At 36.7% G+C, this 144,179-nt stretch overlaps 1 protein-coding gene, 1 non-coding gene and 2 pseudogenes across 2 annotated transcripts; 3 read left to right on the forward strand and 1 right to left on the reverse strand.

The window, feature by feature from the left end:
- Positions 1-26,599: 26,599 nt before the first annotated feature.
- DTWD2 (DTW domain containing 2) lies at positions 26,600-82,344 on the reverse strand. Its single transcript, XM_045837913.1, is given in 7 exon segments — positions 26,600-26,812; positions 34,278-34,384; positions 34,387-34,416; positions 64,216-64,412; positions 66,704-66,798; positions 78,232-78,364; positions 82,229-82,344. Coding segments are annotated over 7 exon segments (891 nt in total).
- Positions 67,468-69,334, forward strand: LOC123818036 (annotated as a pseudogene).
- Positions 75,975-76,136, forward strand: LOC123818202. The gene has a single exon (XR_006785591.1). It is a non-coding gene; the product is annotated as a U1 spliceosomal RNA (small nuclear RNA).
- A 25,783-nt stretch (positions 82,345-108,127) lies between the features above and the next one.
- Positions 108,128-144,179, forward strand: part of LOC123818056 — a 50,461-nt pseudogene continuing 14,409 nt past the window's right edge.

Below are 144,179 nucleotides of genomic sequence, written 5' to 3' on the forward strand. Positions count from 1 at the left end.
AAATTTTACTTTACCCTTTCCAATTAGATGCCTTTTATTTCTTCTTCTTATCTAATTGTTGTGGCTAGTATTTCCAGTACTATGTTAAATAAGAGTGAAAGCAGACATTTCTGTCTTGTTCCTGATCTTAAGAGGAACAATTTTAGCTTTTGCCCATTGAGTATAATATTGGCTGTGTGTTTGTCATATATGGCCTTTATTATATTGAGGCATTTACTCCCACTTAGCTGAGAGCTTCTATCAACTGAGAGCTGGATTTTATCAACAACATTTTCTGCATGTACTGATGTGATTATGTGATTTTTATCCTTCATTTTTTTATATGGTGTATCATATATTGATTTTCAGATATTGTATTAACCATGCATCCCAGAATAAGTCCCACTTGATGGTGGTATATGATCTTTTTGATGTATTTGCTGGATTCAGTTTGTTATATTTTGTTGAGGATTTTAGCATCCATGTTTATCAGGTATACTGACCTATAATTTTCTTTCTTTGTATTGTCTTTATCTGGTTTTGTAATTACAATAATGCTGGCTTTGTCAAGTGAGCTTCAGAGTCTTCCTTCCTCTTGATTTTTTTTTGGAATAGTTTGGAAAGGAGAGATATTAGTTCTTCTTTGAATGTTTGGTAAAGTTCACCTGTGAAGCCATTCAGTACAACACTTTCATTTGTTGGGAATTTTTTAATTAATGCTTCAAATTCATTAGCTGTAATCTGCCTATTCATATGTTCTGATGCTTCCTGATTCAGTTTTGAAGACAACATGTTTCTAAGAATTTATCCAGATTGTCCAACTTGTTGGTATAGAGTTGTTTGTAATATTTTCTTACAATTCTTTGTATTTCTTTGGCATTAGTTTTTATATTTCCTCTTTCACTTCTGATTTTATTTGGGTACTCTCCCTCTTTTTTCTTGATGAGTCTGATTAAAAGTTTGTCCATATTATCTTTTCAAAGAACCAGCTCTTGGATTCATTGATCTTTTGTATTGGTTTTTTCTTAGACTCTATTTTGATTATTTATACTCTGGTCTCTATTATTGTCTTCTTTCTGTTCCCGTTGGGCTTTGTTTGTTGTTCTCTTTCTAGTTCCTTTAAATGAAAAGTAAGATTGTTTATTTGAGATTTTCTTGCTTCTTGGAGTAGGCCTGTAATGCTATGAATTTCCCTCTTAGGACTGCTTTTGCTGTGTCCCATATATTTGGGGTTGTTGTGTTCTCATTTTCATTTGTTTCAAGATATCTTTTGATTTTTTTCCTAAACCTCATTGTTAACACATTTATTGTTTAGTAGCATGTTATTTAGCCTCCCTGACTTTGTGTGTTTCTCAGTTTTCTTCTTGTGATTGATTTCTAAGTTCATACCACTATGGTTAGAGAGATGCTTGATATGATTTCAGTCTTCTTAAATTTATTGAGACTTGTTTTGTGTTCTAGCCTGTGGTGTCTACAAGAAAGTGTTCCATGTGTACTTGAAAAGAATGTATACTCTGATGTTTTGGTGTGAAATGCTCTAAAGATATCATTAAATCCACCTGATGTAGTGTGTCATTTAAGACTACTGTTTCCTTGTTGATTTTCTGTCTGGAATAACTAGTCATAGATGTCAATGGGGAGTTAAAATCCCCTGCTATGGCTGTATTACTGTCAATCTCTCCCTTTATGTCCATCAAGATTTGCTTTATGCTTGTAGGTGCTCCCATGTTGGGTGCATAAATGTTTTCAAGGATTATAGGCTTTTGTTGAGTTGCTCCATTTTTAATTATGTATCGTCCTTCTTTGTCTCTTACTATATAGCCTTTGTTTTAAAGTCTATTTTGTCAGGTGTAGGTATGTTACCCTAGCTTTTTAAAATTTCCATTTGAATGAAATATCTTTTTCCATCCCTTTACTTTTAGTACTGAGGTGGGTCTATTTGAGACAGCACAATCTTGTTTTCTTATCCATTCAGCTACCCTATGTCTTATGATTGGAGCATTTAAGCCATTTACATTTAAAGTGATTATTGATAGGTACACATTTATTGCCATTTTATTCTTTTAAATATGTTTCTCCTTTTTTACTCTTCTTCTTAAGAAAAACCCTTTAACATTTCATGTAAAACAGGTTTGGTGGTAATAAACTCCTTTAGCTTTTTCTCATCTGGGAAATTCTTTATTTCTCCTTTAATTTCAAATAACAGTCTTGTTGTGTAATGTAGTCTTCATTGAAAAGGTCCTTCCTTTTGATCTCTTTGAATATTTCTTACCAATCCCTTCTGGCCAAAAAGTTTCTGTTGAGAAATCAGCTGACATTCTTATGCAAGCTCCCTTGGAATTAACTGTTTTTCTTTTGCTGCTTTTAAGATTCTCTGTCCTTAACTTTTGGCCTTTTAATTATGATATGGCTTGATGTGAGCCTCTTTGGGTTCATCTTGTTTGGGAGCTCTGTGTTTCATGGACTTGTGTGTATTTTTGTTCACCATGTTAGGAAAGTTTTCACTGTTTCTTTAAATAGGTTTTCATTTTTTTGCTCTCTCTCTTCTCCTTCCAGGACCTCCATTATGCAGATGTTGAAATGCTTACAGTTGTCCCAGAGGCTACTTACACTATCCTCATCTTTTTTGTATTCTTTTTCCTTTTTTCTCTCATGATTGGGTGTTTTATGTTATCTCATCTTCCAAATCACTGATTCAAGCATTTGCTTTATCCAACCTACTTCTTCTGGTGTATTATTCATTTCAGATATTGCTTCTGGTGTATTACTCATTTCAGATATTATATTCTTTGGTTATGACTTTTTTATGGTTTCTATATCCTTTTTTATGCTTGCTATCTCTTTGTTGAAATTCTCACTAAATTCTTTAGCTTCCTTATAACCATTTTATTGAACTCTGTATCTGCTAAATTGTTTGCCTCCATTTCAATTAGGTTTTTTTTTTCTGGAGACTTCTCATTCTTTCATTTGGGGTATGTTTCTTTGTCTCCCCATTTAAGCTACCTCTTTGTGTTTGTTTATATATATATATATATATATGATATGATTTCTAGTCATGGTAGGTGGCTTTATGTAGTAGGTGTCCTTTGGGATCCAGTGGCACAGTCTCCTTGATCCCTTGAGCTGGGTGTCTAGGAATATCCCTTTTATGATTTATGTGGGTCCTCCTGTTGTAATTTAGTGTTGATTTCTACTGGTCTGTTCTTGTGTGGGGCTGACCCCCAGGCTGTCTGGCTGGCTGTGAGAATTGATCTGTACCTCAGTGTATGAGTTGTTGTGCAGATGCTGAGCACTGAAGTAGAATTCACCTCAGCAACATCTGGTGCCTGCTGAGGTCTTTCTTTGGACATGCCACTTGTGAAACTAATTGGATGTTACTCTGATGTTGACTGAAGCTGGCTACTCAGTGTGTTGCTTCTGGCAGCTGATGTGTGCTCACCAGCCTGCAGTGAGTGCAGAATGCTGCGGATGGCTCGTTGAAACACGAGAAAGACATACACAGAGACAAGCAGTTTCTGTGGGGAAGTAAAAACGGAATGGCCACTCTCTCTAGTGGGGAGCACCTTGTCTCCATTCCCAAGCAGATTTTTATTGACAATACAGACTTAGTTTGTGGATTTACAGTCTGGCAGAAAAGATCAAAACAAGTGACTTACAAAGGTGCAGACAGAACCCCCACTGTGATTCTGGCCAGAGGTTTGGGGTTTTAACATTTGAAAGGAGTTTCAAATTCTAATCTAATAACATCCTTCAGCAAACAGACCTCACAAGATCTTGCATATTCTATGTCCCAGGCCTGATTACCCCAAGGGTCCGTCATTTCTGGTCTGGGCTGCACTGCCCCCACTATTTCCATGGGCCTGAGTTAACAGAGAAGACAAAGGCAGCCAGGAGACTTGGATTTCTCACTTCTAAGAACAAGGACTCAGGCTTTGACAAAGCTAAAGGGGCAGGGGTTGATGTCCATCACCTCTTCATATCCACAGCCCCAAAGAGCCTCTTCCCTAAGGGCATTCCCATGTGATCGCGTCTATCTTAAGTTCATTCTCTTTCTTAGAGAATTGTTACCCATCACTGACTGCCGATCATGCAAAGGGAGCCAGGCATTAGAACAGGCAGCATTCATGCCAGGGAAATAAGTTTTGTCTCCTTAAGTGGCTCCTGGTCCAGAGGTCTTTCACTCAGCCTAAGTCACAGGGGTTACAACTTCCTGAGACCAGGCAGGGCAGTTCCCAACAGTCAGCTCCACCCTCCTGAGATTGGCCTTGTGCAAAGAAAGCTCTATATTACTCAGGCATGCGAGGGAAAAAATGGCCTCCATCCTAGAACCACACAACAGGAAGTATCCTGGTGGCTGTCCTTTCAGCTCTTTCCCCAGAGTCATAAATCTCAGTCTCTCCTCACACAACTCTAGTCTACTCTGATCTCCCTGCACCAAAGCCCAAGGTGAGTGGCTGGAAATGAGATTATTTTTTGTGTTGGCTTCCTAAGAGGGGCACCTATGTCTCTAGTGGACTTTATCTCTTCCTGGAAGACAGAATCCCCCTGATTTTCACAGCCACATATTATGTGGGTGCCTCTTCATGGCTCTAGTGCTCTGGACTTGGAAGCCTGGCTTGGTGTTGAGACTCCACATTTCTCAGGGGGACCCTTTGAAGCTGAATCTCTCTGGAGTCTAAGTTGCTACCTGTGGGAATGGAGCCAGGGTTTTTTGCATTTCTACTCTTCTTGCTAGTCTCAATGTGTCTTGTTCTATAAATCCTTGGTTATAAGACTTCTCTTCAGCTAGTTTTCAATTGGTTATTCAGGTTGATTGCTCTACATTTCAGTTGTAATTCCAGTTTGGTGCCAAGTGGAGGCAAGTATAATAATATCCACTGCCATTTTGGATCTCTGGCACTAAATTTTTTGTTACAAAGAAACTGAACATAAAATGAAACAACTAATCTTTAGCCAGTAAAAGTCACTTATTTATTGAGCCTATAAACTCCATTTCCATATAAAGGCAGGATTTTACACTAGTAAAAATATAGTGTAAAAAATTAAAGAATAAAATGAAGACAAAATCGAATTTTAATTTGTAAATATTGGCTGTCCTGCCATTTGTTGTATGTGTAACAGAGAAAGCTATAACTTATAATTTGCTCTTGGAAAATATGCTAGGCACCAAGCTTCACACATGGTCCTCCACACAGATACAGTGGGCCCAGAATAGATGGAGCCTCCTTTAACCCCTTCGGTTGTTGATATGTACAGAGGAACCTCCCTTTTGCTCCAGATAAGGAATGACAGACCATGAACAAAATTAGTAAGGGTCAATAGAACAAGAGTCAGCAGTTAATCAACTGTAGAAGGAAAGCTTCAGTGAAAGGAGCCAGACCCCTGTTTTCTCAGTATAATCAAATGCCTGACTCATGGAGACTCATGAAATTGACTTGTTTTTTATTGGTCTAATTGACTGATGCTTGGGTATTACATAAACCTTGTATGTCCTCAAGATAAGACAACTGTACTACATTACCAAAACCAGACATCCAATTACTTCAATCCACTTGAAAATAGCTCAGTGGAATGGATGGATATCTTTCCCACTAAGACAAGCCTTTGTTTTGAAAGTTTCAGGGAGCTTTGTGTGAGCCGTACTGAGGAATATCTTCTGTAAGTCCTACCAATAAGATAAATCTTTAGTTATAAAAAGTAAAGAAGAAATTATAACTACAAAATACATTATATACATAATGATTACATTTGATTCTGTTTTGTTTATTCAAAACTGACTCTAGTATGATATTTTCTAATTTTATAACCAATTTTAAATCTACAAAATATTAGACATAGGACGGAGTTTAGAATTTTTATAGCTTAATTAATCACCCAAAAGAGAAACCTAATACACAATATCTCTTGAGATTAGATATAAATGTGCATAATGAAAGAAGAAAAATAATTCTTGAGGTAAAAATAAAATCTCAAAGTAGCACATTTCATTTTTAAGTAGTTCTAATTATTTTAAAAATGCTCCTATAAATTAAAGCTAAATAGGATTCTTGAAATTTCTACTCAATGTCACCTTCTGGAAATGCATGTAATCAATCTAGTATATTCACTTTTGTGTGCATACAAAGCTATATAGCTGAATTTTGTTACATTTTGCTTTTGCCCAACCATTAGTATTTCTGATTTAAGAAAACCTCACTTTAACTTCTGTATTTATATACAAACATTTTTCAAAAAATTTCCTGTATATACTTAAAATGAATAGTTTCTAAATGTGTCTTATCCAGTATCTCCATCAGTAAATATTTTGAATAATTCATATATATATATTTGTGTATTATATACATGTTTTCCTTCATATTATATCAGTATAAGACATATCAATATAATTTTTAATAAGATTGTTTAGGAAAATAAAGAGTTCTATACACCCATTAAACATAATAGATTATACATACACATTTATTACTACTCTCTTCCCAACCCCCAAAAAAACTGACAGAAGAAGATTTAGAGATGACAAAATTGAAATCTTGCAGTAATCGAGGTGAAGGAAGGAGACTGAGGGAGATAAAATGACTGGAAAGGTTAGCTCACAACACTGATTTCAGAAGGACTTAGAAACTAGAGACACTGTGTAGAAGTCTTAGTTGAAACATGAGGATTGGTTGAAAGAATCCATCTACACTCTATTTGGCTAAATGTCTCCCCTCACCTCTCACTACAACCTATTTACATTCTAGCAGAAGATAGTGAGCTTACTCTCTAGAAAGCTTTGCATGGTTCAGTAAGGCACTTTGCTGATAGTGATGAAGTTAAAATATTGGGTTGGCCAAAAAGTCTGTTATTTTTTTCCAAAACATAAAAGACACATCTTTCATTTTTACCTATGTAACTTATAGTGGTTTGGATATTTTGAGTATGTTGGCTATCTTCTGCTATTGGCTTCTAGTGGGTAGAGGCCAGGGGTGGTGCTAAACATCTTCTGATGCATAAGACAGCCCCACAGCAAAGAATTATTTGGCCAAGTATCAACAATATTAAGAAACTTTGCAAACCATTTTTGACACATGGGATCAGTCACAGCACCTTCTCCACACACCACACAAATCCTTTCATGCATTTCAGCTGCATTTTTACCTTTCCTGAAGTAATAAAGCATAATCTGCTGAAAATGTTGCATTTCTTCCATCTTCATTATTAAAATGGCTGCAAAAAAATTAACTTATTTTGACTTTTTCTTAAATGAATGCTGATATGACAACTGTCACAATATAATCTAACAAAATTGTTTTGAATGAAGTTAAAGACAGCTCAGCACTACTAGAGCCATCATATGGAAAAAAACATAATGGACTTTTTGGCCAACCCAATAGAAAGGCAAGATCTCCAACCCCCTTCTTTTACTCAGCAACCAGAATACTAGAAATGAAGTTTATTCCATCCATGCATGAGACTGGAAATTCCTCTGAGGAAATGAAACAACTGAAAGAAAGCTCCACTATTTGGCTATTCCAGCGTGAAAGAGCCTGCGCATTGACTCACTACCCTATCACAAAGCTCACAAACACATAAGCAACAATTCTACACATGGAAATTTCATTAAGCTTTTCAGTGTCTCATTCTTTAATATGAACAAAGAGCCAAAGAGCACCAGAAATTTGAGGCAGACTTCTGACGTACAAAACAGAGACTAGAACTAACAGAGAAAAAAGGCACTCAGAAAACATAGAGCATAAGTTTTTAAAAAAATAAGGAGGCAAACAAACCAAAAGAGCAATCTACAATTAAAGCTCTAAAAGAAGATATTATATTCATGAAACAAAAAATGAGTTATAATCAAAGAATAGTCATAGAAAAAGAAAGACATCTTAGAAATAAAAATGTTAGCAAAAAGTAGTTCACTGTAAGTACTAGAAGAGAAGGATAACAAAATACAACACAAAGTAGAACTAAAAAATAAAGAAATGGAAAAGATGGGAGAAATAAGAAAATTAAAATTAATGTGGAAGTTCTCATATATAATTAATAGGAATTCTATAAAAAGATAATAGAGAAAACAGAGGGAACTGAAACAAAAATAATACAAAAAAAGCTTTCAAAACTGAAGGAGATGAGTGTCTAGATTCAAAATAGACACCTAGTGCTCTGTAAAACAAATGAAGATAGACTTACAATAATACATATCATTCTAAAATTTAGAACCACTGGAGGAAAAAGGAACATTCATAAAGTTTACAGAGAGAAACAAATGATTGTTTAGATTAGATTTCTTGACAGCATCTCTGGCAGCTAAAAGTAGAAGAAACAATCACTTATGAAGACAAATATATTTAACTATATATTATCCTCATCAAAACTATCCATCAAGGCATTTTCAGACATGCGAGTTATTCAAAAGCTTCTCTCCACATGCTTTTCATGAGGAATCCATAGAAGAATAGGATCCACCAAAATGAGGGAGAAAAGCAAGAAAAAGGAAGACATTAAACACAACAAGGTAGGAAACCACCACCAACAACAACAAAAACAAAAGAGGCACAGGGAATTAATTCCAAGACAGGGAGGAAAAGTCAAAGGAAAATGGCTGTACTGCATACCTAGAAAGCAACCAATACATTTGCCTTTATAACATAAACACTGAATACTAAACTAAATTTATATATCATCCTACTGAGACGACAACAGTAAGACAAGAGTATGAGTAAGCAGAACACATAACAACAAAATCTTCATCTTTCATAAAAAATAAACAGATTATGTCTACAATAGAAAAATCAAAAAGAAGTATAGGAATAAATGGCAAAGAAAATAGCCTTTGGGGAAAAGAAATGAGTGTGGTAATGTGTATAACCAGAAAACACTAATTATCTGTTATAAAATTTTTAATTTTTAAGCTTTATAAATGTATTTCATTCCTACAAAGGAAAATTGATGGTTCTAATATTTTTTCCTGGCAGTGAGAGGATTATGGACTCAGAATATGCACATTCCATTTGGAACCATCATTTTATATAATAAGACAAATAAGATCTTACTCCAATAGCAAAGCTTCCTACAAGCTCTGCAAAAGAGAAGGGAGTCACAGGAAAATGTAGAATTCAAACAGAATGTTCTAGCCTATCTAAGTTAATCCATTAATGACATTTCAAGGAGAATCAGGTAGTCTGCCTGGACTAAGTTAGTCCTAGGAATTCAGAAGCCCAGTTTCCTTTTCCTGTACAAAGTAAAGATTCTGGTTCCACAATTTCCAGAAATACTCCACCTGGAACACAAGCTAAAAGATGCAGACCCCATGGTCTGTATGACTCCATGGATTTCTATTTAGTAGGAATTATAGCACTGATACCCGGGAATCTGTACTTTTATAATTGTCACAGGTGATTCTATGTCACCGATGCTCAGATCTTTAGAAAGACCATCAGGGTGTTCTTCCTAAGTTCTTTGCTTTAAGGGCAGGGTTTGGCAAAGTTTTTCTGTAAAGGTCCAGACAGTTAATATTTTAGGCTTCACCTACCATACAGTCTTTATTGCAGATACTGATTGCTGCTATTGTAGTGTGACAGTAGCCATAGACAATATGTAAATGAATAAATGTTGCTACATGCCAAGAAAAATGTAATTGTGAAAACTGAAATTTTCATTTTATATTGTACAATTTTGATGTGTTACTAAACAACATTCTTTTGATTATTTCCAACCATTTAAAAATATAAAAACCATTCTTAATTCTAGGGCCTTACAAAAATAAATGGAAGTCCTGATTTGGCCTATGAGCAGTAGTTTGCTGACCCCCGCTTCAGGGCACTCCACAACCACTGGGTTAGCAGTAACCCCAAGGGCAGTACCTGGGGAGTAGGGAGCGCCAGAAACCAGAGCTAGAAAAGACCTGTGATTTGACAGGAGTCAGCCATGAAACCCCTGTTACAAACAAAGCAAACTGACCAAAACTGGTCCTCTCTCCCTTCCACGCATATGTGATTAGGGAGAATGATTTGTGAATTCCTCTCATTCCCTACAGTCTTACCCCATTTGTTCAGAGCTTTCCTTGATGGTTGTATTAATCTGATTTCACCCAAATAAAAATACTAGTGGGAAAGCTGAAGTTCACAGTGATTTCCTCAGTCTTCTTTCCTTCTAAGATTGGGACTCTTTTCCAGAATCAGACTTTCAAAGGGATTTAATATTGTGTTGACCATATGAGTTTTCAGGCTATTTAAGTCAGTCAGAATTTGAGGCATCCAAGTAATATGTTTAAATTCTAAGTTTCTCTGAATTACTAGTTACCCTCACACAGAACCAGAATCTTAGTGTTTAAATGAATCATTAATTCTTCTTGTCATTCATTTGGTAATATTTATTGTATGAAAATACAGCATGTAAGAGTTAGTAAGATTTATATCATTACAGTAGAAGCTGACTTAGAGGAATTTGTCCCTATAACTGAATATATGTCCATAACCATGATGATTTCTACATCATTTTATGGGGTTTGCAAAACATTCCTCTGACCAAAACATTAGATGGTTCTTCTCTCAGGTTTTGGGCTTCCATTAAGATGATCTGGTACCTGAAAGGTTTTCTCTCTCTCCTATTTTTTTCTTTTCATGCAGCCACATCTAGATCAACAACTAATTCAATTAAAAATTAGCATCTAAACATCTGAATTAAGTTTCCTGTCCTTAAGGTTTAGTATGAAAATACACAGCCAAGACTGACATACATCATTTTGCACTGTTTTATCATTTATGTGTTGTCATTATCTTAGATTGTTTTGTTACTAACCAAATAAGCTTATCAGTACATTTTTATATCTTCAGGTTATAAATGGGGGTGCTTTACAGAAATATACTCAGCTAAAACTATTACATCAATTAAAATTTGCATATTAAGAGCTTAAATTAAAATCTTTGATTTAATCATGAAAGGAAACTGATATTCCAAAATGTAGTGCAACTTAATGTTAGAACTTAAAAATAAAAAGGAAACGGGTACCTCTGTGCAGTGTTTGTAGACTTCAGTCAAAACTGAAATAATTTCATGACCTTGGAAATGAATCATTTATAATGTTAGCAGCTCTGCCCCATGTGCCTCTTAGGTACCCCTTCACATTGAGATAAACAGTTTTCAAAAAGTCAATTAAAATGTAATTTGTCCCATCTTTTGAGTAATTCTTAATGATTTGACTAGTTATGCTACCTTGAAATTCCTTGAAAGACTAAAAACAAATGCAAATGTCAGTAGTTACCAGGGGAGTGGATGTGTAGAAGGGTAGACAAAAGTCTGGCACTGCAACCCTATACTTAACTGCATCTCCCAGGTGCCTGAGCTATTTCCAATCCAGTCTGAATCCCTCCCTCAAATCACATACACACACATCCATTTCCTTCCCCCCTCCCTCCTCTTATTTCCCTCCCTCTCCCCACAATATCCTCCCTTTCATTTACTGCTCTAGACCCACTCTACTCCTGATGTTCTCCAGAAGAGCTAGCCACTTTTACACTTACATTCATCTTTCAAAATCAGAATAGTTCCTCAGATACTCACTCGGTAACATATGCTTTTAACACCTTATCTCAACTTAGCCATAAAAAAATAAATATAAAACAAAGCATCAAGGTTTCACATTAAAAAGTCCTCAGATTGATAGGAAAGCAACAGAAACATAACCACTTTTGCTTTAGTCTCTGGCACACATCTTCAATATCCCCTACTCGCAACCCCCAAGTATAAATGTTCTAGGAGGGTAATGAGAACAATGCAAAGTGAGCAACCTCTGACTGTAGGATCAGTTACAGCCAGTGCTTTATGTGACTCCGCTAACCTGTTGTCTCTTTCTGTGGTCCATGTGATACAACTAATGAACTATTAAAGAACTTGTTCATTCTTAACTTGGTTACTATACATTCCTTGGGGTGTGTTCTAGACAGACACTATCCCTTCAAAGCAATTTGCTCATCATTCCTATACAATGAAATTTTCCTCTAGAACTGGACTTGGAATCAAAATTATGTAACATGTTTCAAGTGCAAATAGAAGCAGCAAGCTACATCCTCACCATACCTCAGCCTGAAGAAACAAAGATTTTGAGCCAAGAAACTCAGTTCCTATTAAAATATTGAAATATGACTTCCATCAAAGACTTATACCAATACTTCGAGCAAACTCCCATGTCTACAGTAAAAGTTGAAGAAAAAGCTTAGAAGCAATATTCTCATGACTGTTCATGGTGTCCCATTTTTGCATCATTCAATTCGACAAACATGGTGGGAGCCATATATCTGCAGCTACACCTACATTAAGCAACCTAATGATGCTATTGAAAGAATGAAAACACCTTTCTTAGTATCTTAGTTGTCTACAAGGAGATACATCCTTAGTAGGACTCTAAACAAAAGTTGTAGGCTCAAATGAGAAACCAGGGTAGGAACCAGGCAAGGCACACACATGACTATGGTAAGCCAGGGACAAATGGAACCACAGAGTGCCTGTTTCAGGGGTTAAGCAAGGACCTCCACCTGACTGATGCTATGAAAGAACACAGGCTCAATGAGGTCAAATCTTTTAACTTTTTGAAAGAAGCAAGAAACCTAAATTCTTAAGTGAGGTTTCCAATGTGAAATGCTGGCAACTATTTTTTTTTCTAATTAAACAATGTGCAGGTTAGAAAAAACATGCTAATCTATGCTTCACCAGTCCATTCATCACAGCCCCTCCAACTCTGCCATCAGGAAGCAACTCTCTTTAATGAGCCTGTGACAAAACTGAGGCAGGTGGTGCCTCAGAATGCTGTCCCATCAACTCCCTTCCTTAAGGCTAATAACTGAATACTTTGGTACAAAGGAATGTAGAATCATGATTAGAAGTAGGTTAAGGCAACATTCATTCTCTTCTTTCAAGAGCAGACTCAGTGTATGAGAGAGAGTAGTAAACTAGGTTGAAAATGCAAGAGGCCCTAAGGAAGGGTGGCTGGCTTTATGCCCACATGGGTGGCTTAGAGGTGTTAGCAAACACCTCTATAGAAGGCTGAGGGGACAGAACAAGGCTGGAAGCCTGAGTTCTACCAGGTTATACAGCTGTAATCCTAAAGCTTAGATTGGAGCTCCTGATTATGCCAAGGGAAGGGCTGATGCTTCCCCCAATAATTTATCTGCAAAGTCCTACATTCCAAGGGCTGGGCCCCTTGCCCAGAGCCTTTCATTCAACGCATTGTATTTCTGTGCTCTGTACCAGAAAGTGAAGGACAATGAGGAGCTCACATCTCCTTTTGCTCCTCCCCCATTTGGCTTTCTCCAAAATATGCTATCACAGGCCTGGGTGTGCAGTCTGGTCATTCACTCTTGCAAGGCCTTCAAGTAGATCTGGGTGAAATTTTAGGGAGCAAGGTCTAGGCTTTAGCTGAGAAGTATACAAAAAAAGAGCCTCTGCTGTTTAAATATGGTCAAGCCCAACTCCCAAAGGTTGAAGGAAAAATGGGGGTTTAGGCAGGACAGAAATCTAACCACAGATGAATTTACTAGCAACTCTCCTTGTCCAGAACTCTCCATAATCAGTGACAGAGCAGGATCCAGTGAAAGGAAGTGAAAGGAATGGAAGAAGGAGAGAGGGAGGGAGGAAGGGAGGGAGGGAGGGAGGGAGGAGAGGTCAGGTGGCATAAAAAATTATAACTTGCAACTTGTAGTAACATCTTCAAAGTCAGCCAAGATCAGTTAATAGTCTTGCTGTTGTACTTGTACACCCCTGCTATTTCAAGTCAGCATAAAAGTGACTGGTTATGATATTGGTCAAAAAACAATAAATTTTTGTTAAAAGATACTTGGACCTGTTAAGTTTATCCAGATGAAGTTATGTTTAGGTAGAGCTCATTGACCTGTTCAGAGGTTTTAAAGAGAAAAGATGTCCACAATTATACAAGAAGTGGTAAATTGTCTAATTACCTGTAAGAGCCATGAAAACTTTCAACATGAAACTGTTGGAAAGATAACTTAGTTTATTAAGACATATTGAATTATTGAGGAGTCAAATTTAGATGAAAGAAAATTGTGAAATAAAATTAACATGAAAAAAGTTTAGTAATTATTTTGTTGTAGACTTTGAGCAAAAATGATGAAAATAATTTTTTGACCAAAAAACATTTAATGTTATAGAAAATATTAATCAGTGAGTAATTGAGTCAGAAAAAAAATCTCTAATTCTCTGAAAGCTTTACAATGTCATAAGTAATGTAAATGTTGACTTTTTCTTTCAAATTAGTGGAATCCTTCATGAAGAACTCATGCTGCAAGGGCAATCAGGCTTAACGTACAGAAATGGTAAAGTGTTTGGGTTCTTTTTCAACTCAGAAGAAAGAAATATTTTCACAGTAAACCTAGGTTTACTTCACTTTATTATTCTCAGCTAAAATGTTTGAAAACTGGAATAAATCAAATCAATAATTAAGAGGTAATTTTCTCACCTTTAAGGAAATAGAATTTTTTTTTATCTGGGTCCTAGAAGTAATTCCAGTTCTCAAATATTGTGGAATGTATAAACTCCTGAACTGACAGGGGAAGGGACTTAATATTCTCAAGACTGATGTCTATAGGTGCAGCATTTTAAGAGACTTGAACTCTTCCTCCTTTGAACTACCTTTTGCCTCCCTTCTCTTCTGTTACCTCCAGTTTGTGAGGATCTTTGTAAAACAGTGAATGTTTACTTTTTTTATTTCTCAGTCATATATTTTTATCATGAAAAGGTAAGTAAGGAAAACCCTACATCTCAAAAGGCAATCCTAATATAGATCAGAATGTTAAGATCCAGAACACCCATTCTGCCCAGAGAGTGTCAGCATGGGTCAGCCTGCTCCAGGCTCAACAGGGTTTCCTCTGGGTGGTAAACTGTTAATGTACAGTAACAGTCAAGTACCTTAGGAATTCCTATTCCACCAGTTCTGACAGCCTCCCTCGCTAATGGTTTTCCTCAGGTGAAGCTGAGCCCCCGTCCCCTAATGCAATGACTAACCATTAGCTTCCACCTTCAGCACTCAGCTGGAAACAGTCACAATACAAAGTCAGAGGGGAGTAATTGGGGATTGAACAGCAAAGCTTAAATTTAAGTGTAAAACCCTTAACCAATAAACTTAGCCTTCCCTCAAAAGGCAATATTTTAAAATTCCACATACTGCAGGGGCCAATGTTTCTCTTTGCTCTTCCCGACCTTTGGGCAAATTAGACCGTCTGAGAGCAGAATACTTGATATTATGATATAGGTTTTATCATTAATTTCCTGCTTAAAAGGAGTGGGAAGATCCACCACTGACATGTTTGAATTGCTGCCACAGAATCTGTTACAGAATTCCTATCAGAATTTTTAAATCTGGCAATCAGGAGCCTGGCTTCTAATAAACCAGACAAAGTCACTACAAGTCAAGAGAGAGAAAGAACTTTCTGGATTATTTTTTTCAAATAGACAGGCAAATAAGTTGAAAGAGGAGCAAGAAGTTGATGAAAAAACTTTATTTTGTAAAATTCTGCAAATTTGTATAGCTGATTGGTGGGATCCTAGCAATGCATAATGAGAATTTTATTTGTGAATTAGGAAACTCAGATTTCAGATTCTGATCCTTTGAGAAAATGTTTTGCAGAAGGAAGAGATTAGAGACCTATGTGACATTTCCTTCTTCACTTACTCTATGCAGTCCTGAGATAAAAAAAAATTAAAGGCAGTTCTGTCAAATGTATTATGTCCATTAATAAACAATTATTTTAGGAGTCCTCAAATATCCCTCTATTTTATTTTTCATATTATAAGAATATATTTGTGGCCTCTTTATTCCATAAATTAATTTCAGAAATGTTTATCGATATGTTCCTTCATAGATGTTGTTGGCTATGCCTGCTTATCATAAATATCTAAATAATTAATGAAAAATATCTCATCAAGTCTTGAAAAATACATCCACTTCCACTGATGTATGTTATGTTTAGCACTGTACTTATAACCAGAAAGTATTTTTTTCCCTCACCTTTTGGGGAAACTATGTATTCACGTTAAGTAACACTGATACAACCCCAGACAACAAGCACTCAAGCTCCTTCTGGCTCGATTTTAAGAGATTGTTTTGACAGCTATAGTTGTGGCATACAGAAATGCATTTCAAAGACTCTTCTTCAGGACTAAATTTATTAAATACGAGCATTAAGAATATCATGCATTTTCCATAGAATATTTTGGTTCCAACATAATTTCCACACTGTAATCATTGGTCAGCCCAACCCCTTGTTACTATTCTAGTTGAATTACAGAATAGGTGAGGCATTTTCCTGTGGAAATCAGCAAGTTAACTGGAGCAAACTCTCTGTAGGAAGGTGATGTCGACATGTATTACTATCCTTCTGAATTATATTCTGCTGATAATAAAGTAGTATAAAGAAAGAAAATTAATTTGCTTTAAAAAAAACATCTAATGAAGCTTTTATTCACTTCTGACAGGGAATCACCACATGTTGAGAGCAGCACTCTGGGCTCAAGAGGAAAAAAACAGATTCCATTTTCCATTGAAAAAAGAAATGGATGTGACATGATTTCTGAACTGGTAAATTAAAGAATTAATGACTAGATCACAGGAATTGAAACAAATATTTTAACTGAACAAGTATATTTAAAATATTACTGTTGTATGCTTCCTTATCCAGGAAGATTCCAGGATTTACTAAAATATACAGATGCCTACCACTGTGATTAAAAGCATTTTTAAGTATCTTTTTCTGATAGATATTTATAACTACAGAAAGAGAATTAACTGGATGGTCAAGTTGTACAAATGGCTTTTTTCCTTTAAGAACATGACTTTTTTAGGAACATGTATTTATTTGAGAATGTCCTAACACTATCTAGTATTCCTATCTAGAATCCAAAATATTGGAAAATGCAAATAGCTAGGTATTTTTACATACTTAAGACAGCACCTGATACCTACTGTGTGTTAAACATATCTGTTTAATGAATACTAAATAAGATGGATTAGAAAATTAAGAAAGTTGAGTTCTGTATGGTATATCTTTTTCCACCCTTTTCCTTTTAAACTTGCCTTTATACAGGGTGAGTCAAAAGTTGTTTACAGTTATTCATATAAAAAATAATAAATAACAATAAAAGAATAAACTTTTTTGGACTCACAACTGTAAACCTACTTTTGCAGTACTCTGTAGTTAAAGTGCCTGGGGCTTCCTATAAAATACAGGCAATTGGGCTTGCTTCAACAACTGTCACTAATTATCATGGAACTGCAGATCAATTCATTGATTTGGTGGTGTGGGCAAAACACACAGAATGGACAAATCCTTCAGGATTTGTACTGTATCTTAAAATTCATGGTTGGCCATCAATAGGGTGACTATGTATTATAATTTGCACATTACTATATTATATTACTGTTTTTCTAATATTCCATCCAGTAGATAAAAGTATCTTCATTTATATAATAAATTAGACAATCAACCTAATTATTAGTAAACTCTCCTATCCTCTGAGTATCTCCCTTACCACAACTACAACTTGCTGTTCCCTGAGGACATTGCTTCCACTGCATCCACCTAGAGTTAGGGTATTTCTCTTTGATGGCCATTGTCACCTTCCATGCTACTTGCTGGCTGGCTCTCTTTTTCATTAATAGCCTCTAGCCTTTCTGAAATGTATTATCAGACTATATTACACCTCACTCTTGCTCACTGATAAATTCAGCACCTACTTCCCACCACTACTTATTCTTCTTAGGAACACCCACACCCCGAAAGTTACACATCTAATTCAATAACCTTTTGATTTTTTTAACTATCTAGATAAAAAAATAAACTAGTCCTTTATCAAACCTCAGCATCATTTCTGTGCACACTGGATATTGTTATCAGTAATAATTATACCACCTTTGAAATTTCAATTTCAAACTTCATGTTCTCTGATCCTCACTTATAAGCTTATTCATTATAGAATACCTATTTCAATAATTCTCTGACCTCATTAAGACCTCTAATCAGTGACTACACTAATTTGCACTATCCATGATCCATATATCCTCTTCCCTCCTTACCCAGCCTAGATTCCATGGTTTATCATCATAACACATTACCTCAACTCCCTGACTCTCTCTCCTTCCTTTGTGCCATCTAAAAACACCCCACTCCAATTATCTGCTTACTCCAGAACCATGTACCACAGCAGAATGTCTCACACACACACACACACACACACACACACACACATCATATAACCATGCTGACCAGGTCCACTTCAAATTTATACTCATATCTGAAAGGGGCACACAAGTATGCCAAAAAATCCCACTTTCTCCCCCAGTAAATTCACTCTCTAGGTAACTATTTCATGAGCTCTCTATATACATCTCAATATCTCCCTTCACACTTAGTTGATAAATTTGCTATGCTATTCACAGAAAAAAAAATGCAATCAAATAAAAATTTTCACATTTTTTCTTCAAGCAAGTCTGCCAATCTATGCACATAGCTCTCTCTAAAATATGACATATCTCTAAAAAAATTCCTCTCCTTTGGTCTCTCTGAACTATTATTTCTCTAAAAAGTTTTGTAATAGTTATTTGTATATGTTTCCTCATTATTTAGCAAAAAACTGAAATGCCACCTCCTCCAGCAAGGCCTTTCCCACTATTGTAACTAAAGTTTCATCATACTATCTTACAGGACCCTTTGCAATAGCAGTTATCAATACATGAAATTATTTTTTATTGTTCTTTAAATACAGGTGTCTCCTTTTTCTTGCCACCACTTTTCCCTGTTCCACCCACTCACACCTCCCACCCTCAGTCCTTCCCCACTTTGACTTTGTTCATGGGTCCCTTTATACATGTTCCTTGACAACTCTTCCCCTTCTTTCCCCCATTATTCCCCTTCCCCTACCCCTCTGGTTACTGTCAGTTTGTTCTTTATTTCAATGTCTCTGGTTATATTTTGTTTGCCTGTTTCTATAGGTTCCACTTATAGATAAGATTATATGGTACTTGTCTTTCACCATCTTGCTTATTTCACTTAGCATAATGCTCTCCAGTTCCATCCATGCTATAGCAAATGGTAGGAGCTCCTTGTTTCTCTCTACTGTGTAGTATTCTGTTGTGTAAATGTACCATAGTTTTTCATCCACTCATTTACTTATGGGCACTTATGTTGCTTCCAGCACTTGCCTTTGTACATTGTGCTGCTGTGAACATTGGGATGCATAGGTTCTTCTGAATTAGTGTTTCAGGGTATAATCCCAGCAGTGGATTGCTGATCAAAAGGCAGTTCCATTTTTTCATTTTTTGAGGAAATTCTATACTGTTTTCCACAGTGGCTGCACCAATCTGCATTCCCACCAACAGTGGACTAAGGTTCCCTTTTCTCCACAACTTTGCCAGCACTTATTTGTTGATTTGTTTATGATGGCCATTCTGACCGGTGTGAAGTAATATCTCATTGTGGTTTTAATTGGCATCTCTCTGATGGCCAGTGATGTTAATCATCTTTTTATATGTCACTGTGCCTTTTGTACGTCCTCTTTGTAGAAGTGTCTGTGTAGATCCTTTGCCCATTTTTTAATTGGATTGTCTTCCTGGAGTGGAATGATGTGAGGTCTTCATATATTTTAGAGATCAAACTCTTGTCTGAGGTATCATTGACAAATATGTTTTCCCATATGGTTGGTTCTCTTTTCAACTTGCTGATGTTTTCTTTAGCTGTGCAGAAGCATTTTAATTTGATGAGGTCCCATTTGTTTATTCTTTCCTTTATGTCCCTTGCCCCAGGGGACATATTGGTGAAAATATTGCTGCATGGAATATTTGAGATTTTCCTGTCTATGTTCTCCTCTAGGACTTTTATGGTGTCGTGACTTATATTTAAGTCTTTTATCCAGCTTGAGTTTATTTTTGTGCATGGTGTAAGTTGGTGCTTGAATTTCATTTTTTGCATGTAGCTGTCCAGATTTCCCAACACCATTTATTGAAGAAGCTAATTTTACTCCATTTTGTGGAGTAAATATTGTCAATATTAATTGACCATAGAGACTTTGGTTTATTTCTGGACTCTCTATTCTGTTCCACTAATCTATATGTCTGTTCTTATGCCAATACCAGACTGTTTTGATTATGATGGCCTTGTAATGTAGTTTGATGTCAGGTATTGTGATCCCTCCTACTTTGTTCTTCTTTCTCAGAATTGCTGAGGCTATTTGGAGTGATTTATTGTTCCATATAAATTTTTGAAATGTTTGTTCTATATCTCTGAAATTTGTCATTAGTATTTTAATAAGGATTGTGTTGAATCTATGAATTCCTTTGAGTAGTATGGACATTTTAATGATGCTAATTTTTCTAATCCATGAACATAGTATATGCTTCCATTTATTTGTGTCTTCCTTAATTTCTTTACTCAGGGTTGTGTAGTTCTCCAAGTATAGGTTGTTTACCTCCTTGGTTAGGTTTATTCTTAGGTACTTTATTTTTCTTGGTGCTATAGCAAATTGGATTTTTTCCCTCATTGATGTTCCTGATATTTTGTTATTGGTGTACAAAAATGCCTTCAATTTCTGAATATTGACTTTGTATCCCACTGTTTTGCCAAATTCACTTATTAGGTTGAGTAGTTTTTTTGGTGGAGTCTATAGGGTTTTCTTTGTATCATGTCATCTGCAAACAATGACAGTTTTACTTCCTCCTTTCCAATTTGGATGCCTTTAATTTCTTTTTCTTGTTTGATTGCTGTGGCTAGGACTTCCAGTACTATGTTGAATACATGTGGTGAAAGTGAACATCCTTGTCTTATTCTTGATCTTAGTGGGAAAGGTTTTAGTTTTTGCCCATTGAGTATGATGTTGAGAGTATAATTTTGGTCTGCCTCTAACCACCAAAACTTCAACTTCTTGGACATGAAGATTCTGTTTTTTTGCATCGCTGTATTCTCTATTACTTAAAATAGGATCTGACATATAGTAAGAGCTAAATAAAAACATCTACTAAATAAATGGTTTATTGGACTGGTTACTGAGAAACACTATGTAAACCAAGATCTATCTATCTACTAATAGAAATAAAAGACAGAACTTAAAGACACTTTTACTATATACTGAAACCTGATATTTTTATGGATATCCAAGCCTACTTCACTAATAATATCATCATATCCATTATCCAAAATAATGGTAAATGCATGGAGAGGTATATTATCCAATAGATTCTTTGATGCTAAACACTATGAATAATTCATATATCTCAAATTAAATATTTATATTTTAATAATGCTGTTGAGAATCACCACAAAATAAAACACAGCAATTACATTTTTACAAATAATTCAAATAACTTTTTTAAATTACAGTTAATATTCAATACTGTTTTGTATTAGTTTCAGGTGTACAACATAGTGGTTAGACAATCATATACTTTACAAAGTCTTCCTCCCAGTATTTCCAGTACCCATCTGGCACTCTACATAGTTATTACAATATTATCGACTATGCTGTATTTTATGCCCCCATGACTATTTTTGTAACCACCAATCTGTATTTCTCAATCCCTTCATCTTTTTTATCCAGTCCCTTTACCCCCTCCCTTTTCAGCCATCAGTATGTTCTTTGTATCTATGAGTCTGTTTCTGTTTGTTTATTTATATTGTTTTTGTAGATTCCACATATAACTAAAATAATATGGTATTTGTCTTTCTCCAATTGACTTATTGTACTAAGCATAATACCCTCTTCTCTTGTTATGTACAAAAAAATAGTAAAAGCATTATTCAAAATAATTCAATCATTAGTAATTTAATTATTACTTTTAAAATAAAGTTGAATACTTTATTAATAATTTACCAAAAATTAGGTATTATAAATCACACATGTTTAGGTCTAAGTAAATACTAAGTAAATAAATAGTAAATACTATATATCCCATCATCAGATATTAAGCAACTATAAGCTAAAATGAGGACAATATTCTTAAAAGTAATAAAATCAATTAGCACAAATGAAAAACTAGTGACATCATAATCCATTTTTCTTATTGGATTGGCCAAAAAGTTCATTTGTTTTTTCCATAAGATGGCTCTAGTAGCACTTAGTCACTTTTAATTTCATTTGAAACAATTTTGTTAGATCATATTGTGATAGCTGTCATATCAGCATGCATTAAAAAATCAAACTTGGTGAATTTTTGTGTAGCCACTTTAATATTGAATATGGAAGAAAGTGACATTTTTGGCATATCATGCTTTATTATTTCAATAAAGGTACAAATGCTACTGAAACACACAAAAAAAGATTTGTGCAGTGTATGGAGAAGGTGTTATGACTGATCACATGTGCCAAAGTGGTTTGTGAAGTTTTGTGCTGGAGATTTCTCACTGGATGATACTCCACAGTCAAATAGACCAGGTGAAGTTGATAGCAATCAGATCAAGTCATCAAATTGAGAACAATCAATGTTATACCACGAGAGAAATAGAGGACATACTCAAAATATCCAAATCAATAACGTTATTGGTGAAATGAAAAATGTGCCTTTTATTTTATGGAAAAAAAAACTAAATGTTTTGACCAACCCAATACTTTAATATACTGCATAAACACTTTATAAATTAAAGGACTAGTCAATTTGTTAGTGTATTTTACCTTAAAGTTTTTCATTATTTCTATTAATCTTTACTTTTACCTCAATCACAAAATGGGTATTTTTTTATAAGAGACTACATATGTCATGGGTGAAAGTATCTGTCATTGTTTGCCACATATTATTGGAATGTTCAAGAGTTCTGAGATTAACTAAAAAAGTACAAATTAAAATATGTTAAGACTGATTTTGTTTCAATAATTGAAGATATTTCATAAAAGGAAAAAAAGCTTATATTTTAGATCCAAAATCAAGGTTTTTCGTGTACATTTAAAAATGTTTCTTCATTTATTCTGTTAAGAAGCAACTTTAGAAATAAAACTACTTAATAAAGCCAAAATAAAATACAATTTAGTTATAAAATCTGATGACCATGCTGTAAATTATTGCTTTTTTCATATCAACCTATGTTTCCCACAGAATTACATTTAACAAAAAAATGTTATAAGAGATTTTTCCACCTTGTAAATAATATATCTGGGGACAGAAATGGGTAATCGTGATTTGCATGCATAATTAAGGAAGAGTAGTATGTCTGTGATGGAAATAATCCTGAGGCAGAAGTATTTTTTAAAATGTTTTAATTCCTGCCCTGACCAGATGACTCAGTTGGTTGGAAAATCATCCTGTACACCAAGAGGCTGTGGGTTTGGTCTTCGATCAGGGCACATACTTAGGTTGCTGGTTCAATCCCTGGTCAGGACACATATAGGAGGCAATTGATATATATGTTTCTCTCTCACATCACTGCTACTCGCCCTCTCTCTCTCCCCTTCTCCTCCCACTAGAAAAATCAATGAACATATCCTTGAGGGAAGATTAAAAAATAATAATAAAATGTTTGAATTCCTTAATATACTTTTAAATAACAATAGTAAATTATAATTTGTATTCAAAGGATATCAACTTGTTTTTAAAAATCACTTATTTTTTTAATTGCTGTTCAAGTGCAGTTTTCTGCCCTTTACCCCCATCCCAGCCCACCCACCCCAGCATTCCCCTCCTCCTTCCCGTCTCCACCCCATCCTTGTTATTGTCCATGTGTCCTTTATACTAGTTCCTACAAACTCTCCCCTTCTTCCCCTGAAATTCCCTCCCCTCTCCCCTCTGGCCACTGTCAGCCTGTTCTCAATTTCAGTGTCTTTGGTTATATTTTGCTTATTTGTTTGTTTTATTAGATTCCCATTAAAGGTGAGATCATATGGTATTTTTCTTTCACTGCCTGGCTTATTTCACTTAACATAATGCTTTCCAGTTCTACCCATGCTGTTGCAAAGGGTAGGAGCTCCTTCTTTCTTTCTGCTGCATAGAATTCCATTGTGTAAATGTACCATAGTTTTTTGATTCATTCATTTACTGATTGGCATCTAGACTGCTTCCAGCACTTGGCTATTGTAAATTATGCTGCTATGAACATTGGGGTGCATAGGTTCTTTTGGATTAAAAATCCTTTGTTTAAAAGTTTCTTTAACAAATAATGCTAATGTTGTTAATTCCAGTGAACAATTATTCAAGACTAAAATACAATTACCTGATTCTCTAATATGTTTTTTAATAGAGTAAGAGAGCCAAATCATCTATATGGAGTAACTCTCAGAGCACTGCCTGCCATCTTGCCCAAATTTTAATGTTAAAGTGTGATCTATAAAGACCCCTCTAGGATATTTTGTGAAGACAAATTCCTATGCAAGAATATGTGAATACTTAAAAGAAAATTGGTACACAGGACAAGGTAGAAAAGGAAACCTGACTGGGCTTAGCGTCATCCTGCAAACCTAAGCATCGCCGGTTTGATTCCCTGTCAGGGCACAAATCTGGGTTGCAGGGCAGGTCCCCAGTTGGGGGCATGAGGGAGGCAACTGATAAGTATTTCTCTCCTATATTGATGTTTCTCCCCCTCTCTTTCTCTCTCCCTCCTAAAAATAAATAAAATCTTTAAGAAAAAATAATAGTAGGAGAGGAAATAGGATAATGAGAATGATAAGAAAGGAAGAGGAAGAGTCTGGGAAGGATGAAAAAGCGTGAAGAGAAAGGATGAAAACATAAGTGACCATAGTTAATAACACTGGATTGTATAATAAAATTTTGCTAAGAGGTAGAACTTAAATGTTATTGCAAAAAAAAATGGTAAATAAGTGAAGTGATGAATTCCAGTGAACAATTAGCAGTGTTAATTAGCTTGATGGGGGAGGTTCTTTAACAATGTATATGTATCAAATCATCATGTTGTACACTTTAAATATTTTACCACTATATTTGTAAATGATGCCTCAGTAAAGGTGAAAAAAAGAAAGGAGGAAGAATATGCTAAGCAAATCCAATAAATAAAAATTTATATTGGACAAATTAAAAGGTAGTGATTCATTCTATGCTATGGGACACAATTAAATATAAACTGTCATTGCATCTAAAACAGTAATATTTATCTATAAAATATTCACTCATACATATTTTTCATGCATAGTAAAAGTCCAAATATACAGAACCTTTAGTTTTCATTAAGTCAAACCTAATTTTTCACTTAGAGCATCAAAACATTTACTTTTATACCAATGACAGCTGTACCAAAGAGTCAACTACTTACCTCCCTGATTCAGCATCATTCAATGGAAAGGAGTCTCTAATAACTCAATCACACTTGTAAACAGCCAATTTCAGGCTTTTCTACATAAATCACTACAGTGATTTATACAGTGGTAGTGATTTAGGAAAAGAAAAATGTAACATTGTAGTGGTCATGGCCAAGGAAACATAGGTTTGGAGTCTTAAAGTGAGGGAACATAACTTTTCCTACTATAAGTCTCATATTCCACTTAAAAAATATTGTCATCCAAGGTGTAGAAAGCTGGCAAGTACTGTGACTTGCTTCATATACTATAGTCCTCAACTCTTCTTAGTGATGTGTGTAAGAAGCTCTCAAAATACCACGTATTACACAGTGATCAGCCATTAAAAGAATAAAATCTCATCATTGTGACATAGATGAACCTTAAGGGCATTATGTTATGTTAAGTGGTATGTCAGAGAAAGACAAATATCATATGATATCATTTATATGTGGTATCATTTTTTTAAAGGTACATAAACACAGAGAATGATGGTTGCCAGAGATGGAGTTTGGAGCAGGGCAAAATGGGTGAAGGGATCAAAAGGCACAAGCTTCCAGTTAGAACATAAATAATTCATGGGGACATAACATATGGCTTGATGATTATATTACAGTAAATACCATACTGAATATTTTAAAGTTGCTAAGAGAATAAATCTTGAATGTTTGCATCACAAGAAAAAAAAACTATGTATGGCGACAAATGTTAACAAGAAGTATTGTGGTGATCATTTCATAATACACAAATATCAAATCAATATGTTGTTTATACCTGAAACTAATATAATTTTATATGCCAACTGCACCTTAATAAAAATTCATGGATATTAATAGAACCTTTAATCACATTAGCTGAGTTTAAGTTTAGTCCCCAAAGAATACTTAAGTTTCCTTATTGTGTTATATTGTTTTATGAAATAAGTAAATTCAATCTAAACTACTTGATTATTATTATTTTGTTACTTATTTCAAACCATAACATTCATGTATACTATTGCAAATTGATGCTGGTACCCTCTAATATAGGTCTACACCTAATTATCTATCAAACATTAATGGAAATATTACCATTCCAATCAGACACAATTTCCTTCCACTTGAAAATAAAAACTTCTAACTCAGCTCAACAACTAATTACATCTCAAATTATGGATTTGAAAAAATGTATTAGAAGCATATGTTAAAAATAAACACAAATAAAAATAAAATCTTGCTTTTCACTGAGTCAGTGTAATTTTTGTTTGTTTGCTTTTATGGCTATATGGTTTATGTCATTCTTCTGGGCAAGTTCAGTATACAGCCCTCATTCTTTAGACACTCAGAAAACCCCACAGGCTTAAACTGTCTGAGAACTTAATCTGATACTGTCAGCCGAAGACACCAGCAGTAGCACTGTAAGAACATTTGTCCTGAATTTTAACACTGTTCATTAACAGTTCCATTTTCCTGAGTTTGTGTTTGTTCTTTGGCATTGGCTTAGGATATAATCCATTTTTCAGAAGGTGTTCTTTGCTGAGGCAAATTCAAGCACCATGCTGAAGGTGGAAAGATCATAAAGCCTAAAGAGTGTGAAGCAAAGTCTGTTAAGATTTAAAAAAAAAAACCCTAAAAAAAATGTCTGTGACAAGTCATGGTATTCTACCTAGAAGTTTTCTTCAGGAACAATTATTATTATTTATTATTATTATTATTATTATTATTATTATTATTATTATTATTTGCTTTTAACTATGAAAAGCAATAGGCACTCTAATAGATAAATGATGATTTCCAAATAAATTATTATTTATATCCATACCTTATATACCATTAAGTAACTCCAGTAAAAAGACCCAAATTGATTTTCCATATAGGTGATAAAGTCCAAATTTAGTTTTATGCATTAAAGTATTCCAACCCCACAAAAAAGTGTTGCCATTATAATTTAATCTGTGACAAGCAGACTGCAAAAAAATTTGTCGATAATAACAATCAGTTGATTCTTTTTGCAATCACAGGAGGCTGCGTGCTTTTGTTACAGAACAAACAAGGGGGGCCTGGGACGATATACTATTATTGAAAGAAGGCCCCGGGTCCGTTATGTCCGCTGCCCTAGGAAAGACGTCTCTCAATGCCAGAGATTTGTGAAAAGGAAAGGAAATGTTTATTTAATGCTATACAAACTTAAAGTAGTGACCTAATGTCTTTATCAAAATCCTAAAGTCCCTAAAAAACACCCACAAACAGACACAGTCCTTCCTTCCTTCCCCCTTTGCCCAGTCCAGAGTACTGTATCTCAGGAAAGGAAATAGAAGTCCATGGCTCAGGCAGTCCTCTGGTTCTTCCCAGTTAGTACTCCATCTCGACTGGGAGACCTCCATGGGTTCCCGGCACCCTCAGCTGAGTCGCCGGGATCTCTGCTAAAACCAGGTGGTGGTTCCCCCTTCTAAAGCTGCAGGGGTCCCCACTCTGTCAAGGCCGCGTGGTTCTCTCTCAGAGCTGCAGGAAGGGCGAGTCCCCACTCTGTCCAGGCTGCGTGGTTCTCCCCCAATGGCTGCCATGTCTGGGTTTAAATCCCCCGTGCCAATCTTCTTCTGCAGCCCCATTTCTGACTCCTCCTACACTTGGGCACACTTGCCCTCAATCTGCTGTCTTCTCCAGCTTTTCTGGTCACCATCGTGGGTCTGGGCAAGTGTCACCCCCATGTCATGGAGCCAATCTTCTCCCAGCTCCCACGCAGGTGCTGTAACTCAGGGGACCTGCCCCCCAGTCACATCTTGGTGGGGGAGATCCCTTTCCATCCCCCCCTGGCCTTGAGCATGGCCATAGCTATTTAGCATATCTAAGTGACCAGCCAAAGGCTATAGGTATGCTAAATGACCATGCCATGGATTAGCTGCAAAGCTGCCCTGCATGTTCTTGCTCTGTGTGCCCCTTCCCCCAACTCACACCTGTGGGGGAAGGGGTGAAGACACCTTAAAATCTCCTGGACACCTTGAGTTCTGGACCCTATTTCAAATGCCTATTTGGGGTCCCCCCTCTTGGCTGCACCCTGTAACACTTTCTGCTCCCTGAGAACAATTAGCTGATGGCAGTAATGGTTTACTAATGCACAGCAGTCCATGGACCACAGACAAGTTCGTATCCAGGTTTTGGTGTATTCAGAATAACCCTAACTGTACAGCACAGTCTAAATTTAAATACCTATAGGGCCAGCCATTTAACATAAGCATGTGAATTGGGTGGACAGAGAATGGAGGGTAACAGTGAATGGAGGAGGTTGTAAAACACCTGGAGCATATGCCTTTCCTAATGTTATTCAAAGTAATTTTTTTAAATGAAAACACTGTATTAGTTTTTATACCATACAGAGATGTCAGTGTTTTAAACGTTTTGAGTCAGATTCTTTCCTTGAGCCTGAGACCCCTTATCTAAATTTTAAAAATAACAATAGCAACACTTGATTAAGCAGATTTTAATAAAAAAATAAAGAAAAAGAATAAAGGAAAAAACTAATATATTTAACTACAAAAATTTCAAAATGTCCATGTGAAAATTTATTCCCTCACATGTACAACACAAGAAGTAAAAAGAGCTTAATGGCTTTAATGTACAATAAACTCTTACAAAATTGAGCAGTCACTGGTAATTGCTTCTTCATAATCCATCCATTCTTTTCTTTCTTATTAAAATACCAAAAATTTTATTCTAGGTAGCAGTGTGTCCAGCTAGTAATATGACATTGGGTAATAGCATGGTCTAGCCAATGAGATGTAAGTGGAAGTCCTTAGGTGGGGCTTCCAGAGGGTCTCTTTGAAATAGGACAGACTCAGCAGGCAGAGGCTCACTCTTTCTCCTTGACTGGAACAGCATCATCAGAAGTGGAACAACCACCATATGTCTATAGGGCAATAAACATGAAGATTAAAACCAAATACATACAATGATGATCAAAAAGGCAGGAAGAAGCTGGGTCTCTGATGCATTGCCAGCCCTGGCAGTTCTTATTTACAGGAGAAAAAGAAATTCCGATATGACTCAACCACTGCAGTAAGTGCTCTGTTACATAAGAAAAAGACCAGTATCTTTGAAAAGTCTGCATGAAACTGCTGTAGAAAGTCCCTTAGATATGTTCTCATGATTTCTTTTAATATCTTCATTTCTTCAAACAAGAGAGAAAATGTGGAAATGACTATATATTACTTCACAGAGTCAACACAGTAGAATGATTGGATTCTGAATCACCGTACTTAGGAAACGTATCTACAACTATGTACAGACTGAGACTATTGAAGTTCTATTGCAATTTTGTGACATTAAATTTTTAATGGACAGGAGAATACTAATATTCCTGTGGTCAAGGGCCTCCAATTTTTACCTTCTGAAGATGTTTCTATTAATTTGCTGAGGTAACTACAGAATGAATTTTGGAAACAGACAGACCTGAATGAGATTCCCCACTTTACCTCCGTGGTAGTCACTAGGGCTATTCACAAATATGCCAGTGCTCCCTGCCTGGTACATAACCAGACTGAATTTTCTAGCCCCCTTTGAAGTTAGGCATGGCTATATAAGTAGCTTTGATTAATGAAATGTGTGCGCAAACAATATGTGCCACCTCTGGGCAGAAACTTTGAATGCAGTATATGATTTATCACCTCCCCTTATCCCTTCTTTGAAGAGAGTAGAATGACATGCCTGGAGAGTGCCTCCATCAGCTTGGGTCCCTAGGTGATTGCAATGAGCAGAGATCCTCCTGGCAATTCCACTGGACAGACAGCATGCAAGAGGCATAAACCTTCATTGTACTATGCCAGGGGTGTCAAACTCATTTTCACCAAGGGCCACATCAGCCTCCCAGTTGCCTTCAAACGGCAGAAGGTAATTTTAGGACTGTATAAATGTAACTACTCCTTAACAGTTAATCAAGAGCTAGGCCCCGCTACGGGGTAGAAACAAGGTACTGGGTGGAATAAAACAAGGTAGAGGGCCGGATTCAGTCCACAGGCCTTGTGTTTGCCACCTGTGTGTACTATGCCATTCCAATTTTGGAGTTTTAAGTCATTGGAGCCTAATCCAGTTCATCCTTTTTAAAAATTGAATTTATTGGGGTGACATTAGATAATGAAATGATACAGGTTCAGGTGCACAATTCTATAGTACATCATCTGTATATTGCATTGCATGTTCACCATTCCAAGTCAAATCTCCTTCCATCACCATTAATCCTCCCTTTACCCTTTTTTACCTCCCCGCAACCTACATCCTACATCTCATCTGGTAATCACAATGCTGTTATCTGTATTTTGGGGGGTATTTTTTAATTCTTTTCTTTTTTTGCATAATTCCTTCACTTTTTTCATCCAGCCTTACAACCCACTTCCCCTCTGACAGCTGTCAGTCTGTTCTCTGAGTCTACTTCTATTTTGTTTATTTTATTCATTCAATTCCACATATGAATGAAATCATGTGGTATTTGTCTTTCTCTGACTGACTTATTTCACTCAGAATAATGCTCTCCAGGTCCATCCATGCCATTGCAAAGGGTGAGTTCCTTGTTTTTTACAGCCAGGTGGTATTCCATAGTGTAAAGGTATCACAGTTTTTTTATCCACTCATATCCTTATGGACATGTGGGCTGCTTCCAAATCTTAGCTATTGTAAATAATGTTGCAATAAACACTTGGATGCATATATTCTTTCAAATTAGTGTTTCAGACTTCTTCAGATATATTCCTGGAAGTAGAATTGCTGGGTCAAAATAATCCAGCCTGTCTTGACTGATGTAATCATGTACTAGCTCTATGTCCCCAGACATTATACAATCCCTCTTTGCCTCATTTTCTTCATTTATGAAATGAGGAAAATAATGTCTACCTTGTAAGGTTGTTATTATGGTACACTAAGATGATGCATTAAATTATGTTTGACATACTACTTGATAATAAATGATAATATTCCTATATAAATAACATTATATCTGAGGCAATGTGAAGCTATGTGAGAGATAGACTGGTTCTGAGGAACAAAGAAAATCCTCTTATAAAATTAACAAGTTCGAAAAAGGTTATTTGACAGGAGAGTCAAGGTTTTATAAATCCTTTTGTCTGCAGGTACAAAGTGAGTTTCAAGGGACCATTATTACCACCGACTAGTGCTGAGTAGAGCTAAGGCACTTAGGCTATAGCACGAAGCTTTGCCATGTCTAGTTATAAAAGTTCACAAGGTAAAACTTCATAAGCAGAGATGGTTCTATAATAAAAAAAGTTCCAGGGTACAAAAAGCCCTAGTAAATATTATTGTAGCTGAATGAAAATCACAGCATTTAGTTCAAAATTTTTGTCAATCCAACAGAAAGGCAAAAAAGGGCAAAAGGATTAATGATCTGAATGTCTGGTGCCATGCAATTAACATATGTTATTCCATTGAATTCTCACAACAACACTATGAGGTTAACTATTTTTTTATATTACAGGCAAGGAAATGAGCACAAAAAGATTATATGAACTGCCCACTGGCAAAAAGTAATGATGGTAAATAATGAAGTGTTCATTGAAACCTGATTCAAAGCTCACATCATGCTACTTCAAGTGTTAGAAAAACTTTTTGAGAATAAAAGATGAGGATGAATCAATAGGCTAAAGTGGCCATTATTTTGAGGAGCTCTACCTCTACAAAATGAAGTCAGCTGAAAAAGTACTAATCCCCCCATCATCTTAAGGTTTTATGATGATGCTACTAATTAAAGGTTATTGGGGAGAAATGTATGACATAGATTTCTTCCCCAGGAGAGAAAGAAAACACCAATGTTTATAGCAGACAATAGTTGTGTTTCTCAGAGGAATGTACCAACATTTTTTATTATTGCTAGATTTGAATAGGCTGACCTTGGGGTTCCCCCACTAAGAAAGCTAATTTTTCCATCTGTAATAAGTAACTTGGGATGTTTCATTATGCATTTCTTCTGCTTATACTCTAGTCAATCACCTTATCACCACCCACAAATCACACTGTCTGATTGTCAAACCCCCTTTTCCTACTCCTAATGACTATGGTATGATTGCTGCTGATAAAGGTAAATAGACAGAGAACTCTAGGGCCTCACCATTACTTTGGCATTTTATATTCAATGCTATCTGTAGATAACAATAACAAAAGCTAAAGAGATGAAGCGTAGTGTCTCCATTCTGTATGTTAAATTTTGTCTGTTGTTAGATATTATACTCAGAACATAAAATAAGTTTCCTGCTATAATAGTACATTAATTAATACCAGAAACATGTCTTATAAAGCTGGGAAAGGGAGAAGCAGTAGCAGCGTTAGCAGCAGCAGTACTAGCACAAACCCTATCCTGAACCCCAGCCACATTACTGTTATTAAGCCACCACCAATACCAACATTAAAGCTTTTGTTTAGGATTGTAGTAAAGATGGAATTCCAACTGTGAGAATAAGGATGTATGTCCATAGTGGATTCTTTTCAGAACCCCCAAAAAGGTGAGGAAAATTTTAAATCCATAAAGCCAAATTCTTAAAGCCAAAGAATATTACATTTTCCCCTCAAGATTTGAACTTTTAGTCAGTCCTTGGTCTGATGGTGGCTGATCATACAGATTTCCACCAACCGAAAGGGAAACACAAAGACTACATGGAAAGCAAGCTTAAACAATATTAAGACACTTAAAAATAATATAGTTTATTTTTTAGTTTGTTTATTTGTTTTCTCTCTCAAGAACTTAGAGGAATATTGGTGAATAGACAAAAAAAAAAAGACAAGTACTACTGTACATTAAGCATTATATGCCTGCAGCCAGGTGCCTGGAAATAGGTAACAAGGGTAGAAGGGAGGGAGAAAAATCTGAAGACACTTCCTAGTCATTTGGGGTAAGGATTTAGAGCCCCTCATGAATATTTTTCTCAAAGGAGAGGACTAGAGAAAGTAAAACTGCCTAGATCCCAAACAAAGCCGACTTATATGGACACACACATAACAAAAAGCCTGCCCATGAAGAAACGTCTCTGACTCCGACTCCGACATTTCCATGTCTCAGGGTAGGGGAGAGGAGAGGAAAAGACAAGTGAATGCCTGTTCCTGGAATTCTTGAACTCTCCTTGCTCTGAAGGTCTTTTCTTGTCTTGCTTGGTAACTAGCCCAGTTACTCTGACTTGAGCTTGTATCCACTATTAAAATTTTCTTCATGGCTAAGGTACCTTCTTATACAGTATATAATGAGAGAGAGAGAAAAAGAGAGAGTGAGAGAGCGGGAAAGAGTATTTGGTGTCTCTGTGTGTATGTGTGTTAGTTTAAAAATTTAATTTAGTTATATTTGTTATCCTCTGATTTTCCTTCTTGAGTTGTATTTATCACATTTCAGTGATTAAAAAACCTAATATAAATTTTATTTCGCTATTTTTTCTTTTGCCAGAAGTGCAAAATTACTTACATGTTCCAAAGACTGAGATGTTATGAGTGCAATAAAACATTCTTTACTGATGATTATTAATTATATATGAATCATCAGGCTTTCATGAAAATTAAATAAAATGATGATTGCAGGTTATAATCTTTTCATATTCTGCAGGCATTTTTCTTAAAAAATTTTATCTTTTTATACTCTAAGTATGGTTAATTAGATAAACAGGAAGTTGGTATAACTCCTCAAATAAAGGAAACAATGCAAAAAAGTAAGATGTCCTTCTTTTAATTAAAAAGAATAAAGTAAAAGTATACAGAAGCATGAATACTAAAAGGGAAATAGAAAACACTAAAAGAAAATTCTAGCCCCCCAAAACCTATATTTAATGTTGTAATACTTACATGTAATTTAGCATATTGCAAATGTTGTTTGCATAACTTAGAATAAATATATAAATACTTTTAAATAATGGGATCTGGAATACTAAACTAACAGAAAAATACCAGAGAGGAAAAGTTTATAAATGTAGACAAATCTCTATCACAGATACATCCTGCTTTTCACTTGAGCTACAAATTTAACAAGCTAGGCATTTCTAAACTTTCTAAATAAAATTTAACCAAACTCCTACTTTCAAAAAACTACATAACCTTCAAAGACATACATAGCTCTTGTATGTAATTATTTTTCTCCAAAATGGAAAGAGCAACAGCTGCACACTCCAGTGTAGACAGAAACCTATGAGCTGGTTGCACCAAATTACATACTGACTAGAAATGCTCATTTTAAATGCACCTGAAACAAAAACACAGAATAGAATGTAATTTTTGTATTAAATTTAAAACTATAAAGTCTATATTTTAAATGCTAATTACTTTAATTTCCTTCCAAAATTGCCAGTTTAGAAATAGTAAATGTACCTATATTTTCTTTATATAATACCCTTATGTTATTGTCAAATAGTAGAAAGGAGAGTATATTTTCACATATATCTGACAAAGAAAATATATTCAAAACGAATACAAATTCCTATCAAGCAAAAATGGATTGACTAATAACCCCGTCAGTAGGCAAAAGACTGAATAGACTTCACAAAGAGGATATAAGAATGGCAAATAGGTGTCTCAACATGACTTAGTATAAATTAAAATATAATAATATAATGTTTCATACTCACCAGAATAGTAAAAATCAAAATTATTAGCAGTACCAAATGGGGAGAATATGGAGCAAATGAAACTCCCATACATTGTGGTAGGGGTAAAAATGGTTTAATCACTTTGAAGAATTTATTTTATGGTTTGTCCTCCCACTATTTCTTAATGTAAATTGATAGGTGTATGTCTGTGTGGGTGTGAGTGTATATAAACATAGAGACATACAGACATACACATATGTATATATATGTCCTCTCTTTTTAGATAAACATAGCACATTATACAGATTTTGCCCATGAAGATAACATTTTAGCTGAGACAATGACTGAGTTAGACATGAGAAAGACAATACAAATTTGAATGCCAACAATTTGGCCTTTATATTCCTATTTTAATTTAATTAATCATACACTCATAAAGCCATATTCTACCCCACACTCTGATCAGAATCACATTTAAAGATGAGAATTTCAGTTTTTACTCATAAAATATCTAAGCATGGGGACTGAAGGTAGACTATACACAGCACCTTTCTAAAATCAGGTGTTTTATTTTCTGGTATCACTGAAGTCCTATGAGTCTGTCATTCCTACACCATAAAGCTCTACTGCTCATGGCACCTTGTAACTCAACCCCTCCCCTCCTTTGTTTCTCACTCATTCCCCCAAGGATGAGAAATACAGGTCTTCTAATAAAAGTGCTTTTTATTCAAGTAATTCTTCTGTCCAACTTGTTTCCTTTTTTTCCTCAGAAATGGGAAGAGAGAAAAGAAGGAAAGAAGAAGAAGGGGAGAGGGAGAGAGAAAAAAAGGGAGGGTGGGAGAAAGGGAGAGAACTAAAGTGTGTATCATGAAAGATTCACAACAGAATGTATTTGGTTTTAGAATACATCCTTTAAACCATATTTGACTAATAATGTTTTAGATATGATCATGTTAAAGTTATTCTGCATTTCTACCAATAGACAAGATGAAAAATAGATGCAGGGAGGAAAAGAGATAGAGAAAAATGTTTGAGGAACATGTATAATGATAAAAGAAAGCCTATGATTAAATAATGGTAAGAATAATTCATAATGTTGATTAACTGTAATTACTAATGGCTTAATATTTCATCAGGTCAACCTGTACAGATGACTACTGCTTCAATACTCAATTTCAAATCATCATCTGAGGAATTTATAATAGGCATCTGATTACAAGAAAACCTTTGAAAAACATGCAAAATTCACAGTAAATTTTGTTTACTGGAATGAGTTTGATTTTTAAAATAACTTTTTTTGAAGTCAAAGAGGTATTTTAATTCTTATTGTGACCCACATGGCTATATGAATACTCAGAATTTGAAATTTATCATCTGCTACACTTCATAAGCTATATAAATGTCTAATCATGGGGTTATACACCTGAAACTAATATAACATTGTATGTCAACTGTAATCTAAAAATTTTTAAAATTTACCCTGACTGGCATGGCTCAGTATGCTGGGAATTGTGCCACAAACCAAAAGGTCACCGGTTCAACTCCCAGTCAGGACACATGTCTGGGTTGTGGGCCACATACCTGGCTGGAGGCGTGGGAGAGGTAACTGATCAATGTTTTTCTCACACATTGATGGTTTGCTCTCTCACTTTCTCTTCTCCCTTCCCTGTCCGTAAAATAAATAAAATCTTTTTTTTTTAATTTAAGGAAAAAATGCCCCAGCTGGTGTAGCTCAGTGGATTGAGTGCAGGCCTTTGAACCAAAGGATCCCAGTTTGATTCCCAGTCAGGGCACATGCCTGGGTTGCAGTCCAGTTTCCCAGCAGGGGGCACATGAGAGGCAACGGTACATTGATATTTCTCTCCCTCTCTCCTTCCCTTTCCCTCTAAAGATAATAAAATCTTTTTTAAAAATTTTAAGGAAATTTTTAAAAAGCTCATACATATCTAATAAACATCTCTATAAACGTGAAAAAAAATGTGTGAAAAAAAATCAGACAGCTGGACCTAAGGATGTTAAAACCTATCTTTCAGCAATCAACCCTAAGGATATATTTCACATATATATATTGATAATAATATATTAATCCATTATATATCACCATTATTAGTATATGTTATAAAATTATAATATATATCATTTTAATTTCCAAGTTTTTGAAGCTATGCTGAACAAAAATGCTTCAGTGATTTTGAACTTTTTGGACATTGGTTCTCTATGGGTATAAGTTGTTTGAGTGCTCTTATTGTAACTTCTTTCAAAACAGGAAAATCATTGGTTGGTGTAGAATTCTACCAGTGTAAAGTGAGCCTATAACTTCCATTTTAAAAACAGCCAGGTCTTCCACATCTTATTTCTAGACTTGGCTTCAGATCTTCTCCATTGATTCTCTGAATTGACTAAAATTTGAATTCCTGGAAATTCTTTTGTTGTTATAATACCTTCGCTTCTTCTCTTTCATTAAATCTTAAGTATATAAGGTCTCTCCAGAAAATGTTCAGCCATGTGATATGAAAAATAGAGACATTTATTGATGAAGAAACAAGATACAAGAAACATCGTACACAGGACAATGATGCCTCAGTCCCCTTCAAAAATGGACATCTCCAGACCTCACATAGTTCTACCAATTGCCATCAGCTGCCCTGTCGTATTTTCCTGAATCTCATTGATGGTCTGAAATCTCTTCCCTTTCATAGGTGATTTTAGTTTTGAGAAAAGCCAGAAGTCACAGGGCACCAAACCTGGGCTGTAGAGGAGCTGAGTCACCTGGGTGATTTGATGTTTCACCAAAAAACTCTGCACAAGATGTGATGCATGAGCTGGTGCATTGCTGTGATGGAGGTGCATCACCAGTTGCCCTTAGCTGCTGCCTGCTGAGTCATCTGAATATTTTCCACAAAGGAATGTTTAAGCTTAACACAAAATTTAATACAGATGCATTGCTCTACTGTCATTTTGAATGCAACTGCCACACAGTACATGAGCTCATTCAATGGTGTCTACCACCCCCACTGACTAGTACAGTGAAGTCTTGAAGTCATCATTGTTCATGCACGTGCATTCTGGTCCACTCTCCTTGGCTGCCAGGTTACATCATGTCAAGCAAACTGTTCTTGTTATATTAACGATGTTTGGACTTTTTCCAGACTAGACAATAGTTGTTGAAAAAGTTTTTGTGACATTTACTTTATATGACTACACAACTTAAAACATTACATGACATTTATTCCCTTTAGAATTTTTGTCTCCAAAGTGCTCTAAATATGTCACTTTGAATTAAAGCATAATGTTTGGAAAGGATAAATTATTTATGCTCTTGATGTAGATTTCAATAACATGCTGAGCTTTGCTCTAGTTGATTTTTCTCTGTATCCCCAAAGAAATTGCTGAAAATATTTAGATGCAAAGTTTTCAGATTTTACATTTATAGAAAACAATGTTAGAATTGCATAGAATAGAAGAAAGTAATCCTTTTAATATTCTTAGAAAAGGACTGGATAAACACTACATATTTTATATGTAAACACAGTTAGTGTTTGATCCATAAGATCTAAGTGCTTTTTATAGATATCTCAGCTTAAATGTAGATGTACTTTTTTGGGGATATTTTCCTAAAATACCCACTTTTTGCCTCTTAAACCCATTTTATTATTTTTTTTACTGTTGTTCAGTTACAGTTGTCCCACCTTTCCCCCCATTACTCTCCTCTGCTCCATGCCTTCGACTCCCAGAGTCAATCCCTGCTATAGATGTACTTTTTAAATAATATAATTGGCTAAATCTCTAGTTCTTGTAGGATTTGTGTACCATCAGTGGGTTCTCCCTTCCTTACAATCTTACTAACATTCCTCAAAAGAGATAAATTATTACTAGTATTTATTTCCTAATTCCAACATTTTAATGTAAATGTTAGTAATTGACTAAAGCAGTGTTTTACCACCTTAAGTTTAAATTCAGACACAGATCCCTAATGTCTTTACACAGGTCCTTTCTCCACTTCTCTTTTTCACATCTGCTTCCCCAGCAAAGTCACAATCCCCCAGCTTCTTAAATCTGGGTGTAATTAACTTCTGGGTATAATTCATAGCTATATTTAATTGTCTCATGGCTGTGCTCATTAATTCAAGCAATGTTTCCTGAACACCAGCCACTGTGTTGGGCACTGTTCCTTACACCAGATGACAGTGGCAAGGAAGCAAAATAGACAATCTATGTCTGGGTGGAGCTTACATCATGTGGCAGTAAGTCACTTAGAAGTATATAATTACAAATTAAAATTGTGAGAGTAGAATATAAGGGTGCTTTAAAATGGGGATGAGATTGAAGTTACAGTTCACAAAGAACTCTCTAGCATTTGAGAACTAAAGGGTATGTAGTAGTTAGTGAGAAAAGAGAAGGGTAAAGAAATGTTCATACTTAGTCTGGCTACTAGGTAGTGATGGAGGTGAGGAAAGAGCAGTATTGATGAAATGGACAATTTATAGACCATGTTTAGGATTTTGCTTATTGGAAAGCTAAGGATTTTAATCTGAGTGACAATGTGGTCATTTTTGTTAAAGACTATTTTTACAGTAGTTTTAGGTTCACAGCAAAATTGATTGGAAAGTACAGAGAGTTTGTGTGTGTTTTAGAATATTTTATTATGACTTTGGTTTTTCCTTCATGATAAAATATAATTATGCAGCCATATAAAACTTTTAATTCAATATATTCCATTGAATATAGGGGGGGAACATCAGGATACATTTTTGATAAAAAGTGGTGCTTCCCTCACCTCTAATCCACCCCTGCAAAGTCCTGTATGATTCCTCTGAGTAAAGCCCCAAGTTTTATGCCTCTTGCTCCAAACACTGCCTATTTATTATTTATTTGTTAGATTGAGAGGCTCACTAATTTGTTTTTTAAAGAATCACTTGCTGACACTTGGGAATGATATAAGAAGACTTAAGCAAAAGCAAGATGTTCAGATAGGAGTTTGCAAAGATTCAGGCTGAAAATGACGGTGACTTGAAAATGAGTATTGGTGGAGAGAAACTTACAAATAGAAGTTATGCTATATCAGCAGCAGCTGAAAAATACATTTAAAAATAATTTAAAAATTCATGCTAATAGTTACAAGAATTTGTGTGTTTGTGTATCTGGTTTACAATGTTGACCTTGTCTAGTAGAAAGAAAACTAATTAATATAGATGAAATTAGGTTCTAGGTATTGCTAATAAATTGAATATACACATACAGTTTTTATATGGATTAAGGAAGTGATGAGAGACTTAATAAGATAATAGTAAATTAAACTACAGGAGAAGCTTTCATTAAGCAGATGGTGAAAAACAATATAACAATAAACCACAATTTGTTAAATATTGTATATCATCATAGTGATACTTTTATTATAATTAATGCCTTTCCACAAAGTACGGTGGAATTAACATGTCACTGTCATTAACTTACTATCTAATAGAATTTTCATTTAAATCACTTGAAAGGATATATAATGAGCCTTGGGAAAATTCAGTTTTAATTTGAAATTAGAATATGTTTCCTAATGAATAGAAAAGAAATCCCTGTAATTTGATAAGAATTCTCCATTTCACATTCTTTTCCCACATTCTCTTCATTGTTGATATCAGCTATTAGTATGTCATCACTTTTTCAGTGATAATTTTTCAGGTTTATGTGTGTCATTAAAACAAAATTTGTCAAATACAGTATGTAACATTATGCATATATTTTTCATACTACAAAGTTGACAGAATTCTGCCATCTCTCAGAGGGGAATGGACTGTATCATTAATGGCTATTACACAGGACCTTATGTTGTGCTTGAATGGATCATTTAAGAAATACCAATTCACTAGTTTGCTTAAATTGAGAAAGTAATTAATAGAACAAAAATATAGGTATTCTCTAACATCTCAATATGTTGACTATACTTGAAGGAACAGTAGTCAGTAAAGTTAAATTCCACACCACCACAAAATATAATGCATGTTATATTTCTCTTTAATAACTTTTCAGCTCTCACACAGAATGATTATTGAATATTTGAGTCTTAAAAACTTATTTATCAATCAGCAGCTATTTATATCCCTATCATTTTGTTAGGCTGATGAGAAGATAGTAAATTCAGGGTTACAATTTAGCTGATTATTGTCCTTTAAACAATGGTCAAGTATTATGTTTGCATTTTATTTACTTGACCTTGTATGTGCAGTTTGGTTCACTTTGCTGTACAATGAAGATGGAAAGAACATGCATGTGATTCAGTCAGGGTACCGACAGTGTCAACCTCAATGATGGGAGATAAAGAGAATCCCAGAATATTAGAGATTGAAGGAACCTGAGAGATAGATTTAAATCAATTATTTCACATATTAGAAAAGTAAATAACCTATGCAATGTTACACAGCCAATTAATGACAACTATTCTGTTTTCCAATTTGATTTGTGTTTCATGTAACAGAGAAAACTTTTAGTAGTAAGAAAGGAACATTTGTGCTAATACTTATCAATTTCAATAACATGTTTTATTTTTAGATGTGCATAAAATATATGTAGAGTAAGAAACACATACCACTCTTATAACCATCGTTTAAGTCTAGACAGAGAGCACTACTGGCACCCCCCCAAGGGCCAGGCCTGTCCCCCAGGGTGTCACTATTCCCTTCAATACCCTTTTTCTTACCTCTAGAGGGAACCAGAGCCTGACCTTATTGTAATCTCTTTGTTTTTACATGTGGATGGATGCATGCCTAAATGATATCGTTCTGCCTGTCCTGAACATTATGTAAATCAAATCACACTATATGTGCTCTTCTGTGTCTTGTCTTTCTTCAGCATTGTATCCTTAAAATTCATCTATGTTATGGGACATTCCTGTACTTGTTCATGTTTGTTGTTAGGCAATACCCCATTATGTAAATATATCACAACTTATCCATTCTGGTATTGATGGACCTTGAGGTTCTTTTCAGAAGCTTGGAGCTGCTATAATAAATGCTGCTATGAGTGCTCTTGTGTGTTTATCTTGATGCCATGTGCAAGAGTGACTCTCAGATCTATACCCTGGAAATGAAGTATATGGGTCATGGGTTAAGCATAATTTCAATTTTACTAGATTTAATCAAAGAGTTATATAGTGATGGTAACTATTCACACATCTCCCAGTAATGCATGGGAGTCACCCTCATGAACATTTGGTAAGCTTTGACGTTTTAAATGTTTTGCCAGTGTGATGAACATGTAGTACTTTTTAATTTGGTCTTAATTTCCATTCTCACAATTATTAATATGCTCAGTTAATATGTTTAGTAGTCATTTAGATTTTTTCAAGTACCCTTTGACATCGTTTATCCATTTATTTAGTTTGTTATTTTTCTCTTGTTCTCTATGTACTATGGATTTGAAGATTTGAAATATTTGATAGTTATGTATATTGCAAATGTATTCCCTCTGTGCTTATCTTTTAACTTTTTTGTGCTGTGTTTTGATAAATGGAATTTTATATTTTAATGTTTGAATTCTTCAGTCTTTATGGTTAGTGTTTTCTACATTTTGTTTATGACACTTAATCTTATCTCTAGCTCAGAATCTCTTATCTTCTAAAAACTCTATAGTTTTAACTTTTACATTTGCCTAAATCTACCTGTAATGGGGTTTTATTGTGTTTGGTGTCAGTTATGGGTCCAACTGAACTTGTCCCCATATGGCTGCAAGGATTGTTGCACATTTATTGACCAGCATCACTTACTGGAAACAGCACTTTAACATTTGTTGCATGTGTGCATGAGTGTGAAATATATTTCTATGCTTTAGAGTCTGTTCCACTGGTCTGTTTGTGCTTGTCAATTCCATACTGTATTAATGTCACTTTACAATGAGTTTGACTGATAGGCTAAGTCCTTCTACTGTGTTCTTCAAGATTATCTTTGTGGTTTTGCCCTTCACATTAACATATAATTTAAGAGTAAGCTTTATGAAACTCCACAAAAACCTCTTTAGATTTTTGGTGAGGTTACATTAACTCACGAATCAAACTTTAAGAATTAACAGCTGTATAATAGTCTTTGCTTCTAAGAGCATAGTATGCGTCCTCTTATTTAGGTTTTCTGCAATATTGTTCAGTAAAATACAGACTAGTTATGAAGACACTAGTATACATTTATTATTTTATATATTTGGTTCAATTGTTAGCGAAGAGTCAAACTATTAACTACAAATAATCCAAGGGTTAAAAGTTATAATACTCTGCAATCCATAATTTCTTATCACTTAGCTATCTGTACTCTGTATTGCTTAAAGGAACATGACAACCTACTGTTACCCAACTCTTTATGTCTGTCTGTCACCGTCATGTGTGCAGAGGTAGAGGGAGACAAGAAAATACATTGGGCAGATAAAACAGTCATGCATGAAATAGACATTTATTTTAAAAGTGATTTTCAAAAATCATTACAAATCTTGGTCTGTCTTTTCTGTTACATTGTGTTGTTTAGGGATGTTTCAAACAAAACTTAAAGGATGAAAGAGTAAAAAATTAATATACTCCTTGGTTCTAAATGTTTTGTCATGGGGTTCTAACTCTAAGAATATTTTATTTACATGGCAAAGTAATTTGTTCTTCTCTGGTACTTCCAAGACTGCTTTTATTTCCTTCCACCTATTCCATCGCTTTTCTTCTTTAATCCTGTAAAAGCTGACAGCCTTCAGGTTTTGTCCTAAATTCCATCTCACCCATACCCTTGGCCAGGCTACTCATCTGGCTTTATTGCAGTCAAGCTGAGTTGCTTCTCACTTATGAGGTCTGTCAGGAAAAAGTCCAGCCATCATTAATATAAAAGAACAGTCTGCACCGGCTCAGGCATCATCTTGCTACAAGATACACAATGTTTCTTGTATGTTGTATTTTCTTCATTAAATGCTTCTATTTTGCTTATTATGTGTCTGCATGTGTTCTGGATAGGCCTCACGTGTATATATACAAATTTTTCCACCATTGAAGTGGATATACTGAAAGCTTCTAAATTGTCAGCCCAAGAAATATGTATAAACTTGATATAATGGAAGGCACTGTTTCATGATCATTGTATCATTCCTATGTTTCCGAGATTTTTAACATTCCATGTGAAGTTTAAAATTTTAAAAATGCTTTTAAATGATCATAGACTTTTAATAACTATAGAATTTATATTTTGTTTCTTCAAAATTAAACTGCTTATCATCTTTAACTTTTTCTAACAACATATTTAGTCATAGGTTCTAAAAAAAATCTTAAAAACATGCAATGTCATGCAGACAGAGGACACAACTTATAAACCTTAAAGTGAGTGGTTTGGGAACTGTTTAATCATGTTGCATGACAGTAGATAATTAAGTACTACATGTGTAACAATAAGTATGTATTAGCTATCTTTTGACCACTCAAAAGTCAACTTTAGTCTTAAACTTAGCTATATGTTACCAGTGTAGAAAATGATTAGCCAAATTTGGACTTATTAAAATTCTGGTGAAAAACATGCTTATCAAAGTCTGAAAAGACAATAAATACTGGGCCTAGTGATTTTAAAAAACAAATATCCTTAGTATTAAGTTTGACATGACAGCTTAATATGATGGTATTTATTCTTCCAGCACCTTAGTTTTTAATATGTAATTATAAAAATTTTAATATCTACAAAACAAAATGTGTAATATTTCAGTTATGAAGTAAAAGACTAAAACTGACATCCCTGAATCTCGTAATAACAACTATTCAAGAAATAGAATATAAACAAAATGACTGACATCTCAGGATACTCCTCCCATGTGCTTCATGCGTGTGTGTGCACACACACTATAAATAGGCTGATGGATGTATAGACAGATCCATACATACAATTTTACTTAAGAATGTCCTTAGCAAATTAGTAAAAATTCTCCTAATAAACCTGACATCCTCTGAAATAACCACTACTCCACATTTTTTATAAGTCTTTTGCATTTAGGTATCTTAAATAAAACATTGTTCAATTTTGCCTATTTCTGAACTTTAAAAAATAGATATTCTTGTGTGACTTGTCTTTTCAACATTATATTTTAGGGATGTATCCATACTGATTCCTATAGCAGCAGTTCATTCATATTCATTTCTGTCTAACAGTAGCTCTGTATGTGAATTTGCCACAATTAACACATTCCTTGAGACATTTGTTATTGCTATGATAAACAGAATAATAAAAACTTATGTGCCCTGGTATAGAAGCACAGGAGTTTCATCATAATGTACACCTAGGAGTAAAAACTCATCAAAGTATTGGATTATCATAGATAAAGAGAACAGACTAGGGTTGACGGAGGACTGGGGCTTGAGGGACTGGGTGAAAAGGTGAAGGGACTAATTAGTACTGGGTTCGGCAAAAAGTTCTTTTGGTCTTTTCTATAAAATGGCTCTAATAGTGCTTAGTTTCTGTCTTTAACTTCATTCAAAACAATTTTGTTAGATTGTATTGTGAGAGCTGTCAAATCGGTGCACATTTTTAAAAAATCTTATCAAAATAGGTGAATTTGGGGGTAGCAATTTTAATATTGAAGATGAAAGAAATGTAGTATTCCACATTTACATGATGGAATACTACACAGCAGAAAGAAAGAAGGAGCTCCTACCCTTTGTGACAGCATGGATGGAACTGGAAAGCATTATGCTAAGCAAAATAAGCCAGGTGGTGAAAGACAAATACCATATGATCTCACCTTGAACAGGAACCTAGTCAACAAAACAAACAAGCAAGCAAAATATAACCAGAGACACTGAAATTAAGAACAAACTGACAATAACCAGAGGGGAAGGGGGAGGAAGAAATGGGGAGAAAAGGGTGAAGGATTTTCAGGAACAACTATAAAGGAAACATGGACAAAACCAAGACAGGGTGGAATCAAGAGAGGGAGGTGGGGATGGCTGGGGTGGGGGGAAATGGTGGGGGAGAAAGAAGAAAACTATACTTGAACAATAAAATTTTTAAAAATGAAAAAAAAAGAAAAGTATCAGAAAGCATGTGTGGAAATGGAAGCCTTGTTCACTGTTGGTGGGAATGTAAAATGGTAGTGGCACTAGGAAACACTGTGACAGTTCCTTTAAAAAGTTAAGAAGGGAATTACCAACTCATCTAGCAATTACACCTGGTATGCAGCCAAAAGAACTGAAAGCAGGTCTCCACAACAGCCAAAAGATAGAAGCAACCCATGTCCAACGACAGATTAATTCATTTAAATTTTTAGGTAGCTTTGAAAACTGGTGGACCTTACTTTCAGATAGAATGCTATCCTAAGAATATAAATTAAAGTCACCCAAATGTAAAATCCTGATTCACAAGCTTTGTGCCCTAATTTCATGAATTATTCTTTAATTCAGAAGTCAAGTAAGTAAATAAGTAAAAAGAAAAGTTTTTTAAATAGGTACAGTTCATTTTTGAGAAGATAAAAATAGAATAAAATATGCAGATGACTAAATGTGAAATTTTGCAGGGTGTAAAATTCTTACATGTTTATATAACAATTTTATCAATAATGAGATTTCATTAGTAAACTCTAGTGCAATAAAAGATTTTTAAAAATATGTCTTTCTTCTAACTAGATCTAGCTAATTTTTCACATTTGTATTCAAGATGTTTTCCAGATTTATAAAAAATTATAACTTTTAAAAATTATTTTCACTATTAGTATGGCCATACAGTAGAAAGTCAAGTATTTTTAAGCCATCTGTTCCCACTCCACAATCTACATTACTTCAGAAACAGAGGCACTTTTTTACCTACCATGCCCTGTAATTGAGGCACATAATCATACCAGTTGCCAAACTACACCAAGCACACCTGCTATGCAAACAGCTCCTCTTTTTCTGAATTAATTGTGTCCAGTGGACCAATTTAACATGGTACTTCTCCAGGATTACCTTTGCCAGCTGATGGCTCTTGCAAGAAAATCTACAGTGCATGCACTGCCATTCTCAGGATGTATGTACTCAGGTGTGGCAATGCAAAACATTTCTGAATGATGTACTCCTCTGAAGGAATGCAAGCAATCAGAGGCTTAAAGACAATCAGTATCATGTTATGGCTCACTGGAGATTACATCAATTAATGTATACAAGCACAGATTCATTTCATGTTATTAGATGCTTACACATATGGCCACAGCCCAGTATGATCCACTGGATCAGGCATTAATATTTAACAACTAAAATGTATTATAAACCTCACTTACAGAGTAGTTGAAATGGCCAGGATAACCAAGTAACTGCTAGCAACTGAATTAAGACCAAACTTTCCTTAACTCAAACTTATTCTCAACCTCAAGCATCCAGAAAATGCTCACAAACTTTTTCCAAGACGATAGTCAAGCTCAATGCTAACAAAAGAAAATATATTGTAACCTACATTAAGTAACATTAAATTTTCTAAGATAAGCCATTTTTAAAAGCAAAACAAAAAAGGTAAAATTAATTACAATATATTTTATTTAACCCAAAAGATCCAAAATTAAAAAATTATTTTAACATGTACTCATTATAAAAATTAAGATTTTTATTTTCTTAAAACTAAGTCTTTGAAAGTCATTGTGTATTTAATATATACAGACATATTAATTAGGATGCTATATTATAATCATAAATATTTAATCAGTACTTAGGTTTTATCAATAAGAGTTTAAAAAGCAGTTCACACATCTAAGTTGTTCCAAACATATTTCAAAGTTTTCCAATAACACATTCGTGCACCACATAAATCTATTCATTCAATATTTGTATTTACATTGACTAAATTGGCTCATCTTTTTGAAAATCACTGCTTTTATCACCCGGCTGGTGTGGCTCAGTGAATTGAGTGCTGGCCTGTAAACTGAAAGGTCACCAGTTCGATTCCCAGTCAGGGCACATGCCTGAGTTGTAGGCCAGGTCCCCAACTGGGGACGGATGTATCTCTTACACATTGGTGTTTCTCTCTCTTTCTCCCTCCCTTCCCCTCTCTCTAACACTAAGTAAAATTTTTAAAACATCACTGCTCTAACTCAGAAGCAAAAGCATATCAGTTTAAAAACTATGACTGTCTAGTGAGTAAATTCACTAAATCTTGTGTCAACTCAGTTTTATTAACTCCAAATTCAAAAGGGGTATTAAATAAATTGAAAAATAACTTCAAATGTATCAATATCAACAAAGCATTCCTCAATTTTTTTTTGCAGTTTCCTTGCCTTGAGCTTCAGATTTACCAATATAAACTATGATGATGGTGAAAAAACTTTAATCATAATGTCCTTTTGTTGTTTTTGCTTGAATATGTGATGAACATTTGTGACTTGGATTTAATAAGAGTTTTTGTGTAAAATTCTTCTACTATGCAAACAACAAGAATTGTCAAATAAAAAATGATTAAGTTCACTGACCTCTATTTCTTTCAATAGTCCTACCATTAGCCAGTGATAATTCATAGCATTTGTACATATATACAGAATTATTTTTAGCAAGTGAATACATGACACTTTTTAGAGAAACTATTGAGGAAAACAAAGTACAAATACATTCAATATGTATCACACAATGAAATGAAGCAATAAATGAAATATTTCTTACTTGACAAGTCTAATAATTAAATCTGAATTTTTGACCTACCATAGCTGGGACACTGCCCACATGAAATAAACTAATTTTTTCATATTCTGGTGAAATTCTTCTTTGACATATTTGAAAGAATAAAAAAAAAATCTATGCCCTGAATTCAATTTTTTAGGTTGCAAACTGACAACTCTTCTTCCTATATTTGAGCTTACCCAGAGTAGTTTTTACCCAAATTATTAATTGGGCTGTATCTCTTATCACATGGCATCTAAGGCTAAATAAAAGTATCTGCAATATTTCAAATTTGAATCCTATATCTCATGAGCAACTGTATGGTGGCTAAATTGAAAATCTTTCATTTTTGTAAAATATTTTTCTAACAATATTTCCACAACAGAAATAATTTCTTTTACCATCTCACCATCTCACTTTCTGGAAAACAAAGTCAATATAAAAAACTGAACTGTATTTCTTTTTCTTTTAAGATTTTATTTATTTATTTTTAGAGAGGGAAGGGAGGGGAGAAAGAGAGAAACATCAATGTGCGGTTGCTGGGGGTCATGGCCTGCAACCTAGGCATGTACCCTGACTGGGAATCGAACCTGCGACACTTTGGTTCACAGCCCGTGCTTAATCCATTGAGCTACGCCAGCCAGGGCTGAACTGTATTTCTATATATTAGCAACAAACAATTAGAAGTTCAAATCAACAAAATTCATGTCATTATATATAATAGATAAAAAATATGAAATACTTATATATTTAATAAAATACTCACATGTGTAAGACCTAAACACTGAAAACCATAAACTTGCAAAAACAAAGAAAAAATAAACAGAAAGATATAGCATGTTCATGAATTGAAAGATTCAATTTTGTTAAGATGTCAATTCTTCCAAAATTGATCTACAGATTTAATGGAATCTAAAACAAAATTACAGTAAGCATTTTGATATAGTAACAATAAAGTTCTAAAACTTACATGAAAATCCAAATGGTTAAAAATTAGCCAAATCCACTTTTTAAACATTTTATTTATTTATTTTTAGAGAGAGGGGAAAGGAGGGAGAAAGAGAGGGAGAAAAACATTGATATGAGAAACATTGATCAGTTGCCTCTTGCATCCACCCCTACTGGGGAATGAACCAGCAATCCAGACATGCTCCCTGTCCAGGAACCAAAACTGTGGCCTTTCCCTTCCCAGAACAATGCCCAATTGAGCCACACTAAAAAGACCCAAATCAAGTTTTAAAAAGAACAAAGCTGAATGACTTATAATACCAGACTTCAAGATGGACTAAAGGTACAGTATTCAAGATAATCTGTTTTCAGTATAAGGAAAAGCATAGAACATTGGTACTGAATATAATATCCAGAAATTGACTTATAAAGGTTCAACTGACTTTGTTTGAAAGGATGCTAAGGCAATTTAATGAAAAATGATAATACTTTCTACAAATGGTGCTGGAACAGATGTTGGATGTTCATATGGAAAAAAAAAAACTCAACTCCACCTCATACTTTGAACAAAAATTAACTCAAAATTGATTATCATAAAGGCAAAACTACAAATATTCTAACAGAAAGCATAAAAAAATCTTCATGATTTGGAGATACAAAACTGTTCCTAAGGACACTAAAAATATGAACCATAAAACAATTATAAATTGTACTTCACAAAATTATAAACTTCTGCTCTTTGAAATAAATAGTTACAAATAGAAAGATGAACCACAAAATGAAAGAAAATATTCATATTGCACATATGTGACAATGCACTGGTATCCAAAATATCCACAACTGAATTTTAAAGAGAATCCATAAGAAGATGTATGAATGGTCAATACCCAAACTGAAACTACAGTGATATACTACTAATCATCCATTAGAATGACTAAAATTTTAAAAGAACAATCTATATACCAAGTGCTGTCAAGGATGTGAAGCAATTGGATCTCTCCTAAACTACTAGCAGGAATGTAAAAATGGTATATGTTTAGATAACAGTTTGATAGTTTCTTAATACATTAAACATACACTTATCAACAATTTCAGTACTAGGTATCAACCCAAGAGAAATGAAAACACATTCATATAAAATTTGTACAAGAAGGTATAGGTAAAATCATAAAGCAAGGATGGAGGCACAAGAAAAAACTGCTTGCCTCTTTGCACAACCACATCAAAATTACAAGTAAACTATAGAATAACCCTCATTCTGAACTGTCAGAAATCAAGCTGAAAGGACATCTACAACCACAGAATTAAAGAAGAAACCACAACATGAATGGTAGGAGGAGTAGAGACATGGAGCGGCTGGTACCATACCAACATGTGGCAGATAAAAATCAGGAGAGATATCTCAGGATCAAAGGGTCCCAGCCCTACACCAGGCTCCAAGCCCATGGTTCCAGTGCCAGGAAAAGAAGTCTCCCTAACTTTTAGCTATAAAAATCAGCAGGGATTGAGGTGGTGGAAGATAGAAACTGCTGGACTCCCTGGCAGATCCTCTTAAAGGGTCCATTCACAGACTTATTCAGACTTACTCCCTCTGAGCCCCAGCACAGGGGCAGCAGATTGAAAGGCATCAGAGACATATGCAGAAGAACCAAACTGTTCAGCACCAGTGAGAGAGCTGGTGGGCCACTTTCTTCTAGACAGAAGTGTTGGCAGAGACCATTGTTTATTTTCTGAGCCCTCCCCTAACAGAGCCACAGAGCCTGAGGGCAACATATCTGAAACTCCATCAACCTGGCTCAGTTTGCACCACCCTGGTGATTCTGAGGCCCTGCCCTACCCAAATTTTGGGCTCACCCAAGCAGCTTCTAGTAGCATTTCCAGTGAATAGCTTGTCTTGGCCCATGCTTCAGACTTTCCTAATTTTTCTCACACAGCAGCATCTGTCTTCATCAAGCCTAGTACACCTTGCTAAGTTGCCCCAGGCCCACCACTAGCAGTAGCTGGCATTGGTTTACAGCTTGGCCTCTACTGGGAACCTCCAAGCCCAGCATATGTAGCAGCCATCTGCAGATCTCTTTGTAGCTTACGCTGTGTTACTCCAGACAAAACACTAACCATGGGAAATTTGGTTGTATTAACAGCAATCAAGGCTCAACTACAACAGGAAGGTGTGCACAGTCCACATGGTGGGTGTACCTTGAGTATCCATCTTGGGTAATAGGGGAAGCTATGCCACTGGACCCTGGACATCTCCCACATTAAGCTACCCTACCAAGACTAGGAGATGTAATATGTTCACCTAATACACAGAAACAAACACAGGGAGGCTTCCAAAATGAGGAGACAAAGACACATGGCCCAAATGAAAGAACAGAACAAAATTCCAGAAAAAGAACTAAACAAAATGCAGGAAGCAAGCTACTAGATAGAGAGTTCATAAAACTAGTTATAAGGATGCTCAGTGAACTTAGTGAGAACTTCAATATCATAAAAAGGAGTATGGAATCTTTAAAAAAGAACCAGTCAGAAATGAAAGATACACAAATTAAAATAAAGAACAATTTACAGGGAATCAACAGTAGAGTGGATGAATCTAACAATCAAACCAGAGATTGGAAATATAAGGAAGCACAAAACACCCAGTCAGAACAACAAGGAGAAAAAAATCCAAAAAAATGAGGATAGTGTGAGGAGCTTTGGGACACCTTCAACTGTAACAACATTCACATCATGGGGATGCCAGAAAGAGAAGAAAGAAATTCAAAACCTATCTTAAAAAATAATGACAGAAAACATCCCTAATTTGGTGAAGGAAGTAGACATACAAGTCCAGAAAATGCATAGAGTCCCAAACATGATGAACTCAAAGAGACCCACACCAAGACTCCTCATAATTAAAATACCAAAGGTTAGAGACAAAGCGAGGATCTAAAAGCAGCAAGAGACAGTTATTTACTGACAAGGGAGCTCCAATAACACTGTCAGCTGATTTCTCAAAAGAGACTTTGCAAGCTAGAAGGAATTGGCAAGAAATATTCAAAGTGATGAAAATCAAAGACCTATAACCAAGATTGCTCTACCCAGCAAAGCTATCATTTATAATCAAAGGACAGGTAAAGAGTATCTCAAACAAGAAGAAACTAAAGGAGTAAATAATCACCAAATCTGCATTATATGAAATGTTAAAGGGTCTTCTTGAAGAAGTACAAGAAAGAAGAAGTAGAAAAAGACGACAACCACCACCACCACCGTCACCATCAATAAAATGGCAACAAATACATATCTATCAATAACTGAATCTAAGTAACAAAATAAACAGAATCATAGACAGAACATTTTGATGGTTACCAGATGGGAGGGGGCATCAGAAGAATGGGGGAAAAGGTGAAGGGATTAAGAAATACAAATTGGTGGTTACAGAATAGTCATGGGGATGTAAAGTACAGCACAGGAAATAGAATAGCCAAAGAACACATATGCATGATCCATGGACATAGACAATGGTGTAGGGATTGCCTGAGGGGGTGGATTGGGGGATGGACCAAGCAGGGCAAAGGGGGAAAAACTAGGACAATTGTAATTGTATAATGAGTAAAATATAATTAAAAAATTAACAAAATAAATGGAATTGGTCTACATACACTAAAAATAAATTTCAAAAACACATCGACTAAAAATATAGTAAAATATATCATAGAGCACATAAATAGGTAACAACTACAACCCATTTATACTTAAAAATAGATCAAATACTATATCATAAACTGATAAGAGTACCCAGATTTCTATAAGCCAAAAATTTACATTTTGAAGTGAAACTGAATATTTACAGTTAAATTTATAGTAACAATATATCCAAACACTCATAAATTTTCTTCAACATTGATGTCTCAATGAATCTTATTCACACTTAGAAGATATACATATTTAAAATGTTGCTGATCAAGGAATAGAGTAAAATACCCACTAGAACCAATCTATAATATTTTTAATATATATTCTATCATGTATACACAAATCACTGCCATATGGATCTTAACATTTGGACTGCCTGCAAAGTCGTTAATGATCCAAAGGACCAGATGCTCTAAGCTTATTAATCATTAAATAGTTGATGATATCCTTTCATTGCCACATGAAGGGATTTTTGGTACTACTGTATAATCTTTCTATATATTTGACATAATTATTGGGTGTGTCTATACATTATATCACATAATCAAAACCAGATTTTATAACTAATTAATCTTTGTTTTTAATTTAGTCATAAAAATATATTCAACATTATTAATTATATTAAAAACAATGCATCCTAAAAGCTCTTTTTGTCACCAAAAAATTGGCTATTAATGTTCATTGTCCTCAGTAACACAAACTTAAATCAGTATTCCTCCAAAACACTGACAATATTGCATAAAAGGTTTTCCTGCAAAGCAAGTAAGATAAAAATTAAATAGCTTTGAAAACTCTGAACTGCCACACAAATGATAAGGATTATACTGTGTTTTCATAAGTACAAAGAATGTCAATATTTCTTTTAAAAATATAAGGACAAAACTTATGAGAGAGAAACATATACTGTGCACCACATTAAGGAGAAATAAGCAGCCTCTTTTATCCACTTCTTCTGTTTTCCTTTACTTTTCTTAAAACATTAGTTATAAACTATAATCTAGAGGAGATACTAATAAGTGCTATGGAGTTAAAAGGATTTTAATTCCAAACACTGAAAACTCAGTAATAGCTGAGGTTGTCTTCAAAATATGTTAAGAATACCAGTATGATCTGGTTATCTGAAGCCTATTAGAATTTTCAAGTAGAGGTTAAGGCCCTCCAAATCTTTAACTAGCCTTCTGACTACCCCTATATGTCCTTTAAAAGTTCAGTATTGTATAACAGCAGACGAAATTAAAGTAATAATCATAAAGCTCCCAATACACAAAAGCCCTGGACTGGATGGTTTCATAGGAGAATTTTACAAAGCATTTAAGGATGAGCTAACCCTTACCCTTCTCAGACTATTCCAAAAAATCCAAGAAGATGGAAGACTCACAAATTCTTTTTATGAAGCCAGCATCATCCTAACCCCAAAACCAGGTAATAACATAACAAAGAAACAAAACTTCAGGCCAATATTTCTGATGAACATAGATGCTAAAATCCTCAACAAAATATTGGCAAACCACATTCATCAATATGTTAAAAAGATGATACCCCATGTTCAAGTAGGATTCATCCTGGAGATGTAAGGATGGTATAGTATTCACAAATCAATAAACATAATACATCACATAAACAAAATGAAAGACAAAAATAACATGATCATACAAATAGAAGTGGGAAAAGCATTTGATAAGGTACAGCACCCATTTATGATTAAAACACTCAGCAAAGTTGGAATTGAGGGAACATTCCTCAATATAATAAAGGCCATATACAAGAGACCTAGAGCCAACATAATACTCAATGGGAGAAAATGAAAAGCTTTCCCACTAGGATCAGGAACAAGACAAGGATGTCCACTTTCACCAGTCTTATTCAACATAGTATTGGAAGTCCTAGCCACAGTGATCAGACAAGAAAAAGAAATGAAAGACATCCAAATTGGAAAGGGGGAAACAAAACTTTCATTATTTGCAGATGACACAATAGTGTACATAGAAAATCTTATAGATTCCACCAAAAAACTGCTGAATCTAATAAGTGAATTTGGCAGAGCTGAGGGATACAGAGTCAATATTCAGGAATCAAAGGCATTTTTGTATGCCAATAATGAAATATCAGAAACAGAAATCAAGAAAAAATCCCATTTGATATAACAAGAAAAATAAAGTACTTAGGAATAAACCTAACCAAGGAGATAAAAGACCTGTACTCAGAAAACTACACAACACTGAAGAAAGAAATTAAGGAAGACACAAACAAATGGAAGCATGTATCATGCTAATGGACTGGAAGAATTAACATCATTAAAATGTCCATACTACCCAAAGCAATTTATAGATTCAACACAATCCCTATTAAAGTACCAGTGACATATTTCACAGATATAGAACAAACATTTCAGAAATTTATATGGAACCATTAATGACTTTGAATAGCTACAGCAATTCTGAGAAAGAAGAACAAAGTAGGAGGGATCACAATACCTGATATCAAACTATATTACAAAATCACTGTAATCAAAACAGCCTAGTCCTGGCAAAAGAACAGATACATAGACCAATGAAACAGAATACAGAATCAAGAAATAAACCCAAGTCTCTATGGTCAATTAATATTTGACAGAAGGAGAAGAAGCATAAAATGGAGTAAAAATAGCCTCTTCAGCAAATGACGTTGGGAGATTTGGACAGCTACATGTAAAAAAAATGAAACTCATTCACCAACCTACACCATACACAAAAAAATTCACGATGGATAAAAGACTTAAATATAAGTCATGACACCTTAAAAGTCCTAGAGGAGAACATAGGCAGGAAAATTTCAGATATTCTATGCAACAGTATTTTCACCAATATGTCCCCTAGAGCAAGGGACATAAAGGAAATAATAAACAAATGGGACCTCAAATTAAAAAGCATCTGCATGGCTAAAGAAAACAGCATTACAATGAAAATAGAACCAACTACATGGGAAAACATATTTGCCAATGATACTTCGGACAATGGTTTGGTCTCCAAAGTATACAAAGAACTCACACAACTCTACTCCAGGAAGACAAACAACCCAATTAAAAAATGGGCAAAAGACTTGAACAGACACTTCTCCAAGGAGGATATATGGAGGGTTCAGAGACATATGAAAAGATGCTCAACTTCAATAGCTATCAGAGAGATGCAAATTAAAAACCACAGTGAGATATCACTTCACACAGATTAAAATGGCCATCACAAACAAACCAACAAACAAGTGCTGGTGAGGATGTGGAGAAAAGGGAAGGCTACAGCACTGTTGGTGGGAATGAAACCTGGTGCAGCCACTGTGGAAAACAGTATGGAATTTCTTCAGAGAACTAAAACAGGAGCTGCCTTTTGACCCAGCAATTCCATTGCTGGGATTATATCCTAAGAACCCTGAAACACCAATCCAAAAGAACCTATGCACCTCAATGTTCATAGCAGCCACAACTTATGATAGCCAAGTGCTGGAAGCAACCTAAGTGCCCATCAATAAATGAATGGGTCAAAAACTATATGGTACATTTACACAATGGAATTCTATGCAGCAGAAAGACAGAAGGAGCTCCTACCCTTTGTGATAGCATGGATGGAACTGGAGAGCATTATGCTAAGTGAAAAAAGCCAGGCAGTGGGGGACAAATACCATATGATCTCACCTTTAACTGGAACCTAATCAACAAAACAAACAAGCACACAGAATATAACCAGAGACATTGAACTTAAGAACAATTTGACAGTAACCAGAGGGGAGGTGGGAGGGAATGGTCGGGGGAGGTGAAGGGGGAAAGGGTTTTTGGGAACAACTATAAAGGACACATGGACAAAACTAAGGTGAGGTGGAAGCAGGGAGCGAGGTGAGGATGGCTGGGGTAGGATGGTGACTGGTGAGGGGTAAATGCACACAACTGTAATTAAAAAATAAAGTAATTAAAAAATAAAATAAAGTTCAGTGTTGTAAACTATATGTATTATCATTTATGAAGATTAAATCCCATTAAAAATAAAATTGAGTTCCCCAGAAATATTTTTAAAAGTTATGATGTACCAGAAAAAGAAATAGAATCTCTACCATTTTAATCATAACATAATCTTATCTACTAATGAATATTTCAAATTCAATCAAGTGAAATTGAAGAGTTAAGGAGAAACAACATTTTGCCTTGAAATATAACATTCATATTAGATAATTTTTGAGGACCAAAATCTCTAGAGCTCCTTATTTTTTAAGATTTTTAACTGTTATTCTATTACAGTTGTCCTAATTTTTCCCCTTTTCTCTCCTCCACCCATTCCATACCCCCCCAGTCAATCTCCACACCATTGCTGATATTTAGCATTATAACCAACATCTTTTAATGAACACCATTACTGACTATATTAAATTTGGAGTTACTTAAGGCAAGAACAAATAATTTGATTTAAAAGACATGAAACAATCACCAGATACCACTTTATGCCATATTATCAAAATTAAATGATAAAAAAAAACAATGATAATATAATAGCTGGGGCTGTTTAGAGTATGAGATCACAGATACTTTCAAAGACTGTTAGTAGAGACTAATCTGGCACTAACTTTGGACCTAAAATTAACTTCTATGAATCAAATAAAAATTCTCACCTGTTCAAAAAGCTAAAGTGTTCAAAGATGTTCGCTAAAATATAGCCATAACAACCTAAATGTTCAATAAAAGTAATGGTTAAATATATTACACTTTTAAGCAGTATTGACATAGAAGATCCACAAAATAATGTCAAGTACAAAAAAGCAGTTCTAAACTAATATCTCTAAATGGGAATCATTTTGTTATATGTGTTTATGTAGCAGAAATAAAATATTTTTTGTTTGTTTTGTAACCAGCTGCCATTAAGGGTTCTGCCAGTGTTTAGGAACATTCCTTAAGCACAATTTGGCATATAAAGAGACAGTGAATCAGTGACTTCTGGTCAAGATGACGGCATAGGTGCAGGCATGTCCATCACCAAGTGGCCCCAGGCCTGGCATTAGCAGCAGCAAGCTTTGGTTCACAACTTGCACACTTCCAAGAATGGCTAAAACAAGAAATACTGCCCATACCAAGTGTTGTCAAGGATATGAAGAAACAGAATTTCTTATAAACTACTAACGAAAATGCAAAATGGTACAACCATTTTGAAAAACAGTTTGGCAGTTTTCCGAAGTTCAACACACTGCTATCATATAATTCCAGGGATTCCACTCCTAAAGGAAAGCAAAAGAAAAGAAAGCATATGCCCATACAAATATTCTAAATAAATGTTAATAGCTACTTTATTTAGTTCTTCTTCAGGATTTGGCTATTACAAATAATCATCAACAGATACACAGGTAAACAAAGGGTAGTATATCCACATAATAAAATACTATTGGGCAATAAGAAGGAAGGAATTTATGACTCACCCAAAAAGAATGAATTTTCAAAATAATTATTATGAGTGAAAGAATTTATACTGAACCAAAAATACATAATATAATATATGGTTTTATTTAAATAAAATTCTAGAAAATGTAAATGAATAGTGACAGAAATAAAATCATAGGTTGCCTAAAAATGGGGGAAGGATGGGGAGAAAGTTACAAAGCTCAAGCAACTTTGATAAGTTGATAGATATATGTTATCTTCATAGTAGGGATGGTTTCACAGCTACATACACATGTCAAGACTTGACAAACCATGCCCTTTAAACATGTGCAGTTTATTGCATGAAAGTTAAAAAAATAAAAGAAAAAGGATTATACATTATCAAAATTATACAAGGCAATGATATATGGAATTTTAAGAGGTTTTATGAGAAGATAAATGTGTAGAGATTATTCATATAGGCATTTATACACCAGAATAATCCAAACAATGGAATTGTGGAGACAATGTGTTTACTGGGCTACTGATGAGGACAAGTTAACAATGTCAGAATAGACTAGTTCACTATCCTGTGGGCAGGATAATGCAAATGACAAAGAACAATTTAAAAATTACCTTTGGAGACTACGTAGCAACCATTAAGTAGGAGATACTCTAACATGGTGCAAAAAGAGAAATTCAAAAACGAAAAACAAGGACAGGTGGACCAAATGAAATTCTGTATCATGCTCTTCTTTTTATATACAGAAAGTACTATAACAAATTTTTATGGAAAGTTACCTTAGTATATATTTCTAAAAGATCAACAAGAAATTCCAGATAGATCAAAATTTCAATTTAGTTTATTACTGACTAATTGCTTTGTCATTCATTTCTCAGGAAAATTTCTGTGCATCAAAGGACACAACCAACAGTAAAAAGGCAACCTCCTGCTCTTCTTCCCATTTCCGGTTCTGCACTTAAAGAGCTTGGAAAGTTGCCACTCATCCTAACAATGACTAAAAAAAAAGCTAAAAAAGCTTTTTGAGGGATGACAATGTATACGCATTACAATCCCATTTTCCTTCTCATGGGGGCATGTCTCCAAATTAACTTTTGTCCTAGCTCAGGCTGCTCTAAGATACCATGAATTAGCTGTCTATCATCATGTTCTGGGAATTCTGCTGTTATGAAACTTAAATAGGAAATTTAGAGCTCAGCTAGTAACTATGTATGGTATAAGGTGGTACTAGACTTATGGGATCACTGCATAAGTTATATAAATGTCTAACCACTATGCTGTGCATCTGAAAACTAAAAATATTATATCGTCTACTATAATTAAAATATTTTTAAAATATTTTTTAACAAAAGGTACCTAGAGCTCAGAATTTAAATCACCAGTATTGAAAACAATGCTCTGTGAATATTTTCAGGGTTCTGCATACTCAGGGCCTTTTGGGCACAGAGCACTGGCCCATTGACTAAAGAATGTTTGAATGGGGCACATGCATTAGAAGTGAATGCATATATGTTATTGTATTGCATACGAGCACAGAGGAAAATTGGAGGCAATCACAACATACTCATAACTCTAAACACCTGCAGGTTCGAGGTGGAAAGTATAGTTATAGGGTTCCCTGGAAGGGAGGCAAAAGCAAATATTAACTTTTACTTTAAATGTTGATTTGTTTCAACAGTATTGAAACAAATTATGGCCTCATATTACCACAAATACCAGGAATCATCAGTTTCCCTCTCCTCCTTCTAATGTGAAATATTTGGCTCATGAAATTATATCTTTCCATGGATCTAATGAGTTGTCCAATAAATATAAAGAATGTGTAGGCCATAATAAAAGTTTCCATGCATAATAACATGTTAGCTGATAATTACCACTTAGATATGGATAAGTGTGTGCAACTATTCCTAATCTCTCATAAGATATACAAAATATATCTAAAAGTTATGTAGGCAAGTATAATTTAAAATAACAAAAATTAAGCCTATTTAATGAGTTCCCAGAGATAAAACACTTGAAAAACCTACTGGTATGGCATTAGATGCTTAGCCAGATTGCAGCAGATTTTCCAAAGCAGCCCTACCCATTCTCAACATGCTACCATAAAACATCTTCTCTGTCCTTCTCTATGATTAAAATTAGGGGTTAGTCTTAACCTCTTAATATCAACATCATATTTGATATAGAAACTTTAAAAATATATGTTATAACTCTTTACTGTTTCCACCACTTGTTAAGTATGACTTTCCCAAGGTCATATACCTACTATTTCTGTACCTCAGTTTCTGCTACTACGAAATGGAAACCATAAAAATACGTGCCTTATGAAATTTGTTATAACAATAAAGTTACTTAACATTTGTATTTAAAAAGTGACTGACATAATAACCACTGTAAGAATGTTTGGAAAAGTAAATCAAATTAAATTAAATTAATAGAGAACAGCTTAACAGGTTTTTGACTTCTGAAAGTATTTCTAGCATTTGGTACCCAGGGAATCTTAAGCACTGCTCCCCAATCTGAACTTTATTTGTACTCAAGGCCTACAGGGTTTTTTTTTCCTCACTTCTTTTTTGCTGAGTATTAAAAAATCTAATAGTCAATAAGCAAACAAACAAAACATAAATTGAACCTCATCAAAATTAAAAGCACTTCAAGAAACACAAGAAAGTAATAAAGACCCACAGAATGGGTGAAAATAATTGCAAGTCATGTATCTAATTAGGAGCTATTCTACAGATCACTTACAACTCAATAAGAAAAATAACTAGATTTAAAAATCAGCAAAGGATTTGAAAGCTATTTCTCCAAAGATGATACACAAGTGACTAAGTACATAAAAAGACACTCAACATCATCAGGCACTAGGGAAACAAATCAAAACCACAATGAGCCCTAGCCATTGTGGCTCAGTTAGTTGGTTGGGTGTCATCTTGTAAACTGGAAGGTCACAGGATTGATTCCCAGTCAGAACATGTGTCTAGGTTGCAGGTTCGGTCCTCAGTCAGGGCATGTACAAAAGGTAACTGGTCAATGTTTCTCTCACATCGATGTTTTTCTCTCTCTCTTCCTCCCTCCCCTCCTTGGTCTCTAAAATCAATAGCATGTCCTTGAGGATTAAAAATAAAAAACACCATACAATGAAATATCACTTCATACCCACCAGGATGTCCATAATTAAAAACAATATAGGACATAACTAATGTTGGCCAGGATAGGGAGAAATTGGATAATTCCATATTGCTAGGGGAAATGTAAATATAAAACAGTGTAGTTGCTTTGAAAAACAGTTTGGCAGTTCCTCAAAAAAGTTAAATATAGAAGTCCTACATGACCCAACAGTTCTAATCCTAGGTATGTTCCAAAAAGAACTGAAAACAGGCATCATACAGCAACCTGGACACAGATATTTATAAAAGCACCATTTGCGATAGCCCAAAAGCAAAAACAAACTAAATGTCCACCAATGGATGAATGATAAAATATGGTGTATGCATATAACAGTATATTAACCATAAAAATGAATTTCTGATATCTGCTACAACATGGGTGAACTCTGATACAAAGGTCCAAAGAATGAATCACCAATATAGTAAACCTCTGGCATTCCATATTTTGCATTCATCTGTTCTGACTCTTCCCTAAGGACATCGAAGTTTTGGAACATGAAGTAAATATTTTGCTGTGGTACTAATGTAAAGCATACTTACTGTAAGGTATAGTACAGAAGTCACTTAAATAGTAAAAACAGGTTATTCAGTATCCATATCTCAATGAGGCTCTATGGTTCCCTAATTCTACTAACCAATGTCACCCCAATAAATTCAGTAAGTTTTTTTAAAAGTATGCCAATTCCCAATGCTGGTAATAGAAGTAAACAAAACTAAAGTTTTGGATAAAATTAATAGACTAATCTGAAGAAAATGAAAACACTGACTTAAAAAGATATCTGAAAGCCCACTCCCATGTTCACCACAGCATTATTTAAAATAGCCAGATATGGAAGCAACCTAAGTGTCCACAGATGAATGAATAAAGAGGAGGGAGATTTTGTTATTTTTAACAACAGGAGATAAACCTGAAAGGCATTGTGCTAAGTGAAATAAATCAAAGAAAAACAAATATGATATAAATTATACTTGGAATCTAAAACCAAACTAAAGTAAACAAAAAACAAGCTCATTGATACATAGAATAGATTGGTGATTAAAAGAGGTTGGGGTTAGGGGTCGGCAAAATGGGTGAAGAGTGGTTAAAGGGTCAAAGTTCTAGTTTTAAAATAAGTAAGTTTTGAGGATCTAAGAATAGTAACTATGGTTAATAATACAGTATTACATATTTCAAAGTTGCTAAGGGAGTAGATCTTAGAAGTTCTCATCACAAGAAAAAATGATAACTTGTATGGTGATGATGTTAACTAGACTTATTATAGAGATTATTTTGCAATATATGTGAATATTGAAATATTATGCTATATACCCAAAACCAACACAATATTTCAATTATAACTCAATTAAAAAATTAAAAGAATGATAAATTTGAATTTTAGTAGATTAGATATATAACAAACCAGTTTGTTATAGTTCTGTGTAGACACAAGAAAAAGTTTTCAGGGAAATGTCTCAGCCAGTGAGTGTTCCCAACAGTGTTCTGCTTTTCAAGTGAGAAATTGAGCTTTAAGTGGAAGTTTAAAAGACAGTAGAATGAGGAAATGCAAATACTCACTAAAAACAAGTTTATGAAGAAAGTCAAGAGCCTCTACAGACATTTCTATATTCACCTGGGATTCCTAACAAATGTCAAGAGTCTCCTGGGAAAATTCCTCTGAGGGAAGAGATTCACAGCCATGTGGCCTGGATGTATTAGAAACCCAGATTAAAAGGAGGCCAAGAAATGGGTTTGCATTACAATTCTCTCATTCCTTAATTATGTAAGTATGAAGCTAACATATGGTTACATATTTGGAAAATAAACATATTTTTCTGTAAAGAAAGCAATATTTGGATTTTAATTCTTATTTCTGATTTTTCCTATTTTCTCTCATGCATATGGAGCAAAATTTTTATATTACTACAGAAATTGAATGGATCAACTAAACTAAGTAACAGCTATGTTAAATTTATGCAAAAAGCAGGTATATGGGTATATCTATATTGAAGGTATGGTAAAAATGACTAATTATATTTAGAAATAAAATATCGTTAACTTAAATTATACTATTTTTATATTTGGGAAACTTAGACAAGAACTGACCTAAATTTTCATTTTATAGTATTATTTTTTACTTAGTGAAGAATATTTTAAGAGAATTATTAAAATATCTGTATAGAAGCAGTCAAAGTGCCTGTCAGTCAGTGAGTAGGTAAAAAAATATGTTGTGGTGCATTTACATAATGAAATAATATGCAGCCATGAAAAAGAAGGAACTCTTACCTTTTGCAACAGCGTGGATGGACCTGGACAGCATTATGCTAAGTGAAATAAGCTAGCCAGAAAGTCAAACACCGTATGATCTCACTTATATGTGGAATCTAAAGAACAAAATAAACTGATGAACAAAATAGAAATAGAAGCATAGATACATGGAATAGACTGATAGCTGTCAGAGAAAAGGGGTGTGAGGTAACTGGGTGAAAGAAGGTGAAAAGAATAGCCAAAGAACATATATGCATGCCCCATAGACACAGACAGTAATGTGATGATGGTCAGAGGGAAGGGGGCACAGGGGTTGGATGGAGGTGAGCAAAGGTGGGGAAGGAATGGGAACCCCTGTAATAGTGTCAATGAAAAATGTAAAGTTAAAAATAAATTAAATAATTTTAAGAAATACTACTGATTTGCCTGTTTGGGCAGTGGGAACATGGAATTCTTATAAAGTGTGTCCTTAGCCTGGCTCCATGTGCCATTGATGACGATGCCTGTGGAAGGATAAACAGGAGACTAATACAAATTCTTTCAAATGAGCAGCTTCAGCCCTGGATACAATATTAATGTGCCAGACTTCTGACAAACCGTTGAAAGTTCAGGATCTCTAAAGGATTTTTTTAAGAAATCTTTTTAACCTCGTAGGTTAACAAAAGTTTTATTATTCTTGTTGAACTTCATTCAAAAATACAGATAAAAATACATATCAAAGCACTTTGGGACTGGAGATGTAAAAATAAACGGGACAGCCTCTGTGTACAGGAAACAAAATAAGCTTGAAAGGAAAGAAGACAAGTTAAGAAGCCATTTAAAAGACAATAAACAGCATCTTCTTCAAACCAGTAAAAGGCATCAACAAAAGTGTGCTGTCGATACCATATTTAACAATGTTCTTTGAGGCCGAGATAGAGGTAAATATGTTGTCTTTTACCACTTCTAATATGCATGGGACTGAAGGTCCCAATTATTTCAAAGAGGCAAGAAAAATAAGTTATAAAGATATGAAAGGAAGAAGTATCAATGACCCTATTTGCATATAATAATGATACTTACATAGAAAGACCTAGGAAATCTACAAAATAATTTCTACAACTTAAAAATCAATTTAGAAAATCACTGGATATGTAGTTGATATGTAAAACCCAATTGTTTTCTTACATAATAGAGGTAAAAACTTAAAAGTATTTTTTAATTCTATTTACAAAAGACACTAAAAGTAATATGTCTCATAATCATTTCTCTATGGTTATACCACATCCTCTAAGAAAAACTTAAATTAATAATTACCAGATTAATACTAAATCAATAATCTTAATGAGCTTTAGTTAAAAACTCATCAGTGTATAATAATTTACTGAGTAAGCACTATGTTAGGCACCACGGAAAAAAACTGAACGAGTTAATATAGTGGGCTCAAATAGGATGAGCTACTTGGAAAAGTATCAAACTTCTCATCCTCAAGCACATTCATGGAGGAGTTAGATAGCCATATAGGTTCCAATTTTACCACCATAGATACTCACCACTTTTGCCATAAAATAACCTAGGTCCAAGTTGGCAGATTAGGTAGAAGAGGTTCCACCTATATATCACACCCACCCAAGAATTACAGAAAAACTATCATTATAAAGAAAGAAAGGGGGGTCACAGTGTGAAAGGGGGGTCACAGTGTGAAAGGGGGGTCACAGTGTAAATGATGTAGCCGTTCCCCATGTGATGAGCTCTGAACCTCGTTCCCATGCTCAACAAAATGGCAAAATTCCCAATAGCAGAACCAAGCCCAGAGCAAATTTCTCCTCTATGGGCAAGGCAATACAAAATCTACAACAGAAAACTCCATATGAGAAAATTGTGCCTAATCAACAGTTTCAGAGAACAGAAAAAATTATATAAAGTTCTAACATTATGTTATTTTCATAACATGAAGCTAAATTACAAAAGGAAGCTAAAAAATAACACAGGAAGGAAAAAGCTTGGTCAATTCCCCAGGCTTCATACTAGAACAAGTCTTACTTCACATTTTCATAAGTGAACTGAAAAAATAAATCTCCATATTTTCAAGAGACATTAAATTTTACATCTAAAAATACATTTAGTATGTAGACAGGATCAAATTTGTGAAGGCTTTATGAATGGGCAGAAAAGCAACAAAGGTGATTCGAAGGTATAAAAAAGACTTGTAGAAAAATTTAATATATATATATATATATAAAACATGTATTTGTACCCATTTATGATAATGGGTTATGTAATGGAATGACAGATAAGATCCAAGACACTATAGATCTGTCAATGAAGATATCAACTAGTGACTGCTGTATAATAGCCATGTCAACCATAAAAATACTGGGTCTCATCAAAAAGAGTATTTTAAATATGACAAAAAAAGGCATTTTATCCTTAAAAAATATATAGTGTGTGCCTGCAACTACAATACTAAATATAGTACTAGTTAGTCACTGCATCTTAAAGTTTTGATGGGTTAAAAACAGACGTGTTTACTTCTATAAATGTTTTTTATAGATAACATAAAAAAAGAAAAGGCTAAACCAAAACTAATATAAGTACCCTACCATCCTGAACAAAAATGAAATAAACAGTTAATATACATGTCCTTTTAGGCTCAACATATATATATATATATACACATACATACATACATACATACATACATATGTTGAGAATTCAGGTAATGCGATCATTCCTTTGTCTATTCCACTTTGATCTGTTTGGGGAGGTATTTTTGTTTATGTTTTGCTTTGTCTTGTATAATTTTGAGAGAAAAGGCAAAACTTAAATTTTTTGACCACTTACAATGTATCATGTTCTAGGTCTAAAGGATAAGCTTCAAAAAGTCATTTTTTAAAGATCTGTGTGGAAAAAATTATTTTAACTTACCTTTCTTCACTGAAGCAATGACCAGTCTTGACTTTACATTTGTCCTGGGGGAGGCATGCTGCTAGTAGAGGAGCTGTCTGAGACACTTGGCTTTCCTTCAATTAAAGAATTAATTAAAATGTAGATTTTCTTAAAAAAACACACTTTAAAAATTTTATGATCAATATTTGATTCATAACATTATACACAATGTTCACAAATCTACAGACTACAGTTTCATTAAAACAAACAAACAAAAAAAAAAAACTATAGGTTCACCCTGACCAGTGTGGCTCACTTGGTTGGGTGTCATCCCTCCCACAAAGTGAAAGGCTGCCAGTTCAATTCCCAATCAGGGCACCTGCCTAGGTTTGTGGGCTTGGTCCCGGTCAGGGTGCCTACAAAGACAACAGATCAATTTCTCTCTCACATGGATGTTTCTCTCCCTTTCTCCCTCCCTTCTCCTCTCTCTAAACATAAATAAAATCTTAAAAAAAAAACAAAGTTTCTCTGATATTATCGGTAGTAAATATACTACAAGTGTACATTTTTATTCCACTTGGGTATGTTAAGGAGTTTATTGATCAAAACAAGATTATAGTAAGTCATAGTTAAAATAATGAAAATGTAAATGTGTGCTTAACTAAATTGAATTATTTATTCTGACAAACTTTTTATTCTAATAGTAATTACATTTTGTACAATAGTATGTAAGCTGGAAGATAATTGCCTAGATCTTTGTGCCCAGAAAGCAAGGAAGTGTTCAGAAAACAAAATGATGAGGCATGTCCATGGCACACAGAAGCTGGTCGCAAAGAGCTCTAATGGCCCACCTGGAACAACTTGAGTAACAAAGTAAGTAATCTAGTATTCAGACCATAACCCAAAGTATAAAATAGAGAGTCCTGACTGATATAAACAGATAAATGGGAGTATAAAGACAGATCATCCTTATAGAAGAATTCCAAGGAATAGCAAATATTACCATACTTTAGGAATATCATTTTATCTAGCAAATTAATACACAAAACAGTAATGTTACATATGAATTTACTAAAATAGTTACAAATGAATTTATAATAAACTTGTTTATAACAGAAAGAGAACGTATTGTGCAGCACAACCCCCGCCCCCACCAGAGCCGCACCGGGCCTGCAGGTCCGGGGTGAGGCGTGGATGTGGGGCTCTCTTCCGCAGGCTGGGGTTTGTTAAAATTGTCAAAAATAAGGTCTACTTTAAGAGGTACCAAGGAAAATTTAGAAGACAACAAGAGAAAAAAACTGATTTTTATGCCTAGAAAATCTTGGTAGCCCAGGATAAAAATAAGAACAATGCACCCGAAAACAGGATGATAGTTCATGTTGTCACCAACAAAAATAAAATTTGTCAGTTTGCTTACACCCATATGTAAGGAGATAGGATAGTGTGGGAGGAACTCCAGCCTGCAGAATTCCTCCCATTCGCCGCAGATGAGAGATAAGTCGCCGGACACAATCTTGCTGTTCCAGTGGGAAAGGGGGTGGGGATTCCCTCCAGTGGGGAATGTCCTGAGCCCTTCTCCCAAATGCCTTTTACTGGGATCAGTATGTGTAGCTGTATACATGCATAGCTCATCAATCAATGTCAAAAGCCTGTAATCACACAAAAACAGGTATTATCTATAGATAACAACTGAAGGAACACAAAGATCTGTCACAGGTTAGGGTCTATTAGTCATGCTGACACCAGAGGGTCTTAAAGACATGTTTCATGAGATAATGAGTTAATACTTATGCCTTGAACTTCAGCTTCTGGTTTGTATCAACAGAGCCATACAAAGCAAAACAGAGCAGTCTTCAAAGGATACAATGTATTTATCGGGCCTGATTCCCACAGGAACCCTTGGTGTTAGAGTTGGGTCATGTCTGCCACCTGCGTTACTTGGTTTTCCAGGGAGACTTACTAGCCCCTTTTCGGAGCCTGCTCTCACAGGGCTGCAAATTCCAAAACCACATAGGGTGGTCCCCAACATGATAGTTACACTCATGAACTCCCAAAGTATGGTGTGAATGATGGCCTCACAAATTATGCTCCAGCACACCACACTGGCCTGATACAGGTCTGTGGGCTTCTCAATATTATGGGCATGCACATTATCTTTGAAGGTCAAGTGGAGGTAACTGAGATGAATACAATGTGGAAAGTACTGATGGTCACCCTGGTGCCTGCACCTTGCCAGAACTACTGAAAATAAAGTTTTGGGGTCCCTAAAAGGAGCCGTGGATGGAGGCTAGTCTATCCCTCACAGTACCAGACAATTCTCTGGTTACGATTCAGAAAGCAAGGAATTTGATGCAGAAATACATTGGAAGCACATCATGAGTCAAAACGTTGCAAACTATAGGCATTACCTAATGGAAGAAGATGAAAATGCTTATAAAAAATAATTCTCTCAGTACATAAAGAAGGAGGCAACTTCAGACATGATGTAGGAGATGTGTAAGAAAGCTTGTGCTGCTATACGTGAGAATCCAGTCTATGAAAGAAGCCTAAGAAAAAAGTTAAAAATAAGAGGTGGCACCATCTCAAAATGTCTCTTGCCCAGAAGAAAGATCAGGTAGCTCAGAAAAACGTAAGCTTCTTGGAGCTCAGGAACGGGTTGCTGAGAGTTAATAAACCAAACCACAATTTTCTGTAAAGATTGTTCAGATACCGGGTTGTGGTAACAGTATTCAACAACCACAAACACACACGTGTGTACACATACACACACCCTTTAGAGACATTTTTGTGTGTCCTTCTCTTGCTCCTGGGTTCCTGGAGTGTTGATTAAAGTATATATAAAAAATAGATTTAAAGATGCTAAGAGTAAATTCATCTACCTAATAAAAAGTTAGAAAACAGGAGAGTAATAATTTGCTGGGATTAAAACAAAAAGAACACAAAACATGCTGGAGTTCTAAGGAAACATGAAAAGATCAATCCAGAGCAGCTAATACATAAATGGAACTAGAAGACAGGTGAGATGGGGCATTTGAGAATGTTTTACACTGTTTCGTACTGCTTTCTTACCTCCAGACCACCTCTACAAGACTTTGACACATACTCAAATCAATATCCAAACTTTTATCAAAATAACACATCTACATATATCAAATTAAATGGTGCCAAAACATTTAAAATGTTCCTTGATACACTCTGCTATAGCACTTTCAGAGGTAATCACTTTACCTCTTCCAGTTATATCTTCTGGAAGTTATCTCCATATCTCTAAAGAATATGTGTGTTCTGCTATTTCTTGCTTTATCAATTTTATAATTTATCAATCATCTACAAACTACTTATCATAACAGCTAACTTTAATGTATATAATTCAAAATGCATTTTATATGTAACCATGTATGTATAATTTACTGTTCACAATAAACCAGTAAAGAAGTGTATCTTTTAACATGTCCATTTTACTAATGAGAAAACTGAAGAAACAGTTTAATTAATTTGCCCAGGGTTACAGTTTACAGAGTTACTATACATTTAAACTCAAGAAGTCTGGTTCCTGAGCCCTTACTCTTAACTACTGCCCTGTATAACTACAGCCTCCATAATACCAATACCATAAATGAGGATTCAGCTCTCTGATGTGACTACTTACACTCATGTCTTCAGATATTTTTAGTTAAATCAATAAATAGTGTTTACATCATTATGGTTACATATACATTGTTCACAAAAGGCCAAGCAGTTTAACATATTATCACTTTCCTGTAAAGCTTTATTTTTGAGAGAACTGTTTTATTTTTATCCTTAAATAATTTATATATATATATATATATATATATAAATTATATATACACACACACACTCTTTGAAATGCTCCATCATATCACCTCCATAGCATTCATGGTACTAACTCTCCTTAACGAAACCACCTCCCATAACTACCCATAACCACCTCCTGGAGCCTATCCAAATGGTTTTCAATCATGTTTTAGAGGGAGTCATCAAATTGGTATATTCTTTTATTGAAAATAGTGTCCTGAGATTAGGCATGAGGCAGTCCAGTGTTACTGAGATAGATAAAAGACTGGAAAAGTCCTTGGCTGATAAGGAAAGTAAGAATGCACTCTATATACATAAAATACATTTGCAGCATGCAGTCATGGAATGATTACTTAAACTGAGTTAACAAGGAAGGAAGGGCGGAATTAAAAACATTAAAGTTGCCACAAATTAATGAAAACACCTATGCTATAAAGGCCATCTTATGTCTGGAACCACATAATAATAAAAAGACATTATATTATGTAGTCTGAAAAATTATAATAGCATTCACCATCTAAAGTTAAGCTTTACCCAAAACTGTTATGGCCAGTGAGCTATCATTTTATGCAAATTTGACCTGCACAGTGTTTTAAGTTTAAATGCAACAAAATAATGCTAGTGACCAAGCTGTCACAATTATGACCAAAATATATTGTTAACACTGAAAAAATTGCCCAATAAATGGAATATTTAACAATTTGCAACTAAAGAATACATGTTTCATCATTTGGAAAAGGAAAAAAGGTGGATTGGTATCTTTTACATCTTTGTTCTAGTCTTCAAGTGGTGTAGGCTTCAGTCTTGGAAACTGCACAGAGCGGTCCCCAACATGAAAGGGCCCCAGGAAATAGCTGACCTTGGCCTGCATGTTCCAAGAAACCCCAGAACCAACACACCCAGTGGCCAGCTTCAGACCACACCAGAGCACCACTCAACCACCACCACACCACAAATGACATACCCAAAGGGCATACTCAGCAGGCACCAGAACGTGGCTAAAGCAAATCCTGCTCTGTAGGGTTAGCCCCTACAGAAAAGCTCTTCCACTGTAGTAACGGCCAGAACTCACAACCAATCAGCCTGAGGATCAATCTCTCTGACATGCCAACAGCAATTAAGGCCCAATACAACAGGAGAGTACACACAATCCACACAGGAGACAAACCTAGAACACCCAGCTCAGGTGACCAGAGAGACTGCACCACTGGGCCCCAAAGGACACTTACTACATAAGGCCACTTTGCCTAGACCAGGAGATGTGGCAGCTCTAGATAATACCTAAAAAAATAAATAAATAAAAAATAAAAAAAAACCCACACAGGGAGGCTGCCAAAATGAGAAAGAAACATGTCCCAAGTGAAAGAACAGAACAAAGCTCTAGAAAAAAGAACTAAACAAAAAATGGAGACAATCTACAAGATGTAGAGTTTAAAAACTGGTTATAAAAAATTCTCAGTGATCTCAGTGAGAACTTCAACAAGAAGACAGGAAACAAAAATGGAGATAGAACCCATCTCATGGTTGGATTATGAAAATTAAAACATATGGTATGCCCTAAAACTATAAGTGAATTTTATATTAACTGCAATATATAGAAAAGTGAGATGGGCAAAAAGAAAAATTGGATCATAATAGCTTGTAAGTTAGAAATGGTCCAGAGTGGTTTCCTTTAAAAACCCCTATGAGCTGACTGCCTCCCATTTGCCTGCCTTTCCCTTTGGAGAAAAACTTCGGCCTGGACTTCCCTCCAAGGTTACAGTTTTGCCCCATCCCCAAAGGTCCGTCATTCAGCAAGACAAATGCTGACACTGAGACTTCCTAGGAATGAGCCTTCCTAGCACCATGGGACCTCATCATCCAACCAAAAGATTGGTCATTGATACATCCTTTGGACTAATTTATGACCAAAAGGGGACATATGGACAAAAAGGCCACATACAAAACCTGACAAGCTCAGGAGAGGCCTATGTGGCAGGTCTACAAATCAGAGACTTAAAGAAACCACATAAAATGGTCTGAAATCAAAACTTTTTAACTAAAAGCAGTTCATGGTGGGTGGTCATGTCCTAGGGTTAGGGTTAGGGTTAAGGTTAGTTGAGCCTATTATCTTTTTGCATCTATCATAACATATTTATGGAATGTCAAGTTAACTTCCCTTTTTCTGAGTCCCTCAGGAACAACCATGCACCAGAGCGGAGACCAAAAATCCCCTCATTGTTATTGGAGACCACAAATCAACTCCTTGTTATTGTTATCACAATAATTATTGACTTAACTACCATGTACCTACCTACATAAAAGAAGTATGTGCCTATCATTTTACTTTTTACCCAATCCCAGAGATTTCCCTGCTTTGCTTTTCCCAACTCCCCAATCTACCACCAACAGATTTCATGTGACCCCCTTATGCCTCCTCCTTTGACTGTAATGTATAACAAAGGTGCAAAACTGCCACTCTCCAGAGCATTTTCTCCATATGTTGAGGTTTTGATTCCTGGCAGTTATCATCAGTTTGGCTCAAGTAAACTCATAAAAATTCTTAAAAAAAAAAAAGCAGCAGCAATCAGAAATGAAGAATACAATAACTGAAATGGGGAATAAGCTATAGAAAATCAACAGGAAGTAGATGAAGCAAATAACCAAATCAGCAATTTGGGAAATAAGAGCACAGAAAACACCTAATCACAAGAGCAAAAAGAAAAAAGAAACCAAAAAAATGAGGATAGTTTAAGGGGCATTTGGGACAACATCAAGCATACAAGCATTCACATTATAGAGGTACCAGAAGAAGGAGAGAGAGAGCAAAAAATTGAAAAACTATTTGAAAGTTATTGATGGAAAACTTTCCTAACATAGTGAAGGAAACAGACATACAGGTCCAGGAAGCTCAAGGAATTCCAAACAAGATGGTCTCAAAGTGGTCCACATCAAGACATTACAATTGAAATGCCAAAGATTAAAGCAGTGAGAGAGAAGAAGATAGTTGCCTAAAAAGGAGTTCCCATAAGACTGTCAGCTGATTTCTCAACAGAAACTCTGTAAGCCAGAAGGGAGTGGCACGAAATATTCAAAGTGATGAAAAGCATAGGCCTACAACCAAGATTACTCTGCCCAGCAAAGCTCTCCTTTAGAATCAAAGGACAGATAAAGTTGTACAGACAAGAAAAAGCTAAAGGAGTTCATCACCACCAAACCAGTATTACAAGAAATGTTAAAGAGACATCTTTAAGAAGGAAAAAAGAGTTAAAATATTAATGATAAAATGGTAATATGTACATATCTATAAATAATTACTTTAAACATAAATCAGTTAAATTTTCCAATCAAAAGACATAGGGTGGCTGAATGGATAAGAAAATAAGATCTTACACGTGGTGCCTACTGTTGGGAGCCTCTCTGCCTGGTTTCAGAAGCTGTAATCCCCCCATGGCTAAGGTTGAGTGAGCAACCTTTGGACCATAAGCCACTAAGGAGACAAAGCTTATCTCCCTGGCAGGGGCGCTGCTTCTGCTCCTTTTACTTCATCCATAACTGGCCCCCAATGCTTGGTCAGTTAGCCAATGACAGGTAAGATTCCCCAACGGGGGGAATGATCTAAGACAGGCATGATAATGTGGAGGCCCCAGAGAAGGACTTGGGGGGCTATAGCAAAAGGGGGTGATGGACCCTCGCCCCTCAGCTTTGATAAAGCCTGAGTCTTCATTCTGTCTGCGAGAAGTCTCCTAATCTCTTGGCTGTCTGGCTTCCTCTGCCTGACTTAAGCCAAAACAATGACAGAAGGTGGTGCAGCCCTGTGCTAGAAAGGGCAGGTTCCCTGGGTGATCAGGCCTGAGAAAGAATATGTAAAGTCCTGTGAAACCTGCTTTGCTAAGAATGCTCTCAATTAAATGATAAGGGTCCAAGCAGGAAATGAGTTTGTTTCCCAAAGTTTTGTAGCCTTTTAGCTAACAGACCCTGACTCAAAATAAGCCCTAGCAGTTCTTTGTATGCTATCTGTTGTTTGATCCTTACTGCCTAAAAATGATTAATGAGCTTTACTTGTATTCCTGTGCAAATTAAACCCAATAAAAGCCTGTCAGGGCAAGGGCACGTAGCATTCTCCTCTTGAGAGAGTGGCCAGGCCACCTTGAGAGGGTAGCCATGCTGTTCCTTTTCCTCCACAGGACTCGGTAGTCCATGTGAATTTGTCTCATATCTTATCCATAACACTGGTGCATTATGGGCCAATGCACGTGTCAGCTGGCACCTGAACAGGGACCCAAAGGCTGCGAGCCATCACTGTTATGGACAACACACCAACTTGGTTGGAGTAAGCATGCATCAGCCCAAGTAAAGGCCGATGACCCTGAGTGCTTTTCAGGAAGGCTGTAGGATGTGTTGGATTTCAGAGGAAAAGGGTTTTCTTCCTAGGTGGCCCTCTCTTAGGACTACTTTGCAACTGTACCTTTTTTTTAAGCAGGAGCCCTGCTCTCTCCCCCCAAGGATTTGCCACAACCTCACTGACAGGGGTCAAGCAGTTAAGATCCACAAGGGCGCTCGCCACTAGAAGGCACCCCTGAGAGGTATAAGTTGGGACGTGAGCCAGGTCAGAATACTAGATTTCCCACCATCTGCAAGAAAAAGCTCACACAACAAGAGGCACACTGTAAAAACACTCACAAGTCCATCTCCAATGCACAACCCCCAACTAGGTCTAGGCTTGGGAGAAAGAGCAAAGACTTTCCCTTTAATCAGCTTTAAAAACAGCAACTAATTACAGGGCTATCTACAAGCACATCAGCAAATTGTTTCTTTCAAGCCACCTCTTGTGGTCCTTTCAATTTTGCCTTTTCTCTCAGTCCACCTGCATAAGGAAAAGAGGATAGGTTTTATATGAGAGCTTTTGGCATTTGCCAAGCTCCAAAGACAAAAGGCACTTCCTCCCCTCAGCTCAAGAAATTGAGTGTTCCCACATGAGTCAGAACCTTGCAAGGGTGTCTGGGATCAATTCCCAAGACGTGCAGGGGCCTTATAGGGACCTCCAACACTGCTTAATCTAACTTCTGGCTCGTCCAGGAATGCACAATATAAAGGTTGGTCACCTAGCACTTCGAGCCGCCACTCGCAATCTTAAATGCTTGAGGGAGGACCCAAGACACAGAAGCAGGGTTGGGGTACTAGGAAAGTCCGGTACCCTCTCCCTGACTGTTTTCCACCAGCAGAACATTTCGACCCACCACGTTATATCCTCAGATAGCTAACTAAGCTAGGGTCAGCACAGATGGCAGAATCTGAAAAAACAATAATCGAAAGTAAAAAGCCTTTTTTAAAGGCAAAAATGGGTTCTAGTTTATCTAAGGAGCAGGAAGTCTACCTGCATGTGTTACAGCAGCTCCTCTGGGGAGCGGGATGTAAGAGGAAGGAATGCCATCTCATTCAGCTTTTACAAACTATAAAATACTGCCCTGCTTTTCCTGATAAAGGAACCTTAGATATTGAAATATGGGAAAAGATACTTACCTGGCAGGGGAGATACCATGATCATGAAGGTGGTTTTCTCAGGTCAAGGCTTATCCACTGAACTCTGGATGTGCTGACCCCTGTGATTTCCCCAAATATGGGAAACTCGACTGCATAATTTGTGGTAGTGGGGGTTTGTGTTCACATTCCCCCCTAAAAAAAAAAAAAGAAAAATATGGGAAAAAGCAGGTAACAAGTTGAAATCTTTACAGGATAGTGGTATATCTATTGGAGCTCACAACTTAGTAACTTGAGGAATCTTACCCATCATTGGCCAACTGATCAAGCATTGGGGGCCAGTTATGGATGAAGTAAATGGAGCAGAAGTGGCGCCCCTGCCAGGGACGCCACTTCTTAGTGGCTTATGTCTCCTTAGTGGCTTATGATCCAAAGGTTGCTCACTCAGCCTTAGCTATGGGTGGCGGGGGAGGGGGGGGTTACAGCTCCTGAAACCAGGCAGGGTGGCTCCCAACATCTCCCCCTTCTTTGTTTTTTAAATCAATTATAGCTGTGAGGCCTGTGAAACCTACTATTTGCTGTTTTTTAATGCAGTCACAAGAAAACAACTTCCATATATATCATAAAGCACAAATAAGGATTAAGACAAGGAGGAACCCAAGGGCTGCCAAGACCCAAACTCCTAAATTCAGTCCATTGAAAAATGTTGCAAATGCAAGAAATGGCAAGAGTAACAGGTCTAGTTACATTTCAGTCCTTGGGAGAATTACGACAGACTTCAGGAAGTTACTTTGAAGATAGCATAGCAATCGCAAGTCACAAAGCAGCCTAGGTGTGCAGGCCTGATTTCCCAAGGGAGAACTTCACGGGCATGGTCCTGCATGCCAACTCACCCCCCACTGGTTTTCCACGTGGGTGCTGAGCTACATTTCCATGTCCTGTGAAGCGGTTCCCTACAGCCTACAAGAGACTCACTTCAGATCAAAAGACCCACAGTCTGAAAGTAAAAGGATGGAAACAAAGGCTATATAATAATAGGCAGGGGATCCAAGACGGCAGAGGAGTAAGTGGACCCTACACTAACCTCCTCCCAGGATAAATCTGGAATTACAACTAAATTGTGGAGAAATCATCTGGCATAAACAACTGAACAACAGCAGGAGAGAAGCCTTATAACCACAGACATACAGAAGAAACAGCTTCACAGCAACATGCCTGATACAGAGTGCAGAGGAGACTGGAGAGGGCTGGCCAGGCAGCCACAGGTGGCAGCTGAAGTGCTGGAGGGATATTTCAGACTGTCAACTCTTGATTTCTCAAAAGAAACTTTGCAGGCTAGAAGGGGTTGGCAAGAAATATTCAAAGTCATGAAAAGCAGTGACTTACAGCCAAGATTACTTTACCTAGCAGAGACATCATTCAGAATAGGAGGACAGATAAAAAAAGCTTCCCAGACAAGAAAAAATTAGAGTTCATCATCACTAAACCATTATTATATTAAATATTAAAAGGAGTTGTTTTTTAAAAGATCAAAGCTATGAAAAGTAAAATGGCAATAAATATATATCTATCAATAATTGAATCTAAAAAACTAAGCAAACAAAAACAGATAATCATGGATGTGGAAAGAGTTTCAATGATTGCCAGATGGGCGGTGCATGTAGGGGAAAGGGTGAAGAGGTGATGGGATTAAGAAATACAAATAGGTAGTTGCAGAATAGCCATGGGGATGTACAGGATAGGATGGAGTAGTCAAAGAACTATACGCTGGCCCATGGACATTAACAATGGTAGGGGGACTGCCTGAGGGAGTAAGGGGGTATTGAGTGGAGGGGTATAAAGGAGAAAAAACTGGGACAACTGTAACATAATAAACTATAACATAATAAAATATAAATAAAAAGAAAATAAAATGCTGAGATTTACTTCTATTTTACCAGAAGACATCAATGAATATAAGCTATAATTATAATTTCAAAAGCACTGATTTTCCTAGGTTTTTACTCACAAAAATCTCATTTTTCCTTCACACAAAATTACTAGAGTTCTAAATTTATATACTATTCAACAGTTTTTATAAAATAACACTATTTTCTCTATCTCCAAAGCATATGGCACTACACTACCAAATGACATAAAAGAAACTATTTCCCCTCCAAAAAAAGCATTTATCATAAATTTACTGCCAGAAATGCTGAAGAGCTGGGAGGAATGAATACGTTCATATGTGTGTTTCTGCTTGTGTACTAATAGTCTATTTGAACTTGTGTGTTTTACAAAATCTTACTCACCACTGCTGGATGCTGAATTATGTACAAGTGGGTAGGTATGTGTAAAGGATGCACTGGTAGAAATGAACACAAAGACATTTTCTGAGACCAGCTACCGGGCAAGAAGAAAAAAAAAGGCCTGTAAGTGTTTAGACTACAATGATACAACAATAACCTAAAACTTGAACATAACCCAACTTTATTTTATATTTTATAAAGACATTTGCTAAAGGCATTCTTTTAAAATGAAACACCAAAAATATAGTCTCTCAGACTTTAGATACAAGACTTTGAAAAAAGCTTCAAGTAGATTTTTTTACCATTTATACAGATCAAAGTACTACAAAAAATCTTGTCTTAGTTATCTGTAGTAAAATAATACTTCTAAGTCACTGCCATGGCCTCTTTATTCATGAAGCAACACTTCTACTAACTTGTATTCCAAATCAAGAACAGATCTCACATTACAGAGAAACCTAGCAACTTTTCTAAATCATCTGAAGTTGGAGGGAACAATATAATGACAAAAATTAGAACAGAGTTTTTATTGCCTAGAAGAGTGTTCTAATCAAATTTAGCCATCAATCAACATGGAGAGCTTACTAATTGTGAGAAGAAACCCAAACAGCAGCCCCCAAATTAGAGCTGGCAAGAATTATGTACACAGAGTGTCTGTCTATTTTCCCTTGTGCCACTGCTTAGTGCTTTACTACTGTTTCAGAGACACTGATGCTCATCACAAAACTCAGATGGAATGAAAGGGTGCCTTTCTCCTCTGAGTCCTCCAGCCTAGGGTATCTCTTCTCCAGGGGCAACTGATGACCTCTTTCTTGAGTGTCCTTCCCAAAACTACAGGAACATACATGGATATTTTAGCATTAAATCCTACATTTGATTTGTTCATTTATAGTATTAAATTCAGCAAGCAGCCAGACACAGTAAATCATGGAAGTAAATCTTCACATCACTATTAGACAGATGCTCTATGACATTACAATAGTATACAAGTGAATGCTACATAAAAGGGAATTCCCAACAGCTTACTAACTATAACTACTACAAAACTGACTACTATCTACTTCTATAACTTTGCTTATGCAGAGTTATAGCCCAAGGTAAAAAAAGTTTATATTAATAAATGTTTGTACATTAGTTCAATTATAGCTACCACCTCATTCTGCAGGAAACTGTCAAACCTGTACTCCTACTGAAGAAATTATCTATACCACAGGTGGCAAACACAAGGCCCTCAGGCCAAACCTGGCCCTCCTCCTTGTTCTATCCGGCCTGACACCAGTGCTGAGCTCTCACGTGACTGTTAAGGAGTAGTTACATTTATACAGCCCTAAAATTACATCCGGCCCTTTGAAGGCAACCACAAGGCTCATGTGGCCCCCAGTGAAAATGCGTTTGACACCCCTGATCTACATGATCATCTTATGCAGAGGTATAAATGTGTTTTACAACATGGCCTCACTCCCCCACTCCATCATCAAAACTGAAATGGATGATTAACTCAAGGAAAACCAATATACTTTCTTGCCAGTGACATATGAAGTGATTTGGTGTGATCACTGGCCTATGCTGGATTCTCTCTCAGGAATGTGAGCAGATTTTAGGAAGGGAGTCAGTCATTCAGTGGTGACAAAAAGAGTAAACAGAAGTAAGCACAGAAAGGAGGAGAGAGTGATCAACTGAGCTAGGTATATTGACAAGCATATCAAGGGTGACAGTTGGAAAGAATTCTTCAATACAATTTAAAAAATGAGGCACATTCAGATTCTAAAATTTTAAGTTTGACTTTTTATATGAAATTCTGTATATGACTGAAATGCATAGATGTCAGTAAAAGTACTTTATAAAATGTAATTTCAGATCAGATGAAGCCATTTAAAAGTTCAGAATTTAATTGCATATCAATTTAAATATCTGTAAGTTGTATGATTCTAAGGACACAAAAGAATGCAAAAAAATATTAAATGTCCTATGAGAAAACACCCACATGCCAATAGAGCCAAAGAAACACAAAATCCAATCAAGTAAACATGCCGGCAGGAAGCTGCATATTTCTGTGGGCAGCAGAACATTAAGTAAATAAACCATGAAAATAACATCTTTAGCTCATGATATATATAGTGATTATAAAGTCTTTAATATGAGTCAGGGTAGTGCAAAAACTACTCTGATATTGGTAGTTCTGGGTTTCATGTCTGACCAAAACCTCTGTTCAGAAAAGATAAGAAAAAAAAAATTAGTCAGTTACCCAGTATGGTAATTTCCTTACTGAGAAGACATCTTTGAACTTTAGGAATACTTAGAATTAAGTAGTTTGAAGAGTTTCACTTCCAGTGATACAAGCAAAATTGGCAAAAACTCTTTTTAAAAAACAACCATTTAAAGTCTGGAAATTGTCCTAAGGGTGTATTTGAATAAAGAAATATTATTTGAGAACATCTACTAAAATTTGGTATTGGGACAGTTAATGGCATCTGAGCCATAACCTGTTTCCTGCCTTGCCCCAGCTCAGGTTGAAAGAAGCTCCATTCCAGGTAGTGTGGCCCAGAGAACAAAGCTCCCTCTCAGATCTTATACAGTAAGCCTTGATTGTCACAGAGAAAGGTAAATCATCAGCATTTCTCATCCCCTCCCACTCCAAGTTAAAGAGGCTAAATTCCTGGTGACCATGGCTAAGAAAGCAGAGACTCCCTTCTTCCACCCAGTCTCCACCTATGAAACAGAAGCTTTACCAGAGGGTGGTAGGCTGAGATTGCTGGGGCCCCACTATCCTCACCCCAGTTTGCTTATAGGAAACCAGAAGTAGGAAGCCAGAGGCTGCTGCCCAGTCCTCTGCCCAGTCCTCTGCCCAGAACAGAACGGTACTCAAGCAGTTTGCCCTGGAGGACAGGCAGACTATAAGGGCTCTGAAGCTCTCACAAAAGTAACTGATTTTATTTGAAACAAAGTGCCAGGAAGTTCAACCTTAAGGGCGCCTTAAAAACAATAACCCCTCTTCATTGAGAACAAGCTAAATCATAAGTCAGCTAGTTCATGAAAAAAAGAAAAAAAAAACAAGGAGATAAAGCTAAGAGGAGCACACCCGCAGTTGGGACAAACCTCAAAGAGTTGTCACAAAAACTACCCCGACCATAATTTAACACCAGACCACTGAGCAATTTATGCCCTGGGGCACCACACCAAAATGCAGAGCAGTCATCTGGTAATTAGCGCATCCTAATGGGCAGGAGGCCAAAAGAAGAAGGCAGCTTTCAGAGAAACACCTGGAAGAGAGACACTCAGAGAGAACTCTGCTAAAACTTGGCTAATAAAACAAACAAAAAAACCTTCTGAATTATACAATTTAAAAGGATAAATGTCATGGTATATGAATCATATCTTCATAAAGCTGTTATTTTAAAAAATGTAAAATGCAATGGAAAAAGAATGTTCAACCTAATTAGTAAGAGGGGCATTTTTATCACAATTTGACACTACATTATCTCAAGGTGGGTTTCCTCCCTACAAAGTAAGCTACATGAAGGCAAGAATTTGGCCCACTTCCAAAAAGGAATACCAGAATGCCTTCTCCTCCTACATAATTTCTTATCCTATTCCTTCATTTTCTTACATTTCAAATGTTGATCTCTCCTTCACTTCCTCTCTAATACTTAAGCAGTTTCTAGTATAAATTGAATTTAGAGTATCAGATCTTCCTTTGTTATAATTTCTGATCATTCCGGTAAGCAATAGTATAAGAGGCAAAAATATTTACTAAACACAATATTTACTAATAAAAGAACAGCTAAGCACTATATGTGTAAACACTAACTGTGATTTAAACTAAAACCAATTGTTTTGCCCGATGCTGTGATGTGCTCATAAAACATCATTGCCTATTTATTTTAAAGCATGTCTCCTTTATTAACCTGTCTAATTATATTTACCTGAAACTAATAAAACTAGTTGTTTAAAACATTTTGCATTGCAATCAATCAACTTTATATTTAGAGAGTTACATTACAATATGAACTTGTGCTTATTAGCCTGTACTTGAACAGCAAGTTTCCTCACACTTTCCTCTTCCACGGTGGTCTGCATACACTGCACTGGTAATGAGTTGTCCAAATGTGAAGCCATCTCTTAAACTAGTGGATAAGTGTACAGTAATTGCTCTCGTTATAAAAGCCTTTTCCAAAGAACAAAAATTCTTCCTACATCCACACTTAACTCCTAAATATTTAAATATTTCAAATTGATAATGGATAAAATAATTTGTAAATTCAGCAGATTTTTATTCTAATATTTACTGTACACCTAACTATGGGCCAGATATTAGGCACCTGGGACAACAAAACAAAGACCCTGCCCTCATGGAGCTTGTTTGTCCTCCATATGTTGGAAAGCTCCTTCCTTCCTTTGAACTCCGATGGTTGACAGGGAAAAAATAATACCAGAAAACTACATATCAAAACATTATTTATAAATAATGAACATTCATTTTTTAAAAAGTCAAATACTTCTAGATTTGTGTATGTATATATATATATGCATACATATATATACACACACACACATATATATATGAAAAAAATTGGGTACAGGCTAGGAGAATAATGCACTGACATGCGTCACTGGCAATGTCATTGCCTTGCTATGTGATCTTGAACACACACTAGGTCTTCCAACTCCATCCTTCGTAAAACTAGTAATAAAGCACCAAGCAAGTTCTGGGGAAAAACTACTGCACGAATTGTAGGCAACTATTATAAAAGTATAATCATTTATGACTGTCATTTTTCAGCTAATGTATAATAGGATGACCAAAGTAAAGAGCTGAGGTTTTTCCCTCTTCCACATGTATAATAAACTAGAAATGTATTATAAATACTGTTTTCCATCATTGTGGCTTATCATCTGTAAAATATATACAACCCAGTTAATATAAATTATATTCTTTAAATATAATCTTCAAATAATTGATTTCCCCAAGGAAATTTTATAAAATAAGCTTTTTTTCCCTTTCCTCATTAAGGATTATAGGGATAAATATGTAGGACTCCTGTCAGACTAAGATAGACTGGCTTCCAAAGTGCATGTTACAGCACGAGGTAACCTGTCACTCTGGGCACACTATCTCTGACAGCCTGCGGGCACCTGGAATTAAGCTGGCATATGACTGGAAATGCTGGAACCTACAAAAATGTTTTCCAAAAATTTAATTAAATTGCTTACAAAATATTCACTGAAAACTATTTTTCTCATAATACTAATTTGAATCAAGAAAATCTCACACCTTTGTTGGTGTGGCTCAGTTGTTGGAGTGTCATCTCATACACCAAAAGGCTGGGGGTTCAATTCCCGGTGAGGACACTTAGGTAGGTTGCAGGTTCTTCCCCAGTTGGGGTGCGTATGAGAGGCAACCAGTGGATGTTTCTCACATGTCTCTTTCTCCATCTCTCTCCATCTCTCTCCATCTCTCTCCATCTCTCTCCATCTCTCTCCATCTCTCTCCATCTCTCTCCATCTCTCTCCATCTCTCTCCATCTCTCTCCATCTCTCTCCATCTCTCTCCATCTCTCTCTCTCTCTCTCTCTCTCTCTGTCTCTCTCTCTCTCTCTCTCTCTCTGTCTCTCCACCTCTTCCTCCCTTCTCCTCTCTCTAAATCAACAAGCACATTTTAAACATTTTTTAACAAAGAAAGAAAACCTCACATAGACAAACTATAAAGATTAGTGAATACATTTGTAAGAATTACTATTTTTAAAGGATTTCTTTCACTCACTTAAAAAGAAAAGGAAATGTAGGACACAGAAAAATAGTACACCTCATTTCCGAATACTCAACAAAATTTTTATAGTCCCAGCAAAGTGAAAAAGCAAAGGACAAAGAGTTTCATGCCTTCAGTAAATTGAATAGACACTCCATTACGCAGAAAAATGCCAACTTCGTCATTTTAAAACAAGCTTTGAAAAACTAAATACCACAGTGCCCTCTACTGTCATTTTAAAGAAACTTAATCTCTATAATAAAATAGATTTTACATTTCCGAAACTATAGTCAATATAACCAATTACAAAAGAAACAGCTCTTCTTAATATATTATAGTAAACTTTTACCTCATAAAAAGAAAAATAGGTAACTTATACTATATCTGATTGCTTCAAGTACAGATAGAAATAATATTCTCATACCCCTCAAACTGTTTTTCTCATTATACTATTTTATTTTATAACTGCCTTCAGGAGCAGAGGAAGGATAAGCTTAGAACATAAAACCTTGTTACAGGAAAGGAAGAGCAACTCTATAAAGGGAATAAATATCTTTAGTGAGACCTTCGGAGACCTGTGCCCCAGAAGAGATGCCTAAAGCAGTGCTCTCCAAAGCGGGTTAAGTAAAATGACACAATGGGGTGCTAAAGAAAGTATCAACACTCCCTCCTTGGGCTGGTGTGTTAGATGACAATGAATAAGGGTGTGTGGTGTACTGATAGGAAAGGAGAAGTTCCATAACATGGAGTGTTAACAATGGCACTCACAAAGACACTGGGCACACCCAAAAAGAACTAGAAAAACTATGTCTAGAAAAACTACTACCCTAACATGTTACATACACCAGGCTAATTAATTTACCTTCATTTAACTCCCATAAAAAGCTGATGAAGAAAGTATTATTGCCCTAATTTACAGATGAAGAAACCAAGACTTAGACAGGTGAAGTAAATTTCTAAAAAAAAAAAAACCCACAGCTTGGGCTAGAACCCAGTTCTATCTAATTCAAAAATACATTACATGCCCTTAATCAATACTTTTTGTCGATTCTATATAAACATTTAATGTTCAGTGAAAAGTTTTAATATATAATTCTATGTAGTTGTCTTCTGTCCCAGAAGGCCCTGCACCAGAATTTAAACATTTGGTGATAAACAAATAAACCTAAGCATCTGAAAGAGATGATCAAGAAGTAAAAGATAAAAGCCAAAACATTCATAAAATTCTCCAGTGTAAAATGACTACAGGTAATTAAGGATATGTGGTTAAAGATTCAAGAATAAATACAAAAAGGTCAAGTTGCAGGAACCAATAGTACTGCAGAGAAAATAGAAATTACCAAAAGAAACATTTCAAACTTGGAAGACAGCGGAAGGGAGGATAAATGTATTTGAGCTGAACCTAGAACAGAGAAGGATTTCAGACAGCAGAGATGAGGAAGAAGCATTTGATACAGAGAGAATAACAGGACAAAGGCATACAGAAAAACATAAAAAACACCTGCTTTGGAAAGTAGTTCTGAGTACCTGGAGAAGGGTATGGTGGAGAAAGACGAACAGGCAAGCAGAGGTCTGACCTGCAGGGCTTTGGACGCCACTCTTGAGTCTGAACTCCATTCTTTATCCAAAATGTAAGCATGGAAGGTCTCCAGAAAAGGAATGAAATAAGCAGACACAGATGTTAAAAGTCTAATTAACTTTCTGAAAGGGAATTGGAAAGATGGCAAAGTGAAGGCCAGAAAACTACTTCAATTAATACAGAGAAATAGCACTGAGAAAAGCCAGATACTAAAGGATAGTTTAAATACTACCTACACACCCTGGCCAGTGTGGCTCAGTTGCTTAGAGTATCATCCCATAAACTGAAAGATTGCAGGTTCAATTCTCAGTCAGGACACAAACCTAGGTTGGGGGTTTGATCCCCACCCTCACCATCCCTGCAACCCCCTTCCCATCCTCACTCCCCACCCCCTCCCTAAAAGTAATGAAAAAATGTTCTCAGGTGAGGACAAATAAATACCGCCTCCACTATGAAGATCCAGGTAGTGGGTCCCTCCCGCCTCTGTCCTCCTAAAACACATGATTCATGTTATAATTACTGTATAATTGTCTTATAAAATCCCCTGAAGGTAATAGCCAAGTTCATTCATTTTAATACCCCCAGTACCTATGGATGAAAGGCTCTAGTTTAGAGGCAGTAACTGGCTTTCCTTGATACCATGGCCAAAAAGCAATCTTTATACTACCAAAACCCCACAAAGACTCCTAATATCTTCCTTAGTTTCCCAGACATATAGTTAGAGTGGGCTGTCTCTCTACCACTTTGCCAGATTTACAAGAGTCAACCTCAAAAGAAGACTATAAAATGATCAAGTTTAAAAAGCATCAGTTACCTGATCTATGTGTATGGGTGTTGGTTTGTCATAAAGGGTTGTGAGGAATTTCTATATATGCTCCATTATATACTTCTGTAATGGGTAACTGTTTCTACTGATCATACACCATTTGTGTTTTATGAAAAAAAAATCATGTTTTCAGGATGAAGCATTAAATAGATGCCACCTCAATAACCTGTGGTTTTCAGATCTTTTCACCATTTCTTTATGATCACATGCAGGTAAGTTAGTACATATCTCTCATCTCTTTAGTATATATATAAACAAAGTCAAAAATAATTACAAAAGAAAACAAGAGCTATACTGAAGTTAATTAAATTAATGAAAGTAACCACCATTAGAATCTATCTCCTGGTATGCTGTTTTCCCTAGTAGTTCTCTAGAATTACAAATTAAAATTCAATCAGTAATAGTGGTATGAGTTATAATTCTGAAAAGGTTATATGTATACAAGGACACACACACACAAAAACAGAATTATCTTTTGGAGGGTGGGGCCCTTGTAGAAGGCATCTACTGCTAGGTGAGTGTCCTGGGAACCCATCTATGTCAGTGTACTAGCTGGCATTGTTGTGAGAAGCTGCATTTGGCTTCAGTGGAGTTTTTTTTAAGAGTCTCTTTCAATGCATTTGCCCATTTCCTGATAGGTGATTTATTAGCACACCTGCCCACACCGCACTGAGTGTTCAGCAGTTTCTGACCAAAAATGTCATGCCCCACCCACCCTCCCTATTCACCTGATCTCATTCTGAGTGACTTTTGTTTTCCTGGATGAAAAAAGTCTTCAAAGGGAAACATTTGGTTAATATGGAAGAGATGAAACAAAAATAGCAGAAGCACTAAAAGGCATCAAAATCAACAAGTACAAAAACTGTTCTGAGCAGTGGGAAAAAACATCTCAATGGGCACACTGAATCAAATGGAGAGTACTTTAAAGGTGACTGAAATTTAAACATGTAAGAATACATATTTTTTAATAAATAAACTGGTTTTTTGGGGGTCCCCCCTCATACTAGGATTAAGCAAATAATATGACAAAGATATGCCATATATGCTATAGAATAGATAATGGAATATGCTATATGTTATTTATAATGCCATAGATATTGAGAACAAGGTTTCACACTGTCAAAGGAAGAAGTTACAAATAAAAAAGGAAGCAAGCCCAGGATAAATCCTATGGTATTCAATGAATTCATGATATGTATGTATATATACTGGACTATGTGTATATACAGACACAGAGATTCTGAAGCAGAGATGTAGAAGTATGCACAGGCCAGTATGTATATACACAGACATCCTAGCTCTATCCACAACATACCAGTGATAATGGACAAACCTAGAGCCCAGATCTTAGTTTCTAATACCGTTCTCCAATTAAACAGGTCTTCTTGGAAAAGTGGTTGACTCTATGTCTGGAATAGGGAAAAATATAGGGTGACCTGGACCATCTTAGGATGCCAGAAAGCAAGTTCTCAAGAAAAGATAAGCCTGTCGAAAGAGTCCAGGAGTGGACCTGAAAGGGCTCCCAGTGGTCCAAGAGAATAATCTCAGCAACAAAACAAATAACAGTACCACTGATTTATAACCCAGAGAATAAAATAAATATCCATAATTCCATATAGACATAAATAAATTGAATAAAGAGAAAGAAATAGTTTTTCCATATGGAAAATTCCAATCAATAAATGTAAAAACAATGATGTAAGTAGAAAATTATCATTAGAACACCACAGCAATAACTGTTACAGGCAAAAATGAGCAGGCCAAAATTTGAGGAAAAACAGGATATCTGGATAATCTCAAAATACCCCCCTTCCAACATATTTATTCATTGCAAAGGGGAAAAGGATAACTTTCCAGTGAAGAACTCAGCAGACACCACCTTCACCAAGTGACCAGGGTTAATCCCATCAAGTCACAATGACATCACATACCTCTGTGCTAACAAGGACATGTCACACCGTAGTTTTTTCTGCCAAAAAGGAATAGCCTCATTCTAATCATGGAGAAAATATGAGTCAAACCCAAACTGAGAGACATTCTCTAAAAATAACTGACCAGTATTCTTCAGAAGTACCAAGGCCATGCATGAGAAACAACAAAGACCTGAGAAGCCATCACAAACTAGTGGAGACAAAGATGATATGACAATTAATGCAACACAGGTTAGATCCTGGACCCAAATAAAAGGACATTAGTAAGAGAACTGGTGAATTCTAAAGCACTTAATGGTGTTGTATCATTGTTCATTTCTTAGTTTAGATAACAGAATTCATTGGGAGATAATTCTCCACAGGTTGCTTGCATTTCTGTATGTCTTATGACCCACGTGGCATCACACATAGTTATTACGATATTACTCACTGGATTCCCTACGCTGTAATCTGTACTCTGACTATTCTGTAGCTACCATTTTGTACTTCTTAATCCCTTCACCTTTTCACCCAGGTCCCAAGCCCTCCTCCCTTCTGACAAGTTTGCCTTTCTAACTGAAAAGTGAGAAATCACTAATACAAACAAGAAGCTGACCATAAGCAGATAAAGGACTCAGGAGATAAAAGCTCTATCTTCAAAAGAGACAATAATTGAAACTGCTCATCCAAAAATAATTAAAGTAGCCAAGGACAAAGGAAAATAAAAATAAAAATAATCCATGGATTACAGGCAAACACTTCACTCAAAATTATTATATGCAAAAGGAAAACAAAAACAGTCACACTATTAATTTCAGTATAAATCATTATTATGTGGTTTACTAATAAAAATAAGAAAGCTCCAGCATCTCAGCCTCTTACTAGTCACCTGACCTTGAAAGTCTATGAAAAGAAATAGCTATTAAATCACAAATTTATCTTATATATTGAATAAAAATGTAGATGCAAAAGCACTTTGTAACCTGTGAATTCTTTAATGCCAAATTTTAGACTATACAATTTCTGAATGTTTTCTCACAAATAAGCACTAACAGAAATATAAATTATTAATTGCAGGCAAACATACCTTAAAGAATTCATGTACTTTAATGTTCTTTAAAGAAAACTACTATCTATCAGAGAGTAGTGATATAATTCTTATTTTTCTTGGGGAAAATAAATCAAACATTTAGAAAGCTCTAAAGAGATTTTTAAAATTGGTCACTCCTCTTTGGAGACTTCATTAAGTTTAAGGAAAAAAATCCCTTTTGACATATACCATCTTTGCTCAACTTCAAACATATGATTAGCTTGCAAAGCAATCTGTAAATCAGTTCACTTTCTACAAATATTACAAATGAACTACTTCAAAGAATAAACATTTTCTCTATTAACAGAAAAGAACAAATTAACTTAATAAATTTCTCTTGGGAATAAAATATTTTTGAAATGAACAAATTTGCAGATTATCTAAGTTTTTACCCTAAAAATTATCATCAATGACCTAGTTGATTTTAAATTTACCAAAATAGTTTGTTTTCTAATTCTAAATGTTGATAACAATTCAACAATCTTCATTATTCTAAACTGCCTTGGGAATTACCAGTTTTCACTTTTACCTGCCAAACAGGCAGACTAGCCACAATGAGACCCAGAATCAGAAACAAAAGCCTAAGCCCTGGCTGGTGTGGTTTTGTAGATTTAGCGCCAGCCCGTGAATCAAAGTGTCGCTGGTTCAATTCCCAGTCAGGGCACATGCCCGGGTTACATGCCAGGTCCCTAGTTGGGGGCGTGTGAGAGGCAACCACACATTGTTTCATTGTTTCTCTCCCTCTCTTTTTCCCTCCCTTCCCCTATCTCTAAAAATAAAAAATAAAATAAAACCTTTTTTAAAAAAGACATTGATAATCATGCACAGATAGCTAGTACTCCCAGTGGTAATCATATTGTAATATATAAGTGAATCAAATCAACACATTATAAACCTTAAACTTAAAAATATGATATGCTTCAATTACATCTCAATTTTTTAAAAAGAGGTAGAGGAATACTGAAGTTCAGGCAACTTGTCTAAGTTTGAAGTAAACATACTTCAGCTTAAAAAGTACAAAAATTAGAGACATTCCTGCAGGCTCAATGGCTCCACATAACTGTTGACTACAAGTACACTGCAAAGAAAATCATACGTCTTCTTCAGCAAGTGTGAAGTGTGGCACAAGGTCAAGTGCTTGCATGAGCTGGGAACCAAGTGTCCTGGAGCTGGAGACAATTCTGCTGCCCACTTATTACTTCCACCTCCTCATGATTTCACAATATCAGCTCTAAAGTGTGATTACAAGAAATGTCATAAATAAAACACCTAGGCCAAGTAGTATGTTGCAGATGGTCAGTGCTTAATAAATGAATGCTAACTACATTGGTGCAGTTTAATAGAATTCTTACAACTTTCTACTTTTAAGGAAGAAAATATTGGAGAAAGAAATAATTTTGCCTCCAGGTGTAGCTGTGTCAGTGTGTATACGCTTCCTCCTTCAGATGTATAAAAAAATACTCCACACTTAGCTATGATTCCATTACTTTTATGACCAATGATTTGCAAGTGGCATCTACATCTTGTCCTCAGGCACAGAGCACTATCCATGGAAAACATAGAAGTATAATTAAGATGTTCAGCATCTTTACTGGAATGAGATCCTAACTCTTCCTAGTCAAGACTTTCACCACTATATCACCTTCCAGGGTGCATTTGTAATAGAATAGAGTATAAATTATAATAACGAAAAGACATCTCTAGAAGGCAAGTTTGTCATTCCCATCCAATATAAAAATACTTCAATACTGGTCTGGTGGGTTCTCACATTAGGGGCAAACCACCTATATAGGAGATGCAGCTGAAGTGTCTCCCACTGCCTGTGGAGGTGGAGGTACCATGGCAGTGGCAGTCCCCATCTCTCGCCCGGCCTGAGGTACAGAAACCTCCAACACCTGTGAGGACAAAAGCCCCACGGTGGTCCCTGCCAACTGCGGACAGTGTTGCCCCGAGGCTTCACATTACACATGGGGAAAGGCCCCACCCACCTATGAGGGGAACTGCACTATGGAGATGCCCCCACCTGCAGGGGATGGGCCTGAGGCAAAGGACAGGCCCCTCCTACGAGCTGGTGTGGCACCAAGACTCCAAAGCTATTCCGACCCACTGGGGGTGGATTGCACTCCCCGCCTTGAAGAGGCCAGGCGCAGGCCCCACCCACCTGTGAAGGCAGGGGTGCAGAACACATGCTGCGACCACCTGTGAAGGTGGCCACAGCCCTTCGGCTCTGCTTTCCGGAGCCAAGGAGACCCCTCCCACCTGTTGCTGGGGCTGGTGAGCAGAGCCAACTCACAGAGGGTGCGAATTCGTCCTGGAGACTTCTCCCACCTACAAGGAGGCGGGAGTCGTGGCGGTCCCCACCTCTTGGGGAGACAGCTGCACCGCTGGAGTTCCCCCAGCCTGGGAGCCCCCATTCCCTGCGTTCAGAGCATTCATGAGGTTTGTTTCCTCATTCTCTCTCTCCCTCCCTGTGTTCTCCTATCAGCGAGGGGTTCTGAGACCACTTTTCCCTTCTGGACCAGTACACGTTTCCCTGTCTGTGGTCCAAGGCCGTTGCGCACTATTATAAACGCATTAAGATAGTGTAACTCTGCCGATAGTTCAGACCCCTGGCAATACTGTTTCAATCTAGCACTGTTGCAGCAACTCAAAGAACCATTCATGGGCCATCTCAGCTCATCACCCAAAACAGAAGTAGGCCACACCATGTTACAATAATAAACCTTTAACTGCTCAATCAAGGGATTCTTGGATGTCGACTTAGCCCAGTTGTTCTCCCAGTCCCTTAGGATCCTACCCAATGGGCTCCACTTAGGAACCGCCGCAGAACTACTCTTACAGTTCCAACAAAGCGAGCAAAAGTTCAGAGCAAAAACAATACAGATGCCATAAAGACCAGGTATTCCCAGAACCAACCTCCAAAAAAAAAAAAAGAAAAAGAAAAAAAATCAACCGCCGCCCCCCCACCAAAAAAAAAAAAACCCATTCAGAAACCAAGTTTTCAACCAAAACACGTTCGCATCTCTGCTCCCTCCCCGTCTCATTTCCTTTTCACCTTTCCAGGCGTGAGAGGCGGCCGATGCCCTCAGGAGTGCAGAGATAGATTCTCGAGACTGGGGCAACTCCGAAGCCACACTCTCTCACACCTGAGGGGGTCGGTCTGCCACGCACAGTTCGAATCCCACCAGAGTCGCCAGAGACTGTTACAGTCTACAGGGGTTTCCTCCCCTCCTATCTGGGTTCGTTTTGCCCATGCCTGAGGAAAGATGTCTCTTAATACCAGAGATCAGTGAAAAGGAAAGGAATTTGTCACTCATTTGAAATAACACAAAGTAAAGTTCCCCACAAATGCACACAGTCCTCCCAGCACCCTCCACGTGGCAAAAGGGAGCACTCCCACAGCCTCTTGGTCTTGACTCTCACCCAAGCCTCATGATCCCAACCAAGACACCAAAGCCGCGTGGTCCTAAACAGATGCGCGGGCCCCCAAAGAGAGACGCCTAATGGCTGCTGTGCCTCCATTTAAGTCCCAACGCTAATCTTCCTCTACAGCCCCATTTCCGGCTCCTCTCACAATTGGCCACAGCTGCCAGCATTCTGGGCAGTTGTGGCCCTGTGGTGTGGAGCCAATTATCTCCAGGCTCTTCTGGGCCCTATTACAAATCCCTATTTGTGGCTCCCCTCTTGGCTATATTCTGTTACAAAATGGACTTATGTAGGAAAAAGTAGATCAAAATCATGAATTGTAAAATGACAGAATAGTCACAACTAGCAACAACTGATGCAGAAAAAACAACAAAACAAAAGTGAGCCAAGCAAACAACTAGAATTGGTACAGAATCACTGAAATGGAGATCACATGGTGGGTTATCAGCAGGGAGGAAGAAGCGAAGAGTGGGGGTTGGGAAGGTACAGGGAATTAGAAGCAGAATTGTTAAGTACAAAATAGACAGGTGAAGGTTATGAACAGTATAGGAAATAGAGAAGCCAAAGAAGTTATATGTATGAACCATGGACATGAACTAAGGGGTGAAAGAATGCTGGTGGGTGGGGAATTTCAGGGCAGAAGGGGATAAAGGAGAGGAAAAATGTGCCAACTGTAATAGCATAATCAATAAAACATATATTAAAAGAATAAAACTACTATAAGCATATAGGTAAAGAAGTTTACCCATGAAACTAATAAAACCCCAACAGCCAAATGAAATAAAATATAAAGAGCCATCAATGTTTGTATTTCATCAATAACACCACAGTCTCCATATTTCTAGAATTGCATTGTTACCAATTGAAACCAAAATGCACAAAAAACCAACAGGAAGAAGAGGATTTATTAGGTAGAAAATTTCAGTATAAAAAGCAAAATGCAGAAATGTTGATTCTAAAATTATGAGCAATACCAGCACGGCCATGCTGATATTAACAAAATGTAAGTGAAAACAAGCTAAATTCCAGCAAGTCAGTTTTACTTTTTAAAAAGCAGATCAGGTTAGGTGGTATGGAGGGATGAAAATGCAGAGCAAAGAGGATTTTAGGGCATGAAAATACTGTGTATGATATTATACTGTAATGGTAAATATGTATTATTAGAAATTTGCCCAAACTCAGAATACATACAATGCCAAGAGTGAACCCTGACATAAACTCTGGGCTTTGAGTGATGATGAGGTGCCCTTGTGACTCATCAGCTCTGACAACAGTGCCCTTCTGGTGGACGATGTTGGTAATGAAGGAAACTGTGGTGAGTGGGAGCAATGGGTATATGGGAAATCTCCATACCTTCCACTTCAATTTTGTTGTAAATCTAAAACTTCTCTAAAAAATAAAGTTTATTGAAGAGGAGAAGCAGATCAGAGAAATCATAAACCTTTGCTAAACATAGGAGGCTATTTTTTAAGTATATATAGCACTTATAATTTGGTAGTTTCAAATAGACTAAAAACTACATGATAAAGCTAGCATGAAAATTTAGCCTTGGGTTTATATTTGAAACACTTTTCTTTCAGCATTTCTAAGTGTTATCTCCTAACACATTTAGACAACTTACTCGTTTAAACAAATTGTATTCAACACCCGTTTTGCTCATATGTACAGCCCCTCCTAGAAACAAATTATTCATTCTCCTCAAAAGTCTACTGAGTGTCTACTATATTGGGTTGACCAAAAAGTCCATTTAGTTTTTTTACCATAAAATAAAAGACACATTTCCATTTTCACCAATAACTTTATTAATTTTGATGTTTTGAGTATGTTGACTACCTCCCACATGGTAGCCATAACATTGATTGTTCTCAATGAATTTGATCGCTATCAACTTCAACTGGTCTACCCCGCCATGGGGCATCGTCCATAGAGAAATCTCCAGCACAAAACTTTGCAAACCACTTTTGACACATTGGATCCGTCACAGCACTTTCTCCATATACTGCATAAATAATTTTTTGCGTTTCAGTTACATTTTTACCATTCTTGAAATAATAAAACATATGTCAAAAATATTGCGAATTTTCTTCCATCTTCAATATTAAAATGGTGACACAAAAATTACCAATTTTGATAAGTTTTTTTAAAACACATGCTGATATGATACTGTAACAATACAATCTAACAAAATTGTTTTGAATAAAATTAAACACAACTAAATGCCATCTTACAGAAAAAAAAAACAAACGAACTTTTGGTCAACCCAATACATATACACTTAGAATATATAAAAGTTCCTTACACTCAAGATCCATTCTTCTAAGGTCTCACAATCCTGTCCTAGGAAAAAGTAAAAATGTCCAGAGTAGAATACTCCAAGCATTCAAGTGGTACAGACCAACCAGTCTGTCCTATACGCCTTCTTGGAATGCTCTTGTCCTGGCTGGATCCTTCTCATCTTTCAAGTGTCCATATAAATGCTCTCTCCTCAGAAACCTTTCCTGATACCCTCCTGCTATTTTCTGCCATTGCAGCCCATGCCTTTGATTCACTGCATTTTCTTCTCAAAACTGTAATTACATATCTGGTGTCTTGTTTGTTGGTTTATTATCTGTATCTAATAACAGACTGAATACTCCATATGAACACAGTTCCCACTGTATTACCAGTGATTAGCACCCAATAAACACTGGTTAAAGGATTGCATAGTCTGGCACTCAGGAGAAAGGTCTGGCCTACAGAAGCAATTTTCAAATGGTGTGCCATCCCTTAGAATGTCAAGTAAAAAAAAAAGTGACAACAGACAACACAACAATAGTCATCTGGTGTGAATGTGTGAAAATTATACCTATTTTTTTGCCAAGCCAGCAAAAAATATACATTTTTGATGTGCTGCAGAATTTTAGTAATTAGTTTATGTATGCTGTGAAAGTTAAAAAAAAGTTGAAAATTACTGGGCTAGAGATACTGAGCTAGAGGTAATAACTTGCCCATGAAAACTGGTAAGATCACCTGTGGAAGTGTGTGGGATTAAAAGAGAAGAGAATCTAGCCCTGGCTGGCGTAGCTCAGTGGATTGAGTGCGGGCTGCAAACCAAAGTGGCGCAGGTTCTATTCCCGGTCAGGGCACATGCCTGGGCTGCAGGCCACAACCCCCAGCAACCACACATTGATGTTTCTTTTTCTTTCTCTCTTTCTCCCCCACTTCCCTCTCTAGAAATAAAAAATAAATAAAATCTTTTAAAAAAGAAAGGTTTTAAAATAAATAAATAAATAAAAGAGAAGAGAATCCAGATTCAATACATGAAGAAGCCCGACATTTAGAGTTTGAGTAGAACAAGCAAAGATGACTAGGGCAGAGAGGTCAGATAAATCAAACAGAAGACAAAGGGAGAGTTCCAAGAATGGTAGTTCTGTAGTTCCAACTACAGAATGCTGCCAGGAGGTCTAGTAAAACGTGAACAGAAAAGGAGCCACAAGATTTTATTTTATGCAGATTACTGATGACTTCAGTGAAAGCCATTTCAGAACAGTGTAGGATCTGATGACAAATCGTAGAGTGATTCTGAGGTGAGGAAGTTATAGCCACTATCTAATAGTGAATAGTAAAATTGTGAAGGGCAGCGGTGAGATAGGTGATAGATGGAGACCTTCAGGAGCCATGGAACGTGATCCTGAACACCCAGGAAATAAAGAAAATGGTGCATGTGAATAGCAAAAATTCAAACAAGGAAAGCAATCTTCACAATTCTTTAGTGCAGCAGCACGACGGGGTAATCCTGAAAAGTACTTCAACAATTGGGCACACTGTGAGCATTCAATCATGGTGGTGGTGGTTTAATAAATTGTCTCTTCATTAGACTGCAAGTGCCCCAAGGAGGAGAGAGACCAAGTCTGTTTTATTCATGCCTGCATTTCCAGGACCTAGCACAGTGCCTGGCACACAGTAGGTGCTCCATAAATATTTCTGAGTGAATTCATAATTCTGAATACAATCTTAACTACTCTAGTAGCCACTTTGACTATCTCAATCCTCTGATTCATTGTGTTTTTTTTTAATTTGTGAGACAACTGTCGCTTAAACACACTCAGAGTCTCAAGGAAAGGTTAAATAATGAGGAACCTACATAAATGGCTTCTTATTAAAGAACTGTGACAACTATTTCACAATGATAGCAAAGTCAACCAGCCAGTCCAACTATCATAAGCGCAAAGATGCCAAAGCCAGCGCTCCTCTGGGCCAGAGCCACAGCAGCCGCCTTCCCAGAGGGGGGCACTGCAGCCTTGCCACCACCACCCCCACCCCCCAACCCTCGCCCCGGCCTCAGGCACCGCCCTGCACGGGGGTCTTATGCAGCAGCTGCACTCTGACCTCCCCTCAGTTAGTTTCAATGGCAGCACCTCAGCACCTCTAGCCCGTCTGCACTGGTGCCTTACGCCTCTCCGCCCAGGGCAGCCACCACTGGCTCCCTGATCCTCCCCTTTAGGAATCTGCGACCTCGAGGCCAGCGGCCACTCAAGAGGTCCCTAGGTGTTCCCGCTTCTTTCTGCGGCTACAGGCGCTCAGATCCGCCTGTAACACTGACATCCACTGCCACCAGAGGGCGCCACATCCTGGCGAATCCTTTTCTCGCAAGCAGGCCACGTACAGGGGCGGGTCCTCGAAGCCTGTGCTCGTAGTCACGCCCCGCAACAAAGAAGGAACGAGCCCTTTGGTCAATAGCCGGTGGGACTTTTACCTACAATCAGACTGGGACAGGAGTTGGCTTTGCGAAGCCCACAAGAATAGGTTAACGTCGCTGGGACATGCAAGTGGTTACCCTCTGAAAATGCTGCAGGTAGCAATGAACCTACTTTAAAAGTGAAAATAAAATGCAATTCTCCATTTTCTGCCTTAGCATGGCACTTTAAGAATTAGGTGGGTGAGTGGGCGCAGCAGTTGCAGCAACTGATGACAATACTTAATAGCTAAAGGCCAACACAAGAGAGGTTGTACCTACTGAAAATTGGATTCACCTTTGTCTTACGCCAATTTCTTGCTCTAGAAGGGCAAAACTTGTGTCCTGTATCTTGGACTTCTTGATGTTTCTCCTAGCGTCAAGCGTACTGTTATACAGTAGACACCAAATATCGGTTAAATGAGGTTTTACATTTTCCGAGGCCTCTAAGATCAGGAGGCAAAAGGAGGGCAGGAATTTTATGGATGAAGAGAAAAAAGCCACAGATAGAAAACTATCTTGTCCAAGTTTGTGCAGCTCCTTGATAACAGCAATATAGCCCACAGTTTTTGTAAAGCCAAAATGAAGCCCACCTTAGAATGAAAGCAGAAATTCTACTTTCCCAAAATTGCTTCTTTTCATTCAGTAATACTTTATGTTACTGATACCAATAAAGTAGATTTACCACTAACAGTAATAGAGCAGTATTGTATTTCTTAAAGTGTTAGTTTCACTATTAGGTTCTCAGTTATCTTAAAATTAAGCTTGTGAATAGAATACAGGGCTACTGTTTTCAACTATCTTGCATTCTTCCCCCCTGCAAACAGCACCCATCATTTCTTTTGGACTACTGTAAGGGAGGGATAGGAAAAGGCTGAAATATCCACAGGTGATGGATGTAGGATGGGAGAAAGAACTGGCACTTAGGCCAGCTGGAATTGAAAAATAAGCAAGACCCAGGGATGATCGAGAGGGAGATGACTCAGAAAATAAAGAAACATTGGCTGCAGATTTAGGTTGAAGAATGAACTCTTTAACCACCAGAATTTAATTCTCATGTGACAACTTTTAATCTCTCGTTCTAGTTTCAAGATGTGAAATGTTCCCTTAAGTCATTTATGGTCCCTTTGGGCTCCCAACTAAGCCCTCTATATTTGACTTTAACACCCCATTTCAGATCACTGGCTCTACCCTTGAAAGTATTCAAAATCCAACCATGTATCACTTCTGCCCTGGGTCAAGCCCCATCATCTCTTGCCTAGGATTTTACCATAGGGACATAAGTCGTCCCCTGCTCTATCCTTGTTTCTATATAACCTGTTTTCCCAGAAGTTGACCAGAATCAAAGAAAACTCCCATGCAGGAAGGATACACCTAAGGTTGAGAAGGGGAAAAAAGGCATTTTTCTTGTGGAAAACAAGAAATTAGCTCAATATCTAGGTATATGAACTCTGACCTTGAAAGCCTGGGGAAATGTATTCCCCACCCAGCCAGGACTACTTTATGTGAGGTTACTAGCATGAGACAGACCATAAAATATGAATAAAGACCATCAGCGACCTAGCCTCTGGGAAATGCCAAGATACCAAGAAGAGGGGGGAAAGATCCTTGAAGGGTGCAACCAACTTCTCAATGCAGCAGTGTGGCAAAACAATCTATTGAGATGTTGATCTATGTTTTGTTTATCTCCCAACTCCTAGTAGGTAACCAAATCATTATGATTCTTTGTCTCAGGAAAGTTTGAATCTTAAAACTGATTAGAATGATCAAGCCTGAGCGAGTGTATGTGTGTATGTTGTGGGGGCGGGGGGGGGGGTGGGGGGCGTTGCTGATTAGGGGAGGAGATGGATAAATGCCATTGAGGTAAATGGAAAAACTTCTAGAGGGAAGATTTCTCCTATCAGGAAAGGAGACACAGGAAAACCAAAACCCCACCCCTGTGGTGCCCTAGACCCCAGGTTTCCCAGCATTGTAAAGACACTGCTGCTACCACTAGAATACATGGGACCAGGATGAAAGAGACAATAGCATCTCATTGGTAGCAAATGATAATAGAAAGTCTGAACAGTTTCTCCAATTTTTTTGGCTGTGAAAAATAAGGGTTTTCAGAAACTACTATAAAGGACACATGGACAAAACCAAGGTGGAGGGAGGAAGTAAGAGAGGGAGGTGGGTTTGGAGGGGGTTGAGGGAGGGGTGGGGAGAAAATACAGACAACTGTAATTGAACAACAATAAAATATTTTAAATTAAAAATAAAATAAATTCGCTGTCTGATCATTTCAAAAAAAAAAAAAAGAAAGAAAGAAAAGAAAACCAGAGCCACTTTTAAATGGAATCAGAGCTGCTATCCCAGAGCAACTGCCTGGCATATCTTACTCCCCAAACTTTTGGAATGTTAAAAGTGCTACTGTTGGTATTTAGCTAGAAAAGGGGAACAAAGGGAACTAGACATAGAATTTAATAAATTGGGAAGCGTAAGCCTGTTTGCTTGCTAACTAAGAAGCTACAGCTTCACACCCCAGGGGATTACAGTATTGCACCACCAAGGAGATAAATGCTCCTCCCTCCCCAACTTCAGTACCAGATTATTGGAAGGTATAGGTGGAGGTGCTGGATGAAAGAGGACTATCTGTCTAACCAGAGGGTGGGCCTATCCAAAGCCCAACTTGGAAAGTTGATTGGTCATTTTGAGGAAGCACCTGGCTTGTCCCAAACCCAAGCCCCTGGTTATAACCCCATAGGAACAAATAAGCTCTCTCCCTCACTTGTGGCCCACATTCACATGGTACATGCACCTATTCTCTCCATGGCCTCCAACACAGCAACACAGGTCTACTGCTGGAAACATGCACTAAAGTAGCTGGATGCTGAACTGCACTATACATTAATATGGAGCATAAACTCTGGGCAATGGCCTTCACCCTGGCCCTACTAAACACAAAATTGCACTTTCTCTATAATTAGACAGATGGAGATGAGACATTGGGAAATCAGGAGGGCAACTCCTTTAATTGTATGTCATCATTGAACGATACCACAGAGCCACATTCTCAGAAAAATCTTTTCATTTAGACACCACAAGAACCCTACTGCCACCATTAAAAAAAAAAAACTGGGCCAAATAACCTCTGCACTGGGCCTCAAGTACCACTGTATCCCTAACAACTGTTTGTAAAGATAACAAGAAAGCAGACATTATGACTTCAAAACTAAAAATTAAAGACCTGTAGCCCTGGCCAGTGTTGCTCAATTGGTTAGAGTGTCGTCCATGAGCAAAAGTTGTGGGTTTGATTCCTGGACAGGGCACATATCTAGGCTGCAGTTTCAATCCCTGGTCTGGGCACATGAAATACCCAGTCCCGGTGCATATGGAAGCAACCAATTGATGTCTCTCTTGCACATCGATGTTTCTCTCTCTCCCTCCCTTCTCTCCTGAAAAGTGATAAAAAAATGTCTTTGGGTGAAGAAGGAAGGAAGAAAGGAAGGGAGAAAGGAAGAAAAGAAAAGTACACCTTTAGAATTAGCATCGCAATGTTAATTTATCTGCATCTATAGAAATTCCTTCTATTCCTGTATTTGTTCCCCTTCCCTTTCTCATAAATACCCTCCTAACAGGTATGCTATTTAAGTTTCTGCCTAAATCAGTGCTTCCTGAATAGCTACTGTTTGGGATCTCAAATAAATGTTTGTTGCCTTTCACTTTGGCCTTTTATTTTTAGTAGGTTAACACAGCATATGGTAAGATCCTTAGGGACTTGCATGTCACTGGTAGAGGAAAGGGCTGTAATAGTGTTTGAGACTGAATACTCTTCCAGCCCAACAGGAGAGAATTCAGTATTGAGTAAACTTTAAGTGAAATAGATATAACATTTCTTGCTTTATTTGTTGTTATTGCTCCTTTAACAAATTTAGTGGCTCAAAACAATACACATTTATTACCTTCCAGTTCTGTATGTCAGGAATTTGACATGGATCTCATAGAACTAACTAAAATCTAGGCCAAAGCAGGCTTAATTCCTTTGGAGGCTCTGAGGGAGAATCCATTTCCTTGCTCATCATTCAGGCTGTTGGCAGAATTTAGTTCCTCGTGATTGTTATTTACGTGCTGGCTATCAGCAGAGAGCTGTTCCCAGCTTCTAGAGGACAATCATGTTCCTTGACTTTCAGGGAAGGCAAATCATTATCTTTATTAAACCTCTTAGAGTTCCTTTTGGCTGAGCCTGTTAATTAAATTGACATAATATAAATCAACAGAAGAAAAGCATACACATTTATTTAATGCAAGCTTTTCATGACATGAGAGCCTTCATAAGGCATGAAGACCCAAAGAAATTATGAAACCAATTTGCTTTGATGTTAGGTATAACAAAGAGAGGCAATAGTGTAAAAGTGACTCAACTATATGGACAAGTTAAAGAAAAATAATAATTATTTTAACAAGGTCTGTTTGTGTAGAACTCTCTTGATCTCAACTTCCTGGCCTTGATAATTAGAATGCATATTTCTTATGGTATAGGAAAGACATCTTTCATATAGGTATTTCATCTCCTGCTTTTAAGAAAAATAAGGAAGGTCAGTGTTTTCCTTGTATTTTGTGTGTTTCAAGAGCCTTTAATGCAAAATAATCAATATGCCAGAGCAGCATATGTCTGGGATGGCATATTCTGAACTCTGTCTGGCGAATGGTCCCCACGCTACATCCTCAAAGGCAGGAATGGCAGGTTGAGTCCCTCTCTTGACCTGAATCTCTTCAACCTCTTCCCCTTAGTAACATGTCTCTGACTTCATTTTCTACTTCCATTTCCACTCAAATAATCCAGGACAATTTCCCTTTTTTTTTGTTAAGTGATTAGCAACTTAATTCCATCGGCAACCTTCATTCCTTTTTGCTGCATCAAGTAATACAGTCACAGGCATATAAGATCAGGGCGTGCATATCATGAGAGCCAAAATCTTGCCTTCCACATTTGTACATCTAAAGGTAGCAAATTCATATAAAATTCATATGAAAATATGTAAATATATGTGAAAACTAGTATTGATATTTATATCAAAGTGCTGGGATGGTAGGTTTCTCAGGGAGTGTGTTTTTCCTTTGTCTCACAAATCTTCTGCATAATGGACATGTGAACCACATTTTTATTAAGAAGAGAATATAGAACATTAACAACTAGACATCAAAGCCTACAGTGGTCTAAAATGTCAAGTAATGTAAGGAGGAAATGGTTTCTGTAAACTCCATTTCTTTAGTTTTTTAAGCTACCTTTTCTTAGCATGATCAATAAAATATATTTAAAAAAACAAAAAAATATATTTCTGATCTTTTTTATGTGAATTGGTAGTGAGCACAGTGATCCTCATATTTAGTGCATGTTTCCTGCGTACATCTGTAACAATTATTCTGACATAAACTCTTCTTACATGACCTCGTTGATGATAAAGAGGTGATGGCCTCTAGCTCAGCCCCTGAGCCTCTGGGCCATTTGTTGCTCCCTCCAACTCCAGTGAAGGGGTGGAGGTTTCTTTTTCTCAGGGCAGAGCCTTTCTTCACAATTCATGTCTTTCACGCAGGTGTCTCCCTGGTCACCTGCACCATTTCTTCATTAGTAATACCATTGGTATAATGCTTCTTTATTTCTTTTCCTTCCTTCCTTCCTTCCTTCCTTCCTTCCTTCCTTCCTTCCTTTTTCTTTCTTTCTTTCTTTCTTTCTTTCTTTCTTTCTTTCTTTCTTTCTTTCTTTTTCTTTCTTTCTTCTTTCTTGACACCAACTCTATATTTAAAAAATGCCCTTGTTTTCTCTCCCTAGGTATCCTCAGGGATCTATTCTAATTTTTATATTTCCTGGCTGTGCAGTTTTGCTTTAATATTTTCTTAAAATTCTAAGTTTAATTAACTTGGAAATTTATCATCCCTTATCTATACACATAATTTTGAACCTCTGCTTACATGATTATTTTTTAGAGATCTTCTTTTCTTATACTTGTTTGAATGATTTACTGTTGAATAATATTGTAAAAGGAGACATTTATTTTTACATTTTGACATGAATATTCCCACTGCAAGTTAAATAATTAATTTTTAAAAATGCCCTGGCTGACATGGCTCAGTGGGTTGGGTGTTGTCCCACATGCCAAAGAGTCAGTGGTTCGATTTCCAGTCAGGGCACATGCCTGGGTTGCAGGCCAGGTCCCCAGTTGGAGCCTTGCAACAGGCAACAGATTGATGTTTCTCTCACACATCCATGTTTCTCTCCCTCTCTTCCTCTCTTCCCCAATATCTAAAAATAAATAAATAAAATCTTTTTAAAATTAAAAAAAATACAATTCAGGGGACTGGGAAAATTTTTAATTTAACCTATTTAAATGAAATAACAATTAGCTCTATTGTTAGAAACAACCAATTTTGGAGTAAGAACTTAAAGATTATCTGACATATTATTTATCCATCCTAGTTTACATTGGAGTCACCTGAGGAGCCCCACAGTAATCCAATTAAATCAGCACCTGTGCAAAGAGTGTTCCCTGCCCCAGATGTCACTACTTGTCATAGCTTGCTGGAATTCTACTTTGCAGCTTGAGTTGATAACCACTGATCTATTTAAGATCCTATTTTTTACAGATGAGGAAACTGAGGACAAAAGAAACAAAAATAGCAAAGTATAAAATTCAAGCCTCCTGACTTTAAATCTAGTGAGTTTCCCATACCTACATTGTTCTCAATCATTGGGGTGATTAAAATCCTCTTGGGAACCTTCTTAATTATTTGATAAAGCTCTAGGTTCTACTTCACACTGAATGAAGCAGAATCTGTCACTCCTTAGATAGTCCAGTTGAGAACCAAAGTTCAAAACCATTGCACTTTATCTAGAGTAATGATTTTTATCATAAGAAAAGAGTATAATCAAGAATTCTCTCCTCTGTCTTTTAAAATTCATCAGTCTTTGTTTTTGCTAGCTTACAGATAGATAGATAAATGTAATTTTTTAAAAATGTACTACAATCCTATTTTGGGAAATGTTTTCACCACAGCAGTTATTCGTTATGACTACTGGTCTCCTTTTCCCTATTTTCCTCATTCCTTTTTTAATCCTAAATTCCACAAATGTTGAGATGAGGTAATAAGTAAACATTAAAATTAAATAGGAAAAATATGATACAGAATAATTACAACTAGAATGAATAATACTCCAAGAAGTTGGCAGGTAAATTGTTTAGTCTAGAAAATATTATTCAGTGAATGGTTTATTAATAATTTAATTCATTTTAGGAAATATCACATTTATTGAAAACTTTTCATTTATCAGGCACTATTCTAATAAGCACTTTCCATGCAGGAGCTCATATTGTTTCAGCAATAACCCTACAAGGTAAACATTATGGTTATCTCTGCTTTACAAAGAAGAAACCCAAGGCATGCAGAGATTAAGTAATTTGGCCAAGGTCCCATCATTAGGAATTGTTTGAGAATTTATAAATTGGAATTATTAACAAAGATGTTTGTGTTTCTCCATATACAAAACACTAAATTGACATAAGTAGTTCTAGAAGTCAAAGACAGTTACTAAGAAGACCAACTAAGTAGGCACTGGGCTATCTTTAAATTGTATGTTTTATATTAATTCAATCTATCAAGACCACTGGTTTCCTGGTGATTTTCTGAAAATTTTAATTTCAAAATTTGACACTAGAAAAAAAATAGATGACCTGAATAAACCAATATCATGAAACAATTGTGAAGAAATTATTTCCAGTAACATCACAGGGGCAGCCGATAGCTGCTGTTCTTTGTGGATCTTTGTAGCAGCAGCTGAAGCCTCAGTGAGCAAACCGGACACTTTGGGGCCTGACATCTGTCACTGTGCCCATCATTCCCACTTCCTGTACATGCTCACATGGTGCACAACTCATAAAATAGACACATTCTGCAGAATAGTTTCATTGTGTTTTCTCAGCAGAGCACATAATGATTCTTAGTTTTCACAATTTCACCCTTGGAAGGCAAAACCCATCCCTTGCAGAACTGCTGTCTGATTTGCTGGTGTTTCCTGATATGAAGTGTTTCCTGGGGAAAAGCAACACTCCTCTGTGGCAGCCAGTCTGCCTCTCTTCATTTCAACTCATCCACTTTCCTAATCTCAGGGAGATTGTCCAAATACCTGATATCCCTCTTCCCCTGAAACTATCCCCAGAACCTCAAAGGGGACATGGAGGGGACTTGCTGTCCAGGAAGAGGCAGTGGGCAGGAAGCCAGGTAGTGGGACACTCCACAAGGTGTGCTGTCCCACACTACCTGCTCCCCACTCAAGCCTGCAGGCACAACCAACAGCATCTTGGCTGCCTCTACATCCAATGGCCATGACTCCTGATCCCCAAGTAAAAAATGGATAAGAACTTGAGGACACAAGATCACCGAGGTCATCACAGCCCCTGGATGGGACTCCTCAACACCACTGGAAGCAACACCAGGCAGGTGAACATGAGATAAAGTGTCAGGTTGTACCGTGCATCAACTTGCCACCAGAGGCCAAAGAACTGGCCTGGCCTATGGGGGACACAGGGGACAGAAGGAAAATCCTAAACATAAACATAATGAAGGATTAAAAACCACATGATTGTATCAATAGATGCAGAAAAAGCATTTGATAAAATCAAGCACCTATTTATGGTAAAAGCTCTCAGCAAAGTGGGAATAGAGGGAACATACTTCAATGTAATAAAGGCCATATATGACAAACCCCAACCAATATCATACTCAATGGGCTAAAAGCATTTATCTTAATATCAAGAACAAGACAGGGATGTCTACCTTCACCACTGTTATTCAACATAGTACTGGAAGTTCTAGCCACAGCAATCAGACAAGAACAAGAAATAAAATGCATCCTAATTAAAAAGGAAGAAGTAAAACTGTCATTCTTTGCAGATGACATGACACGGTATGTAGAAAACCCTAAAGATTCCACCAAAGTAGATCTAGATCTACTAGTATCAGATCTACTAGATCTGATAAATGATTTCAGTAAATTATCAGGATACAAAATTAATATCCAGAATCAGTTGCATATTTATACATCAATAATGAAGTATCTGAAAAGAAAATGAACAATCCAATTTGCAATTATATTTAAAAAATTCCTAGGAATAAATTTAATCAAGGATATAAAAAAACTTGTCAGCTTTTTGGATGGGTCCTGTTGGCTGTCTCAGTCACAGTGCCCATGAGTGATGCTATTCAAGGATGCACAGTGATCAGAGGGAAGTTGGCACTGTTGGCATGAGCCTGTGCTTTTCAATTATTTGCGGGTCACAACTGCAGAAATAATATTCATGCTCTGTTAAAGGTAAGGGATGATTAATAATTTTTCTCTGTGTACTTGGCAGAATGGTGCTCAATATTATGGTGATAATAATACCTTGTCTTTATTTGCTCTCTCCTGCCAGCAATGGCTTCAATATATCTTTCAGCGTGTCTGCAAGTAGGGAAGAGTAATGCTATGAGGGTTAAAGAAGATGAGAGACAGAAAGTGACTCATCAAAAAAAGCTGACACATATTCAGTGGTCGTTTTTTATGTTTTTGTGGGGTTTTTTAAATGAAGCATCGCTCTGAAGACAAAGAGCAGGCTGATTCCCCTTTACAGCCTTTCAAAGTGGTGGTAAAATTCTGGTCAAGAGGGCAGTGCAAACAAATGCAGTAGACAAATGCAGTGCTTCTGTCCTCCCACCATATCAAACACATCTGAACTACAGAACAACCACTATTCAGAACCACCTGAAATCTAGCTAAACAAAAGTGCTACCACTAAGGATATAAAGAAGCAGCCACATTAAGACAGGTAGGAGGGGCAGATACTGGGAATGAGTTAGTATAGTAGATAAAAATCGGGAGGGATATCTCAGCTACAGAGGTCCCCCCTGAAAAGCAAGGGGTCAAAGTGCCACACCAGGACCCCCAACCCAGGGTTCCAGTGCCAGGAAGAGAAGTCCCCATAACTTATGGCTGGAAAACCCAGTGGGGATTGAGGCTGAGTGAGAAAAATGACTTCTGATGTCCCAGACATTCTACTTAAAGGGCCTATGCATGGACTTACTTGGACTTGCTCCCTCTGAATTCCAGTATTGGGGCAGCAGCTCAAAAGGAACCAAGGCTATATGGAGAGGAGCTGAATCATCTGGTGTTAGAGCAAGAGCTGTAGGGAAAACTTTCTCCCAGACAGAAGTGCTGGAAGAGGCCATGTTCTTCTTCTGGGTGACTTGTCTGAGACTCCATCAACCTGGCTATCACAGTTTGCCCCACCATGGTGATTCCGTAAGACCCTGCCCAACTCAACTTACAGACTTACCCAAGCTGTTTTCAGTGACTTTTCCATACAAATGACATGACTTTCTTCATGCTTCAGATTTCCCTAAAAATCTCTCAAACAAGCAGCATCTGGCCTTAGCATGCCCTGTACCTCTCACTAAGTGGCCCCAGTCCCAGCTTCAGCAATAGCTGACCTTGGTTTGTAGCTTAGCTTCTCCTGGACACATCCAAGCACAGCAGTGGTAGTAGCTATCTGCAGATCACTTTGTAGCTCATGCTGGGTGGCCCCAGGCAGAACATAGGCCATGACTAACCTTGGATTGCAGCTCCCTAGAGGCCCCAGAGCCAGCACACCCAGTGGACTGCTTCTGACCAGATCAAAGCTGATGGAGGTGGTTGTAACCAGCGACCAAACCACTTCCACAAGCAACACACTCAATAGGTGGACTCAGGTGGAAACCAGAGCCCCGATGAAGTAAGTCCTGCTCAATGGGGTGGGCCCCTACACAGCTGATCCTCCATGGTGGTTGCAGCCAGAACTTTCAGCTGATCAGACAAGGGGTAAATCCCTCCAACTGACATGCCAACAGCAATCAAAGTTCAGCTACCTCAGGAAGGTGTACACAGCCCACACAGGGAAAGGGGGGCACACCTTCAGTGCTCAGCTGAGGTGAATGGGAAGGTTGTCCCACTGGGCCATAGAGGACACTTACTACATTAGGCCATACTGCCAAGGCTGGGAAAATAAGTAGTTTAACCTAATACATGGAAACAAAGAAGGGGGGCTGCCAAAATGAGGAGACAAAGAAACATGCCCCAAATGAAAGGACAGACCAAAACTCCAGAAAAAGAATTAAACAAAATGGAGACAAGCAATATACTAGATGTAGAGTTTGAAACACTGGTTATAAAGATGCTCAGTGAACTTAGTGAGAGCATCAACAGCATAAAAAAGGAGATGAAAACCACAAAAAAATAACTAATCAGAGATAAAGGATACACTAACTGAAATGAAGAATAATTTACAGGTAATCAACAGTAGAGTAGATGAAGCAGAATATCAAATCAGCAATTTGGAATATAAGGAATTAAAAAAACAGCTAATAAGAACAGCAAAAATTTAAAAAATACAAAAATAATGAGGATAGTGTAAGGACCCTCTGGGACAACATTAAGCATATCAATAGTCACATAATGGGGAAGTCAGAAGGAGAAGAGAGAGAGAGAGAGCAAGGCCTTGAAAACCTATTTGAAAAAAGAATGACACAAAACTTCCCTGGCTTGGTGAAGGAAAAGACACACAAGTTCAGAAAGCACAGAGAGGCCCAAACAAAATGAACCCAGAAAGGCCCACAATAAGATACAACATAATTAAATAGCAAAAGTTAAAAACAAAGAAATAATCTTAAAAGCAGCAAGAGAAGAGCAGTTAGTAACCTACAACGGAGCTCCCATAAGAATGTCAGGTGATTTCTTAAGAAAAATTTTGCTGGCCAGAAGGGATTGTCAAGAAATATTCAAAGTTTATTATATTCAAGACCTATAATCAAGATTCCTCCACCCAGCAAACCTATCACTAAGACATATAAAAAGCTCCCCAGACAAGAGAAAGCAAAAGGAGTTCACCACCACCAAGCTAGTACTACGTGAAATATTAAAGAGTCTTCTTTTTTGTTGTTGTTGTTGTTTAAAGATTTTATTGTAGGAGATCATTCTGTGTGGCGTGGGCCCAGCTCCCACTTGGACATGCACAGGACCCACGCCCACAGATAGGTTCTCCCATGGGGAATCAGGCCTGCAATGTGCCTAGGCCACTTTGAGTCTTGCTTTTTGCTGAAAACTCTCTGACCCTGAATTGAGGACATTTACTGCAAACTAAATCCATGCTAAACCTTCCAAGGATGAGTGTAACCAGTTCAACCACTTTTGCCTTTTCATTTGCAAATATCCCTCTTCTGTGATGTGATTAGCAGCATTGCCTCCTTTGTTTTCTATAAAAGGTGACCACCTAAAGTGAACCTGTGCATAATAAATGAGGACCATCACGTAGTAGGCAGAGAAACCCAATAAAGACCTGTCATCGTGGAGGCTGTGGCTTTTGCTCCCCTTGGGAGAAAAGCCATGCTGTCCCTTTTCCTCCACCAGACTCGGTAGTCTGTGTGAATGTCTCATTTCATCCATAATAACTCGGACACTGTGGGCCTGTGTCTGCATCATTTTATTTGTTTGTATCTAGAGAGAGGGAAGGAAGGGAGAAAGAGGAAAGAAACATCAGTGTGTGGTTGCCTCTCACACGCCCCCCACTGGGGATCTGGCCTGCAACCCAGGCATGTGCCCTGACTGGGAATCGAACCTGTAACCCTTTGGTTCACAGGCCAGCACTCAATCCACTGAGCCACACCAGTTAGGGCAAAGGGTCTTCTTGGAGGAGGAGGAGGAGAAAGATTAAGTATATGAACAACAAGCAACCACGCATTGATGTTTCTCTCTCTCTCTTTGTCCCTCCCCTCTCTAAAAATAAATAAATAAATCTTTAAAAAAAGAGTAAAAGCATTAATTTAAAACATATATGAATAATAAAATGGCAATAAATACATATCTAAAAACAATTGAATCTAAAATACAAAGTAAGCAGGCAAGCAGAACAGAGACAAACTTATAGATACAGAGGAAATTTTGAGCATTTTGCCAGATGGGAGGGAGGCTTGGGAGATGGGTAAACAGGGTGAAGGAATTAAGAATTACAGATTAGTTGTTACAGAATAGTCATGTGGATGTAAAGTACAGCACAGGAATATAGTCAATAATATTCTAATATCTATATGTGGTGTCTGGTGGGTACTAGACTTATCGGGATGATCACATAGTTGTATAAAATCTGATCACTGGGGTGTATAACAAAAACTAATATACATCAACTGTAGTTGAAAAATAAAATTATTTAAAAAATAAAATGCTAGTGAGATACTAGGAGCAAAGAGAGGCAGTTTGAGGAAAGTAGGATCATGAGAAGTGAAAACATTAAGATATGTTCTAGAACAGGGTTGGCAAATTTTTTCTTAAACAACCCTATGGTAAGTACTTTAGGCTTGCCAGCTATAAAGTATTTGTTCTCTTGAACTCTGCTATTGTGGTGGAAAAGTAATCATAGAAAACAATGAATGGAGTAGCTGTGTTCCAATAAAACTGTATTTATAAAAGGTGGCTAGGCTACGGTTTGTCAATGCCCTGTTCTGGAGCAGTGTTTCTCAAAACGTTAACATGTGTACGTATCACCAGAATATCTGGTTAAATGTGATAATGATTCAGCAGATATGTAGTAGAGTCAATAATCTGCATTTCTAAGAAGTTCCAAGGTGTTCCATGCTGCCTAGCACTTGACTGTGTTTTGAGTAGGTCCCAGAAGGGGAAAAAAATGTTTAATCAAAAATGTGTAATATAAAATGGTCCTATCATCTTTTGTCCCTTAAGCATCACTTGAGTGAACTATATACACATATATGCAATGTCTTTTTAGAAAAACCCAAACCAATGTAAGTGTTCTTGAAGAGTAGTGTTTTTAAATAATTCATGTAGATTGATGCTTTACCATTAGCCCACTGAACCGTTTGCTTCAGAAACTCAAACTTGTACTATTTATAAACCTCCAGCATAATCAAACCATTTGCTATTTGAATTTTTAAATACAACCTTATTTCCCTAGTGGTCAAATCTCATTTTTGTAACTTTTAAAAATATTTTTCATTTATTGATTTTAGGGAGAGGAAAAGAGACGTTGCTTTGTTGCTCCACTTATTTATGCATTCTTTGGTTGTTTCTTGTATCTGCCCTGAATGAAGAGAGAACTTGCAACTTTGACTAACTGAGCTCCCAGGGCATTCTTAAAACCCTTGAATTTCTGCCAGATGGAAAGCAGGTTATCTGTTGAGAGTATTCAAACATTCTGACACTTCCATCTTGAGCTCCTGTCAGATCTGCATTGTAGGAGGGGGAAAATTGCATATTTATTTAAGGAATCTTTAGAAAATTTATTTTCTGATCCAATGTAAAAATCTTTATAAAAGAAACACCTAAGAAATGAATTAGTCAATATACATGAGTTTATCTTTATATGAAATTTCACTTGAACACTCTTAATCTTAAAAAACATAGTTATATGATGTACTTTTACTTGATTGAGAACATATGGTCACACAAAACAACAAAAGCAATTAAACCAGGCCTCTATAAGTTGTATTTCCTTTTGAAATTATTTCAATAATGTTTTAATGCCCTTTAATACAAAGCTTTTCTGATAACCACTTAAATTCTTGGGATTTCTAAAGAGCCAATTCTTATGTCACACTATTAATGTTTAAATGTACATTTTACCTGAAAGAAAAGATTGTAGAAGACCTTGACTATCATGATAAAAATATTTTTATTAGTTATTCTGATTGACTTGATATCTCAAAATATGTTATTTGTTTCTTTAAAAAATATGAACAAGCTAAATAATTACTGATTCTTCAGTTCACCATTTACTAGTTGTGTGATACTAGGAAACTTATTTTAATCTCCATGAGCCTATTTCCTTCCTGTAAAAGGACTATAATTATACCTACAGGACTCAATTTATATTAAGAATAATTATCAATGTTAATGCAGTACAGAGCTTATGAGAAATTTTATTAATGTGTATAAAGATTTAGCACAATGTGATTCTCTGGGCTAGTCTTAACTTCACTCACACCTCTTTTAAAACAAAAATAAATCATTCATCATATACCCATACAATAGCATTTTCACCAAAGAGGGACTTTGTGGTAACATGCCTCCAAAATGTAAAATGTAAGATTTCCCAAGTGTGACTGTCACAACACATTCACTCAAGCATTATAACATCTGATATTCTGACATTATTTGTATATTTAGTTTTGTTTTACTTCCTCATTTTCTGGCAATAGCCTCATCTACTTCAGCATTTTGTGACTTTTAAACTTCCTTCTGCAAAATGTGTTTGAAAACATGCATGTTTCTTATGTAACCATTATCTTTCTGAAAGCTTAAAAAATACATTGTAAAAAATTTGAATTATAAGCATTCATAAAAGAATTTATGCCAAGCATATTTTGCTCGTAAGTTTTAGCTCAAGGTATTTATGTAGCAAAAACAGTGATTTCCAGTGATAAACATCCCTAGCTGAATCATCAGTGGAAAAGCAACTCAGATAATATAAATTCTAATCTTAGTCCTTTCTAATATATGTAATTTCATAACGTCAAAGTATTTGTTTTACTCTAAGTAACCCCAATTTTGTATATTATGAAATTAGGGAAACAATAAATATCTACCTAACAGTGTGGGAAAAAAATGAAAGTTTTATGGTATCACAGAAAGAGAAATAGCTCCAGAGTTAGAAGATTTAACTTTTAAGCATAGTTTTGTCACTTAAAATATTCATGTTAATTTAAATCAGCCATTTTGTTTTTGGAGGCTGCCATTTTTCCTTATCCATCAAACAGAGATAATAATATATATCTTATTTACTTTGCAAAGCCATGGAGAAGAACAAAATGGAATAGTGTTGGTAAAAAGACTATAAATTGTAAAGTGCTATATAAATGTAAATTATAATTTCAGAAATAAGATCAGGGCTTTGTTAGATTTCTGTTACCAGAAACTGTGGTTCTTCCATGGTATCATGGGAAAAGAATTTCAGGGACTTCACATAAGAGGAGATAAGCAATAGTGGCAACATTTATTAGAGCAAAAAGAGACAGTACATTCTTGGAAAGACAGAGAGCTGGCAGGCTATATATAGGGTGGTGGCTGCATGGACTCAGGAAAGGAAGTTACACAAGCAAAAGGGGAATCCTCTGCTACTGCTTATAGCTCCTCTGAAGCTAGCAGGTCTTGTCCTGAAGAAAGCAGGTCTTGTGGAGACCTTTAGAATTTAGGAAAAAGGAAGCAAAAATATATGTTTGAGAGGAGAAGGACATAGTAATGCCCCAAGGACCGTATGCACTGGGTTCTTGGTCTAGCTTCCATACATTTCCTTGGATTTGGGAAAGACCAAGCTTTCTTTCAAACTACCCAATGTTTTTCCTGGCTTTTCCTGGCCTTGTGCACGTGCCCTCTTCCCCACCCAATCTCTTTCCTGGATTGTCCAGGAACTTGTGCCCTTCTCCAATCTGATTCATTTCCCAGACTTTTCCAGACTAGTCTCCTCCCCCTGTGTGGTAACCATTTTGGTTTCCACTGGGCATGCCTCATAGTTCTGCTTCATCATTTGGCTTCTACTGCACATGTGCTTAATAAAAGGAATTCCTCTGCCCTGTCTTGGCATCTACCGCACAAGTACTCAATGAAAGGAATTTCCCCTCACCATTTTCTCCCTCTCTTCATTAATTTGGTGGAACAATGCCAGTTGTGCCCCAGGGTGACTATAAGGCTGTCTTTCTTGCCTAGTGGACTAGGTAGGATATTGTCGAGAATGATGCCAGTTATTCCCTGGGGTGACTGTGAATCTGCTGTTTTCCAGCTTAATCAGGCTTACCCAGATGTCTGGTTCCCTTCTCTTTCATTAAAAACTAACTAACTGCCTACCTGGACAGTTTCATCTGCTTCAGGATGGAATTCAATAAAATGCTTCTCTGTTTCAAATTGTTTGAAGGAGTATGTCAGTAACAAGGCTACACATGTTTATTTTTGCACGAATTTTGAGCTGGTGTTATATTGAAATTCAAAGGATATTTATTTTGGAATTCTATTTCTGTTAAATCATATATAAATGTTATTTCAATGATTTACATTTGTTTTGAGAAATATCAGGTTTCTCTCTGGTCATATGTTCTCCATTCCTTTCACCACCAGTCTTATCCTCATGAACAATAAACTAAAAACCTATATAGAAGCAGCAATGGTCATCTTCATGTTCCAGACCTCTTGGAAGTTTGCAATACAAATGGATCTGAAAGAATTCATGGAGCTAGCTGTAGTAAAAGGTACATATAGCACAGTGATAGCTCATTTTATTTGCTGCCCCTTCTTTAATTAGGTAACCCTCAAGTATTTCTAGGGTAGAGTCAGACCTCTGTTTTATTTTTAAAATAAAAAATACATTTAATGTCACCATTAATTTCAAATCTGTATTTCTATCCCTGTATTCTCTTTAACAAACTATAGAAATGATCCCTGAAAGTACAGTCTTCCTGTATTCTCTTTAAAATACCAAATTCTTATATCCAATTACATATTTGATATCTCCACATGATTTCAATGTTGGTATTTGAAGTATGGCTTGAACAAAACAGAATCCTTAGCACTTCTTTTGATACCTCTTTCCCCCAAACATGTTTATCACCCTAGTCTTTCTATCTCAATTGATGACTCCATTATCCCTCAGTTACTACAACTAAAAATCTGAGAGTTTCTCATGATTTTTTTTTGCTTTTGTCTATATATCTAAACCATCAGCCAATCTTTTGACTATGTTTAAAACATATCCTTAATCTGGTGCAATTTTTTTCACATCTCTGTTATCATTCTAGCCTAAGCAACTTCCCTCTCCCCCTCACATACACACACATATGCACACACACACACACACAATTCAAACCATCTGAAAGGAGGCTGAAGGTATAATGTCTCATTACCCCTACATACTTCAGTGTATAATCCCCTAATACAAGGATATTTTCTTATACAACCATATACAATTGTTAACAAGGAAACTAACATAGATTTAACTGTATTATCTAACCTATGGACAATTAATTCTAATTGTCTAAATAAAATATATTCACTTTTAACTGTTCTAAGTCTACAGAAGAAGCCTAAGTACTGCGTTCTGCCTAGCTTAGAATGATTGGTCCATAGATATAACACTATTACAGCCTTCTCTTAATTATTTATAAGATATCCACAAGAATAAATTTGTGGAAAAAATAGGGACTTGGCTCTATCTAGCACTACCTTGCTGTCAAAACTTTCAATAGTAACTTAAAATGTCTGGTGCTCAGTTTCCTTAGCTATAGCTATTTAAAAAGTAGGTTATTAGAAGATTGATTTCTGAAAAGCACAATGGTTCTAGAATTCTATAATTCTATGATGGTGATTTGTTTCTGCTTCCACATTTTTGCATCAGGATGTAACCTAGTGCCATTTTCTGGCTCCTTGTTCATAACTGCGTTCACTGTGTCAAGGATAGGGTAATGAAAGTCACAAATTTTGAGCTAAAGATCCTTGCCAGCTACTATTGGTACTCACATGCAGGGTTGTTGCTTTGAGGGAATGAAATGAGAAAAATCTATCCTTTCTCTCTATTCAGGGATTTTGAGTCCATCTATTAATTATGGAACTGCAACTTTAATAACCAAAAGTCACTTAGTATTTACTTTGGCAATACTTTCCCTCAAGTATATTTAAGGATGAAGAGCAAAAGATAGATGCTAGATGCTTTTAAGCAAAGTTCATATTTTCCCTTATATAGTACTTGAATTCAAAATACAGAATAACTTAAAAGGAGAGCCAGGGTGAGAGCATATGACTTTTTGTTGTTAGCTCAAATGAAGAATTGCCAACAGATGTCATGTTAGACCAGCGATTTTCAACCAGTGTGCTGCAAGAATTTTTAAAGCATGCAAAACCTATTTGGTCAGGAACATGGACATCTTTTCCCTTAGATTGTCAAATTTTTAAAAAATGACAACAGTCAACACAATAGCCATCTGGTGTGAGTGAATCAAAATAATACCTATTTTTTGGTCAGATTGGCAAAAAATATATTTGTAGTGTGCTGTAGAATTTTAGTTATTAGTTTATGTATGCCATGAGGTAAAAGAGATTGAAAATTTCCATGCTAGACTAAAATGCTCTCTGGGGCTCTAAGCTGTCAGGTAGGAGGTGCTTGTTCCTCAAATAATTTTAAGGTTGAGATTTTTATCCCTTTAGATAGTTTAACATATGAAATGAAAACCATAAGCCTAAACCATAAAGTACACCCAGCTCTATGACCATGTCAACTAAAGATTCACTTCTGCATTCCATGTAGCATATTAGAAATTTGTGGGATTCGGAAAAGCATTTCATAACAATTTGGAGAGTAGTTGGAAGGGACACAAATGAGGATAGGAGAGAAGAAGAAGGAGAAGTCACAAAGGCAGAAGAAGCAAGCACACAAGCATGAGGGGAAGCAAGGAGGGAGGCAGAGAGGCAGGAAGCAGGAAGGCAAATTAATCATTTATTGAACATGTACTAGGTCCCAAGCATATACTCAATCCTTTCATGGACATCTCATTTAGTACTCATACCCTCTCTTAAATTCAGAGAGTTAAGGATTTACAGATGCACAAAGTAACAAAGTCAGAATCTAAAGCCAAATCTGTGACTCGAAAGTCTGGACTTTCCTGGACATCGCACTCTCTCAAAGGTGCTTTTTAATCTGTGCAGCAAGCGTTCATGTGAGAGCTAGTTGAATAATCTTTCCTGCATGGTTTGAATGAATAGATAAATTTCACTTTCAAAACAATCCTGTGAGATAAGTATTGCTTTTTCCTTTTTCACAGAGAAGGAAACAGAGGGTCAAGGGAAGTTAAATATCACACTGAAAGCCAAGGGCTTCAGCAAACATCAGCATTGTCACTTGGTGTATGCCACAGGCAAAAGGGTCCTTCATTTTTTAAACATCTGACAAAGAGGTGAGCTTGTTGGGTCAGAATGCACCTGGAGGCATAACAGGGCTATGCTTCAAGAGAGGAGTCCTATGCCCTGTTGCTCTCTCTTTTACAGGACAAGATAAAAATGGACTTAGAAGTAAGGAACATAAAGTCTGGGCTTGGGCACTAAATGGTTTGTGAGTAGGTGCCAGTTATCTGTAAACAATAGGCGTTAGCTCCTGTAGGAGGTTGTTTGGTGTGCAATTCTTCCCATTGGGAAGAAAGAAGACCACTGGTGCCACCTGTTGTTGTAAACACAGCCCCTTCCACTGGTGAGGGGAGAGTGGTCCCCTGCAGCTAGTTCATCCAGACAACCCAGAGAGAACTTCTAGGATCACTTATTGGACAATCCAGATTCTCTTTACTCATTCACTCAAAATAGTGGCAGAGCCAGGACTTAACCCATATCTTTCGATTTCAAAACCCAGGTTGAAGTTGGAAAGCTAGCTGTTGAGAGTGAAGACAACAGCCAAATTCAATAGTTATGATAAATTCAGGCTTGTTTCACATGACATATTTGGGATTTCAGGTGCTCAAATGGCAGGTTATAGTCATATAGGTAAAATGCCAGCATCCTGGTTCCAGGTGATGGATCTACTCATAGCATCTCAGACACAACTAAGGACTTGAGAAGGAAATTGTCTCCAATTAGGAGAGGAAGGGTACCTTAGAAACTGACAAAGGGGGACACAGGAAGTCTCATTAGTTAAAGGACAACCTCATAAATAAATCTGCTCTCTGTTTTTCACCAAAAAGCTCCTTATGAAGAAGTCATCTGCACAAATACAGAAGATAAAAAGGAATTTGTACTTTAAGAGGTTTGGATCTTTCCCAATAATTTACAATATCATTTTTGTTTCTAAAATGAAGTAGACTATATGTAAGGAGTCATGCTGTGAATACTTTTGTGAATAATTACCTCATGATTTAAAAATTTTTCCAGTTAATTTTTTAACTATATTTTTAAAATACATGCAAATGCATGTTTCCTCATACTAGTTTACAGTCTTCTCTATTATGTTTTTGGGTTATCTCTATAGCAGATTTAAAGTAAAGACTTGGATTTTTCTTTATTCTCTAAAAGGTTGAGAGATGTTTCAGGTCAGGTGACAACTATTGTTATTAAATTGGTGTTGATCTAAGAACACTCCTGTTTTTATTTCTTTCATTCCTACAACTGAACCAGAGATGACAAGCAAACAATAACAGGTTTTCCTAAATCAAACATCAAACATTTTTTTTACAAATAACTCATTTGATGAAGTGATATTATCTCCTTTTGGCCTGAGATCAAAACCAGGACTGCAGTGTTTATTTGTTCCCACATTTGAATCTTGGGGGCACAGATCTGTGGGCCAAATGACACATTGTTGATGAAAATTATTCACTAAGATCATTTGCAGATTGAACATTTACTCACCCTGTAAATGGATTTGTTTTTTCTATGCTTTACTATGCTTTATTTCCTTCTATCTTCCTTCTTTTCTTTCCTTCCGTTTTCTCCTTCTTCCCATTAGCTGTACAGCCTACAAATTAACTTGTAAATAAACCTAATGTTAATAGTAAACTTCTATTTTATGATAAAAGTGAGAGAACTGAATGTTAAAATATAAATATGAGAAAGTAAATTTTACTGAAGTTGTATATTTTACTTCCTACATACAGTTTACTATACTGTTAATGTAATGTGTTTTGAACCTGTACATAGCTGTTTTTTTGCAACACCAGTTCTTGGTACTTGGAATCAGTGGGTAGGTGGGTGAGGTGTGTCCTAGATTCAGTTCTCCCAGAAGCATATCGTGAGACAAGAATTTGAGTTTATATGGTTTACTTGGAAGGTGAATCTCAGCAGAGGAATTCAGAAGTGAGGCAAGAGAGGAAAGCAGATTATAAGTGTGGACAACTGAGACTGTATTCTTCTGAATAACCCTGATGGACAGGTAGAATTTGCTTCTGAGTCATCCCACTGAGAACGAGGGCTTTCCCTGAGGGAGAAGGGAGACACGAATGAAAAGCATGCATACATGTGCATTTATATATATGGGGGGCACCCAGAGAAACCCCCTGGAATTGCATTCTGGAGGGCACAACCCTTGTAATACTGGCTTCCCCAGTTAGCTGAGTGTCCTAGGAACCCATCTGTATCCTTTACCAGGCCTTGTTGTAACAAGCTGGTTTTGGCTTCAGCAAAATTTTTTTGAAGACTCTTTGAACGTGTTTGCCCATTTCATGATGGGTGATTTACGAGCACACCTGCCCACACCATGCTAAGTGTTTAGCAATTTTTGACCAAAAATAACATGACCCTCATGCCCCTATTCACCCTCCTATTCACCTGATCCACCCCGAGCCACTTTTTTTTTTGGTTTCCCTTTTTTTGTTTCCCCAGATGAAAAAAGTTCTCAGAGGGAAATGTTTTGCCCATGTGGAAGAAGTGAAACAAAAAACAGCACAAGCACTGAAAGGCAACAAAATCAATGAGTTCAAAAACTGTTTTCAGCAGCACAAAAAATGTCTTGATAGGTATATTGCATGGAGAATACTTTGAAGATGACTGAAGTTTAAACATATAAGAATAAGTACACAGTTTTTTATAAATCAATTCCTGTTTTTTGAGGGGTCCCTCCTCATATGTGTGTATGGATGTATGTACACACAGGGTGATAGTGTATCTGGCAGGAGATTGAGTGTTTTTGTACATTGGGTGGATTAAACTACTAAAGACAAGAACCTGTATCTGAGAGAGCTAAGATAGATGGTGCTGGCCCAAAACCATATGAAAAACTCTCAAAAGAGAAAAAGAGTTTTCTCTACCTTTTTGGACAATATCATTTTAGAGCTATTATGTACTCTAAACTTAACATATTTCACATTTTCATTAAACAAGAAGGTTGCCTAAGAAGTTACTTTTCCCTTAATCACTTCAAGAAAGCAGAAAAAAAATTTTCTTCATTTTTATAAAATAAATATAAGAGACTAAGGGGAAAACTCAATATTAGATTTTAAAAAAGGCTTGTGGTAGTAGTAGGAGAAGCACTAAGCCAAAAATTTAATCCTTTGTTTACAAAGCAGAGTAAGGTTTCTGTCTAATAGTGGCAGATAATTCAAATGGGAATTTTCACTGAGGACAACTACAACTCTGCAAGAAATATAAACCTTTGGTCATGAGCATCAGCGAACTAACAAGTTAATGAAGTACTTGGTCAAGAAGTAGGCTAAGAAAGAACTCCAGAAAATAAAACTCAAATTCATTTTGAGTTTTACATACCAAAGACACTTCTGCTCTGGGTATGTTTTACAGTTCCTGAAGACATAGCTGAAAGACTGAATATGTGATATTCATAAATATATACTTGCTATTCTTTCTCCTCTTAGTTTCTTTAAAGGTGTAAATTTACATAAAGTAGTAATTCTAGCAATTTTTTGTTGGATTTATAACATCTACAGATGTTCTAGATGTAATATATATAACAATAATACCACAAAGGAGGGGGAATAAATCTTTATCTCACTGAAATTAAGTTAGAGTAAATTAACAGAGTAAATCTAAAGCTGATGCTAATAATTTAAGGTATATATGGTAAGCCCTAGAAATAACAATGCAAATAGTAGAAAATCATCATTGATAAAATTTAAATGATACACTAGAAAATATTTACTTAATGAAATAAAAAGTAAGGAAACTAGAGGAATAAAAACATGAGATATATAGAAAAGAAAAAATAAAATGGCAGATATAAACCCAACTATATCAATAATTACATTAAATGTGAATGGATTGTAGATGACATGATACTGTATACAGACAACCCTAAAGATTCCACTAAAAACCTGCTAGAACAGATAAGTAAATTCAGTAAAGTAGCAGGATACAAAATAAATATCCAGAAATCATCTGCATTTTTACACACCAGTAATAAATTATCAGAAAGGGAAACTAAGAAAATATAAACAGATGAAACTACATCAAACTAAAATATTTTTTCACAGCAAAGAAAATCATCAACAAAATGAAAAGACAACCCACTGAATGGAAGAACATATTCACCAATCATACAACTAGTAAGCAATTAAGATTCAAAATACATAAAGAATTTATACTACTCAATGCCAAAAAAATAATTCAATTAAAAAGTGTGTAAAGAGCCTAGATAGACATTCCTCCAAAGAGGACATATACATGGCCAATAGACATGTGAAAAGATGTTCAATGTTACTAACCATCACAGAAGAATGCAAATTAATACCACAATGAGATATCACCTCACACCTGCCAATTGTTATCATCAATATCAACAAACAATAAGTGTTGGTGAGGATGTAGAAAAAAAGGAACCTATGTGCACTGTTGGTGGGAATGCAGGTTGGCACAGCCACTGTGGAAAATAGTATGGAGTTTCCTACAGAGAAAAAACGGAACTGACTTATGACCCAACAATTCCACTTCTGAGAATATATCCAAACAAACCACCAAACATTCATTTGAAAGGAAATATGAACCTGTATCTTCATTGCAACACTATTTACAATAGCTAAGATTTGGAAGAAACCCAAGTATTCAGTAGTAGATAAGTGGATAAAAAAGCTGTAGTACAGCTTCCAGCCAAGATGGAGGTGTAAGTAGATATGCTTCACTTCCTTGCACAACCTAAAGAAGGATAACAAATTTAAAAACAAAAAACAACCAGAACTGCCAGAAAATTGAACTGTATGGAAGTCTGTCAACCCAGGAGTTAAAGAATAAATATTCATCCAGACTGGTAGGAGGGTTGGAGATGGGCAGCCAGGGCAAAGAGGACACACAGCAAGGCAGCAGACTGGGCAGGTGGAGGTAGCAGCTGGCAGACTGGGCAAGTCCCACATTCAAGTGCTGATGAACTAGGAAGAACAATTAGGGAGCAAGACAGACCACACAACCCAGGGTTCCAATGCAAGGAAAATAAAGCATCAAAACCTCTATCTGTAAAATCCTATGGGAGTTGTGGCAGTGGGAACTGCCAGTTGCACAGAAGAGTCTGTTGAAGGGGCCCACAAGGTCCTAGAATGTACACAAACCTACCCAATCAGGAACCAGCACAAGGGCAGGGCCTGAAAGGGTGCAGTCATGTGTGGGAAGCAGGGGAAGTGACAGAAAGCAGGGTGACAACCAATCAAGCGGCATCGTTCCCTCTAAGACCTCCTCTCCACATACAGTGCCTCAACGCACTGAAGTGGGTTACCCTGCCCTGGTGAATACACAAAGCAATACCCCTTAAAACATAACAGAGGTACTGAGACAAAAATATGGCCCAACTGAAAGAACAGATAAAAACTCCAGAAAAAGAACTAAGCAATGGGGAGATAGCCAACCTATCAGATGCAGAGTTCAAAACACTGATAATCAGTATGCTCACAGAAATGAATGAGTACAGCCACAAAATAAAGGAAGATGTGAAGGCTATACAAAGTGAAATAAAGAGAAATATACAGGGACATACAGGGAACCAACAGTGAAGGGAAAGAAACCAGAACTCAAATCAGCAATTGGAAACAAAAGGAAGATATAAACATTCAACCAGAACAGAATGAAGAGACAAAAATTCAAAAAATGAGAAGAGACTTAGGAACCCCTGGAACAACTTTAAATGTACCAGCATTTGAATCATAGTGGTACCAGAAGGAGAAGAGGAAGAGCAAGAAATTAAAAACTTATTTGAAAAAAAATGAAAGAAAACGTTCCTAATCTGGTGAAGGAAATAGACATACAAGTCCAGGACGTTCAGAGAATACCAAACAAGATGGGCCCAAAGAGGACCACACCAAGACACATCATAATTATATTACCTAAGATTAAAGATAACGAGAGAATCTTAAAAGCAGCAATAGAAAAGGAGACGGTTACCTACAAAGGAGTTCCCATCAGACTATCAACTGATTTCACAAAGAAAACCTTTCAGCCAAGAAGGGGTTGGAAAGTATTCCAAGCCATGAAAAGCAAGGACCTATATCCAAGGTTACTCTACCCAGCAAAGCTATCATTTAGAATGGAAGGGCAGATAAATTGCTTCCCATACAAGGTCAAGTTAAAGGAGTTTATCATCACCAAGCCCTTATTTATGAAATGTTAAAGGGAATTATCTAAGAAAAAGAAGATCAAAACTATGAAGAGTAAAATGACAACAAACTCACAACTGAACCTGAAAAAACAAAAACAATATCAAAAACAGACTACACAAACAACTAGAACAGTCACAGAATCATAGATATGAAGATCACATGGAGGGTTCTCAGCAGATAGAGGGAAGGGAAGGAATGGGGGGAAAAGTACAAGGACTAAGAAGCATAATTGTAAATACAAAATAGGTGGAGGTTAAGAATAGTATAGAAAATGGAGAAGCCAAAGAATTTAGGTGTATGACCCATGGGTGTGAACTAAGTGGGTGGGGGAATGCTGGAAGAAATGGAGGTACTGGGCAGTGGGAGATAAAGGGAAGGAAAAAATGGGAGAACTGTAATAGCATAATCAATAAAATATACTATAAAAAATAAGCTGCAGTACATTTACACAACCGAATACTATGCAGCTGTAAAAAAAGAAGGAATTCTTACCTTTTTCGACAGCATGGATGGCTGGAAAGTATTATGCTAAGTGAAATAAGCCATTCAGATAAAGAAAATTACCATATGATTTCATTTATATGTGGAATTTAATTAACAAAATAAACAAACAAACAAAATAGAAACAGACTCATAGATATGGGGTACAGACTAACAGCTGTCAGAGGGATGGTGAGTTAGGGGACTGGATGAAATAGGGAAAAAAACCCCCAAAACTCAAAGACACAGACAAAAGCATGGTGATTATCAGGGGGAAAGTGGATAGGGACAAGTAAATGGTATTGGGGGGGTAATAAATGGTTTTGAAAGGAGACTAGACTTTAGATGCAAATACACAAAAAAGATTGAAACTAAAAAGGTAGAAAGAGCCATATCATACAAACTGACCATAGGAACCCTGAGTGTCTATACTAATATCAGACAAAATAGACTTTAAAACAAACAAAAATGCAATAAAATTGCACCTGGATCATTATCATTTTCACCTCTGTTCAAACTGATTCTCAAAACCCATCCCAGTTCCCTTTAAAAAAAAATTGGAACAAATTCCTTTTGTCTGTAGAAATTCTACCCACTCTTCAAAGTTCAGTGTAAGTTCAACTTCCTCTGTAAAGACTTTCCTGATCAATCCTAAAACTTTCTCCCTTGCTTCTGAACATCTCCAATCAACATCATGTATATCATTTTTAGTAAAGAAATAATGTCCAATTCATAAATTAGGATCTATAAACAAACCAAATTAACTTCCTTTTATCTTTGTGGTACTCAGCCCAGGTCTGCTCTCATCACACCTCGTTTTTCCTATGTATCAGCCCCTTTCCCTGTTCCATAATGCTTTCTGTAGCAACTTTACTTCAATTCATTCTATTGTGCCTTAAGTGACTTCTCCTTTTTGTACAGGAACTGAAAACTATTTCCTTTGGAACATGTAACAGATTTCCACTAAGTTTTATAAATATCATATTAGCTTATTCTCACAGTAGTTCACTGCCTGAATTTATTTTAAGTATTTAAGGTAAATTTAGTAATAAGTTTATGATTATGTATATATGGTTTGAGATTATTTTATTTTGGTAAGAAAACTATAATCAAGCAATGCAGCAGATGCTTCGTTGCATCACCCAGATCTCTCAGGCACTCATTCCCTCCAACTACCAGGTGTGTGTGCTACTGATGGCTCACAACTGACATTGTCTTCTGATGAAGAGATGTGCCTTGCCTGAGGTTAGATACCCTTCCCAGAGATGAAGAGCTTCCAATGACCAGTCCATGCAGGTATGCAAATACCCACCCCCTAACCTCAATTTAGTAGAACACAGAAGAATCATCCCAGACCCAGTTTTCCATGAATTCTTTAGGAGGCATCTGTTGCAACTATGTTGAAGTTCACATTTTCCTACTGACTAATCCTGTTCCCCTCACTCTTACCAGTTGTACCCAAGAGCATTTCTGATAAACCTATTGAGCCTTTGTCTTAGAATCTTTGTCTTAGAGTCTGTTTCCCAAAGAACTAATATAAAATAAACAAGGCATGCTTGGCATGTGTATCAGTTTCCTAGGGCTGCCATAACAAAATACTGCAAACTGAGTGCCCAAAACAACAGAAGTTTATTGCTTCACAGCTCTAGTTCTAGAAGCCTGAGGTCAAGATGCCAGTGGAGCCATCCTCTGTCTGAAAACACTAGGGAAAAGTCAGCCCCAGGCCTCCCTCACAGCTTCATGTGGTTCTTTGGAATTGTGGCAGCATAATTCGCATCTTCACCTGGCATTCTGTCATGTCCACATTTCCCCCTTTTACAAGGCCACGTTGAGTTAGGGCCCACTCTAAAGACCTCTTAACCTGATCATCTGTGAAGATCCTATTTCCATGCAAGATCATATTCACAGATATTGAAGGTTAAGTCTTCAACATCTTTTAGGGAGAAGTATGTTTCGACCCATAGCAGCATATTATAAGAATTACCTTAAGTAAAACACCCATCTTGTATTTAAGGGCCTTTCAAAAACATAAGTTTTTATGTTTTATGTTTTTGTAAGTTTTTATGTTTAAAAACTTATATAAGCCATGTAATCTCATTCTCATCAGCCTGGAACTAAAAGAGTTATAATCCAACAATAGTATGTCCCTGATTTTGGCACTGACAAGTTTGCAGTAACTCCGGCTCCTCAAGGTGTTCCCAGATTGTTTTGGGGGTCCTCAGGGGGTGATTCTCTGGCACTCTATGGACTACTCTTATTATCTTGCATTCTCAATAGTGTCCAATCCCTTTTCTGTACTGTTGCTTTGGCTGATTGAGACAATGTAATCCTTGCTGAAACCAAAGCCCCTGCCACTTTTCTCCTTGAAGTGTCACCACTGCCAGTGAATTCATTTTTTTTTGCACCATTAGACAATTGCAACACAGTACCCATAGATTGCTATTGTGTCCCATCTGTATATTTATGTATCCAATTATACATGATCTTAATAAATATAGCTGTGTAATAAGTCTTATATCATGGGACAAGTGCTTCTACTGCCACCTACTTTATTTTCCCTTTTCTTTCTCAGGAATGTCTTGGCTTATCCTGAACCTTTGCTCTTCTACATTATATACATGTTAGAATCACCTTGTCAGTTACAAGAAAAATATTATATTGAGGTTCTGGTTGAAATGTCATTGAATCCATTAACTTTTCATGTATTGAATCTTCCTGCCATGTGGGAAATTACCTTGATGCAAAGGTAGCTACTACCAGGGAAGCTATTCTAGACATTATAGGACAGAAAAGTTCAAGGATAAATTAAAATGTTCAAATCACTTTTAAAAACACAGTGAAAACTCACAGGATAAAGAGAGGGTTAAGCTGACACATTTGAAATAGGATTCAAGTGAGGTGAGCTTTCCTCTGACGGTGTGGTAATGAGGACCAGATATGAGTCCTGACAAGGCAGCCCAAACAAAAGTTGCCCTAGACCAATGATACATAAATGCACTACTGGAGAAACTCAGGAGTAAGTACACTTGGTCTCAGCTGTAGCTTTTCAATTAACCTGTTGAACAATCTTGAGTTTTATTTGTATTTATTGAGTAAAGGACATGTGGGGCCAAAATATGTGTCAAAAATTAGTGGTTAAATTAAGGCCTCATAAATATTGAGTGTTTTCATGTACTATGTATACTTAGTGTATCATTAATATTAAGTGCTTCTTGAATATTTAGTATATTGTGAATACTTGGCATTTACTGCCTCATGAATGTTAAGTATCTCTTGGACCTTCCTTCCCTTTCTATTTAACACACACAAGTGCTGCATACTAACTCCTTATGTATACTTAACACATTTAAAGAGTTCCATTGATCCCATTTGTTTTCTCTTATAGAAGCATTAAATATTCTCAAACAATAAATTAAACTAAGAACATATATATTTCATTTGGTTTAATTTATTTAACTCTCTTCTAATATCTTCCAATAGTTTTCTCCCTCCTTAAAGGACTTATACAACATTTTAAAATAACATTCCTACCCTGGCTGGTGTGGCTCAGTGGATTGAGTGCTGGCCTGTAAACCAAAGAGTCCCTTGTTTAATTCCCAGTCTAGGGCACATGCCTGGGTTGTGGACCAGGTCCCCATGCCTGGATTGTGGGCCAGGTCTCCAGTAGGGGGCATGCGAGAGACAACTACACACTGATGTTTCTCTCCCTCTTTTTCTCTTTCCCTTCTCCTCCCTAAAAAATATATAAAATCTTTCAGACAACTGTACTTGAACAACAATAAAACAATTAAATAAATAAATAAAAATATATAAAATCTTTAAAAAATATATAAAATTATAATCCCAAATACCTTATACAAAGTTAGGTTTACAGTTGTTTGTATGGAAAATATGATAATTATAATACAAGAAGAAACTCTGTTTCACATACTCACACTGTAAACTTACTTTTACCCCACCATGTCTTTTGTAGACATTATAAATGGATCTTATAAATCCTTTATAACACTTTTACTGACATCCTCTCACCCTATTTAGACAATGCACTATAGTTGAAAGACCATGATCTTTTCAATAGAATAAATCTGGTACTCTGCTTACTAGCTATGTGATCTTACGCTTCTCAGACTCTTAGAAGGTCAATATCCTTATTTATAAAATAGGGGCAATAATACCTACCCTTAGCATTATTGTAAAATTTGAGATGTTTGTTGTGTGGAGCTGTCCTGTACACTGTAGGATGTTTAGCAGCATCCCTAACCTTTATCCACTGCTAGTGAGCTAGCAGCTCACTTCCACTCCCAGTTTTTTTAAAAATGTATATTATGTACCTATAACAAACAAGTTCTCAAATATTGTTAGTTATTATTATTAATGGGCCATTTTTTGGTATCAGGATAGCTGAGTTTTTCTATTTTTATGAACCTAGAATCTCTTAAATTAATCAGATTTGACAAAAATAGCTTTAATACATATTAAATATCTGCTTCCAAACAGAAATTACAGAATAAAATTTAACATTTTATTGATGACTGGGAATCATCATTATAAAAATTATAAGTTCAATAAGTGGGAAAAGGAATATACACTCAAATACCTGCAGTGTTCTAGGCAATTTATGTACGTGATAGGATTTACTCCTCCTACTAGTTGTGAGAAGTAGGCACCGTTTTCCCTGTCTTATAAAAGAAGCTGAGCCACAGAGAAATTAATTTCTCTAACGTTGTCACAGCTGAGTGACCAGGCATGTCTGATTTTAAAGCCCATGTTCTACTTGGCACACCAGGCAATCACATGATAAACCACTCAGAATGAAGAATGTGGGAGGTGGTATTTGCCCTTGCCCTAAATAGCCCAGACCACTGTATTTTTTATGTTTGTGTGTGTTGTTTTCATCTTCTGTAGACTTGTGTAACAGATACTATTGATTCCCTAGGTTACTTTTTTCTATAGCCCTCTTTCTCTACAACCCATGCTCCAGATTTTTTCCTTGCTAAGAAAACCCCTGCTTGCTCAGGTCTAGGGTAGCCCTGTGATTAAAAGGAGGTTAGACCTCTTCCCAAACCCTGACAATCTTGACTGGTGCCAATTATTGCCATTCCATTCCCCATGCCAATGATAGGTTTAGTGTGGGCTCTTGAGGCCATTTTGGCCAGACCACTAGGGGTTTTCCAATAGAAGTTTCTCCTGGCTGTAAATAATAGACCCATGGAAGAAAATGACTCCTCTTCTTCAACTTGATAACATACCATCTTATACCATCTGTTGGGAACCATCCTGCCTGTTTTCAGGACCTGTAACCGCCCCCCCACCCCCCATGGCTAAGGCTGAGTGAGCAACCTTCAGACCATAAGCCACTAAAGAGACAAAGCTGATCTCCCTGGCAGGAGCACCGCTTCTACTCTTTTTACTTCATCCATAACTGGCCCCCAATGCTTGATCGGTTAGCCAATGATGGGTAAGATTCTCCAAGGGGGGAACGATCTTAGACAGGCACGATCACAGGGAGGCCCCAGGGAAGGGCTTGAGGGGCTATGGCAAAAGGGGGTAATGGGCCCTCACCCCTTCACTTTGATATAGCCTGAGTTCTCATTTGGTCTTCAAGAAGTCTCCTAATCTCTTGGCTGCCTTACTTCCACTGCCTGACTTAAGCCTGAAACAATGATGAAGGTCGGTGCAGCCATGTGCTAGAAAGGGTGGGTTCCCTGGGCAATTAGGCCTAAGAAAGAATACATAAAATCCTGTGAAACCTGCTTTGTTTAGAATGCTCTCAATTAAATGATAAGGGTCTGAGCAGGAAATGAGTTTGTTCCCCAAAGTTTTGTAGCCCTTTAGCTAACAGACCCTGACTCAGAATAAGCCCTCGCAGTTCTTTGTATGCTACTCATTGTTTGATCCTTACTGCCTGACAATGTTTAACGAGCTTTACTTGTATTTCTGTGCAACTTGAAAGCCAATAAAAACCTGTCAAGGTGAGGGTTGGGTACTCTCCTCTTGAGAGAGTAGCAGTGCCATCCCTTTTCCTCCACAGGACTTGGTAGCCTGTGTGAATGTATTTCATTTCATCCATAACACCGCAGACACTGTGGGCCGGTGACTGCATCAATCATCTTATGGTCATAAGGAACAAGCCTCAGAGCAAGAACCAACATGCTGAAGATGACAGCGTGAAAAATAGAAAAACCTCAGTCTTTAATGATATCATTGAACTTAATACATTATACATTCCTAGAAGGTGCAGCCTGGGTCACACGGCTGATGTTTTTGTTTTGTTTTCTTTTCTTTTGATCTTCTGTATGCTCTGCAATGTACTGCACATTATCGAATACCTTGTATGCCTTCTTTTTAAAAATATATTTTATTGATTATGCTATTACAGTCATCCCATTTCCCCCCTTCATTCCCCTCCACCCTGCACACCCTCTCCCACCCACATTCCCCCTCTTTAGTTCATGTCCATGTGTCATAAGTTCTTTAGCTTCTACATTTCCCATACTATTCTTGCCCTCCCCCTATTTTCTACCTACCATCTATGCTACTTATTCTCTGTACTTTTTCCCCCCTCTCCTCCTCCCACTCCCCTGTTGATAACCCTCCATGTGATCTCCATTTCTGTGGTTCTGTTCCTGTTCCAGTTGTTTGCTTAGTTTCTTTTTGTTTTTGTTTTAGGTGGGGTTGTTAATAATTGTGAGTTTGCTGTCATTTTACTATACATGTTTTTTTATCTTCTTTTTCTTATATAAATCCCTTTAACATTTCATAAATAAGGGCTTGGTGATGATGAACTCCTTTAGCTTGACTTTATCTGAGAAGCACTTTATCTGCCCTTCCATTCTAAATGAAAGCTTTGCTGGATAGAGCACTCTTGGATGTAGGTCCTTGCCTTTCATGACTTGGAATACTTCTTTCCAGCCCCTTCTTGCCGGCAAGGTCTCTTTTGAGAAATCAGCTGACAGCCTGATGGGAACTCCTTTGTAGGTTACTGTCTCCTTATCTCTTGCTGCTTCTAGGATTCTTTCCTTCATTTTTACCTTGGCTAATGTAATTATGATGTGCCTTAGTGTGTTCCTTCTTGGGTCCAACTTCTTTGGGACTCTCTGAGCTTCCTGGACTTACTGAAAGTCTATTTTCTTTGCCAGAATGGGGAAGTTCTCCTTTATTATTTGTTCAAATAAATTTTCAATCTGTTGCTCTTCCTCTTCTCCTTCTGGTACCCCTACAATTTGGATAATGGAACGTTTAAAGATGTCCTAGAGGTTCCTAAGCCTCTCCTCATTTTTTTGAATTCTTATTTCTTCATTCTTTTCTGGATGTTTGTTTCTTTCTTCCTTCTGGTCCACTCCATTGATGTGAAACCCAGCTTTCATTCCATCACTATTGGTTCCCTGTGCATTTTTCTTCATTTCACTTATTGTAGCCTTCATTTGTTCATCTAATTTGCAACCAAAATCAACCAATTCTGTGAGCATCCCAATCACCAGTGCCCCGAACTCTGCACCTGACAGGTTGGCCACCTCTCAGTCACTTTAAAAAACTGTTTGAGGGGCTTTCAATTCTGTTTGAGCCATCTTTCCCCCGCCACCCTTTGGTCTGGTCATGCCTGTTACATATAAGGGGTGGAGCCCTAGGTGTTCACTGGGGTGGGGCACCCCAGTCGCTGGATTGTGACGTCGTATGTGGGGGTGGGGTCCGAGAGGGAACAATGGTGCTCGCTCCGCTCTCTGTGGGACCTCAGTCCCTTCCGCTGCTTCCCCCAAGCAAACTGGGGCCCTCTGGTGCCAATTCCCATGTGGATGGGCTTGTGCACGCTGTGGGACCCTCCAAGGATCTCTCCTATGAAGCTGGGAGTCCTTCCCTGTGCCTCAATCCCCATAGGTCTCCTCAATCAGTGCCCCAAGGTTCTATTTCCCAGCGATGTGATCCTGGGTTGCACACAGTGCCTTGCTTCACAATCACCACCTCACTGGGTCTGCCAGTTGCCAACCCTTGGCTGGGGTCTGCCAGCTGCCGCTTGCGCATTCAGGGTCCACCCGCTGTGGTCTTGCACACCCCGGATGCCTCAAGCAGCTGGTCCCAACACTCTCTGCTCTCGGCACAACGACTCATGCCCAGCTGCCCGACTCTGCCCCTCCTACTGGTCTGGATGAACACATCTATTTTCTTGGTTGTCTGACTTCCACTCAGATCAGTTTTATGCCAGTTTTGGTTGTTATTCTGTTTCTAAATTGTTGTTGTCTCTATCTTGGTTGTGCACAGATGCACAGTGTGTCTACCTATGCCTCCATCTTGGCTGGAAGTCACCTTCTTTCTAATAGGTGGAAAACATATGAAAAATAAAATCAAAGTTAAGAAGGTAACAAAATGTTTAAAAGAGTCCTTTCTTGTCTCTGCTGTATAAAGTTATTTAGAAAGTAGTCCTATCTCACACTATTCTATGCTTTAAACAAAATGTTAAGGCTGACCATGACATTACTGTAAAAAAAGCATCAAGGAATGAGATAAGATGCCAATCGTGTGTTCATTATTGTTCCAATATTGTAGAATACTGAAAGACTATTCCTTGTCCTCAGGAGTGTGTCACACAGGAGGCAGGTAGCAAAATTTTCATCAGAGCTCTGAATCTCCCCTGCAGGTCTGCCTATGTGGTACACCAGAGTTACCACTATGACTAAGTCTGGTTGCCAAGCCATCTTAAATATTTTAGGTGCAGGATAATTCTTTACCACTGCTTATCGTATTATTTTTGTTTTTCCTCCTTTTCCACTCTTTTTGGAGGTTTAAATTGTTTTGTTGTTGTTGTTGTTGTTGTTGTTGTTGTTGTAAAACGTATATTTATGAAACATTGTGAAAACTTTTTCTCTAGCTGTAATAGGCTGCAATCTACCCATGGGTGACAGAAGGACCTACCCATTCTTACAACCTATTTTACCTGTGCCTTCCTTTTAAATTGGCATAGGTACTCAATAAATTATTGAGGCATGAGTGAATAAAGGTAAATAAATTTTTACTAATGTATTCATTTTCTTCATGGTTGAAAAGTTATTATTTAGTCATGACAAATTAAATAGATAATTACAATAAGGAATTGTAGGTAATATGCTAGAAATATACACAGTGTATTGTGGGAGAACAGAAAGGTGATTTTTTAAAGCTGTGTATTTCAAGCAGAGGGAACAACATTCAAAAGGAGAGAGAACTGTACATTGTCTGTTGTGACTGGAGAGAAGAGCTAATTAACAGCTAATCTTCACACCTATCCTCTCATTCCCACATTATTCTCAAAACCACTGTCCTTGTTATGTCAATCTGTGCTTTCAATTTAACTCTGAGGACAAAATCAGAAAAGTCATGAGCTAGAAAGAGGATAGATGAGCAAATAATGAGCCATAAGTGGGCTGAAATGTCAATTTAATCCATGGTGTAAAGAAAATACAGGAGCATAAAAGAGTAAAGAGTATGTGAACCAATTGTTAATTGGAAGAAGCAAATAGACACCCTGAAACAGTTTCAAAGAAAGTAAGGCATATTAAGAGAGAACCCATAACAGTCCTAGACTTGAATTCCTGTGGTATCACTATTATTGATAATTACCATCTTAAGAAAGTTGTTCTGAGTGAGTTTCTGTTCTTTACAATTCCAAAACCCTAATTAAAACCAATTCCTCCACTTTGCATTCTCTCTGTTCCTGTTATACAGGATTCTTCTTTCATTTTCCCACAAATACATCATTTTCATTTCTGCCTGTATGCATCTTTTATGTCATGTAACTTAGATGAAGTTTCTTTATTCTCTCCAATTAATTATTCAGCAGGTCTCTTGAGCCTGAACCAAGGTGCTGACACTTTGCTAGATGCAGGGGCTGCTGAGATGACTCACACATGGTTCTTCCTTTCAAAGTTGGAAGCATCCTAAATGTCCAAGAAGACATGATTAAGGTAATTACAGTGTTCTGGAAAAACAGACTACTTAACATTTCTTAAAATCATTTTAGGAAGAATACTTAATGATATGGAGAAATTCACATGGCAAATGACAAAAGCACATTAGGGCATGGCAGAGATTATAGACTTTTGGCTTTGTAGTCAGATCAGCCTACATTCTAGGGTTGGATCAGACACTTTCCAAATATAGGGCCTTGAACAAGTTACCAAACCTTTATGAGCCACAATTTCTGTACCTATAAAGTGATAATAATAGTACCTACTTTTATAAAGTCCTGGTGATGATTAAGTTATGTATGTAAAGTACTAAACATGGTGCCAGCTCATGATAAGTGGTAAATAAATGCTGTATATTATTAACATATCCTAGTATACTAACAAAATTAAAATATACATTTAATGTACTCATGAAAACTGAAGGGAAATATTATAAAATGTAAATAGTGATAATTATCTTAGTGATATAAATATAGGGGATTTTTATTTTCTTTTTACTTTTATGTGTTTTCCATATTTTGTAAAATGGCAATATTTACATTATAATAAGAGAAAATAGTTGTTTGAAACAATAATTAAAGGTCTTTAAAATACATTAAATATTTTCCAGTTTGGTTTTTTAAAAACAAGTCAAATATTACAAATTTTTCATTAAAGAAGTTAGAATTAAGTTCTATTGTAGTTTAAATTGTGATAATTTTCTTTTTCTTTTTCTTTAGAGAATCTTTTTTAAAAGGATTTTATTTATTTATCTTTAGAGAGAGGGGAAGGGAGGGAGAAAGAGAAGGAGAGAAAGAGCAATGTGTGGTTGACTCTTGCATGCTCCCTGCTTGGGACCTGGCCCACAACCCACGAAATGTGCCCTGACTGGGAGTCGAACCGGTGACCATTTGGTTCTCAGGTCAGCACTCAATCAACTGAGTCACACCAGCTAGGCAATTGTGATAATTTTCTCAACAACATGCTTAACTACTTTAATTTTATTTCACAATTTAACAAATACTAGAAGATTAACATGGACACTGAACTTCCCTTAGAAAATAAAATATACCAATGTCAGTCCAATAAATTTAATTTAAAAATAAAGTAAGATAAATGAAATGAAATGAAATGAAATGAACAGTATACTTACAAAGCCCTTTAAATAAACAATTTTAGATTGTTAAGATATGGGGTGTGTGAGTGTGTGTGTTTGTAACCATTGTATGTTCTTGCCTCCTATATCAAATATTGAGCAACCATAAAGATGTGGGTTTATTTCTGGGCTCTCCATTCTGTTCCAATGATCCCTGTGTCTGTTTTTATGACAGTACCATACTATTTTTATTATTATGGCATTGTAGTTTGATATCAGGTGGTGTGATTCTCCAACTTTGTTTTTCTTTCTCAATAATGTTGAGGCTATTTTTTTTGCAGTTCCATATAACTTTTTGGAATATTAGTTCTAGTTCTGTAGAATATGCCATTAATATTTTCATGGAATTGAGTTAAATCTATACATTGTTTAAAGTAATAAGGACATATTAATTATGTTAATTCTTCCTTTCCATCAACATAGTATGTGCTTCCACTTATTTGTATCTTCAAATACTTTCTTCAGTGTCTTACAAATTTTTAAGTACAGGTTTTTGCATTCCTGCTTAAATTGATTCCTAGGTGTTTTTTTATTTATTTACATGAAAATGTATTCTTAGTTTCCTTTTCTGATAGTTCATTACAGGTATATAACAATGCAGATGATTTCTGGATATTTATTTTGTATCATTGTACTTTAGTGAATCCTGTTATTAGTTCTGTAACAGAGTGCAGCGAAGAGGGGAGCCCCAAATTGGGATTTGTAATAGGGTCCAGAAGAGCCTGGAGATAATTGGCTCCACACCACAGGGCCACACCTGCCCAGAATGCTGGCAGCTGTGGCCAATTGTGAGAGGAGCCGGAAATGGGGCTGCAGAGGAAGATGAGCGTTGGGACTTAAACAGAGGCACAGCAGCCATTAGGCGTTTCTCTTTTGGGGGGACCGCGCATTTGTTTAGGACCACTCGGCTTTGGTGTCTTGGTTGGGATCATGAGGCTTGGGTGAGAGTCAAGACCACGAGGCTGTGGGAGTGCTCCCTTTTGCCACGTGGAGGGTGCTGGGAGGACTGTGTGCATTTGTGGGGAACTTTACTTTGTGTTATTTCAAATGAGTGACAAATTCCTTTCCTTTTCACTGATCTCTGGTATTAAGAGACATCTTTCCTCAGGCACGGGCAAAACGAACCCAGATAGGAGGGGAGGAAACCCCTGTAGACTGTAACAGTCTCTGGCGACTCTGGTGGGATTCGAACTGTCCGTGGCAGACCGACCCCCTCAGGTGTGAGAGAGTGCGGCTTCGGAGTTGCCCCAGTCTCGAGAACCAATCTCTGCACTCCTGAGGGCATCGGCCGCCTCTCACGCCTGGAAAGGTGAAAAGGAAATGAGACGGGGAGGGAGCAGAGACGTGAAAGTGTTTTGGTTGAAAACTTGTTTTCTGAGTGGGTTTTTTTTGTTTGTTTTTTGGTTTGTTTTTTTTTTTTGGAGGTTGGTTCTGGGAATACCTGGTCTTTATGGCATCTGTATTCTTTTCGCTCTGAACTTTTGCTCGCTTGTTGGAACTGTAAGAATAGTTCTGCGCCGGTTCCTAAGTGGAGCCCATTGGGTAGGACCCTAAGGGATTGGGAGAACTATCGTGCTAAGTCGACATCCAAGAATCCCTTGATTGAACAGTTAATGGTTTATTCTTGTAGTAACATGGTGTGGTCTACTTCTGTTTTGGGTGATGAGCTGAGATGGCCCATGAATGGTTCTTTGAGTTGCTGCATCATTGCTAGAATGAAACAGTATTGCCAGCGGTGTGAACTATCGGAAGAGTTGCACTCCCTTAATGCGTTTATAATATTGCACAACAGCCTTGGGCCAGAGACAGAGAAGCGTGTAATGGTCCAGAAGGGAAAAGTGGCCTCAGAACCCCTCCCTGATAGGAGAACACAGGGAGGGAGGGAGAGAGAGAGGGAGAGAGAGGGGGAGGGAGAGAGAGGGAGGGAGAGAGAGAGGGAGAGAGAGGGGGAGGGGAGGGGGAGGGGGAGGGAGAGGGAGGGGGAGAAGGGGAGGGGGAGAGGGAGGGAGAGAGAGAATGAGGAAACAAACCTCATGAATGCTCTGAACGCAGGGAATGGGGGCTCACAGGTAGGGGGCATTCCAGCGGTGCAGCTGTCTCCCCAAGAGGTGGGGCCCGCCAGACTCCTCCCTCCCTGCAGGTGGGAGATGTCTCTACCAGGGATGCGCACCCTCTGTGACTTAGCTCTGCTCACCAGCCCCGCCAACAGGTGGGAGGGTTCTCCTTTGCTCCTGACACCAGAGCCGAAGGGCTCTGGCCACCTTCACAGGTGGGCGCAGCTTGTGTTCTGCCCCTACCTTCACAGGTGGGCGGGGCCTGTGCAAGGCCTCTGCCAGGGGGGCATCCCACCCCCAGTGGGTGGGGGTGGGCTCTGGAGTCTTGCTGGAGAACAGAGTACTGGTTTTGCTGTTCTGATCTTAATTGAAATAATTTTAGTTTTTGCCCCCTGAGTATGATGGTAGCTGTGGTTAGTCCTATATGTCCTTTATTATGTTGAAGTATGTTCTCTCTATTCCCACTTTCTGAGTTTTTATCATAAGTGGTGCTAGATTTTATCAAATGCTTCTTATGAATGTATTCATATGGTCATGTGATTTTTATTTTTCATTTTTCTGTGGTGTATCACATTTAATGATTTGTGAATATTGTACAAATCTTACATCCCCAGAAAAAGTCCCACTTGTTTATGGAGTATAATCTTTTAATGTATTCAAAAACATATTTTTAAAAAACCTTAAACAACTCAATAGCAAAAAAAAACCCACCTAAAAATGGAGAGAAGAACTGGATAGACATTTTTCCAAGAAGACATACAAATTTCATTTCATTAGGTACATGAAATGGTGCTCAACATTACTAATCATCTGGGAATGCAAATAAAAATACTGAAATATCACCTTTTTCCCATTAGAATGGCTATTATCAAAAGACCAGAAATAACAAATGTTGAGGAGGATGTAGAGGAAAGAGAACTTCTCTGACCTCTTGTTAGGAATGTTGGTAGGATTATAATTGGTACAGCTACATGGAATACACTATGGAGGTTCCTCAAAAGATAAAAATAAATAGAACTACCTTATAATCCAGCAACCCATTTCTGAGTATATATCCAGAGGAAATAAAAACAGGATATTGAAGAGATATTTACACTCTGTGTTTACTGGAGCATTATTCACAATATTGAAGATATAGAAAAAATGTTAATTATTCACCAATGAATGAATTAAAACCAAAAAAATGTGATATATAAATATGTAGATATATATAATATTCCTTTGTTTTTGCATATATGCAGGGTCCAGGAGAAGTAATGCCTGCTTGAGTGTGGTTGGTAGGATAATGATATGGGTGTAATAATTTATAGCTTTAATTTGAACATTTCACCCAAAATATCATATGGTATGCTTGAGTGTGATATTGTTATGTTACAGAATTACATACTTATGATTTTGTAATAAGAGATTTTGTAATAAAAAGGGTGCATTATTTGTGCCAGACCCTATATGTGTTATTCAGCCCTGTTAAAAAAATTATACCTTGCCATTTGGAACATGGATGGAACTTGAGGGCATTATGTTAAATGAAATAAGCCACACAAATATAGCATGATATCATTTATTTGTAGAATCTAAAAAATAAGAATAATAAATATGTGAAGTGATAGATAAAGTAATTAACTAGATGGGGGAATACTTTCAGAATATTCAGAATCTATGTATATCACACCACCACAATATGCATTTTAAATAAAAGAAATTAAATGAACTTTAAAATTCACTGACTTTTTCTACTATTGCAATATGATAAAGGAGGCTGCCTTAAATATTCATGTACACATACATATGTTACATGTATATAACTACTATGTGCTATTTTTCACTAAAGCGACTGTTACAGGAAATGGATTATAAAAAATAGGAAACAGAAAGTGGAGGTGGTTTGTAATGGCTTTAATTTTGCTTGACACAAACACTTGCAGACAGCTTCGAATACTATGCATGTGCTAATGATTCCCAAAATTACCACCACTGAAAAAATCTCTTCTCTTCATTTCAAACTTTCTTTTGCTTGTTCCTTAGATCTCAGCCTAACTGTCAATTCCCAGAGTTGTTTTTCCTGAGTCCCAAGACTAGGTCAGTTTCCTTTAAGGAATGGGCAATCAGCCCACACTAGTTTATGATATGACATGTATTTTTATATCATAATCTGCACATATGGGTAAATATTCATTCTTGAATAAATAATTAATCTCTATGTGCCAGTCACTGTTATAAAGCACTAAGGACACAAAGTGAAAAGCAGTTAAAAACTCTTGCCCTGTTGGAGCTTATGCTCTGATGTTCCTGCTTCTGCCTTTTCCTCTCTTTAAACTATTCTCAGTTTGGCAGCCAGTGGGATCCTACTAAAACATAAGTCAAATCACAATACTCCACTGCTCAGCACTGTCCAATGGCTTCCCATCTCACTCACAGAGAAAACAAAAGTACCTACTCAACACCAAAAGGTCTTACATGATCCCGAACCACCCATGGCCCTTTTTCCTCACCTGCTACTATGCCTCCCATTCACTCCCCTCCAGTCACACTGGCCTTGCTTTTCTTCAAACTCATACACACCAGGCATACTCAGGACCTCTGAACTGGCTATTTCTCTTCCTGATAATGCTCCTGAAAATATCCATATGGCTCACTCCCTCAATTCTTTGAGGCCTTTACCCAAAAGGTACCTAGTGTCTCTAAAATTTCACCCCCTACCTCTGACATTTGGTATACTCCTTCTTGCCTTTTGTTTTTTTCAGTGTTGTCACCTTCTAATGTAGTCTAGTACACTAATTTTTCTTATTATATATTTTTCTTTTAGGATCTGGATGTTTATCTCTTTATTCACTGATAATGTAAACTGAAATAAATGTTCCACAAAACAATGCTTTCCCTTGCTAAGTGTGCTTTACTCCCATATTTTGTTATTTTTTATTATTAAAAATTCAGCCACTACACTGATTTCATGATCTACTCAAGAGTCATGATCAAGTCTATATTACACTGATTTAATGTATGCTCTCATTGTATCTTATGTTTCACAGCATATTTTCTCACCCTCCCTCCTTCTCCTCCCCCTCTTCCTTCTCCTCCTCCTTTCTCCCCTCCTCCTTTCTCCTTCCCTCCCCCTCCTCCTTCTCCTCCCACTCCTCCTTCTCCTCCTGCTTCTCTTCCCCTCCTCCTTCTCCTCCCACTCCTCCTTCTCCTCCTGCTTCTCTTCCCCTCCTCCTTCTCTTCCCCTCCTTCTCCTCCTCTTCTCCTCCCCCTCCTCCTTCTCTTCCCCCTCCTCCTCCTCTCTGTCTCACTGTCTCTTTGTCTGTCTGTCTCTCTCTCTCCTCCCTGACATATTATGAGTCCCAGGAGGGATCAGGGCCATCTTACTCACTGCCATATTTCCAGCACCTAGAATAGTAGCAAAAAAGATGCAAATCATGTGCGAGTAGAAGTTCAAGCAGAGCAGAAACTAAGCAGAAGTTAGCCACCAGGCAGATGAAGAGCAAAACACAAAGGGAAGTTGAAACTATGACCCATGAAAGATAGAGCTATAGTTCACAAGAATCTTAAAAAAAATTTTTTTTATTTCTAGAGAGCAGAGAAGGGAGGGAGAAAGAGAACAAGAGGAACATCAATCAGTTGTCTCTTAAATGCACCCCAATCTAGGACTGTAACCCAGGCATGTGCCCTGACTGGGAATTGAACCAGCAACCTTTTGTTCTCTGGGACAATGCCCAAGCAACTGAGCTGCATGGGTCAGGGCAGTTCATAGGTATCTTTATAGCAAAGTTCTTTACCTTCTTCCTTAATTAGGGTGAGTTTTTATTTTTAGAAACTAGTATTACATAAATAGATGAATGAAATATCTTGATCAATCAAAGAAAACAATTCAAACAGTTCAGTAAGATAAATATTAATAGTTTCTAAATTTAAGATGGGTGTTTAAGCATTAATGGAAGACTTACTTTAATACCTGGAGAAGGCCGGAGAGCATGTTTGCTCCAATCAGCCGTCATGTCCTTTTACCACCTAGCTGACTTCCTTCTTTGTTCTGCTGCATGGCTCTGCCACACAGAAAGGGCTCCTGATGACCCTTTTCCAGTAAATTGAAAGATCTAGATTGTATTAGGAAGATGATTTCAAAGCTACATAAAATTTACAGGAGAAACCTCTCTTTGAGTGTCCTCTCTCCCAGGAAGTTTAGGTGAAACAAGAGTGCTCCTCACCTAGGAGAGTGTCTAGGCTGGTAGTTCAGGCCTGCTCAAATGGAGCTACTCTGCTTTGGTCTTTTGCATTCTGTCACATTTCAATGCTCCAGGCCTCATTTTATGTAAAAGTTATAAAATCTGAGAGTCAAGTTTGACCATTTATATGGTTCAGTCCAACTCACTAGATTCTACATTGGAGAGAGGAGACAAAATCCCAGATACAAGTAAAGTATTCCTGTGCTGTTTTTGGTCTTATATACATGGAGTTGATTAAGGGTGGAGTTTCATGTCTCAGGAACTCCAGTCTGCCCATTAGCCCTGGCTTTCAGGAACCCTGACAGCTGTCCTACATGCTGAGGAGCTGCTGCTAAGACAAGTGTTGGTTTCTCCCTCATGACTGAGGGGGTTACATCAGCGCTCATAGGAAAGAATAAAGGGAGCTGAGGGACCATGACTTAGCAAATGACTGTAGAAGGAAGTGTCAATAAATAGTCCAACTAAATTCTGAATAAAAAATATCTTTTATAATCTTCATTTGACTTGTAATTCATACAAATCTTTAGTTAATCTTGGATGAAAATATTAGAGATAAACTGGAGGTCTGAACTGAAAGGTATGAGATAAAACTAGATATTCACAGTTTTTAAGATCGTCATAAAAGATAAAAAACATTTTCTTAAAGATTAGTCTGGAGAGATATTTATCTTTCATATCTTTTTCCCTTTTAACCATGAGGCAAAGGGAATATCCCAATGGATTTGAGGCCTACATAAGAGAATTGCTGTAAGAGAATTGCTAGAGAAAGGGCCGAATCTAATGTGCCCTCAATTCTAATATGAATCTAATAATATGAATCAAGTAGGGCTGACACCACAAAGCCATTCTTTTTGAAAACTGCTTTATAAAATGGAAAATTGATTAAGATGAATTTTTGACTCAGAATTAGAACTAAAGGGACTCTTAGAAACCTTAATCTTCTTTATTAAGAAAACTTAATATTTATAAAGAATTTTTTTTAAAAGATCATTTGCCTAAAGTCACATAGCTAGGTAGTCACAAAACTAAGACTATCCCCCAAGACAGGTAATTCTTGGCCCAAGGCATTTTGTGGGATATCTTATTGCCACTCCATTTCAGAAAAGCAAAATCCATGTCTGTTAATACTACATGCCTGAAGCTTTTTACTTCCCAAATTAGAAATCAACCTCCTTTCCCCAAAGAAAAACAAATCTTACATCTTATTAAGAGTGTTAAATTTGACTAGTTGATGCATTTATATGACATCTGATTTAGTTATAATAAAAATGTAAAGAAAAATATAAATTATTACTACAAGTAAAAATACCAAAAATTCCACAAGAGAGATAAAATATTTAAAAATCTTTGGCACTTACATAAAAATCTTTACAATTATTATATAACTGATCCAATTTGTGTGGTCAGGGAAATACAGAATATCATAGTTCTTCAAATCATTATAAAATTTAACCTACTTTTTAATTTATTATTTTTCTATTGTTTTGTTTTGTTTTGTTTTTATGTCTTACTTGATTTCCTTTAGGAATGCCCTGATTACTTTTAGGACTTAGGAGAGTACAGCTTTGTCATTCACACTCATGATTTCTTCCATATTCACATACCACCCATTTCAGGATTCAATTGATATTCTTATTTATAGTGACTCACTTTTATATTCAATACCTAGTTTACTCTCATCCTAAGATAACATATCTATGAGAGAATAAGCTTAATGTGCTAATTATATTTTTCCATATTTAATTATTAACAAAATACAAATCTGTTTACTACCTAAAATCACCTTTCTATAAACCATACCAGTGGTTTTCACAGTAAGAACACTGAATTAAGAACAGAAATCAGCTTCAAAATCCAATCATGACATTTTCCTCTGTGAAAATTATTACCAATCTGAACCTCTCTGCCTTTTAATCCACAAAATGATAGAAGCTACCCATTCTGCATTCCTTCTTGGTTAATTGTGAAATTTAAATTGCATAATGACCATAATATTTCCTAAGTGCAAAAAAAATGTGGAGGAAAAAATATTATATAAGACAGTAAATAATTAATAATAGCCATAGAAGTCAACTAATTTCATGCTTCCTATATTTAAATATATAGCCACCTTTTGATCTAAAAGACTATATTTATGAAAGCAAAAATTGGGTATAATATATCCAATCAACAAGAAATATTTGGAGGGAAAAAAGAAAATCCTTGCCATGTGCAGGAACAGAACCATTCTGTTCATTACTCACTGCAACCCAGTAGCTTTTGAAGGCCACCTATAGCAGGCAGTCCAGAAGAAGGCTGAGTGAGCAGTGGGTGAGACTCCAGCCAGTCGTGTAAATTGAAATCGACTTGAATGATAATTACAGAGTCATTAAAAAGCCTTGGGGTTTTTGCTTTTTTTTTTTTTTTACACCAGTCATTAAGGCTTAAAAAATGAATCCTTACATTGTCTTGCTACCAAGAGACAGCAGCAGAATTGCTCTCAGCTTCATCCAGAGTCACCCTGGGACCCAGCAGTCCCTTGTAATCATTCACATCAGAACGTCAAAGGAAACTTTCCAGTCTACACTCAGCTTTCAAGGTCATGTTAGGTATCCTCGAGAAAATGCAACACATCTAGGTTAGCAGGTGCACTAGGACTAGTATTTATCTCTGGCCCTCTTTAACCTGAATATTAAAGTTCAGACAAATGTATCAGGCACTTTGCTACATGCTTTTGCTTATATTAATACATTC

Source organism: Phyllostomus hastatus, unplaced genomic scaffold (genome assembly GCF_019186645.2).
Source record: "Phyllostomus hastatus isolate PE091 unplaced genomic scaffold, TTU_PhHast_1.1 phas_contig_254, whole genome shotgun sequence".
NCBI classification, from domain to species: domain Eukaryota; kingdom Metazoa; phylum Chordata; class Mammalia; order Chiroptera; family Phyllostomidae; genus Phyllostomus; species Phyllostomus hastatus.